This window comes from Lagopus muta, chromosome 1 (assembly GCF_023343835.1).
Source record: "Lagopus muta isolate bLagMut1 chromosome 1, bLagMut1 primary, whole genome shotgun sequence".
NCBI lineage: Eukaryota > Metazoa > Chordata > Aves > Galliformes > Phasianidae > Lagopus > Lagopus muta.
Genome location: NC_064433.1, coordinates 117785971 through 117902500, shown reverse-complemented (window position 1 = coordinate 117902500; position 116530 = coordinate 117785971). Strand labels below are relative to the sequence as shown.

The window sequence follows — 116530 nt, the reverse complement described above, 5'->3', positions numbered from 1 at the left end:
AGGGAAGGGAAGGGCAAAGGGAGAGGGTGGAAGGGGGAAAGTGGGGAAGGGGGGAAGGGGGGAAAAGGGGAAGGGGGGAAGGGGGGGAGAGGGAAGAGGGAAAGGGGAAGGGTGAAGGAAGCAAAGGGGAAGAAAAGAATGAAAAAGAAATTTACTATCCCTTTAATTGAATAATAGTCTCAGCATTTTACTATTTCACTGAGGTTTATTACTTCAACTGGACTAGTCCTTCATCACTATCTCACTATAATGAAAAATAAGAATAGTAATACTAAAAGTTGATCAGTAAATACTTGAAAATCCATCAGAGAACTCAGTGGCAACAACCAAACTGTAGCATATTTTGACTACTGTATTTTACCTAACATTGAAAATGAAATACTGAGAATAGTAATAAACGATATAGGAGAGAATAGTAGAAATACAGTAAGAAATCACAAGTGAGCCAAAGACTTTGTGACTTCAAAGACCATAACTCTCCCATGGAGGCAAGTAACAAACTGAATACTGATTGTTGTAGGTTGCCTTCAGACCAGAGTATCAGTCCGAAGTCATATTCCTTAAGCTGCATGGAAGATTGTTCTTGCATACTCTCTTATCAGCTTTAAATCTGTTCCTAATTCTGAGAACTTAAAATGCAGGTGATCTGCCATTAGAGGTCTCTCTCTGATTGCACACTCAGCTGTATGGGTCCTAGCTCACCCCGAACTCAGAGGATGTAGGCTTCAGATTTAAACAGATGAACTGACATTTGTAAAACAGTAAAAAAATAATCCATACATACAAAATGCAAACAGCATGCTTCTAGTGAATCATACATTGTGGCACTATATTGAAATCAGAGATAGTTTAGAAAAGTTCAGAATTCAGTTTGAGGGATGAGATCTTAGTCACTGAAGTTCATAGCAACATTTGCAAAGATTTCAGTAAGCCAAAATTTCAACTGACAGATTTATTGCACTCTCTTTCCTTTTTAAAAGTCCTTGCTATGCATAGAAATAAACATTTCTTTATGACCGCCACACAGCTTACACTGATGTATTGTGCTGTTAATCAGGAGTTTTGTTCCAAAAATAAATACAGAACAACCCACCAGGCTATTGGAAAACAGGGTTCATAATACAGAAAAGTTTAATTACTTTTTCTTATCTTTTCCTCTTTCAAATTAGAATGGAAAGATGGAAACAAAAGGGCAGGAAATTAATAGAAACATTTTAAAACACTGCGGGTCTGCTTTCTAAACACAGTCACAAAAAAATTCAAGCTAAGGTAAACTCTTCCGTCTTGTGTATCTGCATTGCAGAAACAGTGCCCCACATTTCTGTGGCTACCTTAAACAAATGGGTAGGGATTTACAGGGAATTTCTACTTTAAAAGAAAAGCAATCATGTTCCTCGGTTAGATCCTCTGAGCTTGCAATGATTGCAATCAGACTCCTGTTCCTAAAGACAGACGTATGATACAGTTGTGTAGGACTGCTTTCGGAGGAGGGTGATTTTCCTACCAGTTTATGCTGTCCTCATTACTGCTAGAGAAATCAGGACAACAGCACACCACTGAGTAAAAATAGACAATCTTCCCCAGCCCTTTCCTCTTCCTTCCCTCTCCTGATATTCCCTCCCAAACAGTACTGACCATCAACCATAGGAAAATAAACCCCACATTACAGATGCATCTACTACTGAAGTAATTACTGTATTCGTATACATTTCTATATTTTTTTCCAGGTATCTCAGAAAGTTAAGAGTGCTGCACTGACTGATTGACTGATTTTTTTCTGTCATTCCACTCCAATTTGCAAACTCAAACAAGTCACTCTCCACAGTCACTTCCACAGCCAAATTTCCCATGTGCAGGCTCAGAGAAGCAGTAAAGGCACACAGCCTTTATGCCCTGGTGCCTTTTGGGCTCCTCCATACCTTACCTCTTACCTTTTATGGTCTGCATGCTGAGCCAAACTTAGGAAGCAGCAGCAACAGATTTCAGTTTGGAGCTGTTTAATGCCAGGCAGCCCCTGCAAATTCCTGTGCTTTCTTCACTTCCCAGTGAAAGTAACCACTACATTTTGTAGGCTGACAAAAATCTGTGTTGTGAAAAGATCCTTTAAAAAACAAAGGACCTATCTACTGTCCCTCTGCTAAAAATAATTTCTGACAGGGCTGCAGAAAGATAATGAGCTGACTGATTCAATTTGCTTTAAATGCAATGAGGTATCATAATGCCATCTTTTGTAATCTGCACAAGAGATGCACAGTAGCTTACACACACCAGGAGGGACTCCCCCCAGCTGAATGCTGTCCTTTTCCCCCCTGCTGTACTTACAGCATCAAGCACAAAGGCTATTTTGGACACAGAACCACAGTGTATTATCTTATTAAAAGGCTTAGACAGGAACCACATCATTATGGAACCCAGCTAGCACAAAGAAAGAAAAGAAACCCCCACTTTGCAGCTTCCTGAGTGTTAGTACATGCTGTAAGAAAATGGTGTATTTCCTGTAATGCAGTTCCCACCATCACTATTACCTGTTAAACTAACAGTGAAAGACTACTTCTCTTATTATCAACCCCTCCCATAACATTTCACTATATGTAGCATATAGAAAACAATAAGCATGTACCTATGGACTACAGCATTTAAGCTAATACGGTTGTGCTTCTTATGAGTCAGCAGGCATTTAAATGACAGTTTTAAATCCTTTAAGATCCTCGCAGTAGATGGAGCAATAACTATAATGATCTGTTCTAAATACTGTGCACAAGACATTAAAACAGGCATAAAAACAGTACTACTCGCAGCCAGCTATTAAAGACTTTTCATAAGTCTTTTTTTAATTGACCCCTTCAACATTAGCCTACTTATCTAGTTATATAAGAAAAGTTCCAAACCGTCAAATGAGTATATACACCTTCCGATGGTGAAAGAGGTACCTTCTTCTACCGGCTGAATTATTGACTGTGATCCGCCAAATGTGTCTGAAACAGCTCTGATGCTTTCAGCCTGGACGGCACCGAGAGCTGCTCCAGGCTGGAGTGGAACTCGGCTGAGAAGCAAAGTGTAAAAGAGAATTCCTGTCATAGCTTCCAGTTGTTCTTCCTAAATATAGCATTTGATTCACCCTGTAACTTGGTCCCCTGTGACACTTGACCATCATAAAACCAGGGCTCAAGTGTCAAGCAGTAGGTGTTGAAGGAACACACCTTTGGGTCCTTTTCATGCCCTCCCTCTCCCTGAGGCACATGATGGTGGGAGGTAGTACACATCTCCTCCAGTGGCGTGTGGGGCAGCACATGCCTCCCTCCCTCCTGCTACATCAGAGAAAGAAACAATTATGAAGACGTAATTATGAAGAACTCACCTCAGTGGGACTATTTAGGGGAGGTGAATGTCACACCAGCATTTGCTATATTGTTGCTGGATTGAGAACAAACCTGTCCAAGGGTCTTTGCTTGCTGTTCCTGCATGCAGGAAGGCTGTGCTGACGGGAAAGAGAGCTCCTGAATTGGTGAGGCCATGGCTGCTGGTTGTTAAAAGGTAGGGCGTATAGATGAAGAAAAGCCAAAGGAAAAGTGTGTGGGAAAGCTTACATAGTTAATAAAAACATGAGAAGTTATTATACAGTTGTGCTCACACTACCTGTGAGTGCTGCAGTCAAGTGAAGGAGACGAGCAAGTCATGCATGGGGCACAGCCTCATTTCCCACTTCTATAAGTGCAGCCTCCTGCCCATTACAGCTTCAGAGGAATGAACTTTCCTCTTGCTCTGCTATGCCTGTTTTCCACTGACCCACGGCACTAACTGCAACAACAGCAGTGTCATTACTAGTGTTACTGGGATTATCCCTCTCTGCTCTTGTGAGGCCCCATCTGGAGTTCTGTGTCCAGACCTGGGGTCCCCACTACAGAATGGACATGGAGCTGTTGGAGGGGATCCAGAGGAGGATCACAAAGATGATTAGAGAGCTGGAGTGAAGAGAGGTGGAGGGAGCTGGGCTTGTTCAGTCTGGAGAAGAGAAGGCTCCAGGGAGATCTCATTGTGGCCTTCCAGTACTAAAAGGGAGCTTATAAACAGGAAAAGAACCAATTTTTTACATAGTCCAACAATGGTAGGACAAGGAGCAATGGCTTTAAACTAGAAGACAGCAGATTTAGGTTAGATGTTAGGAAGAAATTATTTACTCAGACGGTGGTGAGGCGCTGGCACAGCTGCCCAGAGAAGCTGTGGTGCCCCAATCCTGGAGGCATTCGAGGCCAGGCTGGATGGGGCCCTGGGCAGCTGAGCTGGTGGGGGGGCAGCCCTGCCCATGGCAGGGGTTGGGGCTGGGTGGGCTTTAACATCTATTCTATGATTCTGTGACACTGCACAACCACTTCAGACTGGAGAAGGATATGGCAAGGACATGTCCTTTTCAAGGACAGTCAACAAGTTCCAAAATTATGCCAAAATATGGTTGCAATAGAGATTTCAGGGAGGATTTCCCTTGACTTTAACTTACTTGACATGCCACTCATTCCATTTCAACTACCTCAAAGAGGAAGATGACATCCCAGACCACTTCATTAAGCTAGTGATTCACTCTCTGCTGTCCTTCTTCCCAGAAGAGCTGTCATCTGGAAGCAGCTTATAAAGTTGATGACTTGCTTTGGCAGCTTGCGGGCTATTCATAGCCCCTTCATTCCCAGGAAAGATGCACAGGAAGGCATGCCACAGGCACATGTGTTTGGGTCGAGTCCAGCTGAGGTACAGAGAGCTATCAGGCCTTGCCAGTGAGGCCCCTGGCCTACCTATCCAGAAAGGGCAGGCATAACTGTTATGAAGTGTCTTGAGGTTTAAGAAGAGTATTGCACTTGAAACTTGGCAGAGTTTGTAACAGTTCACAGGCAGGTCTTTTCCCTAGAATGCAGAAGTTTGTTCTGTTAGGGTCCAAGGTCATGCTTTCCAGGTAGTTGAGACCATGTTAAAGCAATGTTGGTATTACATAAATGACTTTATGTACCTCTTCGTGAAGAATCATATTTAGAATAAAATTATTAGAAGGCAGTGAAAGAGGTGGTATATTTTTGTAATATGATCTTGAAAATTAATTTATTCCAATTTATGTTACAATTATCATAATAAGAATCAGCTCTGGAGTACAGGAAGCAGACAGAGTTCTTTCATCCATGTGCTGTTAAATTAGCATAGGTTCCGTAGTTCAAACCATGCCATTGCTTCCATTTTATAAACCCAGTGTCTTAGAAATATGTCTGAGAAAGATCAACGCCGTTTCTTGCAACATTTTCTTAATATAGTAATTCAACAGGTAACTTCAGTGATGTTCAAGCACGAAGAGAATTTACCGATGTCACTTATCTAACACTCATGAACTGTCACACCTAAAAGGTCTTAAATAGTTGTGATTGAAGTTTTATCATTAAAAGAAGAAAATGTAGTTCTGCGTAGCTGTCAATGGAAAAAGAAAAAACAAATCACATTTTTTACAATGTAGAGTGTGACTGCCTTTTAATAGTCACTAGGATGCACAGCCCCATGACTTGCAGATTTGTCTGCGAAATACGTGCAGCCAATGATTTAATAAGTAAATCATGAGACATAGGTGCATTTCAAATGACAGACTAATTGCATGTTGTGTTAGGGCCAGATAACGGTACACTGACACAGTATGTAAACTTATTGTCCTATGTCCAAATATCCAAAAAGACATAGTAATGTAATTATTTGAAGTAGGAAAATCCCAATACAGATCAAAATATACTTTTGTTGCATTTCTAGAAGCTTGTCTAATTAACATGCTGGAACAGCTTATTAGTTTTGAAAACAAAGTTGATGGTTAACAGAAATGTGTACGTATCTTTCTTCTTGACTGGGATGTTTCACTGCGTAATGTCAGAATTGTTTCTTTAGTCTGTCACTACTTAATACGCTTATTTAAATGTTTTGCCCTTTGAGAAATCTCATGAGCACAGATACAACTTCCCTGAGGCTCCTGAAAGAAAAATATTTCTCTCCTATAGTTCAAAATCCTGTAGTGTGATACAAGTAATGTAATACAAATAAAAATGCAAGTAAACAAAGGAGTAGCCACACTCTCAGTTCACATGAAATAAAACTTCTTTACAGTAAGAAGTTAACAAATATATCCCTAGAGCTTTCCTTCAGTTTACTGGATAGTAGCAATTGGCACCTTAGTATGTTTGGCATATTGTAATATATTTGACCATATAAAGCTTTGCTTGATTATTTTATTTGTAACTCTTTTACAGTTCCTTGCTAGGCAAAAAATAGTGGAACGAGAGTATGAAGTATTTGGTTAATTAATTATATTTATTTGAATTTTTTGGCAAAGAGTATTAAGATTTAGGAGTGCAAGTTTTCTTTGCAGTGCAAGATAAACTGTTCTCCTCCTTCAATACACATAGGTTTGGAAGCTACTGATATAAAAAAAAAATCACAATAATGACTAAGGTTTAAAAATAAGGAACCTGTTATCAGTCCAATTAATCAGAGGACTAACCTAGAGGATCCTGGAGAAAAAAAAGAACTCTCTATTTTCTAACCCACACAAATTTTATTTGACTATTTGGCCCCTTCCCCCTATTAAAGAGTTTTGTACTCCAGTTAACAACTATTTGGCACAGAAGCTTGATGAAAGACAGAGAATTTTAGCAGTGGTATCATATGAAGCTAGACAGAACAACAAGAACTATATTTATATATACATATATATATATACACCAGAGCTAGCAATAACTTGGCATTCTCACAGCCAATTCTTACTCTTGTCTTAAACCAAAAATACCTGTAAATCCAATATTTCAGACTCACAAATCTCAACTGCTGTGTATTATTATTATTATAAGAAATATTATTTGAGGTACAGTTTATTCCTCCCAGTTTCCCCTAATCTGCATGTTTCTTAGTACCCAGGGAAATTCATCACTTTGAGTTTCTACTTGTACAGCTCTGCCAATAACAATAACACCAGCCTGTTTCAATAATGAATGGCATTAAAAAAGCGTGCAAATATATTTGCTATTATATAATGGACAGAAAATAACAAAAACATATCTAAATTAGCTGGTTTTGTTTCTGTGACGTTTCTGAGCTGCTGAATATCAATTCAGCTCATGCACTCTCTCTTTCTTTTCCGCATAAAAGCATGGTGATTATTATCACAGACTATTCCATCAAGAAATAATTAGCCTTGTATTAGAAGATGGTCTCACTAGAGGCTGCCAGTGACCTTGTTCTAAATTTCCGAGTTCCAGCATCTTTTAATAGCTTTGTTAGCATCATCTAAGAACTTGTATTAAGTTATAAAAACTGCATTACGAATATAACCCTCACAAATGTTAGAACATTACATCTTTGACCACCGAATTACCCCAAAAGCTATATTCTCCGTTGCTTTTTGTTCTGTAAAATTCGTACATGCTTTGAGTAACTGAAATGTGATGATGACATAAAAATAGCAGATTTGTTTCCATTTTCCTCCTGGGAAATTTCAGCCAGTAAAAGCTGATATCATAATAAAGAGCAGAAGTACTGGCAGATTTTGAGGGCAATATGAATTTTAAGCGACATGCTGATTGTGTAAACATCCTGTTACAGTGACTCAGCATAATTTGGAAATGATACAAAAAGCGTGACATCGAACCATCAGATTTTGTTCTGGGCATACAATTTTGAATATTAAAGAAAAAAAAAAAAAGGAAATAAGTGAATCATTAATGAAATTATGGGCAGAGGGCCATCCATCATTTTCACAAATGAGGATAATTCAAATGTGCCTGCAGTATCTAAGAGACTTCTTTGATGCAGTTGATTAAATCATCAGCTGATTACATATGCTCAACAATATTACCTCTCATCTTCAGTGGTCAAATTAAGAAGTCTCACCAGACATACAGAAAGGAATTTTGCCGTTCTGTCCAGTTAGTCCAAAGATGAACAAGAGCTAGATACAGATATATCAAGGGAACTAGGGACTGAGTACCATATAAAGCAATGTACTTGTTTCTAAAGCATGTAATTAAATTTCAGTTTTGAAGGTGTTCAGCTCACATGCAAAGTTCCTGCTCTTGGAGCAAATGACTTGAGTAGGGCACTCAGCAAAGGACTAACAAAGAAAACAAAAAAGATTCCTCATCTACGTGGCAGCAAAAAAAGGCATGGCTGAGACGTGAAAAATCTCCCTGGCTAGGTAGATGGATCTAGAATGAGGGAGACAAGGCAATGCACTGGAAGCAGAATATCAAGGACATTAAAAAGAAATTAACACTGTCAGATAAAAAATAACCAAATTCAAGGACAACTTCGTCAAGTTGCTGAATCACACATGATCGATCAGTTGCTATATTTGGTTTGTATCTGCTGAAAAGAAAATAAAAGCAGAAGATTGATAAACTGTAGGTGTGAAGATTTTTCAAGTTTGAATCAATATAAAAACACTTATCTTAGTTACTATGACTCATAAGAAAAACAAAAAAATCCTGAGCTTCTCATATCTCCAAAGTTTTAAAAAATAAGATAATTAAGAATGAATGCTTTCTGTGGTGAAGATATGAATAAATCTACTAGTCATACCTATCTATCCAGCAGTCAAACATGATCTATATCAAACCTTATTTTTATTGAATCAGACCTGATGCAGTAACATTTCCAGTCATTTGCAATCTCCTGCCACACAAACTTTGCAATCATTCAGAGAAAAACTGTCAACAGAAATCAGTGTTGGCACAGGAAGATCACTAAAGTTCTCCAGCTGATAACTTCTAAATGATGCTTTTCAGCACAGTATCAAATCTCAGGTGTTAAAAATAGTATGAACAGTTTCTGTTAGGAAATCGCCCAAAGTATTTTCTATAATCTTTATGTATTACTTTATACCTATATGAAGCAGGGTTGCGGACTGGTATTATCTTCTGTCCAAGGATAGCAAAGACCCTTAAAAAAGAAGCTATAGATATTAAGCTGCTTGATTCATTCACATCAGGCTGCGCAACACAGGGGGTAGCCCTTCAAAGCACAGTTCAATTCTGAAGGGCTGGAGCTAACAGTGGTGCTTGAAAATCATTTGTCCTGAATATGACTTTTGAGAACTGCCGGTTGCTCTGTATTTCCTGTGCCCACCAACTGTCAGTGAGGTGCTAGAATATAATATTTGCATTCTGAGTGCTACAGGAAGATGCTCACAGCTTACTTAGAACCAACTTTCAAACTGATGATTTATCAAGGAAGAGGAAATGTCCTTAGCTCAGGTTCCTAACATAGAATAACTTATGTAAGGCAAAACAGTGGTTTTGTCACAAGCAGTCCCCATGCACATAGAATGACAAGAGGCAGGGGGGATTTGTAGTACTGGGAAATTGCAAAACTCAGTTTATCTGCTGCCTGGGGGCTAAGTGGACATGAAACAGCTGCTGCTTGCAGCATGATCCTTGAGACAAAACAAAACCAGTGAGTGCTGTGTTGTGCTGAAGTGACTCAGGAGCTACTTCAGCCTTCCGTGCAGGCAAGGCAGACAGTGAAAACCTCATACGTTCCTCCTGTGCAAGACCTTCCTGTTAGAACAGCTAAATGCCTTATACGCAGAGGTTAATACAAGCAATTCAAGCAGTATATATGCTCAACAGTGAATCAAAAACAGCTTTGTCTTCTTCAAAGTGTTATCTCACTTACACAAGATAGTGCAGTATTTTCCCTAGGGTTCAGGGCTGCCCTGCAGCTTTTGGGATTCAGACTAGATAGGTCTAATGCTATCACATGCGTTTATTTCAGGTTACAGTGAGCATGAAACGATACCCATTAAAAGGAAACTATTTATTTATTGCGCTGCAGTAGAACAGGGATTTGTGTACCTAGGGATTTCACAAGTAATTTAAAGCACAGAAAAGCACAACAGCTGTTTGGCGTTATCCTCCCATGTGTGCTTTCCTCCTTCACTGTCTGAACCCTTTGTTTTCTGCAGTTTAGATAAATCTATTTTCAAGGATGGACTCATAAAATCACAGAAGTATCCCAGCACAAATGCTAATGCTAAACAGCTACTCTGCAGTAGAAATTCTATGCTTCTCCTCCTATGTAAAGTCTTAACAGCTGCAGAGAATGCAAAGCCAAACAGTTCAGCAAACAAGACTACAATCTAAAACCAGCAGTGGAAGCCCAAAACTATTATTAATACAGAATTTAATTCTAGATTAACATTCGAGCTACAGATCTCAAGACTCTGTATTTCCTTCAGGGTTTTGATGTTATTTTTTAGTCTTATGCCCATTTCTCCTTGAAGCACAACTGCTTTGGAGGACCTTTTTCAATCAATTTCAGTTGTGACGTGCCTGAAAGAATTATGACAGATCAATAAATACTGAGAACTGATAGCAATTAAGATCTGTAACTTTTGTTATAGATCAAGAACTAGTAATCAACAATTGATGAAAAAGCATATGCAACTACTCTGTAACAGACAAACATAGTAAAGGCATGTTTCTATGAATGTTTGTACTTTTCCTTTATTTAAACTGTCTATATAAACAGTAACCTAAGACCCAATTTCATTTGTTTTAAACATCAAAGTCCCACACTTCCAGGATGTAATTTTGGTACACAGGTTAACAAATGCAAACAAATGGTGCAACTAAACAGAATGCTTTGACCTCATTTGTATTTGAATAAAGTAAGATTGTTTTCTATTTTAATTGGAACATAAAATATTTTTAAAAAAAATGTAAGATATTCTGCTCATTAAGCACAGCAAGGGTCAAAAGTTTTTCTTTCCTTGTTTGGGTTCCAGTTTAAAATACCGTGCATATTACATGACTACAGAACTCTCATTACTGAATTTTTTCCACGTTCTGAGATTTTTCGATAACAATTCTAGTAAAGCAACTGAAGAGATGAGTGTTTGTTGTTCAAACACTTATAAGCAACACTCTATATATTTCTCTAGGGTGCCAGTCTCTTTATCTCTTATGCGTCAGATTTCTTCTTTTCCCTGATCTTGACATTTCTTCCAGCTGCAATAGCCAATCCTGCATTCATGCTTAATGGATCACCCATTTCATTTTTACCCATTTATTTTTTCTTGTATGCATCCTTCTCTGTGCTTGAAATTCTGCAAGCATTCATGCATTCCATGAAAGCAGTCCATTCCTTCATTTCAAGTCAGAACAGGAACTTAATGCAGAATCAAGGCCACATTTTGTTCCAGCCTTCCTTTCCTCTGTTTAGCTCATCTCAAAACCCAGCAACTTAGTAACAAATACTCCTCAAAACATATCTAAAAGCCCATTTGTAGTCCTCAAGGCTCAAACACATTTCCAACCAGGTCACATTCTGATTGTATTGACCTCAAACTGGCAAAATACACATTTAGCTGATTTTAGGTCTGAGCCAATAATGAACTGTGAGAAGGCACAATTTCCTTGAGGCCCAGCAAGCCTCTGATACATTAGAGCTTTTGAAAGCTCTACTAGGACTGTAATTTTATTTTTAGCCTGCAATGTGTCATGTATCCAGCGTGACAAAATCTGAATAATTCTTCATCCACTTCAGTAATATAAATGAAAGTCGAAGAGATTAATTATTAGATATGTTCATAATTATCTTTAGAAAAAGATATTTGTTATGTCTATAAAAAGATGTGCATGATATTAATTCACTAACTGCTTTTGATAATATCTTAATTCATGTACTATTAACAAATTTTGTTTGGTATTTACTTGCCTAATTACATTTAATCACTATTGCTATACTATTAATTTTTCCTTTTAAGTTTTTGCATGGACTTAAGATAACATTGCATGATGACTGATGTATACTGTTTTTTAATGTTCTTATATATTCACCCTTTAGAAGTCTACTCATGCCCTCCCATCAGTGCACACCTCAGCTGTAACTTCTAAAACTATGAGAGTTAGTCAGCATTTTGACAACTCACAGACACTACACACTGATCTAACTACTGTATTTTGTTTTTGTCACTACTTTAGTGTAGTACGGGAATGTGAAGAAAAACAAGTGGTAACAGAAAGCATGTATCAATATTTCTGCTACCTCCTAAATAATTTTAAATTAGAAATCTTTAATCTTGAAAACCTTCATTTTAAAAACACAATATGCAGTTTCTTCTGTAACACTTTACAGTCTACAATGGTTTCACTCTAAGAGAACAAGGGTTAATTTTGCCTTCTAGCCACCAGTAAACTACCACTAAAGTTATGTGAGTAAAAGCAGTGGGGCTAAGAGTGCTCTAGTTCACTCAATACTTATACATTCCAGAAAATTCTCATTTTTCTTTGATTTATTGTGGTGAACTTTCTATCTATAAAGCACAGACTGTGCATTTTAGTCACATTTCTTTTTAACTGCACTGCCAATTTCAGTGCAAACTCAATAAAACTCAATTACGTATTCTGTATGGTATGTTAAGTGAACATTGAAGAAAAATGTATAATAATGTTGCAGAAGCTGTTTATTGACTGGATCTTTTAGGGCACTGAGCCCATTTTTGTATGCTTGATTTCATACAGAGACTATATCAACACTCTAAGTACTAATATTCATAACTGTATAAGTGTGAGTGTCCATTATTGCTTCCAAAGACCACAGATAGAATAAATGTTGTATATTTATATTTAATGCATGTTGGTCATTTTCATTGCATGTAGGGCTGAGTACATTCCCCATAATTCTTCTGTTTTTACATTGGAATGAAAGCCCTTCCACAGTTTTTGAGGCATCAGTCAAAAGATCCTATATAAGCGTAATGGTTTAAGGACAACAGAAAATCTGAAGTGTGTGGGAAAAGCACCTCCAGCTTGAGAGGGAAGACAAATTCAGCAGAAGACAAGAGAGGCCAAGAGTCTATTACCAGCTCTCCCTTGCCCCTGCAATGGCCAGTCCCTTGTGACTGGTCAGAGCTGGACTCTACCTTACAATAAAATTTGCAAGGTCAGACTGGATGTGGCTTTGGGCAGTCTGGTCTAGTGGTTGGCAACACACCAAGGGGGTTGAAACTAGATGATCATTGTGGTCCTTTTCAACCCAGGCTGTTCTATGATTCTATGATTCTAAAATCCAGATTTAGTGTTCCCTTGAATGCTTGGACTACCCATCTCCCGTGTATCAGCTCCCTAGCAATGCCATGTTATCAGTAAAAAGAAAGGGAGCAGGAAAGAGCCCAGGAGCTCGGAGCTGAGGTGCTCTTCCTGATGGTGGGAGCAAGGAAAACTCTCAGCAGATCGCTTTGGGAAGGACAGAATGAAGCAATACGTGTGCAGAACACAGAAGGAGCTGGAAATTACTGAAAAACAGCATTAAAACATTTAAACCCTAGCAAAGGGAAGGCTTAGCTTATTGTTGGATTCAAAGCACAGACACTGGTAGAGCTCTTGAGAACACAACTGCTGCAAAACTTTCTGTGTGGAAAATACAGATTGTGATTGACATTATGAACTCCCAGCTGTTCCACAGCTCAGCCTGTGAACCCACAGACCAACACATCAGAGCTGAAAAACCAAGCGAGTGAGTTTTTTTTAGTAGATGTGTCCTGAGTGCTGACAGAGGCCAAATATATCTGCTGCACACAGGGAAAGGTGAACTGGAAACCACAAACTGCAAAGGGCTCCCCCAGCACTGGTGTCCTCATTGCTAAAAAGAACTTTTTAGAAATAACGGGATAATTGAGAGCATAACAGTGGTTTTCGTTTATTCAGTTTGGGGGGGGGGAAGATTGGGGGGAGGGGGGGAAAGAGGTCAAATGTCACCATTTGTACAGGCTAATAAGCATCACTTTTCCTTACTCTTTGCTTTGTACTTGTTTGCCTTTAGCGCTCAAGGTTTGAGTTAAAGACGTGAGTTCTGAAGGCGTGACCTCATGGCACACCACGCTCCTGACCATTGCGAAAGCGACACAGACGGGACGCCAACCCTAAAGCAAGGCGGGGCGTAGGGGGTCTCCTTCGGTATTGCCCCTCCCACCCCATCCCGAGCCAATCGCGCAGGTACGGTCATGCCCGGGTTCAGCACGAGCGGGACGGACGGACGGACGGACCGCCGCTCTGCTCTCTGCGCCTCTCTGCGCACGCGCATCGCTGGGCGGAACAACGTATCCCCGCACTCCCCCAGTGCCGTGACGTCACGGCGTCGCCTGCCCAATCTCGATACGGATCCCGGAAGTGTCCGTGCGGACAATGCAACCGATGGAGAAAGGTTCCGGGGCAGGTTTAGTTCCGAGAGGTTCCTCCTCGTGAGCCGCCGCGACCGACGGCTGGACTGCCACAATGATCCCGATCCCGGTGGTGGTGTGCGTGTTGGGGGGCTGGTGCGCCATCTACCTGGCGGATACTCTGCTCAAGGTGAGGGCTGTGGGCCCAAAGCCCACAGGGAGCCCTTAGGCGGGTCAGCAGCGCCGCTCCTCTCCTCTCCCCTCCCCCCGCCACCCCTTCTGGGCCGGCGGAATCCGGCACCGCCGCCAGCCAGCGGCCTCCCCGCCTCCCCTCCCTCCTCGAGGGCCGGCCACGGTCAGCGCCTCGCCCGCGAGAGGCCGCCGCTCCCCTGCGCGGGCCTTGCAGACCTGAGGCTACCCGCGCTGTCCCGCCAATCAAAGTTGAGGGCTGCCTCAGGCCGCCGGGCCCACAGCGCTGCCCCGCTGTTCCTACTATGAGGTGCGGTGGCACAAGAAATACGAGGAAAATATAAAACGAAAGGTTCCACCTAGAATTCTCATGCTTTTTGAAATTGATGCTACAGTCCAGGAACTGCTCTGTTTCTACCAAGTACGGATAGGGCCTAGCAGTATCAAAGTAACAAATGTTCGTTTTGGCACTGTTGTGAAACACGGGGAAAAATGTTATAAGGAAAGCTATTTTAGCTGGTGAGGACCCTTGGAAAATTAAGTAGCTCCCCCTGCTGCTAATTGTCGTAAAGCAAACGCAGCAAAGGCTGGATCTTACAAACACAATCGACGGTGAGAGCCATTAGTTGTCAAATATTAATCTTCAGATTTTTTAATCTTCAGATTTTAATGCATCGAGGCTATGTTATGTGTATGTTAAATATATCTATGTATAATTTTGGTATTTGGTAACGCACAACATTGCTTGGAAACACATTAGAGAATTGGCTGAACACAAGAAGAACGTGCTCCTGAGTGAGTGAGACACTTTAAAAACTATCAGGAGGATCAGTCAGCAAGCTGATGTTCTTCTGGTGGTAGCTTTGTGTTTGATGAAAAATCTCGGGCTGTAAAGCAATCACTGAATTCACATGGCAGACTCTTACAGCATGGTGCTGAGACCCATTTGTATATCTGAGATTTGGAAGATTTTCTTTCAGAATTAGAGCTTAAAATAATTCCTTTTTGTAAGTAAGAAGGGCCAGTTCTTCTCTGAGAACTAGACAAAGGAGCAAAAAAAAATCTACATTGTTTTTGGGGGCAACTTAGTATCTACTTCATATTGAGAAAGAAAGGGGAATGACAGGAATGCTCTTGCAAGCAGGAATGTCCAGGAGTTAAATTGTAACTTTGATGCTTTAGCTACAAGTTATCAATGGTTATTAATCGTCTGGAAGTATGTGGGAGCTGCTGGATTTCAGTAGATCTTGCTGGTAGATCTGTTAAGTTTCAAGTACCACAGCCAAAATAAATTATGGATTAAATAACCAGATTTATGTAATCAGGAAACTCATGTTTGTTTTATTGCTAGTACTCTAAATCTCCCAACACACTCTTAACTCTGAACTGCTGGCAACTGTAGCAAACAGCCTAGATTTCCAGTCTCTTTCAGTGTAAGTGCATGAAAAGGACATACAGAACATGAGTGAAAAGTACTTCTGGAGTACTTTTCTGTTCATTATACTGATAGTGTTTTGGGCAAGAGGATATGTGCTGTAACTTGATGTTTATTCTGTAAACATTTTAGACGTGCAATGTCTCTTGCTTAATTTGATCTCTTATTTTTGTTCAGATTTCAAGTGTTTCTGTTAGACAGTCTCACTCTTTGGGATTCTGTAATATGAAAGGCAGAGCTATGTGTATGAATGACATTTTGCACAAATAAACTCACCTAATATTGCTTGAACTACAAGGTACATTTGTGTTAGCAAATCAACAATGACTCAAGCTGAGTTCTGGAAAATTCCTCTTGCTGCTCTTCATTTGAACCACTGATAAATAAGAAAGCTTCCTGGTGAAGGCTGGATCTTACAAAAAGATGTCACTTAGGCAGGCCCCTGAATTGCTGCTCCCCAGCATAGAATCATAGAATCATAGAATCACCAAGGTTGGAAAAGACCTAAAAGATCACCCAGTCCAACCGTTCACCTATTCCCAATAGCTCCCACTAAACCATGTCCCTCAACACAACATCCAGTCTTTCCTTGAACACCCCCAGGGTCGGTGATTCCACCACCTCCCTGGGCAGCCCATTCCAGTGCCTGACCACCCTTTCTGAAAAGTAATACTTCCTCATGTCCAGCCTGAATCTCCCCTGCCGTAGCTTGAAGCCATTCCCTCTGGTCCTATCACTAATGACACGAGAGAAGAGGCCGACCCCCAGCTCACTACAACCTCCCTTCAGGAAGTTATAGAGAGCAATGAGGTCTCCCCTGAGCCTCCTCTTCTCCAGGCTGAACATTCCCAGCTCCTTCAGCCTCTCCTCATATGACCTGTGTTCCAGACCCCTCACCAGCTTCGTTGCCCTTCTTTGAACACGTTCCAGGGCCTCAATATCTTTCTTGCAGTGAGGGGCCCAAAACTGGACACAGTACTCGAGGTGCGGCCTCGAGCATGCTAAGTCATCCCATTTGCCTGAAGGACCAGTGATGTGAAAGGGGTAGAAGGTTGTCCCTCCTTCTGATATCAGAAATAAAAGATGCTTTAGGCCCATTCAGTTGAGGTGAGCCTTCAGCTTTTAAGGTCAGGAAGCTGAAATGGTCTAGGGCTCTTGAACAGCCTTTGTCAGCACAAAAGAATGTTAAGGGCTCCTGCTTGCTGGCAGATATTTATGGAGCTCCTGGAGTATTTAGTAGGCGGTCATTAATTTGAAAGGTTGCATAAATAAAAAGGGTATCGCTTTTATAGTAAAATTAATGTAGCAGAGATCACTTAGAGTTCAAGTTAGAGAAGCTGAACCCAGGTCTGTGGAGGAGGATTGAGATGAAACAAAGGGTAATAACATACCTCATACCAGGGCAAGATGGTGCGTGTCGTAATGTTGTGATCATTGGACTCAGAACAGAAGGAGCAAAAGTTTTGCGTAGAGCTTTTTAATACGCTTTGAAAAGAATGTAGTAACTTGTTTCAAGGGATGCTGTCATTTAGTGATTATGAATACCATTTACAAACCAAAGTTGTTTTTTGTGCCTCTTTGCAAATGTATTATTCAAGAATCCTGCATTTCTCATTAAGAGCTGCTAATTTGTTTATGCCTTGCTAGTAGAGAAGGGCTGTGGTTTGGTTAGAATGAATTTGAAGGGATGCATTAGTGGAAATTCTAGGGGAAATGTGGCTGATGTTTTTGTATGTGGTTAAGAGAACAGATATTTTTGAAGTGCCAGATCTCTATTTTTGATTATAATGCTTGTTTATTTGTTTCTTTTTTGGTTGGGTGGTTTTTGTTTGCTTAGGTTTCAGAGTGTTTGGGATTGTTGTGGTTTGTTTTTTTTTTTTTTTTTGTTTTGTTTTGTTTTTTATCCTATGTGAACTGAATGGGTTACATATGTTTACTGAATTTGCAAAAGATGATTTCTCATGTCAGATGTATTTAATGTCATGCAGATTTTTGTTCTTAATTACCAGATACATTATATGAGAAGGCATTTTTCTTTGTTTCTCTGGCCTAAGTGTTATTTGTAAAAGTGTGATATTCTTTGTCATCTCTTCTATTAAAAGTAGGCTAGCAAATGCTGATGTGGTTGTGGATAGTAAACTTAGCAGTGTTGTAGGGAATGACTGACCAGTATTGACTAGGGGATACATTACAACAAAAATTTCTGTGGCTGTCCTCAGCTGACTGAACAAAAATATGACTAAAATCAATCAAGTTGTAGATGGAAGTTACACAGAAACATACGAGTAGAAAGAATAACATGGAAGGCTGTTACTTGAACTATTTTTTTAGTTTAGTAAATTTTAGTGTACGTTGTTATTAAGTGAACAAAATGAGAAAAGCTATGAGTATGGTTGTGGAAGATACGACACCCTGCTTGTTTCCTGCCACCACCACAGAAGGCCAGAAGTAGTGCAAGGAACTTGGCAAGTTCTAAATTTGTTTCAAGAACCATGGAAGGCAGCCAGGAACCTGTGAAGATCCATCTAGGGGCGCAGGGGAGTCTCTTGTGAACTGCACATTCCTGACATCTTCAGTAGGTTCTACTTCTCATAGGGAAACTCAGGAGCAATGCTATCGTTCAGACAGCTCTCAAGACTTGTCTGGGTTACGTCAGACACACTTCTGCTCTGATACACTTTTCCTCAGCTACAAATTTCTCTTTTAACCTCTAGGCAAAGCTGTCCTTCGTTGGCTTTCTGATACTATCTTCCAGAAAGCAGGCTGAGGAAGGACTACTGAGAAAACCAGCACCGTATATCATAAAATAGCAGTTGCAAAACTGCTACTGTTCATTCATAATACCGGGTACTAATGCAATAAAGTATTAATTATACAGTCCATAGGTTGCATTCATTACAAAGACAAATATAAGGAGAAGTCTTTGGAACTATTAAGAAGGTGTACCAACAGTATCTTGAAAAGCTATCAGTGAAATTGCAATTGCAGAACAGGTTGGTAATTTTAAAGTCCTTCTGCCTTTTTGGTAGTATGACCATATATTTCAAGTCTCTTCAGTAGTAGTCTGTGATTGAAAAGTAGACCTCGTTTTTACGTTTGCTAAGGATACTCCCACTACTGATCCGCATTTTACCAATATTAGAAACAAGTTGGTGCCAACAGAATGTGTTTTTCTTTACTACAATTTTAAAAGCATTTACTAAAATATACAGAAAAGAAATACCATAAAAGTTCATTTTTGTAGCCTTCTATCCAGACAGTTAAAAAATCACTCAAAGTGATGTAACAGTAATAAAGATAATAAGGATCTTATTTGATAAATACTACTGAATACCCAATCTCTCTCATAATCCTAGAACTGCAGTGATTTACTCAAAGCAGTAGCATACCTTTTTGTACTATATGTCACACCTATGAGTCAAAGAGGGTTTTGACACACTGGAACAGGTTGCCCAAGGAGGTTGTGGATGCCCCATCCCTGGAGGCATTCAAGGCCAGGCTGGATGTGGCTCTGGGCAGCCTGGTCTGCTGGTTGGCAACCCTGCACATAGCAGGGGGTTGAAACTGGATGATCACTGTGGTCCTTTTCAACCCAGGCCATTCTATGATTCTATGATTCGATTACATGTACCTGAAGTTATATGTTTGTCTTTACATACGAATGGATCTGTTTTACTGCTTCATCACATAGCACAAATCTTCCTTACGTTTTTGAGTTAACCTAACTTTCCATTGTTTTGCAGTCATCCAGCTCTTTGAAGGCATCTTATGAAGACTGGTTGGTGAATTATGGCTTGAGTGTCTCTCCTTTTCACATGCGATGGCAAACAACGCTCTTCAACCGGCAGTTCTACAACTGGGGGAGGTGGAAACCCAGATTTCTGTATTTATGGTATACATTCAGGATATTTTTTTCTGTCAAATGAGTACAGAGGCAGCAACTATCACCATATGTATGTCTTTTATCCATAGCAGTGGAATGGGTAAATCTGGTTATTACTGTAGACTAACAGTAAAATTGAACAAACATGGTAGCCATAAATGTACTGTGTCAGCATAAGTCTATCTCCTCTGCTAAAAATAACATAGCTAAGTTACACATGGATATACTATAAAACTAGAAATCCGTAAACTGTATTTCTACCTGCGGTTTGAGCCATTCATAGTTCTTAAATACAGAGCTGTTACATATGTTACTGTGTGAGGACACAGATGTGAAACCAGATTCTCATATCCCAGATCTGTCCATTACTGTACATTGAATTTTCCTCTGATCATGTCCCTGTTGCACAGATTGCTAGTAATGGGTAAATTAGCAGAGTGGTTAGTATGGATGCTTCTGGACTGGTTTAGGAAATTATTGCTTTCCTACTGCTTTCCTACTGTAAGTCTTTATCCTATCTGAAAAAAAAGGAGTAGGGCTTGAATTTATTTTCATTTCCTGTATTGCTATCTCCAAAGAGATAGTTGTGAAAGAGAATTCTGCTTCCTGTTGGTTTCTCTAGCATGGAGTGATTTTACTTTGATTTTAAATAGTTCAATGTCAACCACAATTTTTACTGTGTATAATTTATTACAGCATAATGTTTATAACACTCTATTTAATTAACGTTATAGGTACATATTGATTAAAATAAATTTGTTAATTTCCAGTGAGCCTTTTTAAGGATGGTAAAAGAACAATTATGCTGTTGTGAAAAGAACAGCTAATGAATTGAAATGCTTTAGCTAGAAAATAAGTTTTATCACATCCTTCAAGTATATGATAGAGTAAAAGAATAATAATGATGAATAAAAATCAGCCATTAGATGGGCTGATCTAAATTGAAATGTTTTTCAATGTAATGATTTTAATAAATTAAATAGATGAGAGGAAAAATGTCTTTAAAGTAATGGATTTTAACCTAGTGTTGCATTTGTATCTCCTAATTTTTCTTCTTTAAGGAAGTTTGAGTCTCATGTAAATGTTTATTTTTTTATTGCTGGTGAAGAAGATGCAAGTAGGTATGTATACTACCTCATCACTTGATCCACAGCACTAAATATGTGGTGGTGCGGTACAGCATGTTAAATTATACATTGTAAAGCTATGTTTTTGTTCATGGTTAATGACAAGTTACTCATATTGGGTAACTGAATAAAGATTAGAATATATAAGAACAGCATAAAAATATTTGAAAATGAATCGAGATGTGATTTGGATGTCAAACACTTATTAAACAAGGACAGTGTTATACAAGTTTATGTTACTGATATATGCTATTAGCACTGTTAGTTTCCTTTATCTGATGTTTTTGTACTGTATTGTTGATGTGTGAAAAGTAGTAGCACTTGGTAAGTTTTGCCTTACTTGTTTTGTCTGCTAAGTTGTACTAATATGGTTAAGTGTATTCTAGCACCTATGCATTTCTTAACCATTTGTCTGTTTTGTAGGTTCAGCATGGGAATGGTGTTTGGTATAGCTGCTATGTTTGGCTCTGTGATTCTTCTTGGAAAGACACTGATGCAAACACTGACACAGATGCTGACTGAGGCACCAACAGCCCAGAATGATCGCATGCTGCAAGTTGTGGTAAGTGTTTTCTCCTCAGGTCTTCATTTGAGGGTTGTGAGCTGATACTAACCATCTTCTTAATGAGATATGCAATACTCAAATTCTCCCATGTAAGAATAACCCAGCTGCTGATACTCATTTAAATAAAAAATTTGCTGGTTTATTATCAGCCTTAAAAGTGAGATGGAGGTGGTAAAAAATGAGAGGACAAATAAAGGCCAATATGTGGAAGATCTCATATTAAATACTCTCAGAAGTGAGAAATGGCTAGTGATTTTGAAAAGCTTTAAATTATTATACTAGAATAGAAAACAGCAATCACAGTACTAAGAATACAAAACAGCAGTAAGAGTTTAACTTCTCTGAGCAGTAGAGGCAATGGTGGCCTTGAAGTTTGCAAAACTAATCCATAATTGACAAGAAGAGAGGTATTTTCTTTCATTTGTTACTATAAAAGTATTAGTGGGAAGGGAAAGAATTTTAAAGAGCTTTGTTGTAGAAGCAAAGATTCATTAGTGAGGAGATGGCGTATTTTTGGATTGTTCAAGGACTTCTGCCTAATTTACAGTATGAAATTGAGGGTCCTGTTTCTGGCAATATCTAGCCAAAGGCTTGGTAACAATTTATTTTATTGTTTCATGGATTTCTGATGATGGACAATATAGAATGTTATTTTAGAAAGGAATGTATTTTATAGAATGGGAGAGATTGCAAATATTGTCTTTTTTATGTCTTGCATCAAAATATGTAAGGTGGTAATAGAAGAAATGACATTGAATTTAGAACAGTTTTAACCTTAGTTTTAACCTTATTTCTCCAAGAATTCTCTCTGACTACAATGTGTAGGCAGAGGTTGCTCTGCCTTCTATTATATGGCAGTGATACCCAACCATTTTGCTCTATTTTAATATTCGGTCAAGTGAGCAGAAGTTGGGGATTCTGTGCTCGCAGGATAGACCTTCACATTAGCATGTGCTACAAATTCAGTGCATTTGGTATGGTTTGGATTTGTTTCACACATACAGGGTGAATATAGCAAATGCAGTATGTGCTGGAAAAGGAGACAACCTGGGAAAGAAGTACTGGTATGGCCAATGTGGTCATATGGTCCACAACCTGCACCTGAATTATCTCTAGAGGCAGGCAGGAGCAAGTGGGATGTCTTGGTGGTTTGCTGTGTGTCCAAGAGAGCACAAATTGAACACGAGACTGAAGATTTCTCATTTACTTGCAAATAGGGTCCATCCTAAGAATGTATATTTATTACATTCCAGAATAAGAAAAACATCCTTTACATTTTCCGTTCCCTTCCCTCCCCTTCAAGATCATTTCCTGACCTAGTGGGTGGCTACTGAGCCCGTGGTAGGGTGGTTGAAACTAGATGATCTTTAAGGTCCCTTCCAACCCAAGCCATTCTGTGATTCAGTGGATCTATCCACTTTTTTGATACCAGAGTAAACTGATCATTTGTAATACTCAGCTTTTCTATGTAAGTGACATAAATAAATAAAAGGAAAGCAAAGTAAAGATGAGCCCTTGGAAGTAATCTGGCGTGAACTGTAACTGTGGAAGCTGAAGTATAGCATAATATTAACAATTTCAGCGTGGAATGGATTCCTCAGTAACTGCATATTGGCAGTATCACTGCACTCAAACCAAGGACAGATCAGTACTAAAAAAGATGGATATTATAGGGATAGTGTTATGCCATATGTATGGGGATGAGATTACTTCTCCTAAGCTGACTTGTGGTTGACTTTCTTTCCTACCTTATTCTTTCATTTCTGAAATGAATTATACTCAGTTGTATAATTCTGCTTTTAAAGAATTCCAGTATTCTGTTTGAGGGGAATGTGGTAGCATAAGTTGATTCTAAAAAGTGACCCAAATGAGGTTGCAAATAATGAAGAAAAAGTGAGGAAAGTCTTCTCCTCATTTAAATTAGTTATCTGTATGTTTCATAATTAATTAATTGCCTTGGAAGAGACAAAGTTAGGTGCTTTCTTTAAAAAATAAATAAATTTGTTAACTATGTTTCAGCGTTTGGCATGGATCTGCTTAGCCTTTAGCCTTCAGTTTTGGGGGAGGGGAAATACAGTTCTGCTTGCATTCCATTGATTAAGTTTTTTTTTTGCACCTTTTCTCTTATTTTTTTTTTCAGCCCTGTACTTTATTCAAACTATCCACCAATAGGTAACTCAGTAGCTGCCCCTTCTTGTGTTGGCTGCCTGTTAACAAAAGCAGCTAAGAAGATCAGCTATTAGGAAAGGATCTTTCAATAAAGGCATTACTGGAAGACCATGAAATATAAGATGGCAATGCCTATTCACAAACTACTGCATGAATCCTTCATGATATTTAGCTTCCCTTTTAGGTGTATCTTAAACTTCCTTTGACATGTGCACTGAAAAGCATTTCTCATGTGCTACACTCAGGGTGGCGCTAAGATGGTGGCTTTTGCTGTTGCTGTCTGTCCTTCTGTGTATATAGAGCAGACAGCCACTGAGAACACCACTTTAGTGATCCATTAGTGCCACCAGCTGATGCTTCAATAGCAGCACTGGATGCTTAACAAGTGAATAGCAGCTATTTTCATACAGCGAGGTAGGACTGTTGTGCCAGTATTCCTTGGTCATGATCACAGTCTGACCAGAATTTGTGAAATGGTCCAGTATAATACTAGTGAATATGGTCCTCTGAAGGATATATTTTTTTTAAGCAAGTTAGTCTCATCAAGCTGTTGCAGAGTTTTGCATGGGTAGTAAAATGCATATAGTTGAAAAATGAGCTGGACTGAATGGTAGAGTTGACTGGGGTCTGTTCAGTTGAATCTGCTGCTGGAACAGCAGCCAGGAGCTGCAGCTTTTTGTGTAAAACTAGGTCATTTGAAGAGTCTTAGAGGCAGGTGAGGAATTTTTGCCTATAGCATCTCTTTTCTCCCACTGACCCACAATTAATGCCAAGTATACTGCAGCTGATAGTACCCCAGTATTTCTTACTTAGAAATGGGAGAGCAACGGGGTAGGCAGGATGACTGAACTGCCCCCCCATGTCAGCAGCTCAAGTGGTGTGGCCTTGCTACTTCAGCCACAGCAGCTGAGAAGATCTGAGAGCTGAGCAACTATCTGTCCCATGGAGAGAGAAGATGGTTCCTCCTTCTGATGGTTCCTCAGAAGAGCTGAGGTGTGGTGGGAATCCACAGCAATATGGCATGCATGTTATACCTTTATCAAAATAATATATCATTTGCAAGCTCTGTTTTAAATGTTAATTTGCCATATGTAGACTGCCAAAACTTGAACAATAGAGAGAACTTACCCTTTTGTGATCTTTTAAGTTTGGAGTGATCTCATACTTTATATACAGAGAGAGGGGAGACTGACAATTCCAGTTGAAGGCTGTTACTTTTTTTTTTTTTTTTTAATAACTTTTAGTGCTCATGTTTTAAGTGCAATACCCCTTCCCTTCCCTTCCCTTCCCTTCCCTTCCCTTCCCTTCCCTTCCCTTATTTGGAGAGTGGATCTCAATAGCTGACTGTCTGCAGCACAATTTAAACCACTTCTCATAGTGCCAAGCCTCTCTCATTATAGCTGAAGGCTGCATATGTGTTTATAAAGTTTTGGAGCTTAATATAAAGTAGGACACACTCTGTCTTGGTTGTGGGGACTGAATAGGAAGAGTGAAGGCTTTTTCTCCTAGAGAGCTTTTCAATCTTTAACATACAAATATATATTCCATGTATTTTAAAATATATTGAGTAAACTGAGAGGAGTTACAAACCAGCAGCGCTGTGTGAGTGGCTCTTAGTGTGTTGGTGGGCTGAGAAAGCTGAGTGAGAACAGCAAGGCTAGAGACAGAATAATTTGTCTTTGTACCTCTTGGTTTCCTAGTGTGTTTTGTTTTGTTGTCATGCCCACATGAACAGGTGCCTGGTGTAAATTTGCCTGTCAGCCAGCTGACCTATTTCTTCTCTGCAATCCTCATCAGTGGTGTGATACATGAAGTCGGCCATGGGGTGGCAGCTATTCGGTAATACAAACTACTTTTCTCTTACTATGTGCCAACAAAGCCTAATATTCCAGAGTATTTAATTACAAGGGAAATGTTATCATTTTTTCAGCTTTTCTTGACAATCTGTTTATTCTTTATTTCATAGCTTTCTTAGATTTTAAGTTTCTAAAGTACAATAAAGAACAAAGTTTTCATAAAAAGTGTATTCTACTGATTGTGAGAAAGGAATTCTGCTTTGTAAATATACCACACCACATCAGGTTTAAAATAATTCTGCTTTTGAGTGATCCTGTTTTTCACACAGCAGTTGTATTTCTGGAGCTGTGGCATTTGAAGAGGACTTGCATGTTTTTGCATGATGGTACTTTAAAATACTTTTTTTTTTTTGGTTGTTAAACACAGCTTGTGAAGTAGCACCTAAAAGGGCTAAAGCAGCAATTCAGTCAAATGTGATTTGTCCCTGTTAATCTCAATGATGTGTGAAGTTTTGATCACAGATGAGATTTTTATTATTACTTAACTGTGATGATTACTTCACAAAAAAAGTTATTTGACCTGGTTAATCATTACACTTAAATGGCACTTCAGCATAGGATGGTTAAGGGTGCTTCCTGGAACTGATTTTCCAGTGTCCTCCATGTTTCTCCTAATCATCAGAGGCATTAGCTGTCCCATGGGCATGAAACCCTAAATTGTTTCACTGATTTTCTTGAGCGTAGGAAGACATGACACATCTAAACCTGTTACTACCTGTTTTATGGTCCTGAATGTTCTCAGTCAAAGGAATGATGTGGGTCCCCATGTATCATATAATCCATTTGTCTGCTTGGTTTCTCTTATCTTCAGTATTTTTATCAGTGAAAGAAGAAGCTCTTACACTTGTGCATCCTACAACAGGAAGAGATAAGAAAATTTCCTTCAGGTGCTGTTGGTTAACTGCAGAGAATTCAGGAGTAACTGTAGAGCTGTTTCTGACGTTTGTAACCTGGTTTGGTATAAGAGTAGTATGATACTTTCACTCAAGATCTGGGGTGATGGCTTTGAATATTGAGCTTCAGTTTATCTTTTTGTTAAAATTTGATTCTCATCTATTTTTAGGAGAAAAAAAATGGTATTGTCCAATGTAAAGTTGCTGTTGGTTAAAATCTGGAAGGCTTAAGTTGTTTTTTACTTCGGCTGCCGCTGTTTTTTCCGTTTTCGTTTTGTTTGATTTGTTATTTTTCCTCTAGTACAGGTTGGGTGTGTAGTGCTGTTGCAGTCAATCCTCAGGTTTTACTAAATAGTTGTATGTGGAAAAATCCTGTTTATTATTATCATCATCTATGATAATAATGTTTTCAGGCAAATCACTTTGTCTCTCTGAAATCTATTACACACTTTAGCCAACTTCAGTTCAAGATAGTATTGGCTGTGAACTACAAAAGCTTAAAGTATTTGAGTCTTAGCTTAGTCAAAGCTTATGCCAAAGAAGTCTTTTCTCTGTCCATCTTCTATCTAAGTAATGAAGTATGGAATGCCTATGAGAGTGCAGATTTCTTATTTGTAGTAAGGGTAGGTCTTAAGAGCTGAATGCAGGGAATTCGTGTGTTCACTCTGGGTCATTTTGCATAAATTCTATTCATAATTTTCTGTCTTCTTTTATTTCATATGCACCTCATTCTTGGAGCTGGTGTTGTTTAAAAAGGATTTAAATATAATGCTACATCCACAAAAATAAACAAACAAAAAGAATTAGCTGATTTGTGCCTGGTTTGCAACAACTGTCTTTGAATGTGATTGCCACACCTCTACAAGTCCCTAATAAAATATGTAACTTCAAAGAGCACCAAAAAAGTGCCTTTAAGGGTGTACCTGGTAAAGGGAAGACATAGCTTTTTCCAAGTAATTTTTCATAGATTACTTTGAAATTGAGTCATAAACGTTATCACTTTTTACTTAAAAGGCGACCCTAATATGAACTTATATGTTAAAGTATCTATTACTTCAAAAAAAAAAAAAAAAGTATTTAATGCATTACTGATGTGTAGGAGGCAGAAAAGAAATTGAATTTGGTGTTTATTTTTTACCAGGCTCATAACTGCTTGTTGCATAAAAGTGGCAGATAGTGCAGAAGGTATCCTCTAGTTTGATTATCTTTCTGTCCTTCATGTTATGAAAAATAAGTTAGCTTTATAATTATAATTTTTGTTCTTCTCATAGGCAAAAATGCATATGCCATGAAGAATCTCACAGTTCTTTGTTTCCTAGTGTACAATAACTCCTCATTTTTCTTTCTTTTTTTTTTTTTTTTTCTTTTTAAGAGAACAAGTACGATTTAATGGATTTGGGATTTTTATCTTCATTGTCTATCCTGGCGCGTTTGTTGATCTCTTCACAACCCACTTGCAACTAATATCACCAGTCCAGCAGCTAAGAATATTTTGTGCAGGTAATATTTTCTGCTCTTTTAGTAAGTCTTTGCTTAGCACAGTTACTTTACAGGCATCATATGTAAATCTTTGGTAGAAAACCAAACATTTAAAATGGAGAAGCATAAAAACTTCTCTTTACCTAAAGATGGTCATTCTGTTCTGAACCTAAACTGTGATGTCATTATTTTGTTTTTAATTGCTACTCTCCTTATTATGTTTATTTTCTGAGGCAGAATAGTTCTGTTTCTAGGAGTTTAATGAGTCCAGTTTTCCTGCCTGAATATTAAGTCTTATATCTGATTCAGAATGCTCATAGATGTGGCTGAGAATGTAGTTTCTGATCATCCTCTCCCAATAGCATAAGCTCATAGACCAGCTCAGGTACAGAAGCTCCTTTAACTCTTTTTGCATATTGAATGGCCTAAATAGTGAAATGGTGGGACATGCAAGCTGGAAAATGCTCAAACCAAAGATTGGTGGTATGAAATGTCATTTGCTGTCACAAGTGAACATTCTTGTGTGACCACAATTGCAATAGGAGCAATGTGATTTTCAACAGTATCTTGAGTGATTTTCAATAAAGTGTGAGTTACATTATTAAATAGTTGACTGGGTTTTGATGTTGCTATCAGAAGGAAATAAAGGCTAAACCACAAACATCTCCAAAGAGAATAGCAGCTAATGGCTCCAAATGGTTTTTATTTGATGTCTTTTGTTCTAAAGAGAAATCCCTGGATACTGGGAATTAGAGCACCATTGTTGTGGGAAGTTATACTGAGATGGTGTTATGCTTCAATTGCTTGTATTACTGACTTCTAGAGACAAAGAAGTTTCCCAACATACTGAAGGAAAGGTAGAGAAATTAATGTTATGCTTCAGTTCATCATAAATATAATTTTCTGTTGCAGGGAGCAATAGAAAACAGCCAGCCTGTTGTACTATGAACATACTAACACTGTTTTTTGAATATTGTAACTGTAAAGCTTTATAAAGAGGATTTTAGACTAGCACAGGAACACTTAGCAAAGCATACTTGCAAGTTTTTCTGAAATTAATCAATTTCCATTTTCAGCTGGTGTGAACAGAACCAAAAGAGAAGAAATAATTCTTAAAATGAGTTGTTTGCATTTATTTCTGGAAAACCATCTAAAAAAATTAGTTTATAAGCTGCAGTAGAAAAGAATTGCTTGCATAGCTTGAAGAGTGAACGCTTGTAATCATTTTGAGAAAACCTGAAATAGGGTTACACAAGGTAGGAACAAACACCTTGCAAGTCTGCTTGGCATCAGTGGCTTGTTCTCACTTTGTTGTAACAAATATATGCAGGTTTTTTTACAATTAGTTATATGTATATTTCAGCACTAGGATGTTTTATGATGCTAACATATGATATTCAGTAAATTTGACTCTGTTTTTCTTAATTTTAAGAGCAGTTGAATGAATCTAATATCAAATCTTCAGTATACTGAAGATCTGCATTTACAGATACAATATTTTGGATTTTATATGGCTGCTAAATGTGAGAATTAGTAGAGAATATACTGAATATTCCTTTAGTAGTTCACTTCTACTCTGAGTTCAAAGAATATATTTTTGTACAGCAGATGGCATCATGAGTTCAACAATAACGAACAGGCATTTTTGTGAGACATATTTTTAGCTTTCATTCCCTGCTTAGTAATTAAAAAGTACTGCTGTACATCACTTGCTTGTAGTTAGTACAAATCAATGCTTTTGTTTTTGTTTTTTTTAATTTTGTCTTGTCTTTAACAGAAAAAGAGAGTTAAAAATTTTTTGAAGTATTATTTAAGGTATGTTAAAGGTTGTGTGAAGTGTGCCTCTACAGCTATTCTCATTTTTAGGCTGTTTGTTTTTTCTAAGGATCACTTGGGATGAACTTGAAGCCTTCCTATTATAGGCTTTTCTGCTGTATTCCACACAGCAAATTGTGTAGATTATTCTATTAAGGACTATGTTTTGTTGGCTGTTGTAAAGTATTTCTTGTCACCCTCCAACATGTCCATCAACTCTTTTTTTCCCTCCAATTTATGCTCCAATGACCACACTGTTACAAAATAATTTTGTGTCTGTCTTAGATGTTTAGAGTTCATTAAGCTGGAAAAAAATTAAAGGTTTTGTTTTGTTTAAAGATAAAAGATCAATTAAAATATTTTTCTTAGTATTTCTTTCATTGCATTTGTTTGTGCACATAAGCCTATGTGTGTTTGATAAAAATAACTGAATGCTGAAACACTTTATCTGATTATCCATCAGTGAGATATGATCAAAAACTCTCAGAAATTACTTTAGGAAATAACTACTCCTGAAAATGGGAACAAACTCAGCTGAAGTACTCAAGTACTTCCAATGTTTCCCATTTGTGTAGCATCAGAAACACTGTACTGTAAATATAGAATTTTATCAAACTCTCTTACCAAGTTGAAGAAGATTTACAGAGTCTTCAGCACTGAAAAATTTTCCTGCATTGATCTGCAAAATGTTTTCCAACAGCGTAAATGAAATGAACAAATTTTCATAGTGCTTAATGCTGAAGGAAGGCAAATGTGACTTACAGAGGTTTGTTTCATCCTATGGAGCACAGCATTCTGTCAAGAGTGCTGTTACAAATACGTTGCTAAAATAATGTTTGAAAATGCTGGTTAGAATACTTAATTTCATGGAGTGGTTTTAGGCCCAGATTGTCTTGTAAAAGAAGCCTTTTTTCAAATAAATTTCTAACCTTGTTTGGCACACACAGATGTCATTATTTTTCTTCTTACAGTGGAAATAACCATGAAAAATACTGAACTGCAACTAAATGTTGTACTTTTTGCTGACTAGGACAATGAGTATTTATTCATGTATAAACCTATTTATTAAGAATCTTCATGGGTTTATTGCAGAAAAAGGTGACAAGTAATAGATTTCTTTCCACTATTTTTTAAAAATATTTATGATATATGGGTATCTCTATAGATAGAAACTGTAGTTTAAAAATTGATTCAGAAGCCAGTATTTTTCTTCTGAATGTTCTGCCATGAATTAATTTTTCATCCATTCTTACATTAATAATTTCAGGAAAGCTAATTAAAAGTTAGCATTAAAATCTTGCACCTTTTTGTTGTTAGCGTTTACTTAGAAACAATTTTTTCCTTTCTTTTCAGGAGTGTGGCATAATTTTGTTCTCGGTGTTGTGAGTTTCGTGGTTTTATTTCTGCTGCCAGCCTTTCTTTTCCCTTTCTATTACACGGGTGTTGGGGCACTTGTCACTGAAGTAACAGAGGTAAGAAAAGTTCTTTACTGGTTTCATATTATATGTTTTGTGATCTGAGGTGTACCTGCGTCCCTTATTATTACAATTAAATATGACCAATGCAATGCTCTTCAGAATCCAATATGTTGTCCTTCTTGTCTGTTTGAAGTTTATTTCTCCATCTCATTTTTTATGTATTAGTAAGTGAACAAAGATGACATGAATAAAGACTACTAAGCATACTCTAAGACTGTTTAGATGAGTTTGCAGCTTATTTCTGTGTTTTGCTTTTTTTTTTTTTATATTGTTATCAGGTTAATCTACTCAGATATCTATTATTACTCTCCTGTCTGGTTTTAATGTTGGACATTAGTTTGATTTTCATGCTTGCATGGTCAGCTGGAAGCAAAGTGGAGTTTCTGCTGATTTTCTGGAAACAAATTATTTTTTTCTGACAATCAAATACAGCACGGTTGAAGAAAAGCAGGACTGAAAGAATTCAGTCCTTTTTAGATCTAAAAATGAGCAGATATAACTCATGGAGAATGATGTTTATTGTGCTTTATACTTTTAACAGTATAAGAGTAACTTGCATTGCTGGAATATTTAGGGTATTAACTGAAGCTTCTTCAACTTAAAATGACAGGAAAAGCACAGCATATTAAGTTGGATGAAAATAATTGCTCCAATTTTAAGAAATCCCTTGAAACACTTGGAGACCTGCCTGTTTTCTTTATGCACTAAATATTTTTTTCTTCGTGGAATATATTACTCTTGCATTGCTCCATTACCAGTGAAAATGATGAGTTCCAGTGATACCTTAGATTTTCTGTTAGTCTGAAAGTGACACCCTTCCTCAGTGTTTAATGGATATTCAGCATCCATTCAACTGTAAATGGATCCTAGTTGTTTTAACTATAATAACAAGACTGACTTCAGTGTTTCTTCTCAGGATTCTCCTGCCAATGGACCAAGAGGTCTTTTTGTGGGAGATATTGTCACTAGTCTACAAGACTGCCCAATTTATGGTGTAGAAGACTGGAATTCCTGTCTGGGAGACTTTTCGCAGAGATCACAGATTGGCTACTGTATAAATGCAGCCACTCTACAACAACTAAGCTTTCCAGCTAGAGGTATGGTTTTAGATACTCTCTTCAATATTTTATATTGTAATTTTATCATGTCTTAAAAACTACTTTGTATTTAGGGTTTCTTAGTGGAGACAGGTGTCTCATAAATTGAGCCTGATAAAGATATGTCTTAAGCAGTGACCAATAGGACTTTTCTTTTTGTGAAATACAAAAGCAGGGAGGGGATAGATAAAATAATTTGTCTTGTCTTTCAGTCACTCTGTACAAATGTCCTGTATGATCTGAATAATGAGAGTTGCCTTTTCAGGATATTGTATGACTTGGTTATTAGCAATTTACAGTTATCTCCTCCATTTTTGGTTCAGTTATATGGATAAACTCAGTGATCTTTTGCATCTGTAAATTCTATACATCATCTTATTGCTTTGATCAGCATGACATTACAAATTGTGTGGCTTAACCCAATGATGTGCTTTATTATGGCCATTTCATCTGATGTTTCTCACTAAAGAGGTTTTATGTTTCATTTGCTTCTTCAGCCTCACAGCATCTTTTCCCATGAACTCATATTTGTCTGGACTGCATATATTGCTTTTAGAAGTCAGTCTCTTTTCTTCTGTTTTCATTTATACATTAAAGTTCTTGTTACTACAACAACTTATCCCAACAAAGAAGAAAAATGTGAACTAAACTAAGTTAGAACAATAAACAAAAATTAAGTAGAACAAAAATGAGCAGTTGAGCTAAATTGGCTGAGTGTCTCAAGACATGCCCTACAGCTCTCCAGTGTTTGATTTATGGATGCATCCATGGAGACTGAATTCTGGAGGTAAGGGGATGCAGCTGGGCAAAACCTGTATGATGATACTCAGAGCTAGAAAATTGTCGCTGCCTTTTTTTCATCATAATGGGAGTAAACAGGAGGTTGGACAAGCCAAGTACCCATGCTTTTTGATGCAGTAGAATTCTGACGTGAGATTGAAAAAGTAGGATTTTGAATTTTTTAACACGTAAGGAAAGTAATCTTACAGATGAAACTAAGATAAATATTTAATATGGAAACTAGTGGAGTACAGGTAAGATCATGCTTTTTGATATGTAACAGTTTGGATCATCCCTCTGAAAGTGAGGGTATTTCTGGCAAATGTTTTCAGCTGGGCTGGGATGGCAAGTAAGAACCTATCCTCAGATGCCATAGCTATATATTCTGAGATTCTACTGTTCTCTGAAATGTAATTGCAGAGTCATGGATAATAAAACTGACTATTTTGCACCAGAATCGGTGCTATTTAGATTAAAATAGTAAGGACTTAATACTAGAGACTTAACATTGCATCCAGCTCGGTTGCTGAATTATGTTAGCAGTTCGTCCCATTGCTGCATTCTAATCAGACCAGTCTGTCTGCATTTTCAGAGCCTAAGCCTCCAGCAGTAAGAAATATTCCTCTGAAATTAAATGAACTCCTTTCATTCTGTAGTAGCTGTCATTTGTCAAAACCTTGACAGTTCACAACTAACATAAATACAGAGTATCAATAAAAATGTATATAGCAAATGGACCCTATCTATTTGACAATAAAACAAATGAAGGATAAACTATTTGAGTATGAAGCTACACAAAAAAAAAACAGTACCTGAGGGACATTCTTGAAATTAAAAAAAAAGAGCAGTGTTTTCAATTTAGTTTATATGGGAACTAATTTCATGGTCATTCACTATTCAAAAATATCTCTGATTGCTTTAGGGTACTTGAAGAAATAATTGTATGGTACTGTGCTCACACCTGTAAGCCCCAGGCATTATGGTCCATGTTAATGGGCTGCTGTTTATGCAGCATTAAATCAGCAACCAACATTTCAGGCATGATCTACCTAAGGAAAGATCTGCAGTGTTGCTGTGACACAGGTTCTTACAGTGACTATTCAATTTCTTTCTTTTTTTTAACTGTTAGATTGAATTAGAATTTAAATGGCATAGAATGGAATAGAAAGATCCTGTACTAGCTTTTAAAGCATCATTTTTTCACTGCTGCAGTTTTCAGGGCTCAGAATGCTTTCAGAACCTGAATCTTGTAAAGGGCTTTTACATTTAAAATAAGACACTTTGAGCTTTGGTTATTTCAGTAGTCTGCCAGTGAAATTGTTACAATAGCTGACATAAATTTCTATGCCAGCCCTTAATACAAGTTGGAGGCAATAGCTAAAATATTTTTTTTTTCATAGAGCTCAGAAGTAATAGATCCCCTAGATCTACTACTAGATCTCAAGAAGATTATTAAGATGAAAAATTCAGCACGTGGGATGATTGAAATCAGACGATATTCTTAAGGTGGTATTTTTAGTTGCAATGAACCATGGCTAGGCTCTGTGGTTTCCTTTAGTTCTTGAGGGCTACAAAATGGTTATTTTATTTAGAAACTCTGATTTCTTTTTCGGAATTTTCTATACTGTAATACTGATCTTTTTCTCTTATGCTTCTGTTCTTTAGTTTATAGAAGACTTGATGGCACAGTTGAATGTTGTAGTAACAGTAGCCTCACAGACATTTGCTTTTCATACAACAATAACTTGGACAGCCATCGGGTAAGTTATTTAAAGTGCTTATTCTGCTAGGTAAATTTGAAATTTAAATGAAGTTAGAAATATTCACTAACATGTATGTAGCATGCTCAAGTGCTTAAGAATACTTCTAGTTTGCATTACAGGTATATGTGTACATTACTTTCCCCCTGTATGTCTTACGAGTCAAAATATTGTAATTTTTCCCATGATCAGGCAAGCAGCGTCTGGAAGAAGCAAAAAAGATCTTTTACCCCTCATTCATTTAGGCAGAAAGACACTTCCCCTGTCTTCACCATTTGATGCAGAATATTGGTGAGAAAAACAACTTCTGAGAAGAGGGCTACATTTTGTATTTTGGAGCTTCAGTCTTTAAAGGTGGTGAACACTACAGGCAAACCAAAACACCAGACTATCTGTTCTGTTATTTTCTGTGAAGTTGGCAGTGCTGTTCACCATTTAAAATTAAAACCATGTAAGTCAAGATTGTGGAGATTAATTTTTTCAACGTTGAGGCCTTCATTTGATTCCTTTTTTATCACACTGATTTTCTTTAGCTTATGGAAACATCATAAGTTTCCCAGTAGGATTTTGCCTTAGTGTCTTCAAAGTATGGAAATGTTTCTTAAAATGCATGATCCATATTGACAGTGACGGAATATTTTTAACAGTTCTGTTTACAATAAGGAAGAGCATGAGTTGCAACTGTGTAAACTTTTCTACAGGTGCAAATTTGTTATTGTTGCAACCTGTAGGGATAAATATATCTGCTATATTTTCAGATTCTCTGATTGTAAACTTCCCACTCCAGTGTCCTCTTGTTGTATTTAGGCTCCAAGAGTTGAGCATGGACCAACAGTTTGCTTGAAATGTGATAGTGGCTGGGAACATCCTGGAGTTCAGCAGTGTTTGATAAATCATTGTTCTACTGAGCTTTGATGCTCTTATCTGGTACTTAGGAACAGTGACGAAATAAAAGCATCCAAAATCCTGTGACTTATGTATGTCCTTAGAATGGCTGTGAGTTTTTTTACAAAATAAATAGTATTTTCAGTGCTACAGAGCAGTGTTTGAAAATGTGCTCCTTCCTCCTAAACAGAAAAGAAAGAGCTTGTATTGAGGTTAATGCAGAGCATCTGCCTGACATACATGTATCTACAAAGCAATGTAATTGTCAGGCTAAGAAGCAAGAAAATCCTCTTTTTTCTTTCCCAAGGCAAACAATAGATGAAGAACTTTCCTTGCTTGTGTTTAAGAACAAAAGGAAAATTACCACGGAGCTTTTAGGAGAGACGTGGGGAAAAACAATTTCCTGTTCCTTTCTACTGTTCTCTGTTTGGCCGGTGGCATGCAAGAAAGATCTGGTCTTTCAGCCTGTGGATGAATGAGTATTACATAGGTAGGACCAGAAACATAGCACTGCATCAGGTGCTGTGTTCATCCAGTAAAAAAGGCCACTTAGCAACGACATGGCTTGAGCGAGGTGGTTTGCTGCTTTCCTGAACATAAGATTTTGTTCAGCCAAATAAGCTTTTAGATCAATGAAGGCTGAAACCTCCTAACTAGGTAAGTCAGTAGTTCATTGATGCAGGCTTTGTTTATTAGGAATCCCTGACTTATGTTCAGGTGCCTTGATTTTTGTTGTGCATGTCAGCTTTTATTTGGATGCATGTAGATCCTCTCCACCAGAAGCGGAATGAGAGGTTGAATATGTAACAGGTGAATGTTCTGTGGGATCTGGAAAAAAAAAGCCTAAACAATAATCCCTCAGATTCTAGCCCTTTGTGAGCTGGTAACATATCAATGAGACCTTTGTGTTGATTGAAGAAGGAATATATGTACATATATTACCTTTTTTTTTCTTTTTCTGTTGTGTTGGAAAATACCTTAAGTTGTTATATCTGCCCTTTGCAGTATGCCTGTCTGCCTGCACGAAAAGTTATCGAGGCCAGCAAAGTTTGTCGAACCAATGCAGACTGTCAGAAGGACTTTGTTTCAAGCTTTTGTGTGACTCCTTCTTTAGAGAATCAAACAAGACTAATCAGGGTAAAACATCCACCCCATATGGACATGCTGTTTGTAGGACACCCCATGCACCTTCAATACACAGGTTTGTATAACTTACTAAAGCAATCTAACAAGAAAGAGTTCTTGTATGGTTTACTTTTCCTGGCTGCTTGAACAAGGTCTTAGAGCACTTGTCAGTCAACGTGTTTAATGCAGAATCCATTTCTTGTTACAGCCAGTGGAGAGACATGGACTTCTCAGGCCTAAAATGAAATGTGCACAGTGCAGTGAGTTACGAAGGTAATAGAAAACATATGTGATATGAGATAGCTGTTTATTCAGAAAAGTATGCAAGAGCTATTACTGTCGAAGATCTCACTGAGTTTAGTCATGGGAACTAGGCACCTGCATTTTGCTAACACATACAATTCTCAAGATGAAGTATTGTGAAATCTCCAGGGCATCTTGCTCCAACACCTTGCTTGGAACGTTAGCATGATTGCCTAAATCACACCCAGTATCCAAGTATCTGTGTCAGATTCCCATGACTACTAAGCCACAAGTGCAATCAAAACATGGCTTTTTCCTGTTTTTTTTTTTTTTTCGTTTTTTTTTTTTAAGTGCCCTAAATTAAGTAGCTATAGCAGTTCTCTATTTTGAAATGGACTGTGGCTCTCCCTTGGACAAGCTTGTATCCTTCTGCCAGGTATACAAAGAAAAGGGAGTTCTGCCACTGGAGCAAGAATGGGAAGAATAAACAGACTGATATACATGCTCACTTAGTAGCTTGAGTGGCAGTTTGAATATAAGCTTCATATACTTAAATACTTTAAAAAGAATTAAGTATTTAAAGTACTGTTCTTTCCTTTAAAGAACTTGTCTGTTCCTCACAGACAGGCTCACAGGGAGAGGTTTTGCTTCAGGCATCTTGAAGTACCTCCTTAGAGAGGCATTATGCTTTTCTGAATAAGCGTTAGAATGTGATACAAAAGAGCTTTAGAAACAGTGATGAAATCTGGTTGTGTAAACATATTAGCGTTCTTGCATAAACATATCTTTAGTTAATCTGCTAGTTTTTATCTTTCTGTGCTGGTATTATTTTGATACTCGGTGAAAAATTAATTGACTTCTATTTGTATGCACTATACCCTCATGTAAGCACAAAATGCGATCTCTCAATTTGTTATTTCTGCCCTCTTGTCATTTAGGAAGAAAAGCATTCAGCTGTGTGACATCAACACACAGTTCTGTATTTGACATCTATTCCACATGCAATCATAATTTGTAAGAATAGTGTTTGATAATTAAGTTCCCTTTCTCATTTCTGGCTTAACAATACGTACTCTAACAATTGATATTGTTCTCTTCCAACATGTTGGAACAATGGAATTTTAGTCAATGTTTCCTATTAAGTGATAGTTCTGCTGAACAGTCAAATCTGTTAGTTTTTCAGAAAGGAGAACAGTGACATTGAGTTCATATAGAGAGGCAGTTCTACTTTAAGAAGTTACAGTGTATTTACAGAAATAGAACGTTAAAATATTTTCTGTATCTTGGAATTGCATATCAAATGTGTTAATTTGAAAGCTAAACAGTGACTTTAATACAAACTTTTAAAAACACCAGAGCTAAAGGATCCTGGGCTGGGCTGGGCATTAGGTTGACTAGTGTACCATCACAGGTTTACATGCATTCCAGTGAAACAACATCTAAATATTTCAGGCTTACTTTGCACAGTATTGGATTAGGGCCTGCAATTTTTTGTTTTCTTTTTCTTTGATTTTCTAGAGTTGATGATTGCAATATGGTATGTTCGTTTGATTTTGGGTTTTGTTTTTGTTTTATAGTTACGGAGGACAAATAATTTCTTTCTTTACTGTGCCAACTTTGAAATAGAAAGAAATTTTAATCATATTCCTCATTTTTTAGTATAATCTTTTTGCTTGCCAGAAACGTTACATTTTAGAATAATGCTACATTTAACATACAACCAAATATCAAAGTAGCAGAAATGTGTACTTCACTTTTACTTTTTCTAGTAATGCCACTAAAGTTATGTTTCAAAAATATTAAGATAGTGTGTGTATTGTTTTTTGTTTAGGCTTGCATTGCTGTCATGATAGTCCTGATTTATTGAGGAGCTGTAATTATCTCATACTTTCATTCGAAGCCAGCTTCAGGATCCAGTATTTATAAAAATTTATATCCTCATTAGCTACTTACAAGAAATAAGCTATCCAGTTAAACCTTCCACTTTCTGCAAAGTAAAATATTATTTAAAATATATTTTTTGTTAATGTGGATTAACATCTTTATTTAGCTCTTGTTTCTAATATAAAATAACTGTTAACAGTCACTCCTAAATTAACTTGTAGTGCAGGAAGTCTGGCTGAAACTGGGGGAAAAAAAAGGAATTATTAGTGTGGACATATGGATTAGTCTTTTGAATTGGCATTCTCTCTGTAAAGAGCATCTAATGTTATCTAATTTAAATTTATGTGTAGGTTTAATTTGCGTGGTATAACTCAAGACTTTCAGTCTTTGCTTACTGCAGGCTTATTATACTCTAGGGGTTCTCCTTCTGTTGGACAGATGATGATATGCAAGGTTGAAATGGAGATCCCCTGTCATTACTGCCATTCAGCTTTGCAATATTTCTTCTTTATTTTGAATGTGTGGGGTTCTTTTATTCCTTCATGTCATTTCTAGTGTTGCAAAATCTTGGCTTCCTTCTCTGGTTCTTGTTGTTTGGGCAAAATCTGAAGGCTAACATTCCTGTTTGGAATTCACACTGCTTGAGGGAATGTTACGGTATCTGCATCGCTCATCAGAAGAGGGATCAACAAACTGCAAGGTTTCCTTCATGAAAAGAATGTGGAACTAACCTTCAAGATGGCTTCTCCAAAATGGGACCACTCACCTACTTCTGCTTCATCCAAGCCTTCCCACAAAAGCCACTTTCTAGCTTTTGGAGGCAACAACTGCCATAATCTCTGTCTGGAAGAGTTTGATTTCACTTGTTTTAACTTTTAACATTTGTTTCCTTATCATTAAGGATGATTATTCTTTGCTTTCTACCCTAATGTGAAGGGCTACATGCATTGTTTTTGTGGACACCATACAGAAATACCTTATGCTGTAGCATGTGTTTTTTTTCTCCACAAAGAGATTTTTAAAAAATCTTTGATCCACCATTGTTAATACCTTCAATCAGTTTCCCAACCCTTCTAATTAAAAGTATGTCCTCTGTACAGTCTTCTCAGTACTTGCAACACCATCCAGCATTAGCCAACAAAAGGCATTTTAATTCCAGGTCAAAGAGTCATTCAAACCAAGTGGGGAAAGCAATGACTGTTCTTGCTCACCCAGCTTTGCTACTGTTTTCTTCTTTCCAGCAGTGCCTTTTGAAGACAAGCCTAGGAAATTTCCATAATTTCTATAACTTTTCTTGGTAAAGGAAAGGCTTGTTTCCTGCTGTTAGATTTGGTGTACTACATCCCTTACTTCATCTTACAGTGTCTAGAGCTCACTCCAGCAACTTACTGAAGAGTTTCTTACTGTTTTGGAGAGCAAGCTTCAGCAGCAAATTTTGGAGGTTTGATCCATGTTGTCTTAGAGACAACAGGCAGTTTGTTGTATCAGTTTGTTGGATCAGTGAACCATTCTGATGATGATACCATTAGGTATTTGTCAAGAGGCAGTCAGGTTTTGCAAATACAGTATATTGCAGTGTGTCTCTTTTGAAACCTTTGAATATATTGTATTTTGGCTCATGAACAAGAAATCTGATCAGATGTTCTGATACCAGCCTTCAGCTTAATGAACTGTTTGCCTTGGATATCACTCGACTTGGATGCCTCTGGTTTTCTGAGCTGGATGATGTCCAGGATTTCTGTCTGTATGTTCTTCACTAAGTAGTCCAACAGACCTTACCTGCTCTCAGATCCCCTAAATCAAAGGTCTTTCTTCAGCTAAGGTAAGACTGAACATGATTTTCAAACCATCTTGGTCCAGATGAGACAGTTTTTGTATTGGGAAGTTCTCTGATTGTTGCCACACCAAAATCACTCTATTTTGGGCATCCCATGCTATTAAGGTCTCCCCATCCCACAGTGTGCTTCCCTGTGGTACTCATTAGCCCTTCTGGCTCATCAGAAGGGCGCTATTAAGAGAAGAAAGCATGCTTATCTGACTGAGCAGACTAATTCTCTGCCTGGTGTTCCTTTGGAACTATACTCTTCCCTTTGTTCTGGTCTCCTGGAATTATTCATTGAACCTGAAGAAATTTGATTTCCCTCTTAGTGAAGATACACTTAGCAGCAGTAATGCTATATTATGTTCTAGCACTGCGATTTCCATTGTTCTCTTAGTCTGTGGTTTTAAAATGTCTAAAAGGATGGGTTCAACTGTTCCTTTCCCAAGGGATGCTTGTTTTAGAGTAGGACTTGAATTTTTCTTCTCGGAACTCTCATTAATCTGTGCTTTGAGCACTTGCTTATTTCTGTGGAGACAGTATTTCTTATGGTGATAATTTTTGCCCACATTGGTAGGGGGAATTCAGGCCACTGGTTTGCCTCAACTCTGTGCAAAATTATTCTTTAGGGACAGAGCAACACTTGCATTTACTGTGGTAAATTCTTAAGACAGTTTTCTAATTCTATCTTAATTTATCTGAACTTTTTTGCTCTAGGGATAACTTCACTGTGCTAGGAGTGGAGTTTTATGGTAGGAAGGGAGTCTCTCTTTTAGCTGTCAAAGAACTAAGGCTTTAATACAGTCCCTGAGGCTGACAAACACAGACAACTGTTTAATTTGAAAGACTGTGTCAAGATTACTTTTGAGAAAACCCAGATGGAGCATCCTGGTACAAGCCGGGTGCACTCTGGGGGACTTCAAGCTACCTGTTTTCTTTGAGGAGAAAGTCTCTCATATGCATTTGACCTGCAGTCAACTGAAACTTCATTTACATCTTTAAAGAAGTTACAGTGCCAAAAGAGTGCTTCAAGGTCATGTGGATCTTGGCACTGCAGTCTTCCATACTTTATATGAAGGATGCTGAGTCTCACACCCGGGTTTTTATGTTGTATTTAGTTACATCATGGAATCATTTTAAGGTATCATTTGAAGACAGAAGAAGAAGCTGTTTATGCACTGGCTAACTGGTGTTAAGAAGTGCAATGCACTGTGCATCATTTCCCAGCCTTTACTTTCTCAGAATGACGCTGGATCTGTGCTCCCTGTTTGTTTCCCTTCCATGCAATATGAGCTGAGCTGCAGAACATGAGAATTTTCTGAAAGAAAAATATTTGGGGGGCCTTGAAAGAAAGAGCACATGTGCACCCAACAGTATGAATGTATGTGTATATATATATATATATATATATATATACATATATGGACTGCATATGTTAAAATTCCTGGTAACTTTAATCTCCTTTTACATGTTTCGTTGTTTTTGAAAAGAGCTTAAATTACACCATATGGTCTTTATGAGTACAGATGTCCTCTTGTCTCTGAAAATACATGTCTTAGATCTACTTTTACTATAATAATGCTGAATGTATTTTGTGGAGTGACTTTACTATGTTAGTATGTTTAAGAGAGAATTAATAGCTGCACTGTGTCTTCTAAAACCAAAATAGAACAAGCAAAACCGTATTTAGATTGGTTCTTTACCCTGGAAGAAATGTCATTTCAAATTGATTGTTCAGCAAAATTATAATCTAGAATTCACAATGTTAAATTTCTGGAATGGCTTTGATTTTTTATTTTTTTTTTTATTTTTTTTTTTTTATTTTTATTTTTTTTGTCTGTCTTTATATTTTCATTTCAGTAAGTCTCAGCAGTTTTGTACCACGACATAACTTTCTAAGCATCGATCTGCCAGTGGTGATAGAGACGTTTTGCAAGTATCCTTTGAAGTATGTTTGTTCTTTAAAGACAAGAAGGAAGCTGTATAGAATTTGGTGACCCTGCAAAATTTCAGTTGGCTATCATTTTAGACAGGATGCTCTGAAACATTTCTGTAGAGTTTTGACATATTTATCCCATCTCTGCATTGATTATTGTCTACGTGCCAAGCCTCAAATGCAATCTCCCACTTCCTTGTGCTTAGCAGGATATTTTTGGTCAGCTTTTTTTTTTTCTTTATTATTCCTTGACAGTGATTTTTAGCAGTTTTGACAAGAAAGTCAAAGTAATCCTGAATTTATGGCAGGACAAATGTTATTGCTAGCTTTGCTATGTCAGAGTTTTATTAAAACCTTTCGTGAGCCATCATGGTCAACTAAGTGATAGAGTATATTTGTTCATTTTCGCTCTTGTTGATAGTGGTGGTTTTTTTTTTCATCTTCAGTAGAAAATTTTTCTGTTTAAAAAGCAGAGTAATAGTGCATTTAAACATGCTTATTAATGAATGAGATTGTATATATGCACAAATAAAGGCTAATGGGCTTGAATATGACTAATCTAAGAATGCTTAGCCTTAGCAAGGCTTTACCAACCATAGAAATTATCTACCCTTACTCATTTCACATGCACTTGCACGCAGAGAAATTCACTTAACTTTTCTGGCTAACAGTTAAATAGGAGGGAGGCCAGATTTTCGATCATATTTTAGCCGTTTACTTACTCCAGTAAGGGAGTGCTTTGGAAAATATTCCTAATCATTATTTCATACTTAGATCATAGCTCTATAATACCTTCTTACCTCAGGCATAATGTCAGATCTATAACCTTGCTCCAAAACCACACAAGGCAAGGGAGGAAGATGGGCATATAAAGCATGGTTTTGCTGTCTCCTGCTCCTATCTAAGTTGTGAAAAGGACAGTATTGTTAAAGCATCCAAAGCTAACGCTTGTTTTTCACTTAAAAACATGAACTGATAAGGGCAGTATTCTGAGCCATTATGTTATGGTGTAAAATTCATTGTCCTTATATAATTTCCATGAAATAGAATGGCAACTTAATGTTTCTCCCTGTACACTAGATATAAAAAATGTATTTTTTTGTTGATTTTGGTTTTACATTTTCTTGGATTTTATTAATGGACCTTAACTACTGTCAATCAGATACCTAATTTCACTGTCAGGAGCACTGGCAGTTATCAATGCTGTACCCTGCTTCGCTTTGGATGGTCAGTGGATATTAAATTCTTTCCTGGAAGCCACTCTGAGCTCCTTGATTGTAGAAAAACAAAACAGAGAGCTTGTTGGCTTTTTAATTTTGCTTGCTGGGAGTACGCTTTTGGCTGCCAATGTTGCACTCGGACTTTGGATGGTTACAGCACGATAAGACACCGGATATTCATCAATCCTTGTATTACATGGACATAATGAATCTAATGCCTTTTAAAACTTGTTCAGTACTCAGATTGAAATAATTCCCTTAAAATGACACTGAAAGAACAATCACTAGAGGCTCCTGATGTAACTTAAATCTGTGCAGTGTTGTGTCTGTGGTCTTGGGAAGAATAAGAGAAAGAAGCAAGAACCTTTTAATGTACCACTTAAGCACTGTATTAATTTCAGGGAAGTTCCATTGTAAAACTTCACTGGAAAAACCTGATTTATTAACTTAAATCTCAGAATAAGGGAATTATTTGGCCTCAGACATTTGTAAAGTGGAAAGAGAAAACACTTAAATCTTATAATTTGAATAATGTAAAAAAAAAAAATGTGGGCTCTGATTGTTTCTCAGTCAGTGTTATCTTGAGTGCCTGTTCTGCTTTTTAATCTGGTGTTCTACCAAATGGGACTCTAAGACACCTTGAAGTCTTCTTCTCAAAATGATGTAAAACTAAGTAAATGGTTGCCATATATTAATGAGAGAGAGGCCATATGGGTTAGTATCTTTCCTTTACAGCTGGCCAAAATGACTGGAAGCATATTGTCCTCAGGATGTAGAGGGGAAATGCCAGTGTCTGTTGAGAATGAGGTATGTGGCAGGATAACAAAGCCCAGGTGTCTGTGTTACTTAGGCATTTGGTTGCATATTACTCTGCACAGCTGAAGATTTCATAAAGGCAATATTTGTCAACAATAGCTAGACCAGTAACTGAAATTTAATTTTTCAGTGCTATAGAATGCTGTGCAAAATTATTGCTGAGTGATAATATTTGTGTCCTTTTACTCAGAAAATAATACTGCATACAGTTAAAAGTGAAATCTGTTGTTTTTATAGTGTCTGTCTTCTGATGCTATGCATGCTGTATGCCTGGTAACTCACTGACATTTCTCTGTCTTTCAATGGGTTGCTTTCCTGTGCTGTAATTGAAGTGTTGTTGAAGCTGCTCTGGGATCAGGATTGTTTAGAGGAAGAACATGATTCTGAATCTAAGTTTTCTAACACTTGGTTTTGCTTTCTGAAGTTATTGTGGACCATGTATTTGTTTTTAAATGAGCAATGGAAGAGGAAACTGTTTTGCTGACTCGAGTATGTCTGACATATTCTGAAGCCCTTTAAATCTGTAATGTTTGGTATCTCAGTAGGATTGTACACTGACCATTGTGTCCTCCTATTTTGTATAAATCAGATTTATCGAGACACTTGTCTCAATACAGGCTTATATTTCAAATAATGCTGCTCTGGTTTGGAAGCCTACATATTTGAAATATGGAAATTTTGGAAAATTATCTGCAGCTTGTATCTCACCCAGTGCTCCCAACAGGAGCTTCTGCAGCTCAGAGTTCCTTTAAGGAAATGGCCTTTCCATTCATGAACTTAAGTGGAAGATAAGTTAATGGGTAATGGCCTGCAGGGATTGTGAGGCATTCATCATCAGCTAAAACACATTATCTTGGTGCTAGAGCCATAAGGGTAATTTTAACAGCAGGGTTGAGCCCTATTCCTGGTGCTGCTGCATGGATACATAACTCTGATATTAGCTTTTGCTTACCGATATGTTACGGTATTTTTGCATAGTAGCCTTTGCATAAGCTGGGCCTCCTGAATTCAGCTTTGTGGGATGGCAGGCCCGTGCCTCTGATTTTCAGTTGTTTAAGCCTAGGCATCTGAATAAATCCTTCAGCCAATTCAGTGTGAGTTGGTCCTCCTGGGGACTTCAGAAGTCATCAAGTGCAGGAAAGGAAAACAGAACTATTACAAACTGCCAACTGGCTTCTTAGGAGCCGCCAGGAAAAGCCTAGATCATTGTCACTTTCAGTAGCTTGCAGAAGATTCAAAGTAGCAGTTTCTGATGTGCCTTTCTTCCCTCTCTCCATAAGCAGCAGTGACATGAGCAGCCTGGTTCTTACAGAGGCTGGAGCTAAAGTTATGTTCTAGAAGGCTGTTCATTCACCTAAGTAGCTGCTTACTAATCTGAGCTCTTCTTTTCAAGCACCATTCCAGTTTCCAAGCACCATGCCAGTTTCCACTGTCTCTGTTTCTTGTCCAATCGATAGTGCACAAAATGATTTGCACTCTAGTGCAATTTAATAAGACCAGATATATTAGCTTTTCAAAAAAGATACTGTTTATGTATCAGAGTTGTAGAGCTATCTTAATTTCTAGAGGAATAACAAATGCATCTATAGTGATTTCAAAAATATCCAATGAAAAGCATTTCAAGTTTGATTTATATATTCATGCTGACTCCAGCTGCTTGGGATGATCCGTTTTGCATAATAACTCCTCCTGGAGATCAAAGAGAAGTTGTTTTTAAATAGTACATACATTGCATCTACTATATGGATGCTAGAAGATTGTTCCTCGTCATCTAATGTGCTACAAAACATGATTTAACAAATGAAAAATCCTATTGATTTCACTTTGTGATCTCTGAAAATCGAACTTGGACTACGTTGAATTTCAATCTGAAAGTTTTACCTCATAATCAAAATGAGGGTAGAGAAGACTTGTTGATCATGGCTTTACCAAAAAGAGACAAGCTAGTACACTGTTAAGGCCATGGATAATTTCTGTGGTAGAGATCAGTGATGTAAGGGTTTTAAAATAATTTATGGGTCTATTTCTCTGTTCTACTGCATGGGGTTTGATTTAGGTAGGCGTAGGTACTTTGAATCAAGGGTTTAAGCAAACTGAGATCACTTTGGTGACCCAGCACGTACCTTAGATTAACTGTGGAAAAAGGTAATGGCTAAGGTGGACCATTCTCTGAAGAAAAAGTTGTTTAGTGGATCCATTTTATTATCCTATAATCTTAATGTATGCATTGCATTCTGTAAAGCAAGTGCCATTTTTTACCTACACACAGTTATTGGAATGGTTGGTTTTGTTTTATTTTGTTGCTACTCTATTTTTTTGTTTGTTTAGCAAGGGAGAACACAGAAGGGCACATCATGTTCTGCATGATGCCTTTTCATTCTGGGTTATTTGCAATGTTTCTTCTATTTATATTTTTATGAAGACTAAAAAGCAATCTTTCTTTAAAATGAAATCTTTTTCACTTCTCATAATTAGCCTCCCAGAATAGAGCTTATTCTGTAATAAAGAATATATCGATATTGTTATAGGGGTTATTTTCTCAAGTGTAAAACAGAACGCTCTTAATGATTGGATGAATGCTAGTATTTATATATATACAATTTTAAAAAATCTGTATCAGATGGAAGAAGTAATGTCAACATTGGGAAGTGTTGTACATAGTTTTTACTTGAAAATTGTCAGAATTCTATAATTGTAATCAATTATTGTTCTGATTTGTTGTTTTTATTTTAAGGAGACTTTTTTTTTTTTTAATATCAGCAAGGACTTCCATAGCATGGTCTCATAATGCATGGTGTGACAATGATGACGGGTAACTTCTTAGAACATAGGATGTTACACGCTCATTGCTAGCTTTGAAGTTAAAACCAGCTTGCTTCCTTGTAAGTTAAATCGAAAAACTTTGCTAGGGAAATTGCAGACAAACCTGCAGATTTTTCAGTCCAAAGTTATGAGCTGGATGAGCTGGAGTGGAAAATGTGTTAACTCGCTCTTTCATTACAATGAAACAACCAACTGTATTGACAATTACATTTTTAAGTGGTCATTCTAATTTTTTGTCTATGTGTGTATATACAGAAATACATATAGTAGATACATACAGAGCCACAGTTTGTATTGCTGCTTTTTCAGAGATAACAGAGCTGTCCTCCATATTCCACAATGCAGGTATTTTTCTTTCTCTTTATGAATTCCCTGACTCTTTCTGGATTTTAAAACTGGAGCTGTGCTCTCCTCCCTTAACTGATCTGTAGGGATTTCTTACTGAAAGACATGTGATGGACATAATGTAACCACAGCTGCTTAAGTTTGATTCAGCTGATGTTCAAAATGCATTTCCTGCTTTATGAGAAGCCTCAGCTATAGGCACAGTAAATAAAGATTTCCAAAGTGGTTAAAAGAGGTCAAATTTAGAATCTATCACTCTCTCACTGCTGCTGTTTGTGCTATTCAGAATGATAACTGGTATGAATGAGGCTGTGCAGAATATACAGAAGAAATTTTAGAAGGGCAGACCTTCCTACGGCATCAGACTGTCCCAGGTTTCTTGATTACCTTGCTAAAGGATGTATTTTGTTCAGTTCAGAGTATCACCAATCCAAGTTTGCCATTTCCTACATGTTTTACAGAATGATGCCATATAGCAAGTAGTTTCTAGGTGGTGTTTTGTTCTTTTTTCTTTTTTTCTTTTTTTTTTTTCTTTTTTTTCTTTTTTTTTTTTAATGATTTATCTTTTGTCTGAAAGGTATGAATTTGTATCTGGATATCATTTGTGACAGATGAAGAAGAGCTATGAAGGTTTATGTAGCCTAAGCTGCATTTGTTTTAAGAAGTTGTGATTTTAACTCTAGAAATGCATTTTTATTTGGAAAAAAAAAGCATTCCAGACACTTGCCTTCACATTAATTCCCACAGGTAGTCCTGTCTCACTTTGTGAGCAAGGAAGCTAAATGTAACTCAGGTAAGATTTATTATTTTATACCCTTTTATCCTGAAATGTGTGTAACACTGCATCCAGATTTGTTACCTATTGTGGCTGAGTTACCTGTGGTGCATTTGCTGTAATTAGTGAAGCATCTGGAAAGCGTTGTTGTAGGGTCTGCCACCAACAGTGAACCCAGTGTGAAAGGATAGGAAGAAGAAGCAAGATAAAACACTGCAATTCTGTTCATTGCATTTGCATTGGCATGAAACATGGAGGAAAAACAAACAAACAAACAAAAAAAAAAAAACCACCCCAAACCTTGTAATTAACATTTCAGAGCATGAAGATACATCTACTGGCCCTTTGTTAAATCATTCAATGAGCGGTGCTCCAACTTCTTTTTTTTATACTTTGTTGGTCCATTAAGTATGCACTGAATGAATGGATGAGGTATTTGCAGCTTACTGAGTAAAAATGGTCTTGGATATTTCTCACCTGTAGATGTTCATCCAGGGTTTGTTTTGCAGGTCATGCTGCAATTGACCTTCACTGACAATTAGTTCCAAAGTTCAAAGGCTATTTCCAAGTCATCACAAGAGAAATGTAGTTTCTTCCTTTTCCAGTTGTGTGTTAATGTTTTTAATTCCTCTTTTCTGTCCAGAACTCTGGTTTTAGTTTTCATATGCTCTTATCTGAAGTCTGCCAATGGAATAGGTATTGTTCTGAAACCCACTGATGTTTTTTCCTCTGCATAGCCTTATTTCTCATGCTGACTCACAGCTGTGGAATGTTAGATTTCTAGACCCTTTGTTCCCACTATGCATTGTTCATGATCACTTTTAAAAAGAAAAAAAAAAAAAAACTTCATTCTGAAAATGTCAGTTAACAAATACTATGTAGAACTTTGAATAATGTATTGTGTTTTTTTGTTGTGTTTTTTTTTCTCTGTTTAATCAACCAAACAATAAGTATTGTTTTCTGTGTATGATAAATGTATCCTGCAAAGAAATTCATTGTTTGATTGTGAATGTGCTTAAATCTGTTTTTAAAAATAAGGTAAAGTGACATAATTCTTTATTTATGGCAGTTACTATGTTCTTTCTCCTACATTCTTAAGCTCTTCTCATACATAATCTGTATTCTCTATCTGGGTACCAAAAAGCTTCCCCACTACTCTTCTTAGTACTTGACCACCTCCTAAAATTAATAATACTGCCAATTTGCTTTTTCTTACTTACCAGTTTATCACAGTAATAGTTAGGTTTATACTAGAAGTGCATCCAGAGGGACATCTGCACACTGTTCCTGAGCAAAGCTAACTTTACTGTAATGTGCCCAAGGTACACAATGACCATCTTCTAGGAGCACAACCCTCAGTCTTGGCTACCTCCTATATAATTCGTCTCTTCTTGCATTGTGGACTTCTGTTGGCTTGTTTTATGCTGAAATATTTGACATGGGATGCCGTCATTGAGGTAAGTGGAACCCCTTCTCTGGGTGTTAAGGCCAGTCTTATGCAAGGAATTTAAATCTCAGCTCTTTGAATGACATTAGGATGATGCTATGTGTCACAACCTTTAAGTTGTATGTACAAACGAGTGCAGAGCAGGGCATATATCCATACATAGCCAGTTCTTGCTGAGTTCCCCTAGGTATCCAGATGCCATCAGAGGCTGTGCTAGCACGGCGTCCCCAGAGTGTTCAGCCTTATTTGGAGATGAGGCTTTTTCATTCTTTGTCTTGAGCAAACTCATCTAGAGATAGATAGCCAGGTTATTTGTACTGACAACTAAATTGTCCTTTGTTGCTTATTGGACAAGCAGTTACTTTATGCAAGCAAAGATGTTTCAGCAAGCACAGCTTTGTTCCCAGATAACAGATTACTCTGGGAAATAGGCACAAAGCACAAATCACAGACCCATTGGGAGGATTTCCTAGATAGGCTTGTGTGCAATTTTCTCAATTCTTGCACAAGGAGATGACTTTTTTTCTTACTGATGTTTAAGTTTCGGGTCAACAGTTCATTTTTTTTCTTCAACATTTAATTGTCTATGGTCCTGTAATTTTTCAGTTGATTTTGATAATGTTATCTGATTATGTTATTATGTGTGTTCTGTAGTCTTGAATAAAGTCAGTGATGTATTCATGGCATCACAAGGAATGATGCCTTCATCACTAATATAATTTGGGGATAGGAGTACTCTATCAATGTGTCTCATTTCTAGCTTAATATAGTTCTTTTTTCAGTGAGCAGAAGTATTCCTAAACATGTTTAATGTGGGGGGTTGAAACTAGATGGTCTTTAAGGTCCCTTCCAGCCTATGACACCAAGTTGTGTGGAAGTGTGGATCTGCCTGGGGGTAGCGAAGCCCTACAGAGGGATCTGGACAGGTTGGATAGCTGGGCTGAAGCCAATGGGATGAGGTTCAACAAGGCCAAATGTGGTTCTGCACTTTGGCCATAACAACCCCAGGCAATGCTACAGGCTTGGGGCGGTGTGGCTGGAGGACTGTGTAGAGGAAATGGGTCTGGGGGTATTGATTGATGCTCGGCTGAACATGAGCCAGCAGTGTGCCTGCGTGGCCAAGAAGGCCAATGGCAGCCTGGCTTGCATCAGGAACGGTGTTGCCAGCAGGAACAGGGCAGTGATTGTCCCCCTGTACTCAGCTCTGGTGAGGCTGCACCTCGAGTTCTGTGTCGTTTTGGGCCCCTCACTGCAAGAAAGACATTGAGGCCCTGGAGCGGGTTCAAAGAAGGGTGACAAAGAAAATAATATTCACGAAGTATAAGCAGCAGAGCAACTCAGGCTTCTGCTAACTCTTACCCTTTCTCTATCTCTTTAGCCTCAAACGGATGTGGGTCCATTGTTTACCCATTGTTTACTCTAACACTCAGGGCTGCAGTGTTGTTGAGATTGTATTCAATGCTCTTACTAATTCTGCATCTCATTCTCTGTATCTCTAATTATTTTTTGGCATCTACCTTTTTTTAGTCTCTTTTAAATGTAGCAGTGGCTCGATATTGTCTAACCACCACTCGTGACAGTCTTGGAAACACATGGTTGCACATCTTGTTTCATTTCCCCCAAAAGGAATCATTTAAATGAAAACGAGAAACTCCTCTCCTCCCTCCTCCCCCCCCCCCCCCCCCCCCATTTATTATCCTTTTTACTTGTTATTGCACTGGGAAAGTACCTATATCTTTGTCCCTTCACAGCTCTATGAGGATCTCTATTAAAATATTACCTGATATTTTTTTTAAGTGTATATTCCTCTGAGCCTTTTGCATTTGATGCAGTTACCCACACAGACATCTGGTGTGGTCTGAGATATCCTAAGGTGTTCTTAGGTTGGTAATTTGACTTGGAACAAGGTTCAAGTTTTGATACTCATCCCCTGCTTGTCTCCATTTGTCTTCTTTTGGTTTGGGTTGGGTTCTGTTAGTTTCTTGGTTGGTTTAGGTTAGGTTCTGTTGGTTTCTTCTAAGACCTATGCATGGGGCTGGCAAATGAGGCTCTATAGGAGATCAAAGACATCCTGGACCAGCAGCTGGATACTAGGAGGGCTACCTGAGGGCATTTTGTATCATGCCAGATGGTTACATGTGGGCAAGAAAACAAGCCTGACTGATCATTTCCTTGGATTTCTTTCCTTTTTGACTCATTAATTAAATTGGAAAATGGGGCTTGAGTGACTTTTATTTGACATATGTCCAAGGTTTTCTAATTTTGCACAGTAATGCTATTCATAGGAGTTACAGGAAAAAAAGACATGCATTCTCCTGCTCTGGACCTTAACCCTGGAAGCAGCAAAAAATGAGTACAGCAAGAAAAAGGATACTTTATTTTATAAAGAAAATACTATTTATCTCCAGCTATGGACTAGCAGACATGCACAGACCTACAGAGGGTGAAAGAGACCAGATGGAGATAAGGCTGCCCTGGGAGAATGCTACAGCACTGTGCATGGCTTCTTTTTTCCTTGAAGGATCAAAGAAGTGGAGATTCAGTTAGGAATGGGGTAAAATCAGGAAAGGAGTGTTGCAAGGAGAAGTGGTTTGTTCATTTACAGTATTTTTACATCCGAAAAAGCATGCATATCTCACAAAGAGAGCATAATATCAAGCATTTCTAGAGCCAACTTGCAGATAGCACTGATGGATTTCCATTGCTGGCAGCTACATGCCATGCACTAAGGCCAGGGAGATGATGAAAGCCTGTACTTCCCTGGTGGTTTAGGATGTCTAACTAGCTCTGAGGGCTGGCGCCCTGCTCGCTGTGTATGGATTGCACCTGGTCACTCTTTCAGTAGCCTGACTGTGAGATTGGAACTCTTCTCCTCATTCCTTCTCCTGCACAAGTTGACCTCACAGGTGCAATTACTCAGAAAAATTAATCCACTTTTACAATGTTTAGCCCCTTGGCTTTATTTTCACTCCTGCAGCTATTTGAATAACTAGCATAAATGAGGCCGAACCACCTGTATCTCTATCATCGCTGCACGATCAGCAGTTAGATTATAAGCACACATTGCAAACCACACATTCCTCAGTACTTACCACTGTTTTTACCAACAAACTTCTTTTTTTTTTTTAATAACTATTTGCTGTTCTTCATTTTCTTCATTACTTATCTGGATATGAAAATACCAAAAGCAGTTCTGAAGAAAGCAGAGTAACTTAAAAAGGGATTGCTTTTAGCATGTGTAAATGGACTGGATTAAAAAAAAAAAATCTATATAATTTCAAAATGTGATATTAAGTATGATACTAAACGTGATAAATTACTCTGTTTGCCTATAAGTGGTTCTTCTGGTTCCTCCCCTGTACTCTACCAATTCAAATGCAAATTACATCTTTTATAGCTGTGGCTGAAGACATTAGGGATACAGCCAGACTGAGTCCAGATTTGGTGAACTGAGCTCATCACAGGAACAGGGAGAAAAACTTGATAGGGAACGTAGCTGACTGAGAAGGGAATCAGGAAACCAAACGTATGGTATGGTGAAACAATGGAAAGAATCCAGGAAATGAGTGGCCATGAGGATTAAAAAAAACAACAACAAAAAAACCCACCAACTTTTATTATTAATTACAAATGCATAAGAAAGTAGCTTGAAAATCTGCCTTCGTCTAGATCAAAAGCGTGCTTTGAAATGCAAAACATATCTTTTTTCTTCTGCCACAGATCTGTATGTACACATGGATGCTAATTTGATAAGGATTTGGTTAGCTTCTGCTAGTCTTAATTATTACCAGCTTAGATAAAAAATGATTGCTAGTGGCCTGAGAAGGCTGTGAAATACATAGGCTGTAGCTGCAGGGAAGGAAATGGTTTTGTCAGGTCCATAAATAAGAGCTTGCAATGAAAAGAAGTGCTTGAGCAGCTATGTGGGGCCATCTAGCTGGGCAAGCCACTATGCTATATGTTCCCTGTGTGACCATCAAATAGGAAGGGCTGAAATCCTAACAGTGAAACTTGCCAGGCCTTATGCAAGGAATCCCAGGTTGGGATAGTACTTGCCCTGAGGCTAATGGGTCTCCAGAACTCTTCAGCCCTGCCTCTACACGTGTCCGGCCTGCTGCAAAGTCTGGGGATGAAGCAGAAAGCATGTCTTTAGTGTGAGGGTGATGGACAGCTTGTGGGGTCATCTTCTAGGAGATAACTGAAAGCCACATGGTCATGGTCCTGGGCACCTGCTCTGGTTGTCCCTGCCAGAGGAAACAGCCTACGGAGATCCTTGGCACACTTTGGTCCTAAAGGCTTGCTGAATCTTTTGCTCTAGAGGCTTAACTGACCTGTTCAGTGCAAAAGCATTCCACAAAATGCAGAGTGGTTACATCTGCTGCCTGCACAGGTGAGAATGGGATACAGCAGGTGGAAAACATTCTGGAAGTGATCCAAAACCTACTCAGTGACCCACTGTTCAGACTGTTCATATAATGACATTGTCAAAACAACAGGCGTGGCCTAGCTATAATTCATAGGACAGAGCTGTCTTCAGGAAAGTTGTAAATTCTGTGTGATTCTTGGTTGTTTGCTTTTTAACCATGCTATTCATGACCATTACTGCTAATATCATGCAGCAGTGTGAGTGGGATGCTTCCCCTACAGTAAGGTAGAGACCACGTGAGAATGAACTTGTTGGAGAGGAAGAACTGACTGATATTGTCAGTTTTGAAAGTTTGGGGAAATGGTTACTATTATTTTAAAGAGCAAAAATGTTTTAATATTTGAGTAACCATTCTGTTTTTCTCTAATATTTATGAAATACCTTTTCTCTATCTAAAAAACTGTAATTCCCTTACCAGCTTAGACCTTGATGTGAGGAGAAACTGTAGCAAGCTCAGTCCTGATAAAAGTTTGCTGTTCTCCAGTTGAAAAGAAAGTCATCTCTCTTAAGAACAGCCTAAATAACCAGGCAGTCAGACATACAAAGCTAGAAATTTCTGCTCGTGCATCCCAGATTTTGGAACGTCATGCTGTGAAGTCTGACACTGCAATCAGATTGATATACCTGGCTCACAGGTCTGAATTAAACCAAACCTGTGTAATAAGCCCTTACGATGATGCTCACATGAATATACAGCCAAATCACGCATGAGTAGTAAGGCTGTTATCAAATGCAAAATAAAAAAGACTCCATCTATCCATGCTCACCACATATGCAATCCTGCTACACTGAGGTCAGTGGGAAAGATCTAGTTCCTGCATGGAGAACAATATCGAGTTTTAAAGTGAAAATGGAATAAGATGACCCACCAAGTGAAGAATGGGATCTGCCACAGAAGAAAAATAGTTTGCTTCCCAATTTCTTTAATTTACAGACTGAAGCAATGATCTTCTCTTGCTTCTCTTGCTACAGTTAATTAGTTTTGTAATGACCCTCATCTGTGTGCTGCAAGACAGTGGTCTGTTCTTCAAAGCACATCTTGTAAAAGTTACAAGGTCACGAAGCATGAGGACATGGCAGTCAAATTGAATCACAGTTTTCCCTGCTTTGGACTTTAACAAGTTTTCAGGGCTCTAGGTCTTCTGGACGTGGTGCTCAGAGAAGAGGAATTCAGGGACTTACTCACACCTGGCCAGAGTCACTCACTTTAGTCATCTGGATAACCATCTCCTCCCTCTATAGCCAGTAAAGAGATGTCATCTGATGAGTACTCACATGTAAGTGCTTCCCTCCCAGTGTACTATTAGACACAGCCCAAGTACTGTAGTCTAGTAATAAAATTGCACTTCCTACATATGCATGTATCATTAAAACCACTGAAAAATGGAACCATAGAATTGTTCAAGTTAGAAGAGACCCTTAAAATTGGACCACCTGGTCCAACTCCCCTGCAATGAACAGGGACTCCTACAGCTGCATCAAAGTGCTCAGAGGACCACTCAGCCCGACCTTGAGAGTCTCCAGGGCTAGGGCATCCATTACCTCTCTGGGCAACCAGTGCCAATGCCTCACCACAACCATTCTAAAAAACCTCTTTTTTACATCCAGTCTAAATCTCCCCTCTTTTAGCTTGAAACCATTGCCCCTTGTCCTGCCACAAAAGACCCTTTTCTCCATCTTTCTATAAAAATCATAGCCGAGGGTTAGAAAGCCAACATCCCTGCTAGAGCAGGTTACCACTGCCACATTCACTACAAGTGTAACTGAATTTACAACTTCCTGCCTTCTGCCTTTCCCAGCAATGTCTCCATCTTGATTTCATCATCTCACTAACAAATCCTGAACCACTTCACAGAGTTACTCGTATCTGCCTTCTTTAGTCAGTAAAAATTCATTTTTTATATGAAAAAGTAAGAATTTCTCAACAACCTATTTCTACACAGTCTGGGAGGAAAGAAAGAAGGAGAAAGGCATCTGTGAGTTTTACTCCTGATTTTAGGAATAATATTTGTCAACCTTTCTGTTCTTTATATCTTTTTAAAAACTGTGACTGTGAGGGGATGACTAAGAAGGACTGTTCATAGAACTACAAGTCAAGGCCTAATTGCATTCAGTTGGCCAGCTGTGGCATCTATTTGAACAGCTGCACTTCTGGCTCGAGTTTATAAGCTGCTTATATATACCAGTATTTATGCCTTCATACAATACCTTGCTTAATGCTTTATCTCCCTCAAGGGCATTGGGGAAGTTAGGGCAAAACACAGATCCTTGGTGAAAAGCAGTTTGCTTTAAAAGGAAAGAGGTTGTTGTTTTGTTTTTTTTTTTGCAGTGAATATGCACCATATAAAGATTTTTTAATATTTTGCCAAAGCCTCTTATTGCCTTTATTTGAACTGTAAATTCTCTAGGAGGAAATTCTCTCTTCCACTGTGAGGCTGTAACTCAGTTTGGAGAATGTGGCCTCCAGGTACTGAAATGAGGATGGTTCAAGAGTGGTGTGCACTGGAAAGATTGGCTTCCGGAATAGAGAAATTCGCCCTTAAACATGATCTCTGTCACACAGCCCAAAGCCAAATAGCAGTAAGCATTTCAAAAACTGATTCTGACAAGAAGTCAGCAAGAGAACAGGCAAGCAAGAAAAGGAGGTTGCAAACAGCAGAGAAATCAGAAATCACTGGAGTGAAAAAGGACTAGCAGCAGGAGAGGATGTAAATGGCTGGCATCAAACTGCATGAATTATGGCCTGGGAAAAGAAGATGGGAAGCAGAAAGATCTGAAGACAAACAGAAAAGTCTAGCAAATGACTGCAGAGTTTGAATGATAGACCAAGAAAGTTCCATTGATTTCTAAATAGCAGTTCAAGATGTTAAGAAGAATGAAAATATTAGGGTGAATTAGGTATCAGAGATATAGACAGAAGGGTGGCAAATGAAAAGATAGACTGGCAGAGGGGAAATAACTGTCGGAGCATTAAAGAAGATCTCCAGTGAGCGAAGATATTAAATGATGATCATGCAAAAGAAAGAAGTGAGAATGGACCTGAGAACACAAAATGTTCAGAGCAGAAATGGGAAAGATTACTGAGGCTTGATAAGGGTTAAAGAAAGGTCAGACAGATTTTCATCGCTTTTCCTCCATGCAGTGGCACCTCATCTTGTTTTGTCTTTTTACCTCCTTGTCTTCCTGGCTTCGATTTGCACCACAGTTGTGTGACTTGTTTCTAGCAGATGCTATTTCAAGCAGTTTGAAATGCGACCTCAGGTTTTATGGCAACCTTTTCCCTACCCACCACCTCTTCTCAAGCCATTTCCAGTTCATTCCTGCCACGACTGAAATGCTGCATGATAGCATCTTTGCAAACCCCACAAGAGCAGCAAGGGGCCAAAACAGAATCTCTGCATCTTATTGCTTCTCAGTTTACATTTTTTAAAGTCAGTTTAATCCCACATACTTAGTCCTGTAAGCAAGCAATTTTAGAAAATTAAATAGGAATTTCCCTGTGTGTTTATGGCATGCTCATGATGATAGATTTGTGTTTGCAGTTAAATATTTCCCTGCAGTGTTTACTGATTAAACATTCAAGGCACACAGGGAATGTGACTGTGGGCTTGACTGCAGGCTTGACTGCAAGCCAGCTGAAGAGAGAAGATTTCATTGAATCAGCTGGTTTTTAGGACAGATAAAACAGTCCAGACACTGGTTTGCAAATAAATGTGCACATCTCTATATTACCTTTTGAAGAGGGAGCTCTTTCTTTTATGGACAGGAGCATTTACAAGCTATTTAACTCCTAAATAACTTGTAAATGGAGTATGGAGCAGTTTCACTCTACAGAAGTAAATGGTGTTGGGGTCACCATTAAAACAAGCTGCATGTAATCCAAGCAATGAAATATGCCATATTTGAAGTATTTTGTATGAATAGAAAGAGTCTGCAAACAATGCAAGCAAGAACATTTATTTCCAGAAACCAGTCCTGTAAAGTCAGGCTCCATTAAGTATTACAAAGGCAGAAAGGAGGTTCACTACTAGAAGTATGCCTAAAGCTAATGCTACTGACAAGGTATAAATTGACTAGAAATACTGCCTACAAGGAGAAAATGAGGGTCCCTTTGTCATCAAAAAGTACCACTTTTGTTTTGATGAAAACACACATAAACTTTTTAAAATGTAATGTTAGTGTGGCATTATCCATGAATGAGAAAGAAGGATAAAACTCATTCTGTAGTAAAGCCACTTTGTTGCCAAGAGGTCAGTAGTTTAAACGGTCCTATATGCTTAGTAATAGAGTTGTCAAGAGATTTAACAAGTGAAGATAGTCCCATAAGTTAACCCTGCAAAACTGTAACCGTGTGGTCTCATAACTGGCAGGAGGAACCCTGGAGTAGGAGGGTTCACCACACTGCATTTTTGGAGGTGCAAGACACTTAAAATCAGTCTTAAGGAGTAAGCTTCCTGACAGTATTTCCTCCTGCCACCTTGGTTCCTGCTGCAACCCTACTGCATCTCCTCCCAATGTGCTTCTACAGGCTTGTTTCAACACCACTGCCACATGCTGCTGCAGAGAATGCTTCTGCAGATCATACAGGCACAAGGTGTTCTGACCCAATCATTCCCAGTTTCTTTATGATAAGAAAAGCTTTTCCCACTTAGGCCCAGGTTTTTTTAATGCAGCCAATGCTGGGCAAAATGCGGGAAGGCATTGCACTGATCTGCTGCTGCCCTCCAGCACGGCTGGGCCAGGGGAGGTCTGGCGACACTCAGCTGCCCACAGCACATCAACAATTGGGAACATCAGCCAGGAAAGCCCCAGGCTCCTCCTGTCAGCAGCTCTCAGTGACATGGCATAATGATGTCAGAGAGTGCTGAAATCTGTGCAAAAGATTTCTGAAAGAATGGAGTCAGGCAACTGCACAATTTTGTTACAATGAGCCTGTATAATATATTGGCCAGAGTTATGGCTTTGCTTGACATAGTCAAGCATGGCTATTACAAAGAGAATGCATCTTGTCTTTTCCTGAACTAGTTTTATTGCAAAATCTGTTATTCATCGTACATTTGGTCAGAAAATGAAATAATGCTTTTTCAGATTTGCTCTCAAACACTTCCTAAGCAAATAGTAAAAGTTAAAGGCTGGCAATTCAAGACTGTTTATTGTTGCATGGGGCTATGTTAATCTGAGTATGCGATGAAGAGAAACACAAAAGCATACGCTTTAAAAAAGGAATTGAGAAGGAAATATAATTCAGAAGTTTCATTTCAGCCTTCTTGGATGTCTTTTTGAATCAGTGTCTTCTGGCACAGTGTGGACTTGGCGAGACACCAATCTGAGCACAGTGGGACTCAGTATTGTAGACCATGACAGACACAGTTTCTGAAAACTGGGAAAAACAGAAAACAAAGTAAGGAAAAAGTGAGCATGCAGAACAGAGCAGCTTGCTGCTTGAATTCATCTGAGTGCAAACTCAATGCCGCCGTATTGCTGCTTCCATCAGAAGACAAAAGGAACCACGGTTTGTAATACCCCACAGGTGTGAACCAAGAACATTCTTTTTGTCTTACAACTGAAACCCGGCACAGTAACAATTCCAACAAAACACGGAAAGCACAGGAGCCACACCGCTCACTTATTTCTGGTACCCACCATATGCTTTAGGGCATAAAGGCAAACCCATTGTCAAATTAAGATGTTTCCACACCAGAAATTCTAAGGAGATCATCTGGTCATGGAGAAAAAAAATAGATGAAATATGTTGCATGTGAACTCTGCATATGGTAAGTATTCCAATCTGGTTAATTTTCTGATTTTCTTGTTTTCCATCACTGGCACGGTATTCGTTACATAAGCGTTGCAGTAAAAACCTCAAAGCAAACCTGTTAATCCTTAACAACAGCTACACATACCATTCTGTATTCATCAGAAGCTCTGTCAGTTCAAAATCAACCATCAGAGTAATGACGAAGAGCTTAAAAAAAAATAATAATAATAATAAAATGATTTTTTAAGATAGTGGCTGACAGGAGAATATAATAAAGTCTGAGGAATGGTTCAGATAATGTAAAGCAAGTAATAAAGAAGCATTAAGGAAAATTCAGGGGGACTATCAAATACAGTCATCCCAAGTGAAATTTATAGTTAGCTGTTGAATTAGTATTTTTAAAAATTCACAGCTGAAACAGTTTGTGTACTCTCGGGTTTACAAACTGATAGAGGAAGAAAGTAGTTTTACCACATTTCAGACAGACTCTAACTTATCCAAGGTAGAATAATCTGTAGCAGTTTAAAAATTAAGCATTGATCTCCTGGCTCAGCCTACTGCTCTAATCAGAAGACAGAATCATTCTTTGAAATTGTCAACTGAGACATTTTATTAGATGTCTGAGCTAGCAACAATGGGATCCAAACTCCACAATCAAATACATGTTATTTGGCAGCTTTCAGGTTGCAAGGCCATGTAAGCTTTCTGCTGTTGAAGGCAACAGGCTGCTTTAGGTTGAATATTTTTATGTTAATTCCAAAAGTCATTTTCCTGTGGTTAGTGGCAAATATTGCTTTATGGGATTCTGATGAAGTTTTGATATCAGACTAAAAAAAGACCTTCTACATTAATCTTTTACTGTCAATAGGTTTAGTATCGTGTAATGTACATTTTGGAAGATTAAGTACATTTCTGTTTCTCCAAACCTGGTCTATTCATTGTAACTCCGATTGTGAAACTATTTAGGTGAGATACAGATCATTCACTTTCGATCATATTGCTGACTCTATCTTTTGATTTAATTACATTGCATTTAAAAACCCATTTATAATTAGATGCTACCTGGCAACATCTTAGAGGACCTGCCTGTGAATAACCACAAAGTCCTTCCAACTTCTTTCTGTGTTGCCTTTCATAAACTCAAATGTGGTCTAGCAGCCAACAGACAGATCACAGCCTGCTGAGTGGATCAGTATTATCTTGCCGTATTGTTTTTCCCTTGGAAAAGTAATCTCTTTTTCCTAAGCATAAGCTGTTTCTTATAAAACAAATGAAGAAGCTTGTGCAAAACTTTCTGCTAAGGAGAAAAGTCATTGCTGTAGCCTCTCACACGGCAATGCTGACTTCATGTTAAGAGCAGCTCTGAGTAGAAGGAAATCAATCTGTGCAGAGCACTGTCAGGATGTGGAATGCCAGACAGGCATTCACCTGAACTGTTCAGAGTCAATGGAGAGAAACAAAGAACAATTTGATCTGTTTTAGGCATCTTCAGTAGGGTGAGATGAATTGCATCTTAAAAATGGCTCTGTTGAATGGTAAGGCCACTGAGACAACCAGGTCCAATATAGGTATCTGCACTGTAGACATCCGAAAATCTCTGCAATGATGAGCTAATTGACTGGGCTCACAGGAGAGCCCGATGCGGAACAGCCTTTCTACACCACCACTTCAGCCTTTTAGACTGGCAGCTTTATTTATTCTGGAGATCCTTTTAAGGAAGAGACCATCTTTTTACTTGGAATTAGCTTTGCACTTGCAACCAGAAATGTAAGAGGCAAGATGGTAAAGCTTCTGCTAACAACGGAAACTTCATCAAGTGAACATACAATCCCTCACAGAGCTACAACAGCGTGTGTGTGATGTAAGTGCAGTCAGTATGATTTATCAACATGTACTTGAGCATTTTGGATTTTTTTTGTTTTAAATGGAGTTACATATACTTCTGCCTAGAGTGTCAAATGGCCAAGTAACAGAACTAAATCTAGCCCTGCCTGTAGGACAGCAGGCAAAGACTAAAATTCTGTCTCCTTTAAAGTCAGCAGTAAATCTGTCTTTGGCCTTGATGGCAACAGCCTTTTTATTATTTACCAGGACTTCTCAGACTGTATGTTGAGGCATCATCACTCAGAAAAGAGAACATCTTTATAAGAAACAGTATTTCACAACACATATATAAAGTAAACTAAGTGTTACTGGTCTCTGCTGCAGGTGAAACATCTTTTCCACTGTCTGTTTTTTTACACTGGTTTTTTTCATGCATTCTACCACCTTTTTATGCTGTCAATGAACTAATGATTTCTATTTTCACCAATTTGTCATCCATTCTTCTCCATGCAGGACTTCCTTCCTTGTAAACATTTTGATCAGAAAGAATAGTATTTCCTTCATATTATGCAAAGCTTGGGTTACAAATTACCAACCTATGCATGTTTGCCCCTTATTTACATAGTTTTCAATGGAATAAAAGCTGTCAAAAAACTTGCTCTCTCTGACCTTTATTTTCCTTCTTTTTTTTTTTTTCTTCTTAGTTTTTTAAGATTTCATTGATCTGATTTCACTTTTACTTTATTTCAGCTGTAACTGTTAATCTAAATCAAAATAATGGAGGCTGCTGTCTACTGGATACTGTGTCAGTGATGAAAGATAGCAAATCTGCCTACTCAGAGGGTTCTTTGCTGTCCGGGGGCTAGTCTGTCACTGAAATCACCTGCATAACATGGGAAATGATAAAATCATAGATGGTAGACAAGATGTGACATGGCTGGGTTGGGAAAACAGCATTACTCGTTTTGTAATTATTAGGAAATACAAACTGGAACAGAAGAACAGAACAGAAAGAACTGTAGAAAAATTATTTATCATCGATAAAAACTTTGAGAGGGCTATCCTGAAGCTGCAGCCACAGAACCCTGAGCCACCCGTAGCACTGGTTATCTGAGCTCCTGTGGGCTTACCAGGGCTATGCTTTACACACAAGGAATACATATATATTTTCTGTTATGTTCTTTTTGCCTGTGGACCACAGGTCCTGTCCTGTAGCTGAGTATGCAAGTCACCAACTGGGAGAGGTTAAGATATTTTAACTAGCTGGTGCGGCTATTAAATGTTATGATTTATGTCATAAAGGAAGATTAGCACTGGCAAGCCCTCCTGATATCTGAAGAGCTGTGTCTGAACTATGTGACAGGCAGGAGAAAGAAAGTAGACAAGCCAAGAAAGCCCTTTTTTTGCTGTTCCAGATAATGATCAAATGATGTGGGATTGGGATCACTTGATGATGATGAGCAGACCATGGGATCAGATGATGACTGTGGACTCAGAGGGAGTGGTGGATATCATCTGATGGAAGTTATAAAAAGGTTTCTCTCAGAGGCTATTTTCAAATAACAGCACTGCTTACAGCATATAGTAGTTCTAAGAGATGATCAAGATGTTAAGGAAAAGCTTAGCCCCATTTTTCCTTGCCATGTGATGGGTTCAGGGACAAAATTGTGCTGGGATTCACAAATCAATGTTCATCTAATCTTTTTCTGCATTTGGTTTGGGGAGGGAGGAGATACTAGTTGGGATTTGAGGGAATTTTTTTCCATGGTCAAATATCTGTAGAAAAACACGGAAAGGAGCAGTGTCAGGACTTCACATTTTGGAAGTTAAGAAAAAAAACCACCAAAACCACAAAACCAGGATGTGTGGGTCAGAGGCAGGACCCTGGGCTAAGGTAGGACACATCAGCAAGGATATTGGTGAAGAGGTGAAGGTAAGGAATGGTCTCTCAGTGGTTTCCATGGGTGTTTCTTGGTGTTCTCAAAAGAATCTCTGAGTATGTCAGGCTTGAAACTCAACCAAAAGCAGTGTGTTCCAGAAGGAGGAGGTGTACAGGACAATCAAGATTTTTGGGCCATTGGGCATCAGGTCTCCCTTTCACAGTAAACAGGGGAACAATTTCTCTAGAAGACTGCTTACCTGTTTGGATCAAAGGAAATCCCATCATAAGGGTTCAAATACAGCACTCTGGCCTTTATCCAGGAGAGGGCTTTCAAAAAGCAGAGTGTAATAGCTGCTATAATTTATAGTAGCATTTACTTAAGCAATTATCTCTTATCTGAGTTTCCTAAAACTTCCTGAAATTGTTCTCCTGTTCTGTGAGGTGCCTTACATCCTGTGATATAATTTGACTCTCTAGGGTCCTTGTTTGCAGACCTAAAAAAAAAAAAAAAAATTAAATCTTCACTCATCCCTGTAATCAGTTTGAATCTGTTGCCTTGCTTAACTCAACACACTTGTTTTTCAAGTTAGATTTTTTTTTTTATGGTTTCCAATAAGATGTAGGCTCTGCAGTAGCTAGCATTTAATTTGAGACAGTTTCCTGCCTCTTTTTTCCTTTAAAGATTAGAGCAGTGCCCAAGGAAGTCTATGTATTTGATTGTGAGCATCCAAGAAAAGGGAGATAAATTTTGTTTTAGTAAACAGTAACATGCTCAGACACAGAAGCAGAAGTAGGAATTAAAGAAGTAAATTCATTAGACTACTACGTTCTAGTTTTCTTAGTCATCAATGTGTCTTTATATGATACGCTATTTTGCTAAGATGTGAACTTCATCATTGGTCAAAATTATAGTACCACATCCTTATCTCAGGTTATTTTCTTCTAAGTCAGAAGCTTACATTGCTCTTTTTTCCTTATTACACTTTTCTGAAAGAATATATCTGTCTAGATACTACCTTCCCTCTCCTACAAATATACTACAACCTCTATCAATTACAACCTCTATCGATTACAAGCAAATACTAAAGAAGTAGAGCTTTGGGGGTAGGGTTTTTGTTGGTTTGTTTCTCAGTGTGTTTTTGTCATTGTTAACATTCTAGGGTAAAAACTGACCCAATATGATACATAAACACTGAAGGTGATGAAACAATTTCCAGGTCTTTGCATCAAACTCTAAGCCTCTTTTGTTTCTAGCACCTGCTTTTCCCATTTTGTTACTATCTTCTAACAGTTACTTCAGCATAGGCTGTTACCATGTTGTGTTGTTTACTTAATTGTACTGTACAAATGCCTCTGTTTAGGAGAAATTATTAATTAATTATATAAAGAATCAGATGTGAAAGATTTTGTGTGTATGCACACCTGTTAAACACGCATGTTTGACTTGAAGGCTTCATTTAGCATTACAAGATGACCACCTTATTCAAAGGTAACAAAGCTGTGAGGTATACGGGTGGTCCAAAAAGAGTGCTAACGAATCTTCTGTGAACTATCTAAAATAACACAAGGATAAAGGTATTCCTGTAAGATATTTCTTTGCTGTCTGTGAGGAATATGTTGTTTTCAACTTTAATTCCTGAGGCGAATTTCAGGCTGTGGCACCAGTAGGTGAAATATTTACAGATCAGTTAACATAGATGGATGCAGTCAGAGAAGATGAACTGTGAGATTGTGATTAAAAATACTGTTATGTTTGGTATTTCAGCTGGCTATGGGTGTGTATGGAAAAACAGGGGATGCAGGCTAAAATGGGCCTCAAGTGCAAGTTGTTGCATACAATTAGAGGCCTTTATCCTGACTTTTACATAGAATCATAGAATCATAGAATGACCTGGGTTGAAAAGGACCACAATGATCATCCAGCTTCAACCCCCCTGCTATGTGCAGGGTCACCAACCACCAGACCAGGCTGCCCAGAGCCACATCCAGCCTGGCCTTGAATGCCTCCAGGGATGGGGCATCCACAACCTCCTTGGGCAACCTGTTCCACTGTGTCACCACCCTCTGTGAGATTGTTCCCTTCAGCCTGTGTATCTTATCTAATCTGTCAAATCTCCCCATAGAGAGTAGGGCCTCTGTCACTGCGTTTCAGAATAAAGCATTCCATAACTGGGCAAACACTGGTGCACAAATGTGCTTTTTGTTTTTTTTTTACCTGTTGCATCCACTTTAGCAATCTCTACTGGCTTCAAAATATGCATGTAATCCTATACTGAATAAACTCTTTTCATATAGCCTGTGCTAATCTTAACACTATGATGTCATCTGAAATCCACAGTATTGGTGAAACGTTTTAATATTCAAGCTCTTTTGATCATGCCTCATAAATCAATCCCTCAATCTCTTTAATTATTTTAATTGCTCTTCTTTAAATTTCCCTTGCGTGTAATTTTCTAATAGGAAGATTCCCCAAAATATCCCAGGCATGACCTAGTTAAGTAGTAGGCAAAGGGTAGTCATGCCAAAGGAACGGAAGAGAAAAATCTGTTAGTTTCTCCCTCGGTGATGGGATCCATCACTTGAAGGCATCTGTGGGCTTTCTGATGTTTCTGCTCTGTAAGACTACATATAATTTACTGTCTGCTTTCACTCCTACAGGTCAATACTGCAGATTTCTTCCTCTTGTTGGATACTTTCCTGCGGCTATATCAACATTTCCACTGTGAACCTTTTATTTTCCCACCCATATTCCTTTTTTGAATTTGTTCACGCTGTTTTGCCAGCTTTCCCATCTCCACCTAACTTAATGAGCAGCTGTGAAAACCATTTATATCTAATTATTGTCCTTTACATTGAAATCTAAGAAAGATTTGATATTGTTCTCAGAAATAATTAATTTAGCCTTTCCAGCTCTTCAGATGAAGTCCAGTGATGATCCATAAAATTCCCAAGCATATAAAAAAGAATAGGGTAAGATGATTGTTCTGTTTCTTTCTTTCCATAGCAAGTTTAATTAAAAAGATAATGCTCCACCCATCTTCCAGTACTAGTCTAGAATGGTCGGCCTTAAGTAGCAAAATTAATTCCAGGAAAAGATCTGCTCTACTTTTTCCCCTGTAAATTGGTGAAGTTGTTCATGTGTATATAAGGGCATAATTGAGCTAGGCTCCTGGCACGTATGAACAAATACTTGAAGGTATATTTAGGTGACAACATCACCATTACTTTCTTCTGACTATTCCTCAATGGAAAGATAATGTAATTGCTTCAGCTAAACAAAAGGCATTAGTTATTTCCTTGTTGCACTGAAGTCTAAGACAGTAAGCTCCTGTATGTAATAACTGAAATGACTGCTACTGTTGCAAAGGTGAGAGACATCAGAGATCATAAAATACGGGAATTTTCCTGGCTGTCCTGTGGCAGCTTTATACCTGAAAAATAAATAAATAAATAAATAAATAAATAAATAAAAAACAAAGTAGAGAGACCAGAGATAGTGGTGGCAAGGAAGAAATGAATTTTCATTTATTTATTTATTTATTTGGTTATTTGGTTATTTATTTATTTTCTCTCTGAGGGCACAGCACTAAGAAAAAGCAAAACTCTTGGTGAAACAGCAATGTGCACACCCAATTCCTTGCATTTGGGGAATCAGGACTGGTGAAGTCCCCTGTATAACATGCAGGACTGGATCAAATACGTTTAACAGGAATTTGCACAACCCCATACTTTGGCTAACTAGTTTTTCTTAACAGGTCTCTCATGGATTGGCAGAGTCAAATCAACACCAGCTGACAAAAATGAAATTGCTGCAAACCTGCAGACATCTCTGGCTTTTTTGATACATGTCTCCAGGGAACATTTTTGCTTTACTCCAGATCTGTGGAATTGCAGAGCTTAAAACGCAGGCAATGAAAGCTTGCAACAAAAAAAAATGTTACCACAACTTATAGAAATAATGACTGTGATACATTAGCTTATGTAAAAGTGATTTCTTGTAAATCCTTTTTATTTCTTGTAAAACTTTTTATTCTTTAAGCTGCAGAATGCCAGGAAATCACTGATACTATTGTACTGTTCACATTTAGATCTCGTTTTTGCAGATTTCTGCAAGAAAGGAATCCAAAGCTGTAACATTCGCAGTGCCTGACAACATTAATCATTGATCCTATTACTAACTGCTTCTGGGTGGGACGTTGCTGGGTTTGTAATTACATATGGCACCTATCATTTGTGGTTTCCGCAAGCAATTCTAGTTATCCTTCGTTAAAGACTTTAAATAAAAGGTCTGTGAGATTCTCCAGCGCTAGCGAAGCTATGGGAAGGTAGCAACCTCTCTGTTCGGTGAGGGCAAGGGTGAGGATCAGATCGGCGGCCCCAACGCTGGGGCTGCCCTTGCTGCTGGAGGCTGCTCCGTGGCCCCGGCGCTAGGAGACCGTCCAGGAATTTCGTTACGGGGGACTGAATCTTAAAAGAAACGGGTTGTTTTTCTTTATTTTAGCCGCACGGTGCGGGCGGGAGCCGCCTGAGGGAGCACCCTCCGCCGCCATCTCCCGCCTTTTTCTTCTCCTCACCCCCCCCCCAGCTCCCCAGCGGCGGCCGCCATCTCGCCGCCCCCACGCCACCCTCCCTCTCGACCAACCCCCCGCCCCGTCCCTGAGCCGAGGGGTCGCCAACCGCCGCTCCGCCATCGCGGCCCCGCCCCGCCGCCATTACAGCCCCGCCCGGCCCGGCTCGCTCCCACCCCCGCGGCGCCGCCGCAGCCCCGCGCACATATAGGCTGCCCGCCGCACTCTGCGCGCCGCCGCCGCCTTCTCCAGGCATGGCACAGGGCTCTACCTCACTATGGCAGCAGCGCGGCACAGCACCCTGGACTTCATGCTCGGCACCACAGGTAACGGCGCGGCGGGGCCTCTCCCCGAGCTTCAGCCTTTACCCCCGCCCTTCACCCCTGGGGGTCGGGTCCCCTCCTTGGCGCTCGGCCCCGTGCAAGCACTCTGAGGCCTTATCTCGCAGCGGGCTCAGCGCGGCCTCCTCCTGCCCCAGCAGGCCTGCGGTAGGGCCGTGTGCGGTGCAGGTGCCCTCGGGCCGCCTGCTCGCTGCGCGTAGGGCCCGCTGGAGGGAGGCGGAGGTGGCGAGGTGAAGCGGGCCCCTCTGGAGCCGCTGCGAAGCCGTAGGGTGAAGGAATTGATAATAAAACGCGGCTTGAGGTGAGCTCTCGGGTTTTACGAAGCCCTGCTCCGGAGCTATCTGTAGAGGGCACGTTCGAGCCGACAAACGGAGGGGAGCCACCACGTTTCTCTATGGTCAAAATGGGTAAAATGTGGGGGAGAGCTGAGATGGGTGACCGAGCACCGGGTGCCGAGCCGGGCCTGCCGCACTGCGCGTGGCCCTTCCTCGTAACTCCCGCAGGGAGGCGGGAACGAGGGCAGTTATCCGCATCTACACGAGGGATGTATCAGTATCTTGGGGGAGGAGGGAGATTTCCTCTCATCCCAAGGGCTTTGTTGCATGCTGTGCCCTTGGTGGCTTTGCAGCATTTGTGCTTCGGTGAGATACTAAGAGCCAAGAGCAGGGAAGGGATGAGATTCTAATGGCGTTATTGTCGGAGCAGTTTGTTTTAGAATGCTCTGATGTATTTCGTGGCAGAAGTCTTTCAGTCTGTTTCATAGTGAGGTTTTTATAGTGTGGTTTCAGCACTGATAGTGACCTGACACCGAAAAAGATACAGTATATAGTCCTGCTGTTGTCCTTGCATCTTGCCCTTGCTTGATTTTGACAAAACCAAGGAACTAAGTAGCTCTAAAACCTGCTTTTGTGGACCCTCCTGCTCCCTTTTTCTCCTGCCCTTGACTCAGTGACCTCTTTGCCTTTATGGTTTCCTGAGCTTCAATGCATAGTATCAGTACTGGCATCTGCATAACAGTCAGGAGAGGTGGGGGGAGGAGCAGGACTAGGTGTGTGGAAAATAAGCTAGAGGTAAATTTCCCTGCTCTGTGGTATGGAAGCTGCAATATTAATTAAAACCACTATCGCAGTGTCTTCTTAAACTTATCTGAAAACAGACAATGCTTTCTCCTTCATTTCCATTTATCTTTGAAGACAATATTTGCATCTCTCTCCAGTTAAGATGGATCATAGAAACAACCAAAGTTGTAAAAGACCCATAAGATCATCAAGTCCAACCATCCACCTATCATCAATAGTTCTCACTCAACCATATTCCTCTCCACAGCATCCAAATGTTCCTAAATGTACCTGAATGGGAGTGGAGGACGGACCAACTGCAGAAGAACTGCTGTATGGTCCAAAGGAGGGGAGAATCTTTTTTTCCCCTCTCTTGTGCTTGTTTAAGCATGGTAGACACCTTGAGTGAGAAGTGAAGAACTTCACCCATAACTGCTCTGAAGCTAATTGTCCTGTGCTCATATGACATTTTCCTCTCATCTATTGCTTGTGGCCCAGAGCATAAAAAATTGTCCATAAAGAAAAAGTGATGAAGGTAAACTTGGTGGTGTTGAAGGTGTTAAACTTTATAGTCAAATCCTACGATTTGGCTACGATCACCAACTGATTACTTTTTTCTGTGTAAGTTACATGGACAATAAAACTTGGAAGTGTTCTGTTATTATTTAGAAAATCCACTCTTTTTTTTTTTTTCTTGCTCCTCTGAGGCTTATATGTTATCATTACATTTCAGCTGAATTATCTCAGCAGAGTCTGACCTTCTTGGTAAGCGCACGCTCTTTACACCTCAAAATGTTACCTGTCCTCAGTTTGACAGATTACTTTTAGTGGATCTTACAGCTTTTGATTTTATAGCTTGCAGAAACACAAAGATTTTGGGCTATGAGAGTAAGTATTCTTCAATAGTAAGTTTGTATTATATTATAATGAATCTTGCAGTGAGTGTATGTGGTCATGGTGTCTATTTCTTCAGTGTGTGTTGGAGTTGTTATATATGATGATTGAAGCCATTTGAATATGCTTTTCAGCGTAACTTGTTTTAATCCTGTCTTCTGAGGGCCCTGAGGGAATAAAGGAGGGAGTGAAAGGTTGGATGTCAATGAGAGGATCTGCAGTATGTGGCTGTGTATGGATTTCGTGTAGGATTTTGATATGTGAATGCTTACACAGCCATGCCAAGAAGGACCTGGTGGTCCTGCTGGACACGAACTAGCAATGTGCCCTTGCACCCAGAAACCAGCAGTATCCTGGGCTGCATCAAAGGAAGTGTGGCCAGCAGGGTGAGGGAGGTAATCCTGCCTCTTAACTCTCTGCTGATGCCTCAGCTGGAGGAATGTTTCCAAATGGGGAATCCTCAGTACAGGAGAGACATGGACCAGCGTCCTCATCTAGCTGTAGTGTCCCTGTTCACTTACTCTGTTAGTAGCTGCAAAATGGTATAGGTTCTGATGGTGATCTCTGCTGGCTTTTTTTTTTGTTGTTGTTGTATGCTAAAAACCCTTTACAAAATCTTCCTCAGGTGGCTTAGTGTCTCTCCAGGTATTGGGCAGTAGCTCATACTGAACGTATGCTTTTGTTCTGAGGAATGAATGCTGTATCTTGAGTGAATAATTTGTGTAGTAGGCACTTTTTTTTTTTAAGTGTAAGATTGATAGTTGTTGGGGATATTGAGTGATACCAGAATGAAAACATGGTGGTAGGGAAGTTTAAAAAGGAGAACGTGGTATTTCTCTTGTTGGTTTCAGATGGGAGTGGGGGAAGTGCAGGAGAAGAAAGAGCACTGCCTTGGGAATGGGGTTGCTTGGGTCACATGAACTTAAGCATGCCAATTTCCTGTAAAGTTGAAAGAAAACTACAAATGTCTGTTAATGTAGTACAGAACTAGTAAAAGAGTCAGAAGAAAAGGGCCTCTTTTATTCTGTCTTAATAAAAATATTTCTAATAATGAATCTTCATGAGATTTTAATAGGCTGTTTGATAGAAGCAGGTCTGAACTTTTGAGTAAGGCAACCTGGCTTTGAGGTGGTCTCCTCAAGAGGTGTTTGAAGTAGCAACTGTAGAGCAGAAGTATCTTGCCTACCTGTGGCTCCTTGAGCTGATAAGTGGATGACTTCTGCAGGCAGGCAGTGTGGTGTTCCTAACTGTAAAATATAATTGAGTAGTGTTTTAATGAAACCCTTGTTTGTGAAAAAGGAGTGGTTCGTTTTCCTTTTATAATTAGGGTGGTGGAGGCCTTAGTCATGCTTCTGACTTTTGGGCTGTTAGCATTCCTATCCCATTGATGGGTTAGTTCATCAGAAGCAAGGAATTTCAGATTTGAGACTCCATTCAGACTTGTTCTTGGCTATCCCTTCAGAAAGTTGCTTTGAAAAGGTAAAAGCTCATTGGGAAAATAACTTGAAATGTGTTACTGTTTAGGGTTGTTGGGGGAACTGCACAGTCTGCAGCTGCACAGATGTGCTGGTAAAATTCAGTGCGGGACATAGGTGTGTGCTGGTGTGAGGGGGAAAGCAGAGATTATTTGAGCTCATGCATTTAATGAAAAAAGTTCTTATAAAACTGTTGCATGAATTCACTCTGGGAATTCCAGGGCTGTAGTGCAGGTAAGGCAGAACTTGGGTTTCTAAGGAAAAGGGGAAGTGAATGTGTGTGCATGTGGAGGAAAACAGAACAAGTGTTTTCATGGAGATGGAAAGAGGAGAGTATGAGCTCTTGTAGGCTGAGCTTCCTTTTTCAGGCTCTCTGGCAGTGGCTTTTTTCCTGTCCACGGGGTCTGCAGCTCAATTCTGTAATTGCATGTGGGGGGAAAAATGTGAGAAATCTGTCAGCAATAGGAAGGCACATAAAAATAACAGCTGCAGCATTTCATGTCTGAAATGTTAATAGATGTGGCCAATATACTGAAAAGTAAGTTCTTTGCTTATCTTTTCTTTTTCCACGTACCTTAACTGGTGCTGTGTGTATTGGATTTGACTTATGAAATTTCTCTGTATTCTTTGATCTATGTTTTGCTGGGGAATTGTACCGCATGCAGATAAAGCACAAACAAAAAGAGGAGTTGTGTATGTGTTTTAGTTCTGAGGGATTTTTTTAAACAGGATGTGGTGAGGGCACTAACTGCTTTACAAGTTACATGAAATAAGTGAACTTGTCCTGGCTGAAGCATCCCTTAAAATGTAAGAAGGTGCTGTTAACTACTGGCTGTGCTACAACATACGGACTTGTGGTGTGCTTCTTAACAATTAAGAAATGCTTTCAGGTGATGCTTCAGTATACGCTTAGGGGTATAAAGATTTAAAATGTCCTCACAATGTATTTACAGCTGGGATATAGAATCATAGAATCACTGAAGACTGACTTGAATTTATTAAAAAAAGAAAGTGTATTTTGGGGAAGCAAGACCCCCTTTCCCCCCCCCCCGCCAACCCCACTTCAAAAAGGAGTAGCAAGCTCCTCTGCCTGTGCTGAATTGTGTGGTGTCCGCTATGGGAAGATACCTTGATACAGCTGCTGGTTGATTGCCTGCTGAACCCAACAATTCCAGTGCTAATTCATGGCTGATCCCACAAAGATGTACTGAAATAGAAGAAAGCAGGAAGAGATGGTAGCTTGGAAACTCTTGCAGAGTTGTTGTTGTTTTTTTTTTTCCACGGTGCTTCAGAGCCTTGTGTATGAAGACGGAAGGGTTAAACTAATGCTAAATGTTTGCTTACAGTTTCTAAGCTTATATGTGAAAATCTCATCAGCGAATCTTTTGTGAGTGCTTGGCTATATATAGTTACTTTAATATCATTTCTAATGTTGATGTTGTTTGATATACTAGGGATGCTAGGGCTCTGTTTCATTAATGAGGCAGGTGCCTGCTTCTATGATCCGGGACTGGCTGCAGTTAGCTAGAAGGAAATGTTTGAGCATACTGTGGGGGAAGCAGCATCTCTTGGCTCTGTAGCTCATCTTGACCAGTTCTGGCAAGAACAGGGTTGTCTGAAGTGCCAAAACATTTGACTGCTGTGATAACATGCAAGTGATGCGCTTATCTCTTTACTTTGTTGGTTTATGTTATGTTATCAGAACTTGCTGACTCCTAGCTGATGGTGCATGTGTGAATGAAGATCACACAGATCAAGGTTAAACAAGACCCGAGTAAATGCCTTCTGGGGCTTGCAACTACATTATTGACCTTGGTTAAAGGTGTATTTGCAGCCAGCTTACAGCTCCAGGTCAGGAATGAGCCCATGTGTGTTGTGCTGCTCCAAGCAGTGCCCCGCAGGCCTGCAGCCTCTTGTTCTTACAGGCTGGAGCCAGGGACGGGCCTGCCCTGCCTAGCAGTGTGAGGCTGCCCTATCAGGAGGCCTTTTCATAAGAATGGAAGCTTCCTATTTTTAGCAGCATGGTTGCTGTAAACCCATTCCCTGCTTTTGTTGGTTTCCAGTGCTGAAGAGTAAAACGCTCTCTGAGAGTAATTCTGAAAATAGTTATCTGAATCTCCCACGTGATGTAAAGAATTTAATGGCTGCTTGTTGGGGCATGAAGCATCTCTCCCATGTGAAGGTGAAAGATACAGCATGAAAGATGTTCTCCTGAGGGCTTGGTTTGAGGCCATGGAACAAATTCACACAGGAAATGAGGGCTGCTTTTGACATGAATATTTCTATTTGAGGTAAACTTCTGTGCCTTTTAAATAACAAATGCATTATGCATAGCAGCCATGCGGTGAAGTTTTTTTCCCTTCTTGTAATTCTCGTTCTTGGAATAGGAAAATACTTAGGACAAGTAGTTATTGTCACCTTGCTTCATGTATTTCTGGAAAATGGTCAGGTTCCAGGTGTTTGATAATAAGCTGGAGAGATTGAGCGTGTAGAATTCCCATTATGAAGTACACTTCCTTTTTTTTTTTTTAATTTTTTTAGATGAAAGGGCTACAGATGTTTCAACAAGTGATAATATTGTTTAAAATGCAAACAGACTTTGTATACCAGTTGATGGACTTGAGTTTACATGATACTGGAAGAGACAAATGTAGCTAGTGGAGCCTGTTGAAACCACCCATGTGGATATTAAGGTTTGAGCTTTGTGTCAGATGAAGGAAGTCTTAGAGCATGTATATACTGAAGTATGGCACCTCTGTGCTCAGACTTAAGGATTGAAAAATGGTTTGCAAATGCCCCAGGACCAGATCTATTGGGATACAGAGTTACAGGAAGTTTAACGAAAAACAGCCTTCTCATGCAGAATTCAATTTGACCAAGAAGCAAGTCTAGGAAGAGTCTAGGCTCTGAGGCTAAACAGTCTATTTCGTGTCTGATGCATAATTGTTTCTTCTATTGAACAACAGTGAATTTCTACAAAATGGAAAAAACATAATCTTCCAAAATGAAGTAATGAGAGGGAAGATAAGATTTTATTTCATAAGCTTTTTTGCTAGTTTAATAATTAAAAGAGCAGTGTGACTTTCCTAATGTCAGATACTGCTTTTAAGGCCTGTAAACATTTCTTCCATGGCTACCACAGAGCAGCAGGGCTTCTGATGAACTGTTGCTTAGCATTCCAGAAAATCTGCAATTAAGAAGTTGTTTACCGTCACTTAGCTGTAATTAGATTCCGGGTTTAGCAAAACAACTTTTGAAGTCTATAATTTGAGAAAATACAGGAAGAAATTATCAATATCAAAGTGAATTGGAAAGAGAGTTTGGTAACATTATTTAAATCTGCATGTTATCTCTGTGTGTCTGTGAAAGATGTAGTGACCTAGCAGTTCTTTCCTACTTTTGCCTGTTTCTGTAGGAGCAGTGCTGAAGTAATTTTTGGTTCAGGGTTGTCTGGGCTATGGGAATTTGGTGTCTTAAGATTTACTTTCTTTCTAGTGGACTGCTCTTACAGGCCTCATGTTGCTTAGCTGAAAAACGGTAGTCAGTAGCTAGTTGAAAACTCCCCTCAAAATGTACCCAGCAATGAAGGCCACTGGCAGCTTTGCTGATATATAACAAGGGGAAAGCCATCTGTGTGTTTTCTTGTGCATTCTCTTTAAACTTCCTTAGTGCATTGTAGTTAGGTATCATCAGCGGTGAGTTATTAGACATTGGTGAATCTGCAAGTGGGAATCCCAAGCTGGTGTAGTGAATAAGCCAGGAAGGGTTTGTTTGCAATGCCTGACTTGCTGAGTAACTCCTTTCTGTCATCGGAGATGATAATCAAATGCTTATGCAAAGATGATCAAGGGAGGTTCTGGAAAGTGCTTATTCTTTGTCTTCCTTCTTTCCCCCTCAGGTTGTTTCAGATTCAGACATGCTACAAATATTTTAACCTTGACTTTGCTGGCTCTGCTGTACTCAGCCATTGTTACAGCAAAGCGTTACTTTTACCTTCTGTTTTATTTACGATGACCATAATAAATAAGTTCTGCTGTAGACCAGTGTCTGCTGTGCTTGAGTGCTTTTCTTTTTGCATGGGTGTGCATTTTCTGGGATGCTTTTGTGGAGGATGATTACCTTCTCCTGGAGAGGAAGATGTGTGTACATGGTGTTACTTTCAACTTTATCAGATTTACATCATGTAAGCGAGTGGGTAGAGATAGGTGGCAAGGCTCAAGTTTAACAAGGCTCAATTGCTTCATATAAGTGATATGTTTTAAGCCTTTTTTCAGTGGTTCTCCATGGTTTAGTAAGACAGCCTCTACTTGAGTGTGTGGCTGTACTTGTAGCAATCCCTGACTGAGATATCAACCAGCTGAGGATGCAGCTAGGAGTTATTCTTCCTTACCACTGAGTGCCTCTAAAAAGCAGAATGCCTTCAGTGAGGCTCTGATCTTCTGAATGTCACAGTTATGTCACTTGGGGAAGTACTCCTGAGGGTTGACTCAGTAGGAATTAATATGCAGCCCAGTTAAAATAAATAAATAAAGTGCTCATGTCTACAGCTAATTTTAAATTAGTCATCAAGTGTGAGCCAGCTCTAAGTTGATAGCAGGTATTTTATTTTGGTTATTTCAGTATGCATCTTGCAGCAACTGACTCTTTGTGCTTGAAGAGATTTGCCTGTACAGCTAGTAACCTCATGTATCCAGGTGCTTGCTTATTCAAACACAAAAATGAATTCAGTTAGCATACTGGTTTAGTGACTAGCTTTGCATTAAAGTGTTCTGTCATTGCTGTGATCAGATTATTACAGAAGAACTGGTAGTATGTATGTAGAACTCTTCCCTCGTCTCCCTCTCGTGTCACTATGGCACTCGCAAGAGCTTCTAATGGAGTTCTGACCTTTGACTGTCTCAGATTTGTTTATAGCTAGGTAGGTCACTGGCAAGTAGTTTTGTACAAACAGTTGCTCCATAAGCAGCTGCTGACAGAAGAATGTAAGGATACATTAAATCTAACTTTGTTACAAGCTAAAAGGTTGCATAGACTTACTTGAATAGCATTAAGATGCTATAATGTGGATGTGAGAGTTCTCTGGAATTACTGCTACGCTTCAGTGTAATTGAATTAAGTTATTCCACATCCGAGAGCTTTGGATTCATTTGAGATTCTTATATTCAGTTCTCAGGTAACTAGCTGGACTGGCTGTGCCACAGAGGGGTGCATGCACAACTGTGGATTTGGTTTTTGGGGGAAGAGTCAGACATCAAGTGACATACAGTCTTGCCCCGAGGGTTTGTGGTTACATCACTAGTTAGGTACTAATTCACCCTTCCTGCTTGCTCCTTTTTGCATTAATATTACCTCTTAAAATATGTCTCTGGAGCATGAGATGACACTGCTAATGTAATGGAACAGGCAAGAATATAGAAATGAGAAAAAATATGAGAATATGAGAAAAAATATGAGAAATGAGTGCTCTGTTTGGCACTGCAGTCCTAGGTTGGCATTCCTCAACAGGAGGAGAACATCTAGAGTTGAGCCCCTAATCAATAGGATGCTTTAGGGAAAAGGTGTTAAGTGACTGTGGATTGTATGTGGCAAAGGAAGAGAGAGCTTGCTTTTAACTTGTACAGAAATCTAGCAATAGGAGAGTTGAGTATTGCAGGAGGAATATGTTCAGCTAAGAGGGAGAAAAATGCGATCCAGGAAAAAATCAACAAATGGCATTGAAAGCTTCTGGTATCTCACAGAGAGATTTAGAATCTCATGGAAGTGTTTTGCATGTATTTCTCTTGGCAATCTGAACTGATGGAATGATATCTTGTGAGGAAGGGTAAGGGACGAATTTTGCTAGGAGCCTTCAGTACTTTAAGAGCTCCTCTTTATTTCTGGTAGACTTCATGAACAATTCCCAAAGGGACACTTGGATGCACTTGATTTATATCAACTGTGGTCCTTACGTAGAGGTACTGGCAAGTTCATGCATTGCTTTATAGCACAGTATAGCTTGACTTGCCTGTAGTCACTATTTATAGCATGAAGCACTCGGGGTTGTGTTGTGGGGCACAGGATCCATGAAAATTCGCTAGGAAAAAGCCACCTTCTATTCTTAACCTACTGTAGTGCAGAATAATGAAATCAAACAAGTGCATAGAGAAAGCTGAAACTGATCTTTCTTTTGTAGAAGTGTGAATAGCAGGTGACTGCTTACCTCTAATTGCTTTTTTAAAACCTCATCCAGTGCTGTGCATGACTTTGACTTCTGTGTATAAATTCTCGTGGTGTGGTTGATTCCCACAGGTGCAAATTAATTGAAGAGGGTGATTGTAATCTAGCTTTCTGCTACCTGGTGTGCTCTGCTCTCACAAAGCTGGCAAATGTGAAACAAAGGATTTTTCCTGTGAAGGTGTTCCTGACAGGGGACTCCCAGACATGCTTGTTGGTAAAGCAGGTTGCTTTTCATTTGTATCTGTTAAAGTGTTTTTAATCTCAAGAATGAGGACATAAAGGAATACTTTAGGCAACTGCTGTTAATTTGAGCTCTAGCTAAAGCTTTCACTGGATAGTGTGTTTCATTAGTGTGAAACATTTAAAGAAAAAATACCCTACCAAAGGATGGTGACTAATAACTAGCTGTCTGCAAGTAACATACTGCTCTGTATTCTCATGCTGAGGGTGGAGGAGCCCTGGTAGTGTGAGGCTGAGATGAGAAATAAGGGAAGGGTTGTCACTGGCAAGTTTTATTTCTGTGTTTTGGTCTAAAGCAAATCCATGGCCTTTTGAAATACAAGCACTGGAACCTAAAGTTCCTTGTGAGTTCTGGATTTTAAAACCTGAGTATTTTGTTTGCTGTAGTTACCCTTTAATTCTTTGAGTTCTGTACTCAACTTCGAGTGAAGGAACATAACTGAGGTACAATTGGCATTGAAAAAATGCCTTGGATCCTGTATGGGAATGAGAAGAACTTCTAAACCTGGTGCCTGGGCTTCCAATGAGCGGTGGTGGCCTTGCTCCTCTGTGGTGCACTTGGCTGGTCTGCTGCTGCTGTCCTCTTCAGCTGATGTTGGGACCTGACCAGGCTAAAAGCTGCATGCTTCTCTCAGTGCTGTATTCGTCATTCTCCTACCTTGCTTCTGTTCATTTGCTTGGCCAGTGAAATTTTTTATAGAGCTGGAATTTTCAGGTAGGGCGCCCACATGTGGACTTCAGGCTTGCACAGTGCGATGATGTAATATATCAAATGATGAGTTTGCATGGCTCTGAACAGTAGCAAGGTGCCAACCATTGAGGCTGCTGTCTTATGTAGAACATGCAGGATATGCTAATAGTATGCTAACTCTCAATGCATTCTTAATTAAGGCATTGCATTTCATTTCATTTGATTTCTTTTCACCTCTCTGTTAAGAGTTTAGCTACCAAGGGAAAAATACAGAAGCATGTGAGAGTGCTTTAACATGATTTATTGTTTCACTGATGTTATGTTCTTGTTCCCTACAGGAAAGGGTTCAAAATCAGGATTATGAGGTGAATATTCTTAAACAAGATATAAATCTGTTCCCATAACTTGCGAAGACTTTAAGTCCTCTGGTATGAGGAGATCTTAAAACATAATTTTTTTTTTTTTTTAACTAGTCTTGTCCTATAGCAGATCACAGAGATTGGTGTTAGAGTATCTGGTTGAAACTGGCTGGCATTACACATGAGGGACAGCCTGGATGCTTACAGTTTGTGGGGCCTTTGAGCTGTCCTCATGTTTGCAGATGACTGTTAATTCCTGTCTGATAAAGCTCCAGAGGAATGTCTGTGATTGTTCCAACATCTCTTGAAGTGTGTTGTGTTTCCAAAACCATCTGGCTTTAACCGATTGGTCACTAACTCTTTAGAGAACTATGCATCTCCCAGATCTTCTATGCAGTATTCTTGTTTCTGTTCTGTGGAGTTGAAATACTGGGTCTTTTCATTCCTTCTGGCAAATATCAACTATTTAAAACAGTATTTCATACTTGGTAACCTGAATTTGCCTCCTTTGTTGCTGAGTAGTACGCACATTTGCAAAAAAGGCAACCTACTTGTAATCGGCATTGAGATGTTAATTTAGTCTCTTCCTAGTGGTTTTATCACCATTGTCCTTTTTTCATTTAACACTTGTTAGAGCATATCTCAGTTTGGAGTGAGGTGGTGGCAAGTGGGAGAGAGATCTTGAGATTCCTGAAGCTTTGTGATGCCTTCAAACAACCGCTGATGCCTTAAAAGGAGTCTCCCAACTTTGGTGGATTAATTAATTAGCCCTCCGAGGCAAACCTTGTGTGGTACAACCGAAAGGAGACCTGATGAAAGAGCATGTTATTTTAACTTCATGAAGTTAATCGCATAATAGGAAGAAGTTATGCCTGGCTGCTTAGCAAAGAAATCTGCTGTAGAATGATGAGCAGCTTGTGAGGGATTAGAATCTTCATAGAGCAGAAAAATGTGATGACTTATTTTGTGGTCTCTGCCAAAGCATGTCCAACAGGAATCCTTGGGGTTGCTGAAAGATGAATGGGGTTTGAACACAAGTTCTTCCAGAGGATCTCTTTTTCAGCGTATTAAGTGTCTTGCAGGAGTTGCAGAAGTGAAGTGGTGTAGGAGTCAGTTACATACTAGTTCTATGTGAGGTTTCGTGCTAATTTGCTGACCTGGAAGGGTACGGCATGATATTGAAGTTACTGTCTGTGTCATACCGGAACAGCATTAAAGAACATGGATTTTGTAAATGATAAAGGAGTACAGAAAGCAAAACAAATGGTGAACAAGGAGAGAAAAAAAAAAAAAAAGAGATCAAGGGGAGAGAAACATCTCTCTCCTTCCCAATGCAAAGCTGCAAAAACTAGGATCAATTTAGGAACTCTAATTATGATTGTTTCTTTTGTGGTTATGTTCTAAAATATGTTGGCTTGACTGTCTCATCTATTATTGCTGGAACCACAGTTATTTAACAGACACTTTGCTTGTTGTGTTCTCGTGATTTTTACCTGACTGATGCTGAATATTAAGTACAAAAATGTAATGGTACAAATCATGTGCATTTCACAGTACGGTAGGGAAGAAAAAGCTTCATAATGATAGCAGACCCTGTAGATGCTCCCTCAGTGAGGATACAAATCATCAGTGGGTCTGCTTACTGACTGACAGAGGGTTACAGTTGTGCTAGCAGTTAAATTATTCATTGCTCTCTAATGATACTTGTTTTCTGTTAATTAGAATTAACGATTAATGGGGAGTTAATGTGTGAGACATTAAAGACGAGGTAAATATCTCAAAATATAAATTAAAGGTCAGACAATATGAGCAGTAAGAAGCAGGGCCTTTTTGCTTCTCATAAGTGTTCTTGGCAAGGTATTGGGAATTGGCTTGCTCTAAACTTAATGCAGATGGAAAATTAAAGGTGCTTTTGCCTCTGTTTCTGTCTGTCTGATGAAAAATGGAATTAACAGTGTAGTCTTCATGGATAACAGATGCATAGGTTGCAGTAATCTGATTTCAATTTGTCTTGTTGTTTGCTTATGCTAGATGAGACAAACTTTGTGCAATTTATTTGGTATAGTTCTCTTCATTTGCTCAAAACATGCATGCATCAGGAACATGCTGGAAGCTATTGCTGGTTGGTTTTTGGAGGTGACACTTGTTTCCAAGGTATCCAAAAGTAATTCCTCTCATTGTGTGGCCTTGGCCTGTGATGTCAGAAGCAAATGTTTGTGGCTTGTAAGTACTGAACCTTCCCATCAATATCCCATTACATTTTGTGGCTGTGAGGCAGCAGAGGAGCAATCTGACACATTGGCGTCTCACACAGAAGTGTAATGGAGGCAAAGGTGTGTCTTTGAATTTCTCTGTGCAGAAAAAAAATGGCACCCATTCATACTCACTGATGCTTGCTGAATGTTTATGGAGATCAATCAGTGAAGGTGAGCACACTGAGGTGGGACAGGAGGTCACCTCTGTGGCTACAGGTTGTTAGGAGCATAGCATGGAGGCTCTTGTTCATCACTGGCAAAAATGCATAGCAAAAGGTGGTGGCTAGGTTGAAAAACAGTGTTTTGTAGCTGAGAATTCCATCTGTTGAACAGTGCTGTTGTGCTCTTTGAATCTGTAGTTTTCATGGAAATAAATAGGAAGCACTAGTTTTTGAGCAGCCTACATGTATGCAGTTGAGGACTGTGAATAAAACCAAATTGTCTTAGAATAGTTCTTTAATTGGGGCTGGGTGGGACAATGTCAGGGCTAGAAGCAGTGAATTGTAAACAGTCTGCAAGTAGCTAAGCCAGTTATTTCTCAGTTATTTTAGATCTTTGTGATATTTGCATTTTGTATGGCTATAATGGCTGAGTCTTTTGCACATGTGAAGCAAAATGATTATACTTGCCTCACTGCAGCTGGCTGTGGCTTCTCACTGACACAATTACTGGTGTGACAGTCTCACTAGCTTGGTTTCAGTTCTGATAGGTGTAGCTTTATCAGATTATTGATTAACTTCTGTAGTCAACTCCAAACAGCTGGTGGATCTCAGCTTGTTTTTGGGAAATCTGTTTGAACGGAGTGCTTAAATAGTAGTTATAGCAAGTATTCCTATGCACTTCCAAAAAAAAAAAAAAAGACTTTAGGAAAAAAAAAAAAAATCTTATGCATGCACCAAACTCATTCCTTCTAACATCAGCATCTTCTAACTGAAGAGATACTTATACGTATAAAGCATTAGCTTGCTTTTGAAAAAGTCCTCAGTTACTTCCAAGTGGATTTATTTTCATAGCATCTTGAAGATTGTGCATGTAAGTCTGTATTGCCCTAGGTGTTGGAGAAAATGACATTTCTCCCTGGGTTCTTAATCTGCTTGTGGGATGGAATGCAGATAGAAAATTAAAGGTGCTTTTGCCTCTGTTTCTGTCTGTCTGATGAAAAATGGAATTGTGTAGTCTTCATGGATAACAGATGCATAGGTTGCAGCAATTTGTCTGGTTGCTTGCTTATGCTAGATGAGACAAATCTATCAGAGTAGCCTGACCATTCCTGTGAGAGCACCTCACAATACCAATTCTGTCAATCAGTTACTAAGTGGAAGGCTGGTGTGAGTTGTGGAATTATGTTTTTCATGATTTTTTTTTCATTCTATAACTCTTCTAAGTCACTGATGTAAGCTCAATACACTTTAGAGGACATATCTCAAATACTCTAATTTAGCAAGCATTGAATATCAAGTAAATTTTGAGATTTGTCTTACTCATCCTACTGTTCCCAGACTAACATGTGTTCAGAAATTTTATCAGTCACTCTTCAGGAAGGAAATTGTATGTTTTGACACATGTCAAGGTGGAAGCAAATGCATCTTTGCTTCTATTTTAATTTGTATTAGCATTAATTTAATATTACTGTGTGCTGAGAGTGAGTTGTGTAGTGCATTGAAAATATCTTCTTCGCTTCTGTTGGTTCAAGGAGTGGAAGAGAAAATTATCACTATTTAGGTAGGACAGCTTGCTCTATCTACTTTTATTGCCTTAAGCCAGGGTAAGTTAACTATCTGGCTTCTTCTCAGTGCTGCTGTTTATTTGTGGGATTGTGGGTTGTGGAGGTTGTTGTGGTTGTTGTTGGGCTTTTTAAGTAATAAAACTAATTACATGAATAAGACTTGGATTGCCTTAGCATACAGGAGTTGACCAGTAATAATAGACATAGGAAAACCACTCATTCTGGGAACTGTAGATTAAGACTTTTTTTGTGCAGGGATAAAGACTGATTTAAAAAAAAAAAAACTTTGGTGGAATCTCCATGAACTAGAAGATATCTGTATGGATTGGGAAATGCATGATAGTAGTTTTGTGCTGTTTTTCCTCTGTCTTTGTGAGATCAACTATGAACTCGAAAGCAGTTGCTCAGGCAGAACTTGAGGGAATAGCTGTGTACCGTGTTGCCAGCAAAAACTTTTCAGTGTCAATACAAAGAAAAGAAACAAAACAACAACAAAAAAACCTGATTTAACTGGAAAATTCTCAATGATTATTTCCATGTCTGTTCTACCTTGCAGCTGATTGTAATGCCGTTCTTAAAGCTCTACAGTCCGTTTTTCAAGAGCAGGGAATGACAGAAACAGTTCATAACTGGGAAGATCATGGATATTTGGCAACCTACATCAAAAAAAATGGCAGGTGAGTGGATTTTCCTTTTTATTTTCCATCTGTCTACACTTAGAAATATTTTTCTTCCTTTATTAGATGTTACAGGGTGCAGGTAGAGGAGACTTCTTTCACCCATTTTGTGTGTGAAATTACTCTAAAACAATGCAGAATACTGTGGAGAACATTGTGCCACCTTCTAACATGGTTATGAGCGCAGTTGAACTAGTCCATTGTCTGCTTGTGCAGGGTACACAGGACCACATCCAGGTGGCTTCTGCTGATCTCCAAGCAGGAGACTCCACAGCCTCTCATGGCAGCCTGTGCCAGTGCTCTGTGGTGCCTGTACAACACAGAAGTGCTCCCTAGTGTTCAGAGGGAACCTCCTGTAGTCCAGTTTGTGCCTGTTGCCTCCTCTCCTGGCACTGAGCACCGCTGTAAAGGTCAGGGCTTCATCTTCACTGCACCCTCCCTTCAGGTGTTTATAGATATTGAGATCTCCCTAAGCCTCTTCTTTGTTGGAATTAACAGTCCCAACTCCCTCAACTTCTTCTCATGGGAGAGAGACTGCGATTTCTTCATCTTTGTTCCCTCTGTCAAGCTCTTTCCAGTAATTGTCTTCTACTGAGGAGCCCAAGAGCTGGATCCTGCACTGCAGGTGTTGCCTCACCAGTCACAGTGGAATAGTGGGAGAAGTTTGAACTTGAACCGAAGCTCTTGAACTGCTGGTGGTGTTTCCCTACTGCAGCCAAGGATACTGTTACCCTTTCTGACTGCAAGGGTATACTCAAATTGGTTGTCCATTATGCCTCCTAAGTCCTTTTCTGAGGAGCACTTGGGTGTCTCCCAGTATGTGCTGGTGCCTGAGGTTATTCCTACTCAGGTCAGGACTTTACACTTCTCCTTGTTGAATTTTTGAGATTTTTATAAGCCCACATGTCCAGCCTGTTCAGCACTCTATGGATAGCTGTGCAGCCAGCAGCAGTATATGTTCAGTCATTCAGCTTTTAGTTGTGCTGCCAAACACATCTTCTAATATTTTTGCACTGGAGGATGGTTGTCAGTATTCCTACTGCTGTGATAAGATGAAGGATAGGGTGCTGGGCCTAGTGGCCTTCCAGCAGGGGAAAAAGTGGTCTGTTATGCTGTATCTTAGTTCTAGATATCTTGGTATTGTTTACTGTGTTAAGTAACAGAGTTGGGTGGTAGTGCAGTGTCTCAGACATCCATGTCCATGAGCTGCATGTGCCTGAATTTATTCTCTTGGGTTAGACCAATAGTTTGTCTGTGAAAGAGCTGGCAGGGTTCTTTATTTAAGAGACTACTCCCAAAAGACAGCATCACTGAAGCTTTGTGGTTTGAGCTGCTTTTGCTGTCATGTAGTTGTATCAAGTAGCCTTACTTCTCCCTCATGCCTTGCTCCAGGGTATGTAGTACATGCAGTCAGCCTTATGATAACAAAATTCTTCCCCAGTGACTTGTAGTGCCTCTGGTGCTTTGGATGCTTTGAGGAGGCAGTTGGTAAGATGGAGGAGAAACCTCACTCAAAAGGAGAGGAGAAGTGGAGTTAAGTGTAAGCATGGATGGGGCCTACCTATTCTCAGAAGAGTTCATCTCCTTGAGCCTTCCAGGCTGAATGCAACTAGTTGATTATTGGTTCTATTTAGTAGTGTAACACAACAGGCATCTCTTTGACTAGCAGTGTTAATCTTTTCAACTCACTATGAGAAATACCAGAGAACACTGATGTTTTGGAAGGCAAATGGGGACTTGAACATCTTGATATTCATAGCATCCTTAAGTAAGGTGTAAGAAGTTTTTCTCCTACAGCATTACTTTTTGTCATTCTTGATTTGCATGGGCCGACTTGCTCTACTCTTAATTCAGCATATTGGTTTTAGCAGTAAATGTAGCATTTGTCCCTTCTCCCTATTCCGTAACAGAAATGTGGTTAACTGTCAATGTTTTTGATCTTGATCTGTATGTAAACCGCTGTAGTGATGTTAATGCTAAACTGCATACAAATGTTGTCAGCTCAGAGTTACACTGGCAAGTGAAGCTGCTAAACCCTGTAATTATTAAATAAATGCTCGAATGAAAATTCTAATATGGCACGGATGCTGCTCTTCTAAGAGGAGCAGTTCAGGAGGTCATCATAAGTACAGTAAAATTAAAGAAGGAAGAACGCCATGATGGAAGAGCTAAATATTAAGAAGAGACTGTTCACATTTCAAGTGATTCTTAGTGCAATTCTATTTATAAATCAATAAATAATGGTTATTGCTTTCTTATAACTGCAGTCTGAAATTACTGTCTTCGGCTATTCAACTCATTGTCTTTAGTAGTGTGAGTGAAATACATTTTTCTGTGCTTTGCCAGCCACATTGAATAAACACTGACTTGAGTACAGCAGAAGTTTCTGTAAGTCTAGGGTCCTCAGCATTTTGTTTTCCTTGAGTTGTGGTATTTTAGATCCCTCACAGAAGTTGTATATACTTCATCTGAGACAGCCTTAAACAGCATGTTTTCCATTAACGTACTGTGATATACTTTCAGTTAGCTGAAACAAACCTGTTGTAAACAACAGGGGGCTGGACAGGTCAAAAAACAAACAACAACAACAAAAAAAAAAAACAGCAGAGCTGAAGGAAATAATTCATGAATGGCAAAATGAACTGGTTATACATGCAAAGGATTTGATGGCAACCACATGGGCTCTGTTTTAATGCTAGCAAATTTGTCTGCTTTTTGAAGACTTTAAAATATTGCAAGTTTTTAATGCTACTCAAAATGAACTAAAATAGAAAAATGCTGTCTGATACAATTAGTGTGAAAGTAGCCTGGGAATGCAGACTTCTTTCCCTTCAAAGTGAGGGCCTTCTTGAAATTAAGTAGTATATAGTGGAAAAGCAGAACAAAAACTGATGAAGGGCAGATAATGTGACTGAAGCTGCGGTTTTTGCATATGACTTCCTGTAAGGATGCAGGGTACAAAATTTCCCTGGCAAGTGGCAGGGAGCTGACTAGCTTGCTCAAGCATGAAAGATGCATGACCATACTGTGAGGAAGTGATGCGAGGGTGTGCATGCACATGCATTTTCTAATCATCCATAGATGACTGAGCAAGTCAAATGTGCAACCAATGTAAGCTGGATATTAACCCCAAGAAAAGTGTATGTTTGATATTGGATAGTACTATTTTGTTCAGGAATGCCTACAGTCCAATACCTGTGCTGATAGCCTGCACCATGCCCTGTTACAGATTGTTGAGATGCAGGCACTACTGTTGGCAGAACTTTGTCTCTGACAAAATACTGTGTGAACAGCTCTGTGAAGGGCTACTGCTGTTAAATGAATTAGAGCTTATTTGAGGGTTATGCCTTGCTTTCCTGTTGGCATCACTGAAGCAACAGAACCTCCTTCGTTGAAGTTTAGCAAGCCAGAGTCGGTCCTACCTGGTCTGTTAGCATTGTGAGTTACTCTTAGCCAGAGGGGCAGGGCATAACAAACCTCAAAATAAACTAATTGAGGGAAGCTCATTTGAAAGCATTTTACTAATCGGTTTGTCAGATGAAACCGTGAGTGAAATACCCATTCACACTCTGGAGTTGTTCAGGAAATTGCTCTCTTTAACCAGTCAGGTCAGTGTTTACAGTGATGTGAATGTTCTTCTGTTCTTGACCAGCCCTTAAAGGAAATGCTGCACTGGGAAATAGTAACGTGCTAGCTACAGTTCTGGGAGGTTTGGGGATCTCAGCAGTTTTGTTTTCCTGAGGTATATTTTTACATTGCTTGTAGAAACTGCATATTTTTGGGAGCCCTGTAAGTAGCTTGATTTCATTTAAGTGTCTTTCATTGACGTGTCACTCTGGTTTAGACTGGAAAGTTTTTTTCAAGATATGAATGTGAAGTCTTTATCTTGCTGAATATATATGGTACTTCATACGGCATGTTACTTAAGATGTAAAAATAATAATAAAATAAAACCAGGGTAAGATCATTGAAGAGCCAATACTGTATTTTGATATCATTGCTACTTGTACACACACTCAGAATAGTACTCACAGCTGTAGTGTTTCTTGTCCTTTAGTCTTCCTTACCCACATCATCTACTCAAATGCTTCCCTGATCCCTCTTTTTGTCCCTTTGCACCTGAAAGCTCTTTTAAAAGCCCACAAAACCTGTAATTCTGAGCCGGTGTTTCTACAAGACTCTCTTTTACAAAGGCAGTGACTTTCCCCTATTCATGCATCCATCTTAAGCTTCTCTGTTCTGAGTTCTTTTTTGGAGAAAGGTAATCCTCGGGGTATTTGAGTTCATCGTCACAACAGTGCAAGATTTAACCAGTTGAAGCTTTGTTTGTCACTGAGACGATTGTGATGAATATGTTAACACTGAGAAGGGAGGGTTGGGTATTTCTATGCTTTTTCCTGACCATATTGTTTAGCTAACTACTGTGGCAGTCAGCACCGTTTAAAGGAGCAAGATGGGCATTTCTCAACTCTGTGCCAGATGAGAATGTTGCTTTTTATTCAGTTACCTAGGGTGTGAAAATGGACTGAAGAACAGTTGGAAGCAACTGCTAGGAATCGGCAACACTTCAGAACTATGATAGTTTTCATTGTTTTAATTTCCTTCCTTTGTTTAAAAAAGAAAAAAGAGAACAGAAACAATCATACAGTGAAAAAGACTGTGGTTGCTTAATTCATTAATGTTTCTAAAGTAATTTGTAGTTAAGTAGTATTTTAAAAAAAAGTGTTCTTCTGCGTGTTGTTGTCTTGATAGTATTTTTGCTGTTGATGATATATTTTGGGATTTTCTATTATAAGTAAGTTCTTGTTCCTCCCCTCATGGGTAATTTGACAGGTGGCAATTTCTTTGGGAAGGTATTCTTCATATACTTTATGTCTAGGTTCAAGGTTAGTCATTCAGCAGATTAAAGCTTTAATGGAGTGAAGAGGGCTGCTGTAGGTACCTATCTGACCTGTCTGTCTATCCAGTTTTTATCTGTAGGGGAAAAAAAAGTAAGGTTGAATATGCAGGATTGCAGTATTTCTTATTCTTCAATCACGTAGCTGAGGCAGGGTAAACATATTGGTTTAGAATATGTTGATCTCTCCTGCTGGTTCTTTTTAAGTTCAGTTGTTCATCCAAAACCTTTTCTGGTTTCAAACAATTATTTCTTAACATCTGATGTTCCCTGTTCTGAAAAATAAAACTCAGGCAAGAGCCAGTATTTGGAAGGCTCAATAAAAGTATTTCTGTGATCATAATCCATTTCCTTGCAAGCACAAAAAGCCTGGGTACTGCTGTACAAGATTTGTGCAGGTGGGATGCTAGGACTTTGTTATACCAAGGGCTGCATTTCGTATGTTTTGTGCCCTAATGGAAAGGAGAGGATCCTTCCTTACTTTTGAGTTTTTTCCTCGTTCATTTTATGAAAGTGCTAGCAAGCTTTGAAAACTAGGATTTTTTTTTTTTCTGTGAGACAGGAAGGAAAGAGGATTCTTGTGATTAAAACCTTAATTTTTGGAGCTATTTTGTCATTCAGATTGCAAAGTAATCTTTGCTGTAATTTCAGAGATATGATACTGAAACTGTATTGTTGTTCCATAACACCCTGTCCTCTACTGTTATCATACGAGCTGCTGCTGAAAACCTTTGTTCACATGTGGTCATTAGACAAGCGAAGGAAAGCAGAAGCAAAGTACCCTTTGCTATATCCTTGTTTCACCTTAGTCTGTGAATTCAGTCTTGGTCTTGCTATAGCCCTTGGATCATCTTTGTGACCCTCCTCTGGACCCTCTCCAAAAGCTCCACATCTTTCCTACACTGGGGGCTCCAGACTTGGATGCAGTAGTCCAGCAGAGGCTTCAGATGGGCAGAATAGTGAGAGACAATCACCTCCTTTTGTCCTACTGGTCACCCCTTGCCTGATGGAGCCCAACATATCATTGGCCTTCTGGGCTGAAAGTGCGCTCTGCTAATCATGTTAAGTTTTTCATCAGCTGGAACCCTGATGTCCTTCTCAGCAATTTCTTTGAAAGTTTTTTCAATTTAACATATGTTTTCTGTTTGAGAGCAGGTATTACCAGCTGGACCCTCAGTATGTGAATTACTGGCCCACTGCACTACTCCAATCTGTTATCTAACTTGGAAGAGGTGTCCCTGTGAGGTGTCAGTACTCTGTTGCCCTAGTGAGAATAAATCACTGTTGGACCCAGTGAATGGTGGCTTTGCAGTATCACTACCTTACTCTGCTCACACCACCTCACTGTGCTCACATCCACTGTTTTATCTCCATCAGTGCTCAGTAAGTGTTGATGAATGTCAATGGGTGCCATTTTTTCTACACAGAGGAATGTGACACTCCTTTCTTAAATCCACAGTTTCAATTAGATGCAGTTTTGTCAAACTGTAGAAAAAAACAACATGAAGAACAAGATGATGTGTTATTCCTTGGTTACTTTCTGTATATCCTTTCATCAGGACCAACTGGGATCATTTATGCGGGCATAATTTCCTGGTGACTGTGTCAGGAGAGTACATACTTAATGGCTTTTCACTGATTTAGTTTAGTGATCATTGTAGTGTATGCGTTTTCTAGTCTCTAATCTAAAATACTTGTAGGGAAGACATCTAGTGGACAATCGGTGAAATGTAGGGAAGATCATTAATTTGGTGCAAAGGTGCAGATAATTGGGCAGATGTGCTGTATAAAAACATCTTTCTTTAGGCAAGACCTATTCATGAAGTCTTGAGGAAAATCAGACGCTTCTCAGGGTCATCTTTTCTAAGTGTGTGGCACATAATTTCCTTGTAGCCATTCCCTTCTTTTTGTCTTCTTCCCTTCCCAGCACAGGAAGGGTGTAGCATTTGCTTCTCTCTTTCTGGTTTTTTTTGTTTTTTTTTTTTGGTGTTGTTTGTGTGTCCTTCTCCATAGTGCTTATCTTCTGTTTGTTACAAGCTGAAAATCCTCCTCCATTTGTTCTCCCTGCTCTTATGAAGCCTTGTTCTTGGTTGCTGTAATAAGCCAGTGTACAGCATACTCTTGCATTTGCGTTCATCACTGAGGTTTTGCTGCTGCAATTTCTTGTTCATTGTGTGTAAATATTTATTTTTTCCAATGTGTAAATTTTTATACAGCTTGAATCTGAACATTGTCTCTTTGAGAAATTACCGTACATTTAGGAAAAAGAAAAAGGCAAAAAGTGAGAAGTAGGAGGAGAAGAAACATCTCATTGTGTTCTTCAGGCTTGATTTCATTATAAAGAAAACCCCACCTATCCAAGCAGGCCTTACTGAGGGCTGAACAGCTGAGAGTAGGCAGTGTACTTCCCCTAGTAAAATGGTGGCTTTGGCTTAAACATCTTCTTCATTAACTTGCTGCCTGCTGGTTTTATTAGTTATGCAGTGTTTGGCATACCACTGCAGCTTTCCATTTACTGCTGAGTGACTTCTTGAGGAATAATGGATCTGGAACTATCAGCAACTGACAGGCTCCTGGAAAAAGCGAAAAAAAAGGAACTGGCCATTCTGAATTTACCTATGAATTTCAGGCTTTCTTTCCTCTCATTTTTATTAACAAAGCCGTCATCACTGTCTTTCTTTATTTTGTAGTTTTGCCAATTTGAGAATTCACCCTCATGGATTAGTGTTGGTGGACCTGCAGAGCTACAATGATCATACAAAAGGAAGAGAGGAAACTGATCAGGTAGTAGGGATGCTTTTCTTATGCTTAGCAAACTGCATGGGGAACCTCTTCTTTTCTTCACATCTATTAAAGCATAACTTGGTAAAATATTTTTAAATAATTGTTTGTTCTATCTTAGTGCTCCCAGATGGAGTAGTAGTGGCTGTTGTAATCACATTTGTGTACAAATGCACACACATACTTGCATGGATGTACTGGGCTTCACGTTCTTTGCTATACAAGTTTCAAAAATGTTGCAGCCTTGTTTTAGCCTTCCTATACACAGGGCAGAGAGAGAAGGGATGTTCAACCCACCACACAGTGTACTACAGTATCATTTTCTTCTCTGATATGGGAGACAGAGAACCTTTGTTCTAAAGCTTTTCTTTCCCAGGAAGAAGAATAATTGCTGCTTCTCTGGTGTGAAATTCAGAGTTGGGATTTTGGGGGGGACTAAAACTTTCCAGGATTCTTCTGCTCCCTCTTTAAGTTGGGTCTGAGTGTTGTGGCCATTAACCCGGACTGTTAAATGCAGTGACAACTGTTAGCAATATGTGTTTGCTTGCTACTAATGAAGCCAGGGCAGATAATTATTCATGGACTTATAATGTTATGTTGCAAGTCTTTCACTACTGATGCTTCTTATTATTGCCTTCTAACTAGTCTAATTTAAAAGATTTTATACAACAAGTGATGACTTCTGTAATTCCCACCTCTTTTGTTTGCTGTCTTTTCAGCTTCTAAACAAAGTAGAAGAAAGAATGAAAGAATTTTTTCATGGCAATCTGAAAAGGGTAAAGCGGTAAGTTCATATATATAGACTTCCACATTTGTCTAGGTTGCTGAAGACAATAAATTATGCTTTGCTATGCTGCTGTGAATAAGTAGTCTGGAGTATGAATTCTTGTGTATGTTTTTCCCCAAATATTTTGAAACTGTTTTATAGCAGAATTAAAGACACTGATTTTTCTCATGTGAAGCTTGACCTTCAGTGTTGTTACTTGGGCAAGAATTATTTCTTTTATTGTTTTCTGCAACAGTTGCATGAATTGGTGGGAGAAAATGCAAACAGGAGGCAAGAGCGTTCTGCTGTGGAAGAACTAGGGAGCCAAGGGTGGCAGCAGGCCAGTCCAGAGCATGAACTTTACCTACAAGATCCAGTCCCACGGCTCCTGATGGGGCAAGCAGGGCTGGAGTGGGTTGCTGATAGTGCCAGACAGGGCCTTATACTTCCAGGCTGGGTGTCAAGAGTGGCAAAAGATGTGGGCAGGTACAGCTGTAGCTTAGCTCAGACAAAAGCGTAAGCCAGAGCCAAGGTGGGCATCCTTTCCTACCGCTGTCTCACGTGGCTTGGTCCCAGCAACTAGAGCAGGATTATCCAGGTTTATCTGATGGAGCTGGGTTTGAGAATGGGCAGCAAGCAGTGGAAGTACTGTCTTTTGTAGAACACTTTTTAATATTGACATACTATTCTGGGTGTCTGTAGAATCCCTATTATGTGAACTTGTTAAACATAGGTCAGGAAAAAGTCTATCTGAAGTGATCTAGATTAGTTTTGTTTCCTGAGTATAGGAAGATGAATTTCTTTGGACAGTGGTTCTGGATTGGATCTTGTAACATGCTCCTCAACTTTTAAAAATTTGTTTTGCATCCTTCTGAATCACACATGATCCCTAACAAAACTAGTGCTGCTGGAAATTGTTCTTTCTACCTTTTTCCTTGATCTTGTGAATAGATGCTCTTGCTGCTTCAGCATGTGCTGCCATCGCGTGGTTTACTGAGAGCAGAAATAATTTGTACAGTGTTTGCTGAGAATCCCTAGTGAATTTGCAAGAAGCTTGTCTGTCTGATTTTTCTCCTGCACCTTCTCCTGAAAAAGATTTAGTTATCTAGAGTGTACGGAAATTTGATGAACTCTGTGCCTGCGCAATTTGTATGAAATGGAATTCAATCATTTTAATTATTTACTACCATTTCAAATACATTTTGTCTTTTCAGGTCTAACACTGATTTCAACCATACTTGTGTTGGAATTAAAAGAAAAAGAAGGAAAAGATTAAACACAAAGCAACCTGTTTGTCTAGGTGGCTTTGAAATGTATTTTAAAAATAAAACAAGCTGGCAGCTGAGATGTCACATATGTGGATATCAAGAATTGTGCTTAAACATTGCAGACCTGGCTCCGCTTAAAGCGCTGTCATAGCTCGCTTTTGTGTTTCCGTATATGCTTAAAATGTCTCAGTACAACTTTAGAAGGGTGAGACTCACTAATCTCAAAGAAATTGCATTCTTAGCTGAGCTAAAGATGGGAAGAGGTTTTGTCATTTTTGATTTTGTTGTTGTTGTTTGTTTTTTTGTTCACATTCTGATTTTTGTATTGTGGCAATTTCTGGTCATAAACTGATTCTTTTGCAGAGGCAGTGTTACATAAGTCTTTTCTCTTAGAGGTATATTCGTGCACTTTGTAGAACTTAGTTGTACATGAAAAGCAGTCACTGCTACATCACTGGTACCTTAGCAAATTTTGTATATTTAACATATGGCTCATGGGTTTGTTAAATGCCTTCAGCATTAAATCTTGCGAATTTTCTTGTTTACTCTTGTAAATGCTATTTATTTGTTATATTTATTATGCAGAAGCCAGTGATTGTTAAAAGGAAATATATAAAATCATTGTCACAGGTTTGGTGATCTTTTTCTCTCTTCTCTCTTTCTAGATTGCCAGCCATTTTGAGAGGAGGTGTCATTGATAGATACTGGCCCACAGCCGATGGGCGCTTGGTAGAGTACGACATAGATGAAGTTGTTTATGATGAAGATTCACCTTTTCAGAACATTAAAATTCTGCATTCGAAACAGTTTGGGAATATTCTTATTCTCAGTGGGGATGTCAGTAAGTATTGTCTCAGTGGAGGATCTTCTGGGTGAAATTGTAAGAAGTGTTTTCTCTTACTGTGTCAGTTTTGATGGGTTACTGAAGGTTGTGGTTCTGATACAGGAAGCTAAGTCTTGTATATGTATGTGTACGTACACATCTGTTCCTATATATAAAACATTTAAATCAGAAAGGATGACCAGATGTAAAAGCTGGAGTATGAGCAAGGTATATGCTCTTTCAAAAGTGTTTTTCTTGCTGTGGAAAATACCACAGGAGAAGTGAAGTGAGCGTTCTCTACCACAGCTCATTGAATCACTTTGTTCATTTTATCTTTTACTGTTTGTTGTGATAGCAACCTCTTGAGGGCTTCTCTTTGACAGTAAAACAAAGTACTTTATCAATCTTCAAAACAGAAGATTGGAATTATCAGGGAGTATCCAGAGGAAGAAACGGCGGTGTGTGGGGGGTGGTAATCTGCTGCCCTATTTTTTGTGATGCTGAAATTATTTCCTCAGTGAGATCAGCCAGAACAGCTGTATCCCATTTAGCTGCTGTGTTGTTGAACTTGTTTTGCCTCTTTCTTCTCCAGATTGCTAAGTTGAACTTCAAGTTAGTAGGAAGAGTGACCCAGATTTTATGAGAGGTTCTATCTATGGACTACCTCTGCCTGTTGTTCTCTGTGTTTTTGAAAGTGAATCTGAGAGAAGATGGGTTACTGTTCTTTTAAGCCACATAAGGATGCTATTTGTAATGAAGACTAGACATATCAAGGAATATGCTTTGTGAAGTCCCTTTGTATTTATATTTAAATGCACTGACTGAAGTAAATGAGGGATGTTCCTGTCTAAGGTTAGGATAGCTAATTTGAGGCTGAGTAATTAAGACTTTTGAATATAGCTTTTGAAATCACCAGAAATACCTCTAACCATTCAATGTAGCTATCACCATCTGTCAAGGGGACTTAAAGAATTCTGTGCAGATGGCAGCTTGAGTGTTGTTAATACTGAATTCATCAGCTGAGTATTCTTTAATTCTGTTAGAGTTGTATCTGAATTGCCAAATTAAGTATTCCACACTTCTGGCCAGAAATTTTCATTTTGATTTTTCATATGGAAATGAGGTTTTCTTTGAATGTTGTCACAGCATGCCACATAGAAAGAGAAGTATGCCATTACTTATTTACCTTCCACAGAATTTTAAAACAATGGTCTGTAATTCTGTTATTGTGCCATTATAAACTAAGTGCTGATTGGCAGGCACAGTATTAGAATGTGCTTGGTATAGCAGTACATCATTGGTTTGCTCTTGTAACTTAAATCTGATATTAGAGCCAGGAAAGTTATTGCCTGTTTTGAAGGTACCAGATATTAATGGTCATGCTTATTCTTCTGTGCAGGGATCTGCAGGGTGCATCTAGGTTGATCTTTTTAGTTGGGGTTCTGAGAGTGCTTCCAAAAGTCTCCTGATTGTCTTTTGCTGCATTAATTTGAGGTAAAAACCCATTGAAGTGTGTCAAGTGTGGACGTCAAGTCCTAAGTACGGCCTCTTTTGCGCTGCAGATGTGCTTGTCTTGGTATACAGTACTTGGTAATGTTGATGCAGCCACTGTTGAGTTTGCTTTGAGGAATGCAGAAGTCCTGTATGAAATTCAGAGGAGGATTTCATTAGCTCTGGTAAATCACCAGTCTGCTTCTACCTGACGTGTCTCAGCTAGGTTCTTTCTGTAGCTACTCTTACACTGATCTGTACTGTATCCCCTGGGGATTAGTCAAAAGAACTAAAGATGGTTTTTGTCCAACTCTTTCTCTTCCTTCCATTCAGATCTGGCAGAAAGTGACTTGGCATATACTCGAGCCATAATGGGCAGCGGAAAGGAAGACTACACTGGCAAAGAAGTGCTGATCCTTGGAGGTGGTGATGGGGGTATTCTGTATGAGATAGTCAAACTGAAGCCAAAGATGGTTACTATGGTAGAGATATCCTTTGACAAATGGCTGGTCATTTCAGTGTTGTGCAGTCTGCATGTTTTAGCGTTAAGTACAACTACCAGACACTAATTTGCATGAGGAGATAGTCTGAATTGAAATTTCTTTCTTGTGAGCATGGAGCTTTAACATTAATGGTAACCTAATGTGCCATAAACAGTGGTTGAAAACAAATAAGTGCTTTTTGACCCTCTGTCTGAATTTGGGGTCAAAGATGTAAGCTTGGCTATTGTGATACATAACTACACCTTATTATTCCTTTGTGAATTTCACCTTTTTGACAATTTTTTTCTTGAAGAAAATGAAATTCTCATAACCTGTATTATTTCTGGGATGCTGAATGCCTTAACTGTCTTCAAACATTGACCAAATGGTGATCGACGGGTGTAAAAAGTACATGCGTAAAACATGCGGAGATGTCTTAGACAATCTGAAAGGAGAGTGCTATCAGGTATTTTTTATTTTGCTTTTGTTGAGAGTAACATTTCAAATGTGACATTGAGGCTGGGAGATTGCTGTGGGAAAGCTTGGTAGAAGAGCCTTCTGATCTTTCTTAATTTTGGGAAGAATTTCTTTTCCTTTTGAAATTCCTAAATGCTAATAGCTGCCAGTGGAACTTGTATTGAAAGTATGCATTATTTTAATTCTTCACTTTTGAATTATTTTAAAAATAGAATCATAGAATCATAGAATCACTAAGGTTGGAAGAGACCTAAAAGATCACCTAGTCCAACCGTTCACCTATTCCCAATAGCTCCTACTAAACCATGTCCCTCAACACAACATCCAGTCTTTCCTTGAACACCCCAAGGGTCGGTGATTCCACCACCTCCCTGGGCAGTCCATTTATATAACTACTACAGTCCTATTAAATAACTACGTATACCCAGAAGGAATGTGAAATATGAGAGTTGCCTATTGCCACAACTTATAAATGAAGAGGAAATAGTTATAGGGATGCAGTGTTAAATACAATTCCCTAAATTGTTATGAAGATCTGAAAAGAAATGTGTGTTTAAGTTAGGTTGTTCTTCACTATTGAGAATATCTGTTTAAAAAAAAACCACACTTTTTTTTTAAATTTTCAGAGAAAATCTTACCACTGCACTCTTAGTGTTTAAAGGCACGCAGTCTTCTGTGTTGCATCTGACATCTTTTTATTGATATGATCTGATATCTTGTTCTGTTTTCATTCCTGCTCCTTAACGTTCTCATAAATACTAGTTTGAAGGTGTGTGTTTAAAAAAAACGCACATTAAAAATTAACTGGGAAGTTGTATGCTACTTTACATGAGTCAGTGGCCCTTCATACAAATACCTTATTTTACTACTGTGTTAGGAGACTGGAAGTGTTACCGTTTGACAGAACAGAGGCTACCTAGAAGTCCGAGCTAGGAAATTGAGTCTTGTGGTGCCTTGCACTTCTTATTATTCCTGCTTTATAATGACAAAAATATGAAAATATAACTAGAAGTTAAATCAATTTTTAATTTTGCACTTCATTCCTTGCTTAGTTCTTGTGAATCCATGTTTGTTCCTTTTTCCAGGTCAGTTCTAGGGTATTTTGAAGATTAATTACAGTATTTCATTCTTTTAGGTTCTAATTGAAGACTGTATTCCTGTACTGAAGAGGTATGCCAAAGAAGGAAGGATGTTTGATTATGTAATTAATGATCTGACAGCTGTTCCAATCTCCACATCTCCAGAAGAAGGTTAATCTTCTAATTTATTTTCCTCCACTTCTGTGTAACTTCTCAATCTCAGTCCCTACTGCATAACAATTGGCAATTTGAATAAAAAACACTTAGATTCTTACCTTTCTTTTAATGGCAGCTTTATTGAAGCGCAGAAAATGATAGCATATCTTTCAAATTTCTCTTAAGCATTAGATAAAAGTAGGTGCATTGAACTTCTTTGAAAACTGTGCTCATACTCCAGAATAATGTGAGCTCAAGTAACTCTTGAGAAAAGTGTTCAGTGAGTTCACATTCCAGTATTGTATGCACTCGCACCCATGCTGCCACATATCCTCTCCCTACCCAAAGTAATGAAAACATTATTAAAAACAAACAAAAGAAAACATACAGAATATTACAGTAAAGAAAACTAGAGATATTCACTTCTTTGTTGCTATTGTTTGAGGGTTTTATAGAGGCTTTGTGTCAACGTTCCCTCCACCAAGAATGTCAATGGTTTACGGGCTGGTTCGGCCCGGTTCCGTGATGAGTGGGGCAGAGGGATCCGCAGATCCGCACCTCCGGAAAAAAAGAAACAGGGGACCCCAAAATAATTGAAAACAGTGGCAACGATCTGAGAAGAAACAAACTAATTTACTAAATACATTATCGGAATGCAAGATAACACACTATAATACAATATAATCAGAATTGAAGCTAATAAATCAAATATAATGAGAGAGAGAGAATGTCTGAAGGGTGGACAGGCCTCACCACAACGCTGAGGTGAGATGCGCAGTCCAGTTGAGCAGCAGGGAGATGGGAGCAGCGCCCACGACGAAGGGCAGGTGAAAAAGAGCCCATCAGGTGACCTTGCCAGGAGTTAAATCTCCTCTCCCTGACCACAAAGTCCCCTGGGGAATGTAGTTCTTCTCTTCTTCTGGGCAGGTACCCAGGACTTGAGCATTGACAGTTAAACTCCCAGTGCTCCACGTGATGTTATGATGTGGAATACCGAAAACCAAAAATCACAAAACCATGACACTTTGATTTATTTTTCTTGTTTGTTTCTTTGTTGTTTTCTTTCAAGCTGAAAGATAGCTGCTTTCTAGATGGTAGGCGTGTTGTAGGTCATGACTATATAAAGCCAATGGTATTTGTTTATTGATCATACTCTGTAGATTCTACGTGGGAATTTCTGCGATTGATTCTTGACCTCTCAATGAAAGTCCTGAAGCAAGATGGAAAGTATTTCACACAGGTATGGTATCTAGACGTAAAGAAGTACTGCTGTTATAAGTATTGTAATCTCTTTTTTTCAGATACATCTTTCTCACAAACAAAGACAAACAAAAAAGCCCCAGCAAAACTAACAAAATATAGTAGCAGGCTGTTTTCTTTCCTTATAGTACTTTGTTTGGATTTTTGCATGAAATTTGGGCTTTCCAAACTGACTTGTCTTTTTCCATTTTCAGCTGAAATTGTTTGTGCCTTTGAACTTAAAAACATAATTTCAATAATCAGGAAGGCATACTGCAAGATAGTTCAGCTGCAAGCAGTTCTTGGAAAAGCAGAACAGGTGTACTTTACAAAGATGGACATGGTTTCTAAGCTAATGCCTTCAGTAATACAGTGTAAGACATGAAAAATTGTGTTATCCATAAAGATGTAAGAATTTGACATAGGTACAATGTGACAAGAAAAGTAGTCAGTTGGAAGTAAATATTCTTTTTGCTTTTTTTTTTTTATCAATTCCTAATGGAAATTACTGGTTTTGCTTTGTGGAAAATAGATTTTATACATTTTAATCTATTTGTTATAATGCTGGGCATTTTATGAAATGCCTTATACAGTTCATATAAGACTTTGTTCTTGTATCAAGTTTCTAATCCAATTCCATTTAAAAATAATTAAAAATTGATATGCTTGCTGCAGTATGGCTACTTCAGGTATAATGCAACTGTGGTAAAGCTTTCATCTGAAGATACTTCTTTATTCTAAACTTAGAATACCACGAAGCTCTATGCAATTGTAACAAGAAAAAGCCTGATGAGAGCGAGCAGACAGATGAGTGAAGTGTCTCTGAAGTTGTATTTTGTGCTGTGCCCATGCTTCAACTAGTTTTCTAATGTGTGTAGCATCGAAGTACAGCATTTTGAAGTACTTCACTGAACTCCTTAGTAACTCTGCTAAAATTATGCATTTGAACACTATTCCCATCAGAACTAGCTTTCTGAGGTGCGCAGAGGAATGAATTTGCTCTTAAATTGGACAAGCTTTTAAAGAAAAGCAAGATTCACAGAATGACTTTTTTTTGTAACAATCTTAATATGCTGCTTTTCTTTGAAATGCAGCAGTTGTATGAACAAGATAAATACATTATCCTGTGGTTGAAATGCAGGATACTACTAACACAGTCACACTGCACTAAATCTTTCTGGCTTTTTATTTTGTTAACAGTGGAAATATTCCTTACAGGTTTTGGTATTGAAAGGGAGGCTATGTCTTTTGGACAGAGCAAGCATCCATGTTGCAATTTTCCTACCTGTTAACATACACAATGAGTCTAGTGGACTTTAATAGTGGATATGTAAATGTCTGTGCAATCTGTCAGATTTTCTGGAAGGACTCTGGGAAGAAGACAAGCATAAAGCTGGTTTGATGGCCATGCTGCAGCCACTGTGCATGGAGAAGTGGTTGTACATCAAGCTGCAATCAGTGCATGTTGGGGCTGGTGCAGCCCTGGTTCAGCTTGACAGGTAGACTGTGGACTGAAATTCAGATGTGAACTACTGCTGACTTGAGTAACTGATCTTAGTCACACACTGAGGATGTGCAAGATTTTGAATGCTCTGATGTATATTGATTGTTAAATGACAGTATTTTAGTCTGTGTAATAATGTTGTCTATTTAAGTTACTTTTGTTCCAGCTGTCAACTTCTAAGATGCAAATCTTAGGTAATAGGCTGTATTTTACCTGCTGAAGGAAGTTTTTTTTTTTTTTTTTTTTTTTTAAACAAAAAAAGCAATACTTTGTGTGTTGTTCCCCCTGGCCTCTTTCATACCAACTTTCTTGAGGTGCTTTTTTAGTTCTCTAAAATACAGACATATTAAATAATCTCAAGACAACTGACTGGGGGAATTTCCATTGAATTGCTATAGCCTGAGCCTCACTATGATGAAGGAATGCATCAGAGGGAAGATGCTGCAGAAGTGTCACCCTGTTGGCTACAGGCCAGTAGCTGTAGTTGCTTTCTCTGTGTTGGCATTGTGTTGTACTGGCATTTGAAACTTGTCTTCTAACAGAAAAGTGTATTATGCTATCAGAAGGAGCAAACTACTGCAGGTATTGCTTAGGAGCACCATCAGCAAGCAGAGTCGGGTTTTGTCTCACTGCAGTGCTGTAGAGTCCAAAAACACTGATGAAAAACAGTCTTTGAAAAAGCTAGGGATGTTCTGGAAATGAAAGCAATTGCTAGTAGTTTGGAAACATGGAAACAATGCAGCTAATACTGGCAGTCAGTGCAGTACTAAAAGAAAATAGGCATAACCTCCTGTTCCCATTCAGTTATACTTCCATGTAGAGTTCTGCATACTGTTTGCAGTGTAACTGAGAATTAAGTGTCTTGTAGCACTGTGATGTAGCTCTGAACTTTGAGAATTTTTTAGATGTTTGATAATTTCATGTGCATTAACTAGGATAAAGTCCTAGTATCCACCTAGTTACATATTATATTTTTGATTAACTTAAAACCCAAAGTTTCAGTGCATAGAAATATCTGTTTTTTACATAATTGCATTGTGTAAGTGATGTGATGGCTCCTCTTCATCTGTGGATGACAAAATGGATGGAGCCATTGCTGTAGCTGGCTGAGAGTTTGTCTGCTTCTGCAGAATTGATTCCATAAAAAATTTGGCAGGCCAATTTGATTTTTTTTCTTTTTTGTTTTTAATAAACCTTGCAGGTCTTAATGCAGATACTGTACTTTTAGGTTATATGCAATACCACCATCAACAAAAGTTGAGTAAATCTAACTGCATTAACAATGGAACACTGACCCTGACACTAAACATTCTGAGAGATGCTCTAATAGCTTCAGGATTATGTGAGATTTCACTTTTTTTTTTTTTTTTTTAACTGGCAAAAGTTGATCTTAACAACTGTACGGGGGAGAAATGGGAGAGTTAAGGAAGTTGAGATGTTGCTTTTTTATTATTGGCAGCGAAACGTAGAAGTATAATATGCGCACGTTACTGAAAATCTTTAATTGTAGCTTTCTTTCATGTGCTGTTCTAACACATACCATGATTGTTCCCTTGGGGTACCACTGTGATCCTCGAAGCTATCTCCAAATGCTTATGCAGATGATCTTTTCGCCACAAGGTGGAGACTGACAACTAACATTGTGCATTAACATTCATTAACATTAGAGAGCCTGTCGGTGAAAGGCTTTTCAGACTATTTGTATTCCTAGGGGATGCAAGAACAGATGTGCCCAATTTTAGGATGAAGGAATGACATTTTTGGTTGTTTCAGCTCTGGTGAGATAGAAAGGACAATTTATGGATCTCATTCTCTGTTGCTGTAAGTCTGTACTTAAGTATGTTGGAAAAAAAAAAAAAAGCCTCTGCAATTGCTCTATATATCCACCAATCTTAATAGTTGTTAAGAGCAAAAACTTATTTGCACAAATAGTAACCTTGCAATTCATGTCCTTGATATTTTTAACCACATCATTTATCTTGAGAGTCTTGCAACCTTCATAGGACCTGGGTTTCCAGTGTATGAAGAGAAGTGAGTTTCAAGGACCTTTACCTTCAGGTTTCACATCCTTGTGTCTGCATACAAGTGTAATCCCATGTCCTGGTTTCAGCTGAGACCGTGTTAATAGCGTCTGGATGTTTGGTTGTTGCTGAGTGATGGGAGTGTACCTTGGGCCAGGCTGGGCCACTCAGTGGGGAAGAGCCGCAGCCTTCATGAAGAGGCAGCAGAGGGCAGAGAGGAGCCAGGGCAGCTGGCCTGAATTTGGCACTGGAGGACTATGAAGCTACAGGGAGTTGTCTGAGGGAAGGCCACTGCTCAGGGGTTGCTGGGTATTGGTTGGCAGGTGGTGAGACATTGCCTTGCTGTGTGTTGGTCAGAGGTTGACGAGTGATTGCACTGCAGATGTGTATGTAGGTTGCTCCATAAGTATGCTCTTATTTACATGGAAGCAACAGCAGTACAAAGAGTGCGATAACACTATTTGATAAAGCAAATTCTCAGCTACAAAACACCAGTTTTCAGCAGTCACTAGCATTAGCTGTGTAAGTTCACTAGCAATTAACAAGAGTCTGCAAACTCACGTACAAATCTGTGTTAAAATCTGTACCAGTGGGAGTGACCCACTGTTCCACAACTGCTACAATGGCACTGTTGCTAGGAAGATGTTCCCCATGCAGTCCCATCTTTTATTGGCCTGGACAAATGGAAATCAGAAGGTGCTAAATCCAGACTATACAGTGGATGTGGTGGGACAGTCCAGCCAAGACTGGCAGTGCACTCCACGGTTTTCAAACAGGTATGGAGTCAGGCATTATTGTGCTGCAATGGACTATCACCTTTAGCCTTGTATTAGTTGAGTAGGTCCTGATAAAATTGTATATGATGTTCTGTGTTCCCATGTGAGCATTTGCTGGACCCACCTGGCGTAAGCTTTATGATATTCTAATGTTGCCACATCATTTATAACACACTGAAGCTGACTTTCCCCGATCAGAATCCACTGATTTATGCAGATGGACTGATTGAGATGCTTTTCATTTAATGGTGTGACAGCTGTCCATGGCTGTCTAGAATGTGGCTTATCTTTCACTTTGCTGTTGCCTCTGTTGAAACACACCACTCATCACCTCACTGTGCTCGCATCCACTGTTTGGTCTCCATAAGCAAATGTCTGTGAAGTCAGTAAGTGCCATTTTTTCTGCATGGAGGATTTAGTGATGCCCCTTTGCTTCATCCATGCTTCCATGTCAGACATCATTTTGTCTGACTGTCCATTTGCTGTCTTCTGTTGCATTGCAACGAAATGTAATGGAATATTGGTGGGAAGGTTCAACCTCTACTGCCATACCACCAACATCTGCTTCTGTCATCATGGGCCAACATAAAACAGGAGGCATTCGTTTTGGACCCAGTATTTTTATCATTGCATGTTTTGTTTCTGTTTTTCCTTTTCTGTCTTAGTAAATATATATATATTTTTTTAATCTCAGCCCACGAGTCCTATTTTTTTTCCAATTCTCTTTCTCTTCTCATTGAGGGGGCATGGAAATGCCTTTTTCAACGCTAAGCTTTTGCTCTGCTGATTTAATCCTTTGAGGTTGAACAGGCCGTAATTTTCAGCCTGTTGAAGAAGTGGAACCTTTAAAAATACCTCCCTGCAGGAATGTACTAGTTCCTAGCCTAACCCAGGCGAGATGGAGATGTTTTCAGACCACTCACACAGGTTTCATTCCAGTAAACAGCAGTAACCACCAGTGTGAGGATCAGATTTCTCCCACACACATGGCCATTCACGAGGCCATCCCATCCTGACCGCCTACTCATACAATGTGGCCATACCCTCTAAGTGTCCAGACCATCACGATGTTGCTCCAAAGTTGAAATCCTTTTTTTGGCCATTGTGTGGGCTTTCTAATTATCACTTCCAAAGAAGGACCAGTGTTCTCCTTGTCTAGAAGGAGGCTAGAACAATGTCTGTGCATCTCTGTGATTTCTAGGCTGTTTGGAAGTTTTTCAGGAGAAGGCATTTCCTTGAGTTACTAAGAGTTCAGCTTTACATTAATTGATCATTTGGACATTGGAGATGCCTGCAGTTGGATTTGCCTCTGTTAGTTTCTCAAAAGCTGTCCATGTCATTGAAGACTCGGACCTTGGTTGATGCTGTGTGATGACTTTGATGCTCTGTGTATCTCCTTGCTTGTTAGTCACTCTGAAGTGAGGAAGGAAGGAAACCCAGGCTGCGTTCAAGTTCTCCTTTTGTTATTACAAAATAAAACAGAAAACTGTTAAAAGCAGAAATTAAACTTCTCTAGTATATTGTGACAGACAAGATATCCAGAAGCAATGACATTTAGAGTAAGTTGTGTAAAAATGATATGTAGGAAATGGGCAGGTATTCCATATCCTTCCAAACCATTAGTTTACCCTCTGAAGTCAAAGGAAGCATAGTGACTTAAATTTAGCCAAACTAGTTGATGAACTCATCTGCTTTATAGGTGAGGTAAAGTTGACTGGAAATACCAGTGCTAATTTAAATAGTTTTCATATTTTTTTGCTACTCTATTTTAGGGGATTGTTTTTTTATCGTCTGCCCAGCACTGTATTTGTTATTTAAATCATTGTGCAATACTTTGTAAAAGCCTAGAAACTGACATCCTTTGCCTGTTACATCTCATGGGATATCACTTGCATCGTGCACAAGAATCATAGGCTTTCATCCTGAGACAGAAGGGACCCATGAGGTCATTGAGTGCAGTTCCAGGCTCAACACAGGAATGTGTGGAAAAAATGGCATAAAAAAAGCCAGCAAAACAGGTGGGCAATTTTAAGAGCTGGACTCAGTGATCCGTATGGGTCCCTTCAAACTCAGCATATTGTATGATTCTTCTACAGAATTTGTCTTCAGAATGCTAAGAATAATTGGTGTTTGGAGATGGGCATGGGCTGTCAAGATGTATCCAAGTGGGCTCTGAATGCAAAAAGAGTGAAGCCATTCAGGAATTGTCAGTCATAAGCAAGGTAACGAGATTGGGTAATCGCTAAGTTTTAAACTGCCTTCTGTGTCAAAGGGATGCTTGTTAAGGGTGAAAAACTAGCATTCCTCCCTTTCTTGGTTGTCAAATTGTTTGGAATGGAGTCAGGGCTTCAGGGAGAGGAATGTGGTGAGATTACTGTGAGATACTGATGATTAACCACGTGAGGGGAAAATGGCTGCTTTTGCTATTTCCTTTATAAAAAATGTTAAGTCATAATTTTAAACTTTATTAAACACTCTGGTCAGTACTAGCTGAGTAATTAGTGGCTATTTAGAAGATCAAGTGTGTTGCTCTACCATTTAACTATTTTCGTTATGTGGAAGACTACAGGTTATCTAGTTGATCCCTGTATTGTATTCTGGGCATAGTTCCCTTCATCATATTTTAATGATGCCAGACCATCTAAGTGCAGTTGAGATTATTATTAGCACAGTAGTCTTAGTCAATACAGCTATTCATATGTTAAAGAAAGGTGAGAATAATAGTGATTTTTTTTTTTTAATACCTTTTCTTATTACTGATATGAGTCCATACAAGTTTTGTCGGCTTAATTTTCAACTGTTTCCTGAGTGAAGCAGAATAATTACCAAAAAAATCGTAATTCTATGGTGCTATAAAACCTGCTGCGTGTGTCCTGAAGGTGAGGTTGAAGTATATAGCCATTAAGTAAGATCTCAGTGTGTAGACTGCAAAGCCATGGATTTGAAAAGTAAAATTGTGTATTGCCACATTTCATTGTTCCAGTAATTTGTTTGTCATGCTGTTTGCAATGATTTCAGTTGATGAAAAAGGGAGGAAGTATAAATACTGAAACAGCAGGCTGGGAAACTGTCTATAAGAACTTTAGATCTCATTGTGTATCCTATTAAACTTCCTCCATAGTACTGGCATACTTTGTAAATTACCTAGCAGTATTTTCTATTTATGACTCAAATTACACACACAGGTTGTTTTTTAGGTATGTGGCTTCTTTCTTTTGCATTCAGTCTGATGTTGAAACAAAATTATATGCTTGGTAAAGGACGGCTGAACCAAGTAACTGCTGCAGTGCCCTAGATAATAATAGGTTACTAAACAAGTGCTACAGTAGTCTGTTGTGCTTTGTGCAGTTGTGCTGAGTTAGTACTCATATCTTAACTTTGCATTAAAGCTTTATTTCTGTTTATTGCCTGATGTTATATGTAAAAAATGATGTTGATGGGAGATGCGCTGTAGGCATATTGGTTTTCATAAGAGCTCAGGTTGTTTCAGCCTCTGCCCTATTTGTAAGAGCATCTGTGCATCTATTCATTGAACTCATATGAGTTCCTCACTGTGTGAGAATTAACTTTCAGTTGCTTTTGTGTGCACTTAATTATTTTAAGGCCATTTTTAAGCATCTGGGAACTCTGTGAAACAAGTTAAACAGTGAAGTGCAAATTTGTTGAATAAAAACTGATCTCTTGGAGTTACGTTTTGCAACATTTTAGCAGAGGGACTTACAAATGAGAAGTACAGGTAAAGCGGGTATTCAGAATGAGCCCTTTGTTCCTGGAGTTCTAATGGAACTTGTCCTTCATTTTGAATTAGAAGTATTGAATTTGATATGCCTAAGAGAGACCTGTAGTATTTAATTAAATCTAGTTCCTTCTTAGTTGAACTATCTGCATTCTCTCAGTCAGATACAAGTTACTTGTGTTATCTGAGGGCAGGAGGGGGCAAGATATCTTGTTCTATAATGGAAAAAAATGTGCAAACATTACCAGAAGTTGTTCAGAGCAGTTGTGCTATGCTATGGGCAGAATCTGTTGCCTTGGGCCTTCTTGTTCTGTACATGCTCTGAACTTCACAAGAAAAAGAAATCAAAAGCAGAACTCTTGTACAGAGTGCTTTTGCTGGAAGCCTTTTGGCCTGTCCAGTCATGAAGAAGAAGGGTCATTCTGGAAATAAGCAGCTGTTGGTATTAGTAATTTTCTTTTTTTTGTAAGATCATTTTCTTTCTAATGCATGTACAAGGGTTTCTCTGGAAAAATGCCTCCTGTTTTATTATGTTGGCTCAGAATGACAGAGGCAGATGGTGGTGGTATGGCAGAAGAGGATGAACCTTCACACCAATATTCCATCAAATTTTGTTTCCATGTAACAAGTGGCAGTGAAGAGGCAGTCTGACAAAATGGCGTTTCACATGGAAGTGCAGATGAAGCACTGTATGGAATTGAATTCCTTCATACAGAAAAAATGGCACCCACTGACATTCATTGATGCTTGCTGAGCATTTGTCTACGTGTTGTAATATTATTTTCTGATACATCCAACCAGTGTAAGCACAGTGAGGCAGCAAGTGGTACGTTTCAGCAGTGGTGACTGGATCAACTTGACTGGTACAGATTGTTATGAGCATGCAGGCTGTTGTTCATTGCTGGTGAAAATGCATAGCTAATGGTGGTGATTGTTTGGAAAAAAATGTTTTGTGACTGAGAATTTGCTCTATCAAGTAGCTTTCTTGTGCTCCTTGTATCTGACATAGTTTCCATGGAAATATTTAGAGGAGGCGTTATTTTCAGAGCAATCTACGTATTTCTGTCATTGAAATTAGTATTCTCACCTGAGATAAACAGTAGTCTTCTGTGCCATGGGTCTCCTGTCATCATTTTGTGGTACTGTGGCTCGTATGCTAGGTTACTAGGAACTGTATGTGCTAACATGACATGCAAGTTTTTTTTTTTTTTGGTCTTTTTGTGTCTTCTGTAGTAAGAGGACTACTTCTTCCATTAGAAGTGATAAAATGTATGCAAAGCTGAGGTTTTTTTTACACTGAAAATACTCCTGAAGAAATCCTACTTAGTGCTTCTGTTTTGACTGATCAGAAATCTGAAGAAGAAAGACTTTGTAACTAGGTAACAGGCATTCATACCGTAAGCTGGTAAACCCAACCATTTGGGAAGGGTGGAGATACATGTCTCCTGAAGATGTCTCATTCTGACCGATATAAGTGTTCACATGGCTAGATTTCATGGTTTGTGCGGCTGTATGTCTGCAGCATGCTGCATAGTTAGACTACATATTAGGAGCCTGCTGTTAAGCTGCACATTCCTTATGAGGAGGTTGGAGGGGGAAGACCACGAATAAGCTGACTGTCAGCAGGCTAAGTACCACTGACATTTTCTTCCCCTTGACCAGAATTGGAGATTTTCATCTCTGTGCTGCAGCAGTAGTAGGTTCACATTGGACAGGTTTGTATTCAGCACCTCATACCTGAGACACTGAGTCATCTGTAGACTGTGCTGACTATATTTAATTTCTTTTGAAATTATTGTTCAAATAACTTGTGTTTGCTATGTACCTCTAAAGTCACTGGTTAAAGTATCATGTCCACTCATTTGCATAGAAGAAAAAGAGGCAAGTAACTGCACTGTTTTTGGGGGCAGGTGGTAGTTCTGTTACTTTTCGGTGGGCCTGCATGACTGAAGTAGCAGATTCAGCAAAGGAGGTAAAAGCCCAGAAGAATAGATGTGCAGAGCCAGGTGGAAAATGTACTTTGATCCTCTAAAGAGGAGGAAGAAATACTTCCTGTATGAGCCAAACTTCAGTCCTAGAACAAGGAAAATTAGAAAGTGTAGAAAAGAATGAAGGTAGGAGGAGGAAGGAGGATAGCAGAAGTTCACAGCTGAAGTGTTGTAACTGAAGAGAAAATCCTACAGTGAAATCTTATTGTTGACTTTCTTGCTGAATGATTTAGATCCTCCTGGAGATTCATTTAACCAGTCAAATGATTTAGATATGTGCTTTGTTTCAGTTTGAAACTTGTAGTAAGTGCCTCATCAGGGGAGAGTTCGTAGCCAAATGACAAATGCAAAATGTCGTTTTAGTACAGTATGCCAACTATTACGTGGATTTTTGTGTGTGTTTTTGTTGTTACTTCTTTTTAAAATAAAAATAGAAAGCAATGTGTGCGAGTACGAGGAAGACAGAGTTAAACATTTTCTTGCTAGACTTTTTATTGGTACATGTAGAACACTGTCTTAGGCTAAGTGGTCAGTGTAGACTTTGGTCTTTTTGTTATTGATGCCCAGCTCACTTTGTCAGTTAATATGTTAACTTTTCATAGGTGGTGGTTTTGTTAAGAAAAAAGCTAGCACTTCACTGAATTGAGAAGACAAAGACATCATATACATGTGTAATTATATATGTTATTATATATTATTATTCTTAGGTAATACATAGAACCAAGAAAAAAAATGATCAGAGGAATCACTACTTTTTCAGAAGAATGCACAACACTTTAAGACTGTGGCCTACAGCTATGGCACTTGTGTGATTTGTTTTATCGTGTTGTTTTATGGAAGAATTGATTTAAAATGAACAGATTATGGGGTTTTTTAATACTGCATTTTAATGTTTGAAGACCTAGGCAATGTTAAATAATAGAGAAAATCTGGATATTGTAATGCTGTTTACTGATACGTTCAAGCAATCATAAAGCAAATGGTTATTGAGTAAATGTTACAGATAAATAACACACGGTGATCTGTTCTAACTGGAAGCAGTACTGTAATAGTTACTTCTGTTAATGAGAAGATAGATAATTGCCCCGTACTTATTCTTTCTTGAAAATACACAAATTGTTTTTGCTGTAGGCAGGATGAAGGCAAGCTGTTCAATATTTGCCTTGTAAATATTAAATGTTAAGAATTGCTTCTGTCTGGTTTTAAAGTATATGGAAGACTTTCATTAGTGTGTATATATACTCGTCTGCGGTTTTGCTTCTTTGCTTGATTATAACCAGGACTTTTTTCTTTTCTTCTTCAGGGAAACTGTATCAATCTGACCGATGCCTTGACTCTGTATGAAGAACAACTTAGTAGGCTTTACTGTCCTGTGGAGTTTTCAAAAGAAGTTGTGTGCGTTCCCTCCTACATGGAATTGTATCCTTTTAGACTGAGGAAGTGTAGAGAATGTGTATTAATCAAGCAAGCCTAGATGGCTTGGAGGTAATGAACTTGAATGCAAAAAGGCATTTCTACCTTCAAAAATATGAATATAATTCATTCACTATGAAAAAAAACTGTGATTTTATTTTGAATATAATTGTAGGAATTATTTTCTAATGTGCTATAAATTCACAGGTAGTGAAATGATCAGCATCTTTCAATATCAGGCTATGTTTTTCTTCATGTTTTCAAGTATTGTCAGATGTATTATTTATACAGTGTAGAATGTCACACCTAAAGTATGTAAGTATGAAAGGTGCTTCTTTTTTTCTTTAAGGTGTTTTTTTTACTTTTTCTGACTAAATTAAGAACCTGATTTTATAGCAGTATAGGTACAAGAATACTAAAATAGTTATCTTGATGACTTCAGATTAGCCCAAAGTAAGATATGTGTTATAACTATTTTCAATTCTGACTTTTGATTTGATTTTGGACCTTTGGTATCCTTTTGTCTGTACTTTTATCACCTTTCTTGAAACTTAAATTTCCATGCAGAAGGTGGCATTTGTCCAGATAGAAGATTATATTTACATGCATTTTCACAGATGACTGAGATGTAGAAATTTACATTACACTTGTGACAGTAATTAAAAAATACAGATTTTGTATCTTTCTTCAGAAAATGACCATGTGATGTTCATTTAGATTCATGAAACCTGTTGAGCAATTGAATGAATCTTTTGACTTAATACAAATGCTTATTTTTGTAATCTGACAGAAAATTAGCTGTATGAGTACCTGAATGCAGCCAAAATGCTGAGCAAGTTTATCACATTTTACTGTTACATTTTCTTTGTCTACTTCCAGAATAGTTGTGTGTAATTGCTGCTTGAAATTCTGGTACTTACCAGCGTTGCTGTGCGGCTCATCTGAAAATGAAGTAGCTATTGACATAAAAACAGGTTTTATTTTAAGGAAAGCGTATGTGTCCATGAGGTCTCTACCATGACCCTGTAATGAACATGCAGGCTCCCATCTGGAGAGTGTGTGACCTCACTGTTTGAACAGGAGAGCATGTGTCTTCATATGAGTTTACTTTGGTTATGTTTTAAATGCCAGAAATCTGTGACTTGGCTGCTGTTGCTGTAGTTTTAAAAAAGGGTGATGTCCATGTCTCATGCTTTCATCTGCTCATTTGGAAGCTGGTGGAATTACGTAACTCTGATTTCTCATGTTCTTAGCATAGCAAGAAGGTTCCTGAGGATCAGTTTTCCTTGTTGACAGAAGCATCTTCAGAGAATCATGGCTTGAGTATACCTACTGAATGTCTGTGTTGAAGCTGGGTCCTCCCACCAGAGGAGCAGCAGAGATTACTGACACAGATCGTAGTTGCTTTGTAGTTTCTCCTAGCTCAGTCTAGGTGATAGAAAGTTCTGCTTTTTGAAAAGTATGAGGCCAACATCACAGAAGCTTATGGAGAAAAGCCTAGGCAAAATCTAGATGTATCTATTCAAATAAGCATTCAGCAGAGCCCTAGTTGGGGCATTCAAGATGCAGTAGGCAGTTAAATGTTTGCCCAGTAAGATATTTGGGCACTTAGTGTTCAGCTCCTGAGCATTTTGTTATTAATTGTGTCTGGTCATGTCTGCGATAGGAATTCACAAATTAGTTAGCTGGATGTTATCTTCTTATTGGAGCTTCTGACTTAGCTATCAAGGTGAGTGATAGGAATCCCAATTTGGTGATCAGAGATCTGAAGTTTTAGTTGCACTTCCTGATGTACTTCTGTAGTTTGTTCAGCAGTTGCAGTGCATAGTGCACAGCCTGAAAATCTGCAGCAAGGATTAGAAAATGGTTTGCAGAGGATTTTACTTTCAGGGGGACTGGGGTATCAACTGCTGAGCAAAAAAAAAAAAAAAAAAAAAAAAGAGAATCCAGAGAGATTTCACTTTCAGAGTTATCTACCTCCTTTCTGTGAACTGTGAGTTTTCATAATTGAAAGATAAGTGAAAAGAACTACTTTCATTTTAACTTTATACTACATCATTTTGTTGTGGTTTTTTTTTTTCCTTGACTGCTTATTTTCTCCAGGTGGGTGTTCTACACTATTTGGAAGAAACAAACTGAAGTCTGAACATCAAGATTATTCTAAATGTACATGCTACATGAAGCATATAGGCCTGCGACATGGTGCATATTGGCATCTGGAACCTTTAAATTATATGCTGTAGATGATCCTGAAACTTAGTCATGCAATTGATTGTGAATTCTTTTAAATGTTTTTTTTTTTAATTGTTATTTTAATTTAAAAGCAAATGAAAAATGTATATTTTGATGAGCTAGGGTGTTATTTTTGAAAGTCAACTTAAAGATGAGTAAGCAGCAAAACTGTGTAGCTGCTGAATGCACTGAACCTTTAGAATGTGATCCTCTTTAGTTTTTGTAGATCTTCACAAACTTATTGATTAAAAAAGACATCTTGAGCATTTCATCCCTGAGGGTGGTCCATGGAGCTTGCTTTTTTTTTGTTGTTTGTTTTTGACCAGATTATTTTTTTAATCTGTAGTGCTTTTGATGACGGAGGGCTTTTTTTTTTTTTTTTTTGGTAGTTCAAATTCAATACTGCAGTGTTTCTGCTTAGAGAAGACAGGCATAACAAAAAAAAGAAAAAGGGGTGGGAGAGTGGAATGGGACCTCCTGAAAGAATACCCCCACTTTCTTCAATGGAAAGGGAATAAAGCTAGAAAGCTGATTTTAAACTTTATTTCCTGTAGTTTCATTCATTCATCATATTGCTGTCATCTCTTCTGCAGGAGAAGAGTCCTTGACCTTTCACCTCATCTTTAGCTGCTGCCCTACTGATTATTTAGATTTTGATATGGATGTGGAAGTAGTTTATAGAGGTACACTGTCAGCATGAAAATTAAGGCTGATATCTCACTACAGTGCAAGAAATTAAGTGTATTAAGGTTCTTGTGATCATACATTCCTCAGCCTTATGGGAAACACCAGCTTCTTGAAGAATGAAAGCTCACTTAACAAAAAAGAAATGGGGATGTGATCTAGATTCATGTGCACCAGTATTTCTTACAAGTTTTGGAGCAAATAGATATGCTTCAGTAGGGTAAGTCCAGCTTGTATTTCTCTAGCCTGACCACACTGTGTGGGGCTCTTGCTGAATTATTCACTTGCAATTTAAAAATCTGGAAGTTAGGTTGCATTGTAGTTTTGTTCTGAAAGAGAAAACATTTTTCTTAAATTGTTTATCATATTGTCATAAAAGTTATATTTTTATAAGAATGTTCTTATGTACTAAAAGTTTGCTTTCAATGTTTAAAAGATTCCACATCAGAGGAGATAGGAAGGACGTAAACATTTTGTACATTTCTGTACATTGCCAAGACAGAATATAAAATATACTATCTCAAAACACATAATTATGTTTTCCTTCAACACCTAGTATTCATATTTTCTTATTTTTGTTGGAGGGAGTTGATTTCCCCTCCCCCCCCCCCCCAACCAAAATGATACTGTTCATGGAAAAAAAAAAAAAAAATACACTCTTAGGATCTGTACTTATAAACCATAAATAAGGAAGAGTTTTGCTGCATTCCATATGCATAAACTGAATTGATGAAATTGGGGTGATCCATGTGGAATTTCAGAGGAATACTGGAAAAGCTGGTAAAAATTTGCCCTTTATTTCATATGTACAGTTGTACTGTTACACTGCTTTCAGTTTGGAGAGCCAAGGAGAAGTGCTCTACTAGTCTTATTGTTTCAAGCAATTCTAGCTGATGCTGATTCTTAGATAAATGTGGGTCACAGCTGGCCTACAACCTGTGTATCCCAAAGGACCCCCAAAGAGAGCAGATCCTCCTTTGGAGCAGGAGGAGAGAAAAGTGCTGAATGTTTTAGCTCTATTTTAGCCATCCCCTGTTAGTGCCTATGACCTAGTAGTAACTCTTCATTTATGATACAGGACCACAGTCAGTTTATTGTGCAGATACAAACAAATGCAGATGTCTTATAAGCAGTCACATGTACCCTTAACATGGCACACATGAATATTCCCAGTGATCCTTAGTGATGTAGGTGGTATTAAGCACACTAGGACAGGGCTTATAGCATGTTTTCCAGAGTGAGCTTGGTAGATCTAGAAGTCAGTCACAACAAGTAGGGCTGGGTTGTTGTTTTTGTTTTTGTTTTTTGTTTTTTTAGCAAAGACACTTGCGAACTGGAAGATGACTTAGTATGCTTGCTGTATCAAGGCTAGCAGAGATGTTTCCTGAACACAGAACTGCTGTGTGTGCAGGGGTGTTCTGTAATCCCTTGTCATGACTGGGGGACTTGAATTAGGTGTTCATAGGTAAGAGTCAGCAGTGCTTTCAACTGATAACAGCAAAGAAATTTGGGGGATTTTTTTTTTTTTTAACTTTCTAATGTAGGATTTTTAAAGTGATAGATGTAGTGTGAAGCAATTCGGCGAACACTGAATATTACCTTTTATTTTTAAGTTGCTGAATTGATTCTGAGCAAGTATATATACACTGTCAGTTTTTATTTATTTGTTGCTGTAGTATAGGGTTGGTTTTTTTTTGTTTGTTTGTATTGTTCTTTAAGAGAAGGAAAATAAACTGCTTTTTGTTAGAATTTTCAAAAGCAAACTGCAACAGCTGTTTGGTTTTCCATGTTTAAGGCCAGTTAGGAATAGCTATCATTGCTGCATTATGTATGCAAACACTTCCCAACATACAGTTAATATTAGGGCTTTCTGAATTATTCTTTGCACAAAATGCTGCTTCCACCTAGAAATGTGACTTAGATACTTAAAAACTTGATGATAATTTGTGCAAAGAACAGGCTTCTGGCTTTGTATCTACTGCATCAGTGCAGTGCACGTGTTGAAATAAAGGTACGCTATTACTGCTTGTGTGTGTATTTTTAAATGCATTGTGGATTCAGGGCTAAAGTGGCAGAATTAATGGGTATGGTGCTTACCATTGTACCTTTTTCATTTGTCACCTAACAAATATAAAGGGACAGTGTGGTCATTTTGCTATCTTTTTTTAATAATGATAGAATGGTTTGGGTTGGAAGGGCCCTTAAGGATTATTAAGCTCTAACCCCTGCCATGGGCAGGGCTGCCCCCCCACCAGTTCAGCTGCCCAGGGCCCCATCCAACTTTGCCTTGAGTGCCTCCAGGGATGGGGCACCACA

The 116530-nt window shown here is 38.7% G+C and overlaps 2 protein-coding genes across 3 annotated transcripts; both read left to right on the top strand.

Annotated features, from left to right (window-relative positions):
- Positions 1–14027: 14027 nt before the first annotated feature.
- MBTPS2 (membrane bound transcription factor peptidase, site 2) lies at positions 14028–47653 on the top strand. Of its 2 annotated transcripts, XR_007378914.1 has the most exons (12): positions 14028–14357; positions 19535–19683; positions 21225–21363; positions 25271–25374; positions 27657–27784; positions 30932–31050; positions 31973–32153; positions 34599–34693; positions 36584–36779; positions 36912–36976; positions 42510–42585; positions 43748–43773. XR_007378914.1 is itself a non-coding variant. In XM_048955296.1 (11 exons), exons 1-11 carry the CDS (start codon positions 14283–14285, stop codon positions 43968–43970), a joined length of 1485 nt encoding a protein of 494 aa, XP_048811253.1. In that variant the 5' UTR covers positions 14029–14282; the 3' UTR covers positions 43971–47653. The 2 variants fall into 2 exon arrangements, 1 of the variants encoding a protein (XP_048811253.1); XM_048955296.1 differs by lacking the exon at positions 36912–36976 and having other exon boundaries at positions 14029–14357; positions 43748–47653.
- A 20965-nt stretch (positions 47654–68618) lies between these two features.
- On the top strand, positions 68619–116241 carry SMS (spermine synthase). The gene is made up of 11 exons (XM_048955309.1): positions 68619–68795; positions 84281–84401; positions 91989–92082; positions 92799–92863; positions 94779–94954; positions 96761–96917; positions 97288–97375; positions 98522–98636; positions 99782–99861; positions 111189–111304; positions 113402–116241. Exons 1-11 carry the CDS (start codon positions 68747–68749, stop codon positions 113442–113444), a joined length of 1104 nt encoding a protein of 367 aa, XP_048811266.1. The 5' UTR covers positions 68619–68746; the 3' UTR covers positions 113445–116241.
- The last annotated feature ends 289 nt before the right edge of the window (positions 116242–116530 follow it).

Bases quoted from the DNA above. Each gene is read 5' to 3' on its own strand.
- SMS (XM_048955309.1), top strand. From the start codon at position 68,747: ATGGCAGCAGCGCGGCACAGCACCCTGGACTTCATGCTCGGCACCACA. The intron at 96,918-97,287 runs ATCCTTTGACAA...GTCTTCAAACAT, and splicing joins ATGGTTACTATGGTAGAGAT to TGACCAAATGGTGATCGACG. The intron at 111,305-113,401 runs GTATCCTTTTAG...TATTTTCTCCAG, and splicing joins GTTCCCTCCTACATGGAATT to GTGGGTGTTCTACACTATTT.
- MBTPS2 (XM_048955296.1), top strand. From the start codon at position 14,283: ATGATCCCGATCCCGGTGGTGGTGTGCGTGTTGGGGGGCTGGTGCGCC. The intron at 36,780-42,509 runs GTTTGTATAACT...TTTTCATTTCAG, and splicing joins CATGCACCTTCAATACACAG to TAAGTCTCAGCAGTTTTGTA. The intron at 42,586-43,747 runs GTATCCTTTGAA...ACTGTCAATCAG, and splicing joins GTGATAGAGACGTTTTGCAA to ATACCTAATTTCACTGTCAG.